The sequence below is a fragment of the Thamnophis elegans genome, chromosome 4, assembly GCF_009769535.1.
Source record: "Thamnophis elegans isolate rThaEle1 chromosome 4, rThaEle1.pri, whole genome shotgun sequence".
Classification (NCBI taxonomy): Eukaryota; Metazoa; Chordata; class Lepidosauria; order Squamata; family Colubridae; genus Thamnophis; species Thamnophis elegans.
This window is the reverse complement of record NC_045544.1, coordinates 94,060,668-94,180,758: the sequence shown is the minus strand read 5'-3', so window position 1 is coordinate 94,180,758 and position 120,091 is coordinate 94,060,668. Positions and strand designations below refer to the sequence as shown.

General features: G+C 38.8%; 2 protein-coding genes and 2 long non-coding RNA genes across 4 annotated transcripts; 3 read left to right on the top strand and 1 right to left on the bottom strand.

Annotated features, from left to right (window-relative positions):
• Positions 1 to 12,933: 12,933 nt before the first annotated feature.
• On the top strand, positions 12,934 to 37,845 carry LOC116508509. The gene is made up of 3 exons (XR_004255352.1): positions 12,934 to 13,022; positions 37,287 to 37,384; positions 37,512 to 37,845. It is a non-coding gene; the product is annotated as an uncharacterized LOC116508509 (long non-coding RNA).
• On the bottom strand, positions 29,821 to 88,622 carry LOC116508510. The gene is made up of 3 exons (XR_004255353.1): positions 88,538 to 88,622; positions 68,917 to 69,023; positions 29,821 to 29,934 (listed from the first exon to the last, which is right to left on the bottom strand). It is a non-coding gene; the product is annotated as an uncharacterized LOC116508510 (long non-coding RNA).
• KCNG3 (potassium voltage-gated channel modifier subfamily G member 3) lies at positions 42,533 to 59,458 on the top strand. Its single transcript, XM_032217157.1, has 2 exons — positions 42,533 to 43,739; positions 57,586 to 59,458. Exons 1-2 carry the CDS (start codon positions 43,060 to 43,062, stop codon positions 58,229 to 58,231), a joined length of 1,326 nt encoding a protein of 441 aa, XP_032073048.1. The 5' UTR covers positions 42,533 to 43,059; the 3' UTR covers positions 58,232 to 59,458.
• Positions 88,623 to 90,024: 1,402 nt separating the features above from the next.
• On the top strand, positions 90,025 to 98,055 carry LOC116507992 (cytochrome c oxidase subunit 7A-related protein, mitochondrial). The gene is made up of 3 exons (XM_032216428.1): positions 90,025 to 90,199; positions 96,802 to 96,933; positions 97,331 to 98,055. The coding sequence occupies exons 1-3, from the start codon at positions 90,128 to 90,130 to the stop codon at positions 97,472 to 97,474; spliced, it is 348 nt and encodes a 115-aa protein (XP_032072319.1). The 5' UTR covers positions 90,025 to 90,127; the 3' UTR covers positions 97,475 to 98,055.
• The last annotated feature ends 22,036 nt before the right edge of the window (positions 98,056 to 120,091 follow it).

Sequence of the window (120,091 nt, the reverse complement as noted above, 5' to 3'; positions counted from 1 at the left end):
GTAATTTAATTTGTAATTTTTTATTGTGAGGAATTTGTGTGTGTTTATGTGTGTGCGTGTGTTTCTTCACAGCGGTGGGGTTGGAGGAGGTGGGGGGCGAGGCAGCGGGGCGCGGCAGCGGCAGGGACGTTCTCGCTGCTGTCCAACAGGCCAGGTGTCTCACATTTATGTCCGCCATAAATGTGAGATGCTGGCCTGTTGGACACAGCGGTGGCAGGCTGACGCTTGCTTTCTTTTGCCAGGCCCCTTGCACCCGCATCCAACCCATTGGAGCTCACTGCACCGGGGGAGGAATGAACTGTGTGTGCTGGGAAGGGGGGGGAATCATGGCTCCTCAGGCCCCGGCAGCAGGGCTTTAAAGTCCCAGCACTGCGTCCACCATAGACCGGTACCGGGACCCTCTCTATGGCGGATGCGGCGCCGGGACTTTAAAGCCCTGCCGCCACTTTAAAGCCTTGCCGCCGCGTCCAGTTTATCTGTTTTATCATTTATCTGTTTTATCATTAACTTTTTTTAAATTGGTTTTAAAGAAAGTATAAAAATTGTTGACTGCAAGCAAGGAAGCAAACCAAGTGTTAAAAAAGTGAGCAATTTCAGTTGAAACCATTTTAATTTTGTAAATAGATATATATGTATATCTTACATATATATTAGCATGTATCAAATATTGAATCATTACTTGCAAACTAATATTTTGTGGCTGTTATAAATGCTAATGTAGCACTTTATCAGAACAAATATTGTTCATCTTTTTAATTTGAACTAAACATTGACTGTCATAAAATCAGGTCCATAAACTATGAAATATTCATTTTAATTAGCTTCACTGGAAATTAAATTAGATATTATCCTCTCTATATATTTTACTGTAGCTTTAATTTATCTTTTCTGCCTCATTCTAAAGTACTAAGTGCACTTAAGAAATAATGGAAATAAGTTTATATATAATGGCTAGAATATGTATTCAGATTTGTATTGTTTGTGTTCTCAGAAATTTAGATTTAGATTTGTTTTATTTATATGCCGCCCTTTTCCGGGAGGGACTCAGGGCGGCGAACAACTCAAAGGGGGGAAAGGGAACATAGAACACAATACAAGCAGTTAAAATAGCCAAGAATCACACAGCCACACAGGTCGAAAGGGGAAGGGAACTCGTCAACCCCAGGCCTGCCGGCACAACCAGGTTTTGATGGCTTTCCGGAAGGCCTGGAGAGAGGTGAGGGTCTGAATCTCTGCGGGGAGTTCGTTCCAAAGGGCCAGAGCTGCCACAGAGAAGGCCCTCCCCCGGGTAGTAGCCAGATGGCATTGGCTGGTGGACAGAATCCGGAGGAGGCTGACCCTGTGTGATCTAATGGGTCTTTGGGAGGTAATTGGCAGCAGGCGGTCTCTCAAGTACCCAGGTCCAATACCATGAAGGGCTTTATAAGTTATGACTAGCACTTTGAAGCATATCCGGAGACCGATCGGTAGCCAGTGCAGCTCGCAGAGGATAGGTGTAATGTGGGTGTACCAAGGTGCACCCACAATCGCTCGCACGGCTGCATTCTGGACGAGTTGAAGTCTCCGAATACTCTTCAAGGGCTGCCCCATGTAGAGCGCATTGCAGTAGTCCAGTCTTGAGGTCACAAGGGCATGAGTGACTGTTGCGAGTGCCTCCTGGTTCAGGTAGGGACACAATTGGTGCACTAGGTGAACCTGGGCAAATGCCCCCCTGGTCACAGCCGACAAATGATGTTCTAAGGTCAGCTGTGGGTCCAGGAGGACTCCCAAGTTGCGAGCCCTGTCTGAGGGACATAAATTTTCACCCCCCAGCCTGAATGATGGAATACAAAGCTAAATATGGACTGATTCTCACTTGGTGCTTCGTATGCCCTCCCTCCTCCCCTCCCCAAACCACTCTCTGTGATGTTACTGCAGTCTATCTCAAGAAGGTTTTTTTTTTGTAAACCTATGAAGGTTGTAAACCCACAATGTGATTTATTTAGTGAATATGCTGCTGTGATAAGTCTTTCTTTATATGCGTGACCCAATCAATGTTGGTATATAATAGTCAACAAGTGAAGATAAATATTGTTTTTTGCAATGTTTTAGAGAGTTTAGAGTTTAGAGTTTTATTAGAATTTGTAGGCCGCCCTTTTCCCTGAGGGGACTCAGGGCGGCTCACATAAAACCGGGAAAGGGGAATACAGACATCAAGATAGAAACATATAATAAAATGGTAGGCAACATACATTCATCATTCGGGAGGGGCAACTATCCTTATCCCCAGGCCTGACGGGCGAGCCAGTTCTTCAAGGCTATGCGGAAGGCCTGGACGGTGGAGAGGGTACGAATCTCTACGGGGAGCTCGTTCCAAAGGGTCGGGGCTACTGCTGAGAAGGCCCTCCTCCTTGTGGTTGCCAGCCGACACTGGCTGGCCGATGGGATACGGAGGAGGCCTAGTCTATGGGATCTTATTGGTCGCAGGGATGTAATTGGCAGAAGGCGGTCTCTCAAGTATCCAGATCCACTGCCATGTAGGGCTTTATGGGTGGTTAATAGCACCTTGAAGCGCATCCGGAGATCGACAGGCAGCCAGCGCAGCTCGCGGAGGATAGGTGTTATGCGGGTGAATCGAGGTGCACCCGCAATCACTCGCGCGGCTGCGTTCTGCACTAGCTGAAGTCGCCGGATGCTCTTCAAGGGCAGCCCCATGTAGAGCACATTGCAGTATTCCAGCCTAGAGATCACAAGGGCCCGAGTGACTGTTGTGAGAGCCTCCCGATTCAGGTAGGGTCGCAACTGGCGCACCAGGCGAACCTGGGCGAATGTCCCCCTGGTCACAGCCGTTAGGTGGTGGTCAAATGACAGCTGTGGATCCAGGAGGACTCCCAAGTTGCGAACCCTCTCTGAGGGGTGTAAAATTTGACCCCCCAGCCTGAGTGGTGGAATATTAGTCAAATCTTTGGGAGGAAAACACAACAGCCACTCGGTCTTTTCTGGGTTGAGCACAAGCTTGTTAACCCTCATCCAGTCCATAACGGCCTCAAGGCCCCGGCCCATCACATCTACCGCTTCATTGAGTTGGCACGGGGCGGACAGATACAATTGAGTATCGTCCGCATATTGATGGTATCTAATCCCGTGCCTGCGGATGATCTCTCCCAGCGGTTTCATGTAGATGTTGAATAGTAGGGGGGATAAGACCGAACCCTGAGGCACCCCATAATTTAGGGGCCTAGGGGACGATCTCTGCCCCCCCACTCCCACCGACTGCGACCTGTCCGAGAGGTAGGAGGAGAACCACCGTAACACGGTGCCTCCCACTCCCACCTCCCGCAGTCGTCGCAGAAGGATACCATGGTCGATGGTATCGAAAGCCGCTGAGAGGTCAAGGAGGACCAGGATGGAGGGATGTCCTTCATCTCTGGCTCTCCAGAGATCATCAATCAATGCGACCAAAGCGGTTTCTGTGCTGTAACCGGGTCTGAAGCCTGACTGGAAGGGGTCTAGGTAGTTTGCTTCCTCCAAGGACCGTTGGAGCTGGAAGGCCACCACCTTCTCAACAACCTTCCCCAAGAAGGGAAGGTTGGAGACTGGGCGATAGCTATTAAGAACAGCTGGATCCAAGGATGATTTCTTCAGGAGGGGTCTCACCACCGCCGCTTTCAGTGCGGCGGGGAAGTTCCCCTCCTGAAGGGAGGCGGTTACAACCGCCTGGATCCAGCCTCGTGTCACCTCACTGCAGTTCGTGACCAGCCATGAGGGACACGGATCCAGAACACAGGTGGAGGAACTTACAGCTCTCATGGCCTTGTCCACATCCCCGGGGGTAACGTCCTGAAACTCAACCCAGAGCTGTTCTACTTGGTCCCCCTGTGCCTCGGCTGGAACTGCGGGGGTGGAGTCCAAGTCCGACCGAAACCGAGCAATTTTGTCCGCTAAGAATTGGGCATACTCTTCAGCTCTGCCCTGCAAGGGTTCCCCTGCCTCCCTTTTGTTCAGTAGGGAGCGGGTTATCCTAAACAGGGCGGCTGGACGGGACTCAGCGGATGCAACCAGGGTGGCTATGTGGGATCTTTTTGCTGCCCTGAGTGCCATGGTGTATTCCCTGGTGCAGGTGGTTACCATTGCTCGGTTCGATTCGGACTTATCGGACCTCCAACGGTGCTCTAGGCATCTCCTCCGGCGCTTCATCTCCCGGAGTTCCTCGGTGAACCAAGGGGGTCTCCGGGATCCGCTGCCTCGGAGGAGCCGCAGTGGCGCAATCCGGTCGAGGGCCTCCGATGCTGCCGAGTGCCACGCAGCAGCCAGAGTCTCCACCGGACTGTGGGCGAGAGTGTCAGGAATAACCCTAAGCTCTGTCTGGAACCTTGACGGCTCCATAAGGCGCCTGGGGCGGAACCACCTGGTCGGTTCCTCCTCCCTACAGTGGGGGTTTGGCCTCCGGAAGTCAAGCCTCAGTAGGCAGTGGTCTGACCACGACAGGGGTATGATGTCACTCCCCCTCAGACCAAGTTCACAAATCCACTGCTCTGAGAGAAATACAAGGTCAAGCATGTGTCCCGCTGAATGGGTTGGGCCTCGAATTACTTGGGTCAAGCCCATGGCTGTCATGGAAGCCATGAACTCCTGCGCCCCATCAGAGTTTTCACCGAGCGACGGCAAATTAAAGTCCCCCAGGACCATCAACCTAGGGAACTCAATTGCCAGCTCGGCTACCGACTCGAGGAGCGAGGGGAGGGCTGCTGCAACGCTGTTGGGAGGCAGGTACGTTAGCAGCAGACCCACTTGACCCTTGAGGTCCAACTTTAACAGCAAAGACTCACACCCGACAATCTCCGGGGCAGGGACCCTACGAGGAACTAACGACTCCCGGATGACAGCGGCCACACCCCCACCCCTTCCCTGGGCTCTCGGCTGATGCAGCACCTGAAATCCTTCTGGGCACAGCTCTACAAGGGGGACTCCTCCCTCTGGGCCCAGCCAGGTTTCAGTAATACATGCCAGGTCTGCCCTCTCGTCTAAAATTAAGTCCCGGACGAGAGGAGCTTTATGAATGTGTGAATCTAATTCATGTGTCCATGTTACCATTTTAGATCAAATAAAATGCCTATTGGATAGAATAGGGGGGAAACAGTAGCTCATGCTTGTGAACATGATGCAATACCAACAGACACAAACTGAGTTCTGGGTGGTTCCAGCTAAGGCTGGCAAAAATGCTTGCCTGAAATGTAAATGGAGTGAATTGGCTTTAAAATGACTTCAAATCAGGGGTGAAATGCTAGAACCGGTAGTAAAAAAATGCTTTTAAAAAGTAAAAAAAAAAGGTTCCATGATTGTGCGGCACAGCTGATTGTCACAGCTGATAAACTTTTTTTAAAAAAAATTTAAAAGTATTTTTACTACCTATTCGCCCAACTGGTAGTAAAAAAATGCTTTAAAAAGTTTTTTAAAAAGGTTCCGACTATCTGCGTTTGACAATCAGCTGTGCTGGGGGATGTCAGAATCTTTTTGTTTTTTCTTTTACCTTTTTAAAGCATTTTTTACTACATATTAGCCCTAATCGTGACTCTGTGAGGTTCCTGCTTGTTGCAGGGACCATTTTGTGTGAAGTCCAGCTGCTTCTGCATTGTGTGTGAGTCAGTTGTGTAGCTTTTGTGTTAATTTTGTGTAAAGTGTGATAGTTGTTTTTTGAGCTCTCTGTGACTGTGAGGTTCCTGCTTGTTGCAGGGGCCATTTTCTGTGAAGTCCAGCTACTTTTGCATTGTGTATAAGCCAGTTGTGTCTTTTGTGTTATTTGTGTGTGAAGTATGAAAGTTGGTTTTTGAGCTCTTTGTGCCTCTGAGGTTCCTGCTTGTTGTTGCAGGGGCCATTTTGTTTGCTTTTGCATTGTTTGTGAGTCAGTTGTATGGCTTTTGTGTTGTTTGTGTGTGAAGTGTGAAAGTTGGTTTTTAAGCTCACTTGATCACATGACCATCAAGCCAAGCCAGAGAACCGGTAGGGAAAATTTTTAGATTTCACCTCTGCTTCAAATGGAAGTTAGATATTTAATACAAAAAAAGCTGAATATCCCTAAATAATTACTGTAAATTTTATAAGAATCCTTGTGGATATATTCATAAGGGTTACGGGAAATAAAAAAGTGGGGAAAGAAACATTGTTTGCTGAGCTGGCAAAATTCATACCGATGGCAAACGAGAAACACTGGAAATGTTATAATTGTAGCAATGGCTTCTGTTTTCTCCAATTGTTTTTAAAAAAGTTATGGCCACCCTTAAGTTTGCCAGTGATGGCCCAATCTGAAATATTATTTTGCTTCACTTTACTTTCATGTTCCGATTACTTGGCCATCCAGAGCATTGCTGGGGAGGAGGGATATGACTGCTTTTCCCCTACAACTCTCCAGAAAGCAATTTTGTACCATCTCTCTGCATATGAATGAATTGACTACTTTCAAGTATAAATGTCAAGTTTCACAGTAAAGGCTGAGCTTGCAAAGATTGGGAAGAACTTCTGATTGAGCATACATAATCAAACACTAAATTGAGGCAGTTGCATTTTTGAGAAATTATGGTTATGGCATTTAAAAGAGGCAGAAAGAAGGAAAAGTCCATTTACCTGAGAATGTAGCTGTTTTGAGAAAATACTTCCTTACCTGTGTAACCCTGTCGATAAAGCAAATATTGTAAAGCAGCAGCAGGACTTTTTACATTTTGTTATAGCCTACTGATACTAATGCAGCTTGTTACTATTTTAAGTACAAATAAACAGAGGAGCACAGTGCAAATCGAAGAAAATATCCCTTTTCTTTTTTTCTGATATTTTTAGGAGTCAAATAATAACTCACTCTAAAAACTGTTTATGTATTTGCATCAAGCAATCTGAAATTATTTAAGAAAAATAACTGGGATTTACAATCTGTCAATATGCAATCAGAATAAATCTGTATGATCTACCTTTTAAGTAACATAGTCTCCATTTTATTGAAATGTGTTATCCAGTGACAAGCATCCCTTTCATGGGGAAGGATTTCCATACATTGAAAAGATCCTATCCTTCCTTTTCCTTGCTATAAAATTATATTTTATAAATAATAAACAATTCAATTCAATTCAATATTTTATGTAATCATCATCTCTCACTGCAGTTCCACTCTTATATACATGTTGTATAATATCCAATTCTGTGAATACAGAGACATTCCGAAACCAATATTTTGGGTAGGTTTCCACCCCCATCCCTTCTTTTCTAAGAATCAGAGAGATGCAAGGGAAAGCACTGGAAACTAAAAATATTTTTCTCAGTTTTGTTTCATTTAGAATCAATAAAGAATGTGCTCTGTGAAGATAAATATGGCAGACCAGATTAGCAACCCCTCCACATTCTCCTTTATCAAGCTGGTGACTCTCAGTAACAGGGAAGGCTGGGCTCAGGTTTTTGTGACTGTCTTTGCAATAGATTAGAATTGAGCAGTTGCCTTTCAATAATGTTTTTTCCATTTTTAAAGAAGCATTGACCTCACTCTCTCAAACATACCTCACTCATTTTGGTCCACTGTAGATTTCTATGGCCAATTTTGTTCCAATGCTTTATTTCCATATCTATTCGCATGGAACACCATTTGACCATGCAAATTATTAATCTAAGGCAGGGATGGGAAACCAGCATGGCCAATGCTGAAGATACTGGAATAATTAAATGTAATAAAATTAGACAAGATTAGTCTCAAAGGAGTAAAAGCTAAGCATGATGGAGGGAATGACAGTTACTGGGAATAGGATGATGAATGTTGCTGTTTTCTCTATACGTAATGGACTGTGAAGTTGTGCAAGAAACTTTTCTGATTATTACTGATCACTTCAAGCATTATTACAATTCAACAAGTTTTTTTAGAGTGAAACCTAATCACATATCTGTAAAGGAGACAGTGTTCCAATTACTGGAGATAACAAATGTGTGGTGTGTGCACCTTCTAAATCAGGGGTGTCAAACTCGCATTTTCACGGCATCATCATATGACATATCACAACTTTTCCCCCTTCGCTAAACCAGGCATGGGCTTGGCCAACACGTGATGCATCCGGACCGCGGACTGCAGAGTTTGACACCCCTATTCTAAATGAATCAAGCCAGTAATGGAACTGTAGTACTAAAGCTGTACTTCTGTGCTCACCTATTTGGGAAGTATTTTCATTAAATACTATGCAACTTATTTCTTGGTAAAAGTTTGTTGTCATATTGTGCCTTCCAGATGTATGGGATCAGAATATTACTGTAATTGCTTTCATCCATCAAATTTAACAATATCTGAAGGGCTACATGCTCCCCAGTCCTATTAAAAATAATAATTATGGATAAATTGAAATGCACTTGAAATCTCAGGATGCTAAATTCTTCTGCTTGTGATTCTGTTTTTCTATATAATCAAAGCATTTATATGTCTCTGACCATATTGAAAAGGATTTTCAATGCTATATCAATCCCCACAACAAAAAATATGGATGGAAAAAGATGGAGCTCCTCTGACCCGCTGTTGATTCACCGACAGTCCCATTTACTTTAATGGGGATGGCTGGTGATGCGGCAGTGACTTAACAAATGGTGAGGGACGTGGTGGGCAACACGTTAGTGGATGCCCGCTAACAGGTGCTGCCATGATGGATCTGAAATGACAGGTGCTCTTTAAATATAAGGACTCATTGTTTCTGGTAGTTAGAATCTTTAATATTATTTGCAATGAAAATGAAGGTTTCCTATTTAACTTGCATTGAATGAGTTTACCAAAAATGTAAATATTGCAGAATATGCAGCCTCTTGCTACATAAATTTCACGCTGAATAAACTTAATTATTAATGTGTCTTAAATAGAAAACTGTCTTTAGATAGTTTTTTTACTCCAAAAGCATTTTATTAAAATACATTTGATAAAATATATTAAAAAATCTAATTTAAAAATTTAAAAATCCAATTTAAAATTTTAAAAATCCAATTTAAATTGTTAAAATCCATTTTTTTATTTTTAAAAATCATCAATTTTTATCCAACCTGCTTAAGATAGAAAAAAATGAACTGTTGACATTCAGGTTTGCTAATTTATATAGGTTCTTGTTATAGAAATAAATAGCATCTGTTGAGTAGTAAAGTAAAGTAAAAAGCTGAGGCTACAATTCTGTTCTGTAGGTTACTGCACCAAAAGAAGTTAGAAGTCTGTGTTTTTCTTTTCCCCTTTGCCTGAATCCTTTCTTTTCCTTTTCTGCCCCTTTCCCTATTATATTTTTTATTTGTATATGATACTATGATGACTTTAAATAAATTGATCACCCAAAAAGAAAGAAAAGAATATCAAATGCTAATCCTCATTTCGTCAGCAGATGTTGCTGCTCTTACTGAAGTTAAAAAGAAGAAGTTGAAGAGTACTTTAATCTGCTGACTGAGAGAGACTGGTATGGAGACAACATTGAGTCTAGAATTCCAGAAATTGCTTTTTATTCCTGCCACACCCTTTTGCCCTAACAGCAAGTTCTTTAACCTATTATTGCCAGATACTTTTCACTAAACTCCTCCATAAATTGAATCTTCCAGACATGGCAAGTTCAGGCTTGTTATTTATATGATCTACTTGCCTACACAGTTCCCAAGGATTGCATTTGGGTCATGTATATGAAGTCAAGAATTATGTTTAGATTTCTTATTTCATTTTGAAAAAGAAGGGTTGCAAATATTCACCTCTGAAAATAAATGGGTCTGCTTAGTAATCTTACAAGTATTTTAGTCAATCATTAGCAACCATTTGACAACCAGCCAAGCACAAGAGAGCATCAAGGACTCCACAGTTCAACCCTGGGTATAAACATTCCCTTCTATTTGGACCATTTGAAGTTCAATATATTTACCTTGGGGGAGGGGGTACTTAAGACCTGGATTATGATGATTGCCACCCCTGCCACTTTGGGTATGCTGCCTTTATGCTTCTTTGTAATGTCCCAAAGTCACATGATTGTGTTTTGTGATGGTTTTGTTAACAATCAGCATTTACTTCAAGTTTTTGCAAAACTAGCTCATAGCTAACCATGTATTTGCTTAATTAGTTTGCTTAATAAATGCCACCAAAAAAGGTTGTAAAATTTGGTCAGTCACATGATCAACTTACTTTACAACAATCATGACTTATGACCATAATGGGCAGACTCTGTTATGGTTATAACTCGAGGACTACCTGTAATTCATGATGCTGCTGCATTTATATATAACAGCTGATCCATTATTTGTACTAGATGGGACTATAGAATAAAACCTGAGATAAAAGCAGAAACAGATTTCCCTCCATAGGGCAGCATTGCAAGTAGAGTGCTGATGAGTGGTGATTCCTTACCATGGAGGACAGAAGTGGATGAGTGTTTTGCCAATTCTTTTGCTCTGGGCCTGCCTTTCTGGAAAAATTAACCAAAAGTTGTCTATAGTCTTCAGTTCTTCTGATCATAATTTGGGACTGTGTCTCCGCTTAGGGCTAAAATATTCAGCCAACTACAACTATGACTTCATTGCTTCAAACTGTAAACTGTAAGAAGAAAACAATTCTGGCAGCGTTCAATTCTCATTCTTAGAAGAGGACTTGGAAAAATATTTTCCAATGCTTCCTGATTGCTTAAGTACAAAAATGGCATATTAACATTCCCTTCGTTGATCAACTAGAAATTAGCATGTTAGAAAACTTGCTATATCTGTAGATATCTCCTGACTCCTTCATTGTAGAATTTATCTTCCCATCCCATCATTTAAAAAAGTATTTGGGGAAGTTCTATTATAATTGATATTCAAAATCAAGTTAAAATTTTGCTTCACTAGTAATTTTCAATATCAAGGCAGCAAATTATCTCTTCATTACAGGAGACCTTTTAGCCAGATCAGGTTGGATGATTTTTTTGTTCCTCATTTATCATTGTCATAAACAGACTTCATCCTGTCAAAATGAATGGCACTGAATTCCTGTATAAAGTCAATGTTTACTTTTCTAAAGGATGCAATCAGCATCAAAATATATGTATGTATGACCAAAAGAAATACCTGAAGTGTCTGATGTATTGTTACATATAATTGGATAATAACTATATATTCAACATGTCAAAGAAAACTGCTGTATGCAGCATATGCCAGTTCTGTGTTTTATTTAAATGCTTTGTATTTTCTGTTGTACATAGAAACACCACATGTAGAGATAATGTGATGAAAAGCAGCAAAATAAACAAGGTTTGCTTTCCTTCTTATGGAATTTGGTTGACCTTTCTAATAGGTTTGAAGCTAGAATTAGTGGGCCTTTGTAATGCCTCACTACATGTCTTCTTCAGTTCATATTTAAAGTGAGAAGTTATATTCAACCAGCTGAATTCAGAAAATACTTTATCAGTGTTTTTCAAAGACCTACAGAGTCCAGCTGGTTTTTTTTAATGAAACTGAGATTACAATTACTTCCTAATTAGTGTAATGGAAATAGTACATCCTTATCAGATCAACATTCAGCATTTTAGCAGTGGAGTTTTGTGAAAGACTCTTGAAACCAAAGCAGGGCCAATTATAATAAATCTTTGCATAGATCTCAAATATATTTAGAACTTATTCCTAATGTAAGACCCTAAGAGCGGCTTACTTGTTTGTGGCAAAATTATGCATTGGCTGTTTCTGAAGTTAAAAGAAAATAAAATATGCCTGTAATTGGTTGTCAGTGATATGCCTAAAGTACCTCTCATTCAGAATGCTCAAGGAAAAACAAAAGGGGAGGAGAATACTTTGTTTTTAGATATTTCACTTTTGTTTTGGAGAGCTCAAGGTACAGAAGAAGTATGCAAAGTTCTACCTGCCCCATTTTATCCTCCCAACTACTCTATGAGGTAGATTATGCTGAGGAAACTTTTTAATCAAGTTGAATCTAGTATAAATGTCAAGCTCTGGGTTCAAAATGAACATTTTTAAAAAAATAACATGCCTTCATTCATGTATTAAAATCTAGAAATCATTTTCTTCAGACATGTTTCCAATCCTGTTGACATTATCAATGGAATGATTTCAACGTCACATAATGCATAGATTTAAATAGCCATTAATCAATTCTGATTGCTTAAAATGTACCAATTTTTCAGGTTTAATGTTATTTCCAGCAGTTGTTCAAACATGAGATAATGTTTGTTTTCAGATAATAAACCAATTATACGAAACTTCCAAGATGCTGTTCGCTATATGCATTAAAATGTGTATACTACATTGCTGCTACAAAACAAATCCAGAGATGGTTTGGAAACTATTATTATGAGAATATTAATAATAAAATAAAGAATAACCATCTATAGCACTTAAGTTGACAACTTGTAAAGTAACAAAATATCCAAAAAAGTAAAGAAATGCTATATTAAAAAAAAAATTGTTTCACAAAAGACCTAAAATAAGATGCATGGTGGTACAAATTTCATAGCAGGAGACTATAATTGAAAGACTTCACTTCATGTCCTGCTTTGAGGTCTTAATGATCAGTTTTGTTCCGGTGAATAGGATATGATTTTATATTATTAAAATCTATATTTTTTAAAATATTTTCATTTTTATTGAACAGTTTTTTTAGTTTTTTAATACAATTATCATATTCGCAACATTTCCACATTGGTATCATGTATAAAAGAAATATATGTACACATGTATAGACAAAAATGATATAATGGAGGTATAACAATATGAAATCTATATTTTATGTGTAGGTAGATTACATCTTGATGAACCAGTGCTAAATTGATTTGAATGATTGGTCGATTTAACTGAATTATTTCACTGAAGCAAGTAACTCACTGAAATTGGTTGTTGGACTAAGAAATATGGTAAAACTAAATGAAGTTGTCTCAAAAATGAAAGGTTCATAAGTAAAATACAAGTACGATGAGCGTACCTTTTCACTTTATTTTAGATGGAAATACTTTACTTGGAACAGAATTTCCTTTTATCTTTGCTGCAAGGACAATGGTATCTTTTCTTCGGAAGAGTGGGAGAGCTTGTGCCAGGTAAGACATATGCATTGAGAGCAGTGGTGGGATTCATTTACCTTTGCTACTGGTTCGGAAATGTCAGCGAATACACAGAAGGTCGTGCATTACATCGGAGCGGGTGGGCAGACCCCCCCCCCAGCAGCCACCACTACCGGTTCGCCTGGACCAGTAAGAACCTGCTGAGTACCACCTCTGGTTGAGGGACATATAATATTGGATGCCAAATCCAGTTATAAACATCTGGCTGACTGTGCGATGAAAATACTACTACTACTAATAATAATAATAATAATATTTGTATTTGTATTTAATAGATTTATAGGCCGCCCAATCCCGAAGGACTCTGGGCGGCTTACAGAAAGTAAATTAAAAAAAACGAATAAAAAAAAAACAGAGGAAACAAATTAAAACCACCTCATGCACCCAATCTGGTTGGGGCTGGACCTCAGTCATGAGGTAAACAGCCCCTGTCCTGCCGGAAGAGCCAGGTTTTGATAGCCTTTTGGAAGGCCATGAGAGTGGGTAGAGTCCGGATCTCTGGGGGTAGTTCATTCCATAGGGTCGGAGCGGCTACAGAGAAGGCCCTCCCCCGGGGGGCCGCCAGCCAACATTGTCTGGCTGACGGCAGCTGGAGAAGGCCCACCCTGTGCGATCTTATCGGCCATTGGGAGGTATGCGGCAGTAGGTGGTCTCGCAGGTATCCAGGTCCTAGGCCATGTAGGGCTTTAAAGGTAATAACCAGCACCTTGAATCGCGTTCGGAGACCGATAGGAAGCCAGTGCAGCTCGCGGAAGATAGGTGTAACGTGGGTGTATTTTGGTACACCCAGTATCGCTCACGCGGCTGCATTCTGGACTAGTTGTAGTCTCCGAACACTTTTCAGGGGCAGCCCCATGTAGAGCGCATTACAGTAGTCAAGTCTTGAGGTGATGAGGGCATGAGTGACCGTTTGAAGTGCCTCCTGATCCAAAAAGGGTCGCAACTGGTGCACCAGGCGAACCTGGGCAAAAATCCCCCTGGTCATGGCCGACAAGTGATGTTCTAATGGCTGCCTGGATTCTCGCTCGATAGAAGCTGGAGAGACGAAAGAAGATCTTAGAAGAGCCTCCGGAGTCCATGACAACTTTGACATAAGGTCCTGGAAGGGCTGTATTTCGCGGATCGAGTGGGGACTGGCATTTGAACATCAGCTGTCTCCGGTCGCTTTCCTAGCTGTGGATCTGCCGAGAACTGGAACTGGAACTGCTGCGTGGCGCAGAGGAGAGATGGCGGCACCACTCTGTTGAATGCTGCATTTAAATCTTGGACGCTTGCCTTTGATTCTATCTGAGCGGCTGCCTTTCCAACTGGAGTTGAACTCTGTTTTTTGATTTCATCTATGTGGTGAGCAGTGAGCAGGGGGGATTGGGAGATCTGTTCGATTGAGACCATTTGGAACGGAGTCTGTGGGATCGGCGGATTCGGCGGCTGGCTGCGCGTACTGCCGCCGTGGCCGTACCCCCCCACCCCCCAATGCCTGCTCGCCCTTTCCTGCCTCTCCTCTCGCCCCTCTCCTCTCGCCCCTTCGCCCCTGCGCCCCTGCGCCCCTGTCGGGTTCCGGCGATCCTGAGGGATCGTGCTGCTCGGAGCGGAGAAGATGGCGCCGTGCTGACATCGTCCATTGCTGAGTCTGTGAGAGGCTGGACGCCTCCCCCTCCTTTTTTTTCCATCGCAGCCTTTCGGATACCAGTCCTGTCCCTCCATTACCGGCGAGCCTTACCATCTCCCTACCCAGCACTGACTCTCCTTCGCCTCAGCTGGGGCCATCTGCTCTGGTCATTCTATCTGCCCTCTCTCAGACTGTTTGCTTCCTGCCATAGCTCCAGTTAATTAGATAGATTTAGTTAGATATATAGGTATAGGTTTAGGTTTAGGTTTATAGATATAGATAGTTTAGGCATAGGTTAGATATAGATTTAGGATATAGTTTAGGCATAAGTACTGGAGACTGTACCATCTGTGGGTGCTCTCGGCCTTGGGGCAGGGCTAGTGGAGACCGGGGTTGGGGTCGTGACTAGGGTTTGGGGTAGAGTTAGTGTGGGGGCTAGGGCTAGGCTACACTTGGGTTAGGATTAGGATTAGGCTGGTGTAGGGTTAGAGTGGGTGAGCTTAGTTTGGGTTGGTGTTAGTTTTTGGTTTAGGCTTAGAATTAGGATTAGCTTTAGGTTAGGATTAGGTTCAGTAGTAGGATAATTAAGGTTGGAATAGGGCTAGGAGTGGTAGATGATGGCAACCATAGGGGTCAGGACTTGGCTCTGTAGGAATTGGCGCCCTTTGCTTCTGGAGCAGCTCGGGCCAGTCCCAGACGTTGGCCCCACAGACTCTTCCCCCCCCCCCCCCGGATTCTGGACCCTGCTCAATCTTTGGGGAAGGAGAAGAACTACTCCCCGACACAGGGGCCATAAATTGCTTGTTGGATCCAGAGGGTTTAGGACTGGAAAGCTACTGTTTACCAATACCGGACCCTTATCCCGTGCCCTCTCCGCTTACAGCCACTCTATATGCTACTGACTTTGGACTTGTGGCCTGGGAAGCTCTTCTAGGATTCAGAGGAGGGGAGAAGAGCGGAGCAGCTCGCCCTCCATCTGCACACCATTGTCTTACATCGCACTAGCGCAGTGGTCCGCGAACTTTTTAGGAATGTAGTGTGAATGGTATGCTTGGTTGATGTTTGCACCCACTTTTTTTAAATTCATACTGTTGTATTTTATGTGTTTAACTTATTTCGTGGGGACTGCATGGGTGAGTGGCTGCGTGTGTATGAGTGGGTTGAGAGTATTGCCTGGTGTCTCCTCCACTGAGTGCCACTGCAGAAGTGGTAGGGGCCCAGACTTACTTCCCGTCCCAGAATGAGTGTTAAGGATTGCCTGCTGGATGGTGCAGGAGCTGTGGGAGGGGTTATGGGGTCTACGGTAGCGGGGGAGGGCCGGAGCATCACGGTCACTATGAGGAGGGGCAGGTATGATGGGAACTTCAGGGCTGGCTATTACCTGGGAAGGAGGGTTTGCTACATCACAGAGATCCCTCCTTCCAGCCCTGTTAGTTCCACTCCAGGGCCAGGTGGCGAGAATTGTCAGGGCCCTGGTCTCAGGCTGTTGTTGCTAAATGCCAAGTCTGTGGTTCACAAAGCTCCCCTTGTCCGGGACCTAACTTTAGACGAGGGGGCAGACCTGGCATGTATTACTGGGACCTGGCTGGGCCCAGAGGGAGGAGTCCCCCTCACTGAAATGTGCCCAGAAGGTTTTTGGGTGCTTCATCAGCCACGACCTCAAGGAAGGGGTGGGGGAGTGGCTGTCATCGTCCGAGGGTCTTTAGTTCCTCGTAGGATCCCTGCTCCGGAGTTTGTCGGGTGTGAGTCCCTGTTGATGAAGCTGGACCTTGGTGGTCAAGTGGGTCTGTTGCTAACGTACCTACCTCCCAACAGCGTTGCAACAGCCCTCCCCTCGCTCCTCAAGTCAGTAGCCGAGTTGGCGGTGGAGTTCCCCAGGCTTATGGTTCTGGGGGATTTCAACCTGCCTACATTCAGTGAACGTTCTGATGGGGCGCAGGAGTTCATGGCTTCCATGACAGCCATGGACTTGACCCAAGTAATTCGAGGTTCGACTCATTCAGCGGATCACACACTTGACCTTGTATTTCTTTCGGAGCAGTGGAGATGTGATCTAGACTTGAAGGGCATTAAAACCTTGCCCTTGTCATGGTCCGATCACTTCCTGCTGAGGCTTGACTTTCGGAAGCCAATCCCCCACTGTAGGGAGGGGGAACCGATTAGGTGGTTCTGCCCCAGGCGCCTGATGGACCCAATGGGGTTTCAGACGGCGCTTGGAGACATACCTGACACTATCGTCCACAATCCGGTGGAGTCCTTAGTCGCTGCTTGGAATACAGCGGCGACGGGGGCTCTAAACCGGATTGCGCCTTTGCGACCTCTCCGAGGCGGCAGATCCAGGAGGGCTCCTTGGTTTACCGAGGAACTCCAGGAGATGAAGCGCCAAAAGAGACGCCTAGAGTGCCGCTGGAGGGCCAGTAAATCTGAGTCAGACCGAGCACTGATGAGAGCCTTTATTAGAGCCTATCTCGTGGCAATACGGGCGGTGAAATGTTCACATTTTGCTGCCCTTATTGTATCTGCCGAATCGCACCCAGCCGCCTTGTTTAGAATAACCCGCTCCCTCTTGAAAGGGAGGGATGCGGGTGACCCTCTACAGGGTAGAGCTGAGGAATTTGTTCAGTATTTGATGGATAAAGTCGCTCGGATTAGGACAGAGCTGGACTCCAATTGCACAATACCAGCCGAGGTACCGGGGGAGGGTCTTGAGCATGCTTTATGGATTGAGTTTCAACGGGCTTCTCCTGATGAAGTGGACAAGGCCATGGGAGCAGTGAGTGCCTCCACTTGTATACTGGACCCGTGTCCCTCCTGGCTGATCTCGACCAGCAGGGAGGTGACACGTGGCTGGATCCAGACGATTGTGAACACCTCTCTCCAGGAGGGAATCTTTCCACTCCTCCTAAAGGATGCGGTGGTGAGACCCCTCCTGAAGAAACCGTCTCTGGACCCAGCCATTTTGAGCAACTATCGTCCAGTCTCCAACCTTCCCTTTGTAGGGAAGGTTGTTGAGAAAGTGGTGGCCTCGCAACTCCGATGGTTCTTGGATGAAGCCGATTATCTAGACTCTTTTCAGTCGGGTTTCAGGCCTGGTTACAGCACAGAAACTGCTTTGGTCGCGCTGATCGATGATCTCTGGCGGGCCAGGGATAGGGGTCACCCCTCTATCCTTATGCTTCTTGACCTCTCAGCGGCCTTCGATACCATCGACCATGGTATCCTTCTGCGACGGTTGCGAGAGGTGGGGGTGGGAGGCACCGTTTTGCGGTGGTTCTCCTACCTCGGACAGGTCACAGTTGGTGTTGGTTGGAGGGCAGAGATCGACCACAAGGCCCCTCAAGTATGGGGTGCTGCAGGGTTCGGTCCTGTCCCCCCTCCTATTTAACATCTACATGAAGCCGCTGGGTGAGATCATACGCCGGCACGGGATTAAGTATCACCAATATGCAGACGATACGCAGCTCTATCTGTCTGCCAACTCAGCGAAGCAGTAAAAGTGATGTGCCAGTGCCTGGAGGCTGTTAGAGTCTGGATGGGAGCAAACAAGTTGGCACTCAATCCAGACAAGACCGAGTGGCTTCTGATGTTCCCTCCCAAAGATTGGCTAACTGTTCCATCTCTCAGGCTGGGGGGTGAAATTATACGCCCCTCAGAGAGGGTTCTCAATTTGGGAGTCCTCCTGGACCCACAGCTGACTTTAGAACACCATCTGTCGGCTGTGACCAGGGGGACCTTTGCCCAGGTCCGCCTGGGGCACCAATTGCGACCCTACCTGGATCGGGAGGCCCTTCAGACAGTCATTCACGCCCTTGTGACCTCAAGACTGGATTATTGTAATGCGCTCTACATGGGGCTGCCCTTGAAGAGTGTTCGAAGACTCCAATTAGTCCAGAATGCAGCCGCGCGAGCGATTGTGGGTGCACCAAGGTACACCCACGTTACACCTATCCTCCGCGAGCTGCACTGGCTACCTATTAGTCTCCGAATCTGCTTCAAGGTGCTGGTCGCTACCTATAAAGCCCTACATGGCATCGGACCTGGGTACCTGAGAGACCGCCTCCTGCCGATTACCTCTCTCAGACCAATTAGATCGCACAGGTTAGGTCTCCTCTGGATTCCATCTGCCAGCCAATGTCGGCTGGCGAGTCCCCGGGGGAGAGCCTTCTCTGTTGCAGTTCCGGCCCTCTGGAACGAGCTCCCTGTTGAGATCCAGACCCTTAATACCCTCCCAGCCTTCCGCAAAGCCACCAAGTCCTGGCTGTTCCAGCAGGCTGGGGGCGGGGGCTGAGAAGCATTTACCTCCACGGAAATTGTGAATGTTGGTTTTGTTTTTAATATGTTGTCTTTGTCTCATTTTTCCCCCTTTCCCTTGTCTTTTGTGAGCCGCCCGGAGTCCTCCGGGAGTGGGCGGCATACAAGAATAATAAATAAATAAATAAATAAATAAATAAATAAATAAATAAATAAATAAATAAATAAATAATGTCATCTGTGGATCCAGGAGGACCCCCAAGTTGCGGACCCTCTCTGAGAGGTGTAAATTTTCACCCCCCAGGATTAGGGATGGACTATCTGGGCTGTCCTTGGGGGGCAGCATCCAAAGCCACTTGGTCTTGTCAGGATTGAGTGCAAATTTGTTCACTCTCATCCAGATCCTGACAGCTTCCAGGCACTGGCACATCACGTCCACCGCTACGCTGAGCTGGCACGGGGCAGAGAGATACAATTGTGTATCGTCTGCATATTGGTGGTATTTAATCCCATGCCGACGAATGATCTCACCCAGTGGTTTCATGTAGATATTAAAAAGGAGGGGGGACAAGACCGAACCCTGCGGCACACCATATTTAAGGGACCTTTGACCTTTGCCCTCCAACCAACACCGACTGCGACCTGTCGGAGAGGTAAGAGGAGAACCACCGTAAAACGGTGCCTCCCACTCCCACCTCTTCCAGCCGTCACAGAAGAATACCATGGTCGATGGTATTGAAGGCCGCTGAGAGGTCAAGTAGCACCAGGATAGAGGAATGTCCTCTATCCCTGGCCCGCCAGAGATCATCAGTCAGTGCAACCAAAGCGGTTTCGGTGCAGTATCCAGGCCTGAAACCAGACTGAAAGGAATCTAGATAATCTGCTTCATCCAAGGTCCGTCGGAGTTGAAGGGCCACCACCTTCTCAACAACCTTCCCCAAAAAGGGGAGGTTGGAGACCGGACGATAGTTCTTAAGAATAGCTGGGTCCAGAGAAGGCTTCTTGAGGAGGGGTCTCACCACCGCTTCCTTCAAAGGTTGCGGAAAAGATCTCTCCTGCAAAGATGCATTCGTAATCATCTGGAGCCAGCCTCGTGTTATCTCCCTGCTGGTCGAGACCAGCCAGGAGAGACCTGGGTCCAGTAAACAGGTGGAGGCACTCATTGCTCCCATGGCCTTGTCCACTTCCTCAGGGGTGACAAGCTGGAACTCATTCCAGGAAATCTGATCAAGACCCTCCCTCGGCATCTCCGCTAGTACTGTCCAAGTGGAGTCAAGGTCTGCCCGAATCTGAGTGATTTTGTCCGACAGAAACTGAGGAAACTCCTCAGCCCTTCCCTGTAAGGGTTCCCCCGCGTCCTCACCCTTCAAGAGGGAGCGGGTTATCCTAAACAGGGCGGCTGGGCAAGATTCTGCGGACACAATAAGAGCGGAAAAATGTGCACATTTTGCCGCCCGTATCGCCACTAAATAAGTCCTAATGAAGGCTCTTAATAGTGTTCGGTCGGATTCGGAGTTGCTAGCCCTCCAGCGTCACTCTAGGCATCTCTTTTGGCGCTTCATCTCCCGGAGTTCCTCGGTAAACCAAGGTGCCCTCCTGGATCCACTGCCGTGGAGAGGCTGCAAAGGCAGAATCCGATCCAGCGCCTCAGTCACCGCTGTATTCCAGGCGGCGACTAAGGACTCTGTCAGATTGTGGGCAAGGGAGTCAGGTATCTCTCCAAGCTCCTTCTGAAATCCGAGCAGGTCCATCAGGCGCCTGGGGTGGAACCATTTAATCGGTTCCACCTCCCTGCAATGGGGGAGTAGCTTCCCAAAGTCAAGCCTCAGCACGGAGTGATCTGACCATGACAAGGGCGAGATCTCAATTCCCCTTAATTCAAGATCACGTCTACACTGCCCCGAGAGAAATACGAGGTTGAGCGTGTGTCCCGCTCTATGAGTCGGACCCTGAATTACCTGGGTCAAGTCCATGGTTGTCATGGAAGCCATGAACTCCTGAGCCCCATCAGAGCATTCGCCTAGAGATGGCAGGTTGAAGTCCCCCAGTACTATCAGTCTGGGGAACTCAACCGCCAACCCGGCTACTGTCTCTAGGAGCGCAGGCAGGGCTGTTGTGACGCAGCTGGGAGGTAGGTACGTCAAAAACAAGCCCACTTGAACCCCTAGGTCCAACTTCAAGAGCAGAGACTCACACCCCACAGTCTCTGGAGCAGGGATCCTTAAGGGACTAATGACCTTTGGATGGTAACTGCCACTCCCCCACCCCTTCTCTGATTTGGTGGAGCACCTAGAACCCTTCTGGGCACATTTCTGAGAGGTGAACTCCTCCCTCATGGCCCAGCCAGGTTTCAGTAATACATGCCAGGTCTGCCCCCTCGTCTAATATTAAGTCCCGGACAAGAGAAGCTTTATGAATCACAGACCTGGCATTTAGCAGCATCAACCTGAGACCAGGGCCCTGACTTCTCATCACCAGGTCCTTGAGTTGAGTTTGCAGGGCCGGAACAAGGGATCGCTGTGACATAGCGAGCCCTCCTTCCCCCGGTAATGGCTAGCCCTGCAGCTCCCATCATACCTGCCCCTCCTAGTCGTAACTGAGATGCTCCAACCCGCCCCCATCCCCATAGACCCTTCCCCCTCTCCCATGGCCCCCATTCTTCCAGGCAGGCTGCACATACCATTCATTCTAGGACGAGAGGCGGGTCTGGGCCCCCATCCACTTCTGCTTCTGCACTCAGTGGAGAGGGCTTCAGGCCGCGCTCTCAGTCCTCTCATGTATACCACACAAGCACTCTCCTTATACATACCCCACTGTAATCATTAAAACATACAAAATACAATAATACAATAATATAAAATTGGTTAATTTAAAAGTCAGTTGGTTCATCTTCATTCACACAAGACACACTCCACCAACAGGATTAACACAGATCTTAGTTCCGCCCAAGCGGTTCGCACAAGTTTGAAAAGCTAGAAACAAATAATGGTGCAGGAGGGAGAGTTCCTTGTTCTCTCTTCTCTCCTGCAAGTCCGGAAAGGTGCAAAAAAGGGGTCCAGAAAGTCCAGAGTCTGGGGTGGCTGAAGCAGCTAAAGAGAGGGGTGGGTGGGCGCTAGTTGGAGGGGCACTAAATCCCCGCCCGCGTCTTCACCGTTTTCCGTTGTCTCCTTCCGTCGAGGGGCCCTGCAAGGCTGGATTTGGCACTGCCGGTTCCTTTTATCCGTAATCCTCTGGATCTGGATCTTTTTCCTCCCCATCTTCTCACGAGATGAGGTGGCTCAATTTTTATTTCAAAAAAGTTTAAAAAGGAAAAAAAATCAAAATGTTATCATTAAAAAAAAGCTTTTTTTAAAAAAGGAAAAAAAGTAGGGGGGAAAATTGAGAAGGCAAAATCCAGAGTGTAAATTTCTTCAGTTCATGATATTCCACTCGCTATAAATCCAGGTGGGGAGTCATAAAAGAGAGCAGTAGGAGCCCTGCGGGCTCCGGCCAGGCGCCAGGCGGCCTCCTGCACCTCCTGATGGCTCCGGCTCTGCGTGGATGCCTCCCGCCCTCCCGCCCGTCCTTTCTTCCGTGTGGCTGCTCCGAGGCCGCCGCAGCCACTCATCCCCTCCAGCAACAACAATAACAACAACAACAAAAACCCCTCCAAGGAGCTTTTCCTTGTGGTGGTTGGAGGGGCTTGTGCGCTCTAATTATCCTAAGGGATATGCTGAACAGGTACAACCATATCAGACAGGTCTTAGGTGAAGGGCCAGACAAAATTTGCTCTACAACCCATTCAAATATGGTCAAAAGCAGCCTGGAAGCAAAATACGATTTGGAGAATAAAGAGATTGCGATAATAATTGAAGAGCTGAAGCAGAGGGTTGTTGCCGTTGCTGAAAAGATTAAAAGATATGAAAACCGAGTAACTCAATTCAAGGAAAACTCACAGTTCAGAAAAATCAGCACCAGTTTTATAAGAGCTTAGAAAGTGGAGATGGAGTAACAACAAATTAAAAGCCTGATAAAGAGAAAGCTCTGAAATTCTGGAAGAATTTGTGGGAAAACAACAAGAAGCACAACAGAAATGCAAAATGGATTACATAAATTTAGAATTCTATTAAAGTGCATAAAATGGAAGATGTGAAAATAACAAAAGAAATGGTGCAAAGACAGTCAAGAAAAGTGAAGAACTGGAGTGCACCTGGACCAGATGAGTTACATGGCTTCGGGTTGAAGGCACTTACAAATGTGCACAAAAGATTGGCAGCCCAAATGAACCAGATCTTAAAAACACCTGAAAATGATGAATGGATGACAACTGGAAGGACATTTTTGATCCAAAAATATAAAGAAAAAAGAAAGTATCCTGGAAACTATAGGTCAATCACCTGTTTGCCAACAACATACAAGCTCCTTACTGGTATCATTGCAAACCAAATTTATGGATACTTGGAAAGAAATAACTTGCTTCCTATAGAACAGAAAAGATGCTGCAAAAATTCAAGAGGAACAAAGGACCAACTGCTAATTGACAAACTAATCCTAAAGAATTCAAAGAAAAGACGAACCAAGCTGTTCATGGTTTGGATAGACTATAAGAAAGCATTTGATTCAGTTCCGCATAGCTGGATCAAGAAATACCTGAAAATCTTTGGCATCAGCAGTAAGATACAAAAATTCATGGAAACTTCAATGAACCTCTGGAAAACTAAGTTTATAGCTAATGAAGAAGTACTGGGTGAAGTTGAAATTAAATGAGGCATTTTCCAGGGTGATTCCCTTTCACCCTTACTTTTTATACTTTCAATGCTACCACTGACAATCATTTTGAAGAAGATGAACTATGGATACGAACTTGCAAAGAAAGGACTGAAAATTTCACACTTGGTGTACATGGATGATTTGAAACTGTTTGGTAAAACAAAAGCTGAACTGAATTTATTAATTGAAAGCACACCAGAATTTAACCAAGACATTGGTATGCAGTTTGGAATTGACAAATGTGCAACAATGGCAACCAAAGCAGGCAAGGTCGTAGAAGATGATGGAATAGAACTTGAGAATGAAGAAATGATAAACGCAGTAAAACCAGAAGAAGGCTACAAGTACTTGGGGATATTAGAGGCCTCTGATTTAATGCATAATAAAGTCAAGGAATTAACTTCAGCCAAGTACATTCGACGAATTCGCAAGATATTAAAATCCAAATTGAATGGAAGAAACATCATAAAAGCCATAAATACCTGGGCTATACCTGTGATTCTATACTCTGCAGGAATAACTGACTGAACCCAGATGGAGTTGGACAATTTGGACAGAAAAACAAGGAAGCTTATGACAATGAATCATGCTTTGCACCCTAAAAGTGATGTTGATATCTACCAAGAGCAGAGGGTGGTTGAGGGTGGTTACAAGTAAAACAAACTGTGGAAGAAGAAAAACACAGCTTGAATGATTACATCCAGAAAAGTGAAGAACCAATGATTAAGGAAGTAAATAAAGGAGGCCTTTTAAAGACAACTAAGTCAAAAACTGAATATAAGAAAGAAGTAATTGAGAAGCGAGCTGAAAATTGGAAAAACAAAGCTATGCATAGCCAATACTTGAAAAGTATTGAAGGCAAAGCTAACCAAAAGCTAACTTGGAACTGGTTAAGATCAGGAGCACTGAAAAAAGAAACAAGGCTTTATTTTGGCAGCTCAAGAACAAGCCTTAGCCACAAATTGCATGAAGGCAAAAATTCAACGTGTTACCATCAAGAGCAAATGTTGCCTCTGTAATGAGAAAGAAAAAACAGTTGACCACTTGATCAGTGGGTGCAGCAAAATTTCACAAACTGACTACCTACAACGCCATGACCACGTTGCTGAGATAATTCACTGGAAATTGTGCCAAAAGTTTGAATTTGAGTACAGCAAAAAACAACTGGGACCATCAGGTTCAGAAGGTTTTAGAGAATGAGAAAGTCAAGATCTTGTGGGACTTCAGAATCCAGACTGACAGGCACTTGGCCCACAACACACCTGACATAACAATAGTTGAAAAGAAAAAAGTATGGTTAATTGACATTGCAATACCTGGAGATGCACGAATTGAAGATAAACAGCAAGAAAAAATGACAAAGTACTTGCAAATTGAAGTTGAGCGACTGTGTCTTTAAACCTTAAAGCAGGGGTGTCCAAACTTGTGCCAGTGCCTGGAGGCTGTTAGGGCCTGGATGGGAACGAACAAGCTTGCACTCAATCCCGACAAGACCGAGTGGCTTGAAGTCCATAAGTCTTAAAGTTCCCAAGTTTGGACATCCCTGCCTTAAAGCAACATCTCCCTGTACCAGGTCTTGGTGAAGGACTTGATAGGTGGATTGAAATGACAAATCTAGTCTAAACATCTGGGTGATTATGCAACAAAAAAGACTATAAAACTATCAAATCCTGTCTAAATATCTGACTGCGTGCGCAACAGCCATAATAAGGAAAATTACAAATTTCTAAAGGGGAATGGGACAGTTTAGAAGTTGAAAAAAAGTTGCAATATAAAAACAGATCATCTTCCTGTACTGATTCAATACGGTTTGAGAAGAAGGAAGACATAACAATAGAAAACAAAGGAGTCATCATGTGCAGAAAGGGGAGATCCGTTCCTTAGTTTTTCAGGCAAACATGTCTTAGCAAATATTGTTTGGATTTGTTTTTTTAAAGAAAGTTATATGTCAGCAATGCCTATCTTAGAGAACCTCTTTCCTACTGCACTCTGGACAATAAACAATATAAGTGATCTCTGGCCAAATGCAAAAATATCTAACTAACAATGTTCAAAATACTTGGGAATACTATTTACTTGTTCAAAAAAAGGCTTAATGCACATTAAAAATGTGTGTGTGTGAGAGAGAGAGAGAAAGAGAGTGAGTGAGAGAGAGAGAGAGAGAGAGAGAGAGAGAGAGAGAGTCATGATTCTGAAATAAAGGGGGCTCTAGTGTACATTGTATATTAATTAACCTAATTTCCTGGTTTCATATTCCATATACTGTTCTTTTTCATTATCTCATTGCCTGCCCCAAACCTCCAATCTCTTTCTTGCTGAATACTAGAGATTATTTAAAGAAAAAAAACCCAAAACCTTCCTTTTGACATTTTGATCAAGTGTCTGTTTGAGGCCTTCACCATTTTCCGAAATACAGAGATGGTACTAAAATTAGGGCCTTCTCAGTAGTAACATTACTTCTCTTTCAGGCCATAAAGTTAACAGCATTTTGTTATCTAACTAACAGCACATTAAAATTAATTTCAAAAGTTCAAAATAGTAAATATATTAAAGAATATTAGAACTGGAGTAGCAAGGAGATGAGGGGGGAGCTAATGAGACAACTGGAAAGGAAATGGGGAGGAACTGGTTTGCAAAACTCCCAGTTTTGCCCCAGGGACTATTCAAAGAAGAATGGGGAAATCCAGATTATCAACATATCTTTGTATATCTTGGGAAAACTCCTACATATCTCTGAATAATTAATGCCCAATTACCACTACAGTTAGTCAAACATGTTTTGTGGAAAGAGACTCAAGAAAGTAGTGGCAATCTAACTTCAGCGTTTTTGAAGGAGCAGGGGTGTCAAACTCATATTATCAGAGTGGTGTCACATGATGTATCGAGATTTTTCCCCCTTCACTAAACTAGGTGTGGGTGTGGCCAGTGCATGATGCATCTGGCCCGCAGCCCACAAGTTTGACAGTCCTGGTCTAGAACCTAGACATGTAGTCTAGAGTTGTCGATAAAATAACCCTTAATGCTTGCTTGAATGATCTTTAATCAGCCACTACCCCCCACCTCAATTTCAATTTGGGATATCATCCATTAATTGTATGGGATAATCTCTGGAATATGGAGAAGAAAATACTATTCTACAGTGAGTCATTTGCATCCAGGGAGCCAATTACAGAAGCTAGCTCTTGATGAATGCCATTTAGCTTCTTGTACTGCACAGCAGCATGAAATAATGTTTTATTCCCAACAATTATTTCAGAAAATTCAAAAGGGGTCTTTCACTGCTTAAGAATCAGCTCTGGTGATCTGTGATATCGTGACATTTTCTGTGTTTATTAGCTGGCCCAATTTATTTCTGGCTCAGCTGTAGTGTAGCCTGAATTATAGGATGGGTGGGTGGGTGGGTGGATAATCAATGGAATTCTTCAGGATTGTGGCCATGTTTTCCCATTAGCCCCAGCTCTTGCTTCTCCCACTTCACAGATTTCAACTGCCATAGTTTTCTGTTCACCAATCCTCAAAGAGAAAATGTGACATAATGGCTCCACAAGTCCTTTTGCGGGGAATGTGAAGATAGAGAAATAGATTCCATGAAGCCAAACAAAATACCACTGTGCTATTGCTCTCTTCAAAATAAAATCAACTTGGACTGTTTTGCCCATTTTCAGGTGCTTGCAATTGTTCTTGTGAAAAGAGATAAAATTGACAAGAATTTTATTTCCTTTTTCTCTTTGACAGGGAAGAGTTGGTGTTCAAAGGTTCCGGATTTTTTTCCCCTTGGGCACTGTTCAAGGATGGTTGGGGAGATGCTAAATAGTTTTTCCTCCCCCATTTTGTATAGAATAGGATATGTAATAATGTTGTTTTTTATACTAGTACAGTCTATCACTATCCTCTTACAGACAATTTTTGGCATCCTGTTCCTGGACGTTAGCCTTATTTAAAAGATATCTCTTCCACTCCAGAAATATATAACACATTACCAATTCTAAGAAAAACATCAACTGAATTTGCAAAATTGCTGACATTTTATCCTTTTAGTAAACTTTTAAATGTAATAGAAAATAGTTGCTTCGCATCCTCCCTTTAATAGCATAGGCTCAGAAAACAATGATGATTTTGCAAATGATAAAATAAATGCAATTTGTTCTGGAAGCATGAATAGGAGGCACACTGGGAATGGCTGCAATATTTGTGTGTGTGTGTGTGTGTGTGTGTGATGTTTTGTGTTAATGGTGGCTTTGGAGCTTTTTGTTGCTCCAGGATGTGAACTAGTGTATGATCAGGAACGTTGCTATTGATCCCCAAGAGGAAAGGCACTATTTAGTACATGGGCTTCTCTGAATTTCAGGATTAGCAAACATGAATACAATTACAGATCAGCTTTGATCTGGTTTTTAGGGAACTGGAAACTGGAAATAATGTTGTTCAGGAATGTCTTGCATTTATATAAATGGGAGCAGTCATTTGGAGATCAGAAGCAGCTCTACTTCTCTGTTAGAAAATAGTGAATTCTCTCTTTGGATTAGGAGACAATGTGCATATTCTTGTCCAATAAATATTCATTTGACTTTTATAGGAAGAGTAACTTTGCTCTGGATGCTGATTCTGTTGAATGTCCTACCTCCACAAAAAATGAAAATGTATTGCAAATTAATAAATATTTCAAAAATATTCACCTTGCATGCTAGTAACCAAAGGCTTGCCCATAGACCAGTGTTCCTCATTCTCAGTAACTAATACCTGTGTGGATTGCAAATGCTACAATGCTGGCTGGAGACAACTGCACTAGAATAAAAATAAGAGAGGGGGAAACCTTTTGTTCCATGTCTAATCTATTAATTCTTTATAAACTAGACAGAGGCTCTCTGTTAAATACATTAATTTTGTTTAACTTTAAGTATGTAACTGCCTATAGTTCTTCATATCCTTTTATTAGTAGAAAGACACCTTCCCCCAACTGCTTCTCTTCTTTTTGCTTTCTTCCTTGCCATTTAAGGAAAGCTTTGGCTCTTTCTTCTCTGATTCACTGACTGGGATTGCATTTCACTACTTTGTCTGACTTAATATTATCTGGAGCAATGATGGGGAACAGTCCAAGGCCGAGACAAAGTCAGTCAGTGAATTCTATCCGAAGTATCCCTAGAGTCTCTCACATAAAGTCCCATCCCATGTCTGGAACACTTTTAATCATTTAATCAATAGAGTGATTTCTATGCCACTTGTATATATTCTTCAACTGATATACCTATAGAGAATAAAGTTGCCTTTCTTTTAATGCAGAGCATACAATTAACTCCCAGTGAATGAAGAGGTTGGGTTTCCTCTATTGCTCTTATGTGCTCAGAGGAAGGTGCTACTGCCCAACAGGGATAGGTTACAAGCTCTTTTCGATTCAGGGGCAATGACCATACAATGTGAGTGTTTAAGGCTTTATTCCACAGCATTATAAGAAAATAACACAATAATATAATGAAACAGCAATCAAAGAATATTCAGGAATACTAAAAAAAAAAAAAAAAGCTAGGATGATAATAAAAAATATTGAAGGATATTGAAGGATACAATAAGTCAAAATAGGACCTTATGCCTTTTGACATTCAGGGAACTTCAAAGAGATGGCAGTGGGAGGACTCCTGCACAACCAGCAAATATGAAGCACCCTCCCCTATAGGTCTGCTTCGAACTAAATCACCATCACTCAAATTCTTTTTTTTTATAGTCTCATCTTACTAGAGTTCAAAATCTGGTGCTTGGAATGCATTTACTAGTTCTGCCAAAATGAGAACAGAGGTTTAGAAATAATCGTTTACATCTAGTAGTGAGGACACCATCACAAAGTTAAGGAATATCTGTTTTTCATGGTTTGGGGAATGATGAGAGGGGAAGAAAAAGATTATCCTACTTTACATAGAAATTCCACAGAGGACAGGGCTAAACAAAGTACGACCCAAGTAAAATATAAAGTTAAGGTTACATGCATCTAAAGCAGGGGTATCAAACTCTCAGCCCACAGGCCAGATGTGTCATGCACTGGCCACACCCACACCCAGTTTAACGAAGGAGGAAAAAGTCCCGATACGCCACATCAGTGGTGGGTTTCAAAAAGTTTTGGAACCTCTTCTGTTGGTGTGGCCTGCTTTCTGGGTCCACTGGTGGAACCTCTTCTAACCGGTTCGGTAGATTTGACGAAGCGGTTCTACCGAATAGGTGCGAACTGGTAGGAACTCACCTCTGTGCCACATGATGCCATTGTGACGACACAGGTTTGGCACCCCTGACCTGAAGGAAAGAAATACACATCACTATCCAATTCCTCCTCACTAATTGTTCAGTAAGACTATCGGCAATGCACTATTCTCTATGCAAAGAGAAAGGAAGCAATCTAACAAATGAGGGAGAGATTCCTTCAGACTTTCTTTCTATGTCACACTAGACTCTGCTAAGTCTGTTGATATGTAGTTCCATGCATGAGGCTTGAGAAACAATCAAATCTTGAAGACAGAACAGATTTCCCCCTGTGGAACACAAATGTATTACCAGGATTTCTATCCTACATGGAAATGTCAAGAACCGAAATTGGGGTATATGCATGCAAAATGTGTGTCTCTTTGCCCAGGAAAAAAAAACGTGAAGAAGAGCTTAATATTCAATTTTTTGTTATTAAATTTTTAATGCCACTTTTTTATTTTTATATCAATAATTCAAGGCAGAAATATACTCTTTCCTCCTATTTTCCCTACAACAACCCTGTCAGATGAATTGGGCTGAAAGTAACTGACTGGTTTTCATGCCTAAGAAGGGAATAGAACTCTCAGTCTCCTGGATTCTAGCCTGATGCCATAACTATTAGCCCAAACTGGCTCCATAATAAAGTTGAAAGAAGAGAATTACATAATGCATTTATGATAAAAGATTCTCCTGAAGGCATATTACAAAAGTCTCCAAACTTGGCCACTTTAAGACTTGTGGACTTCAACTCCCAGAATTTCTTAGCCACCAAAGCAAAGCTGGCTGAGGAATTCTGGGAGCTGAGGCCATAAGTCTTAAAAGTGGCCAAGTTTGGAGACCCCCAGCATATAGGATCCAAGTATTTTAATTTTACAGAGAGGCTATTCAATGTTTACCTCTTCCCAAAGAAAATTTACCTCAAGTTTCAGAAAATTCCTGAAAAAAGAGAAATATAAAGATATAAATATAAATATAAAGAATATAAATATAATTTATATAAATATAAATATAAAGATATAAATCAAGCCTTGTGTATGCACATCAGCAATGAATAAAAAGAAGCCACATTTACATACTGATCAACAGAGATAATAAAAAAGCCAAGAAGGAAATAAAAATACAAAAAACCCCACATCATTTCCAGCAGCCAATATCCAGATAAACAGGGATTAACAACAGACAAACAGTAAAACAGAAGGCAGTGCTCTAATCAAGAAAAGCAAGCTTCCACCAACATTGGCAAGGCAAGCTACTATATATAAACAGGGAGCAAACCCCACACTCACTCACCAAGATGATGTTAACTAGTCAAGTAATGAAATATCTACAAGCAAACAAAGCTCCAAAGTCTGTGCAACTACTAGTTTCCTCCAAATAGCAATATCAGAGGAAAAAACGAAGGGAATGAAGTTCAAGGTTAAAAAAGACATTTTATATTAATTTAAGTTATATTTGTGTAATTGTATGTTAGCTTGCATAACACATATATAAATGTAGTAATAATAATAATACTTATCATTTTTGTCCCAACAAAGCTTTTTGGTTTGTTGACTGTCTCTTTTGCACAGTACAGTATGTTTATGTCTATGTGTCTATTGATGTCTTATCAATTTTTCAGAGTGCCAGGCTTCCAGAAATTCTCTAGCACTTTTTTAACTTGGCTTAGTCTAGGATGGTCACAGTTTCCCACTTGAAACTATGGTTAAGTGCACTTTGCAGGTAGTGTTGCAGATAGCATTTTATTTACCAAGTTATCCTAGCTTCTCTCAGACCTACTGCAGGTCAATCCTTTCATTTTTCACTGACCCCTTAATTATCTCCTCTTCCTCAATTCTTCAAGAATTTAAGTTCCCTTTTATAGTGCAACCTATCACCTTCAGCTCCAGCCCCAATTATTCTTTTCTCTTTATAACCTCCCTCACTCAACACTAAATTGCAAAATGAAACAAGCACCAACCATTACAGAGACTAAGCCTACCCACACAATTCTTAGTTCTTCTCAGTTAATTAACATTTTCACCCCATCAATTATTTGGGGGGGGGGGGGAGAGAATACTTTATCTACTTACTTGGTTAAATACATAAATAATGTTTCAATAAGTAAATAAATTCTACCAAATGCTGCAATTTGATGGTTTCAGATATTCTAAGCATTTGATATGCCCTGTGAACTTGTTGATTCACTTCCCAGATGAAATAAAATATTTTTATTTATTTATTTATTTAGTTTGTCACTCATTTACAAGATAACAGGAATAAGAATAAACATGAATAAGAACACAGGAAATGGGGACAGGGATGGAAAGCACGCTGGTGTGTTTATGCACGCCCCTACTGACCTCTTAGGAATGTTGTGAGGTTCACAATAGATAGTTTAAGGTTAAAGTTATGGGGGTTTGATGATTTAACATCAGAGTCAGGTAGTGCATTCCAGGCATTGACCACTCTGTTGCTGAAGTCATATTTTCTGCAATTGAGTTTGGTATGGTTTACCTTGTTTTTATCTATTGTGTGCTCCTGTATTATTGCGGTTGAAGCTGAAGTAGTCATTGACAGGTAGGACGTTGTAGCACATAATTTTGGACATGAATGAAAGAAATAAATGGGTACAGTAGGACAGCAATGGTAGACACGCTGGTGCATTTATGCATGCCCCCTTTACGGACCTCTTAGGAATGGGGTGAGGTCCACGGTAGACAGTTTAAGGTTGAAACTGTGAGGATTAGACGATGCACCGTATTTTTTGGAGTATAAGATGCACCTTTTTTCCTCAAAAAAGGGGCTGAAAATCTGTGTGGGTCTTATACACCAAATACAACATTTTTTGCCTCCTGAAGCCCCGCCCCTTCACCAAAAAGAACCATGCACACCCTTATGGAGGCTTTCAGAGAGCTCCTGGGTGCTGGGGACGGCAGAAATGAGCAAAAAATGGACCGTTTTTTGCCCCCCAGCCCGCAGCAGCACTCTATAAGCCTCTGTAAGGTTATGGATGCAATTTTTTTGACAAAAAAAACGGGCCCATTTTTGTAAAAAGCGAGTCATTTTTTGCTCGTTTTTGCCCCCCACCCTCCAGGAGCACTCTGCAAGCCCCTCCAAGGCTCTTCATTTAGACATTGTAACAGATAATTTTGTACACTGTGCTTAGATCATATCATAGGCGGCACAGTTCAAGATTGTCCAAGGCCAAAATTTGAAGCCTGGTGGCATAGGGAATCCTATTGTGTGTTATTGGGTGCGCTTCAGGGTATTACTCACCATCTTTAAAGCCCTCCATGGTAGTGGATCTGGGTACTTGAGAGACCGCCTCCTGCCGATTACCTCCCTCCGACCAATTAGATCACACAGATTGGGCCTCCTCCGAATCCCATCCGCCAGTCAATGCCGACTGGCGACTACGCGGAGGAGAGCCTTTTCAGTAGCAGCTCCGACCCTGTGGAACGACCTCCCCGTTGAGATTCGCACCCTCATCACCGTCCAGACCTTCCGCACAGCCCTCAAGACCTGGCTATCTTGCCAGGCCTGGGGATAAGTTTCTAATTCACCCCGCCCGAGTGTTGAATGAAAGTTGTGTTTTTTACTGTTTATTTTTGTCACATACTGTTTTTGTTTTATATTGCACTTCCCCTTTCCCTACGAATGTAAGCCGCCCTGAGTCCCCTCAGGGAAAAGGGCGGCCTATAAATCCCAATAAATACAAATACAAATACAAATTTATAGATTCCCTTGCAGGGAATTTCTAGTATTGATAGTGTTTCTTTGTAGTAATTTTATTAATATGGAACATCAAGTAAATGGAAAAAACTTAGGTAAATCTCTACAGAGGCCAGGCTGCCTTGAATGGATGCAGATGAGCCATTCAGAGATATGATGGATATTTTCTAAGAGTTCCTGCCCTGAACATTCTCACTTGTTGACTGCAGACATTAAAGGGTTGGCTGTGGGGCAGGGAAGAAGGAGGAATGCTGCCAAAAAGCTTCAAAGCTCTTTCCAAAAAGAAGTTTAAAATCCATTTCTGGCTAGAATTGAAGCATTTTAGTTTTTCTGGAATGAGAGTGAACTGTAAAAGGTGTTTGTGGGGGTTGGGTAAAAAAGAGATCAAAAGAAGCCAAAAATGTAATACGGTGAATTGATTTTGGCAAAAGGCTGTTGCATGAAAATGGAAGAATTGAATCTGCTGAAATCCAGCCAAGCACCCAGATGCCTTCACAAATGCAAACTATGTTTACAAACAGAGGAAAAAGTGAGGAACATCCTCATGCAGTTCAGTCACTTTAATCAACTTCTTTTACTTTTCAAGAAATGTCTTCTCCCGTATAATTCCCCTCCCCATCATTTAAGAGATACAATATCCTTTCTTGTGAGCTGCGGTGACTGGTTAAAATGCAGTATTGTAGGCAAACTCTGTCCACAGCCAAGAGTTTGATCCTGACTCAAGATTGACTAATCCTTTCATCCTTCCAAAATCAGTAAAATGAGAACCCAGATTATTGGTGGCAATATGCTGACACTGTAAACTGCTTAAAGAGTGCTATAAAGCCCTATGAAGTGGTATGTAAGTCTAAGTTCAATTGCTATTGCTATCTTTTTTGGGGGTAGAAAGCATCATTTGTACTATTTCCATTTTCTGAAAGGCTCACACATACAGAACTGTCTTTGCATGTCTTTCTGTAAGTAATTCAGAACCTTGTTTCCTAAACTTGCCTTTCACATCTAATTCTTTATGCTTAGGTTTCAAATATTCAGAGGGTTTTTTTAAGGTGGTATATGCATTTCAGTGATAATAATAATTCTTAGACCCTTGCTTAGGATTTGAATTATTATATTTCCACCAATCTCAGATGTCCCAGAGGTGCTTTTTCAAGAGACAACTGAAAACCCAGTTGCCTCTTGAAAAAATAACTTTGGACAACTATGACCTGGATGACTGAGAACCTCCATAGACACCAGTCTTTGATTGAAATTTAACTGTAGGTTACCTACACATAATAACCACCTTGTAACTAATAGAATACCTTTGCTTTATCAAAGCTTTTGACAAAGTCTCTCATGTAATCCCTATTAAGACAATAGTCAAATATAGATTGGACAATTTCACAATTGCCTCAAGGATGATACTCAAAGGGTAGTTATAAGCAGGGGTGAAATTGTACCAGTTCGGGCCGGTTTGCCTGAAGTCGTAGTAAAAAAAATGCTACCAGTTCATCTGAACCAGTAGTCAGCTGTGCTATGTGATTTATATTTGCTAGAAATCACATGGTACAGCTGATTGTCACACAGCTGATCGTTGGAACTTTTTTTAAAAAAACTTTTTACAGCATTTTTAAGCTACCAGTTCTGGAGAACCAGTAGTAGAAAAATGCTTTAAAAAGTAAAAAAAAAGTGCTGATGATTGTGCAGCACAGCTGATTGTCGCACAGCTGATCATCAGAACTTTTCTAAAACTTTTTCAAGCATTTTTGAACAACTGGTTCACCTGAATAGATAGTAAAAAAAATGGTTTTTAAAAAGTTCCGACGATCAGCTGTTCAACAATCAGCTGTGCTGCATGATTTATATTCACCAGCAGGAAATCCTTAGCACCTGTGTTGTGTGTGTGCATGCCCAGCAAACCTGTAGCAGACTTCAGAGTATTTCACCCCTGGTTATAAGTAGTGTAAAATCTACCTGGAGAAACATCTCAAGTGGGTTCTCTGTCCTGGACCTGATTACTGTTCAATATTTTTATCAATGATATAGAGTATAAAGTTGAAGGAATGCTTACCAAAGTTGCAAATGACACAAAGTTAGGAGAGGTTTCTAATACCATGTTTCCCCGAAAATACGAACCTGTCTTTTATTTTTTTCCACCAAAAAAGGCAACAGGTCTTATTTTCAGGGTGGGAATGTCGTCCACTGACTCACCTCACTTGTGCACATTGCCCTTGACTTTTTTTTTCACTATCAGGGGACTTCAGGAACTTCTTCCTCCAGCAAGGCCAGCAAGGCCTTCCTGAAGGCCTCTGCAGCCAATAATAGCTCCAGATCAATCTGGAGTTCTGTTATTGGCTACAGAGGCCTTCAGGAAAGACTTACCAGCTGCAGGAAAAGAAATGGGCCGTGGGGTGTGAGGCCTGACTACAACTATCCGAAGGTAAGTAGTAGGGCTGCTCCATCCCCCATCCCCATCCTAGCTTAATGTTTACCTGTGCACCCTGGAGTGGGTAGGGTCCTAATTAGGGCTTATTTGGTGCGGTTAGAGCTTATATTGGGCTACGTTTCAAAATCAAGCTAGGACTTACTTTCTGAGTGGGTCATATTTTTGGAGAAACACAGGTAGCATCTGATTTATATAGCCACCCATCTTATCAAAAGTAACTTCATAATTGTCTTCAAATATCTGTAGGACAGTCTCATTGTAGAAGGTTTAGACTTATTCTTCTTTGCTCCAGAAGGTAAGGCTATCAGGGATGGTATACTGAATCATGCAGTGTGCAGGAGGGTTGGCTTGATGACCTCTTAAGTCATTTCCAACTCCATGATTCTATCTTTGGATTCCCGTATGTAAAATATATTTTAAAAGATACTATGCTGTACAAATTTGACTCAGTATGCCTGATCGTTATTTAAATACAGGTATAAATTAGTGCTTGTCATGAGTTGCTTATTCACTACTTCTTGAGAAATCAAATCACATCTGTATACAATCTTTTCATATCTCTTGTTCCCAGGTAATGCTGCTCCCATTTTTGAATTCTGGGAGTTGATGTCCATGGATCTTAAAATCATCAAGGTTGAGAAACATTGCTTTAGGTGCATGGAACATTCATAATTAGGAAGAAAAAATAGATCAGAGTCAACTTGCCATTTGATGACAGACCAGTCAGCCAGGGTACCCTTGTAAGAAGTTTACTATTAAGGTAAAGGTAAAGGTTCCCCTTGCACATATGTACTAGTCATTCCCAACTCTAAGGGGTGGTGCTCATCTCCGTTTCAAAGCCGAAGAGCCAGTGCTGTCTGAAGACATCTCTGTGGTCATGTGTTCAGCATGATTAAACACCGAAGGTGCACAGAACACTGTTACCTTCCCACCAAAGGTGGTTCCTATTTTTCTACTTGCATTTTTATGTGCTTTCGAACTGCTGGGTTGGCAGAAACTGGGACAAGTAACAGGAGCTCACTCCATTACATGGCACTAGGGATTCAAACCGCCGAACTGCCTACCTTCTGATCGACAAGCTCAGCGTCTGAGCCACTGAAGCACAGTGTCCCTTAAGAAGTTTGCTACTGGTTCCCAATTCAAAGTATATGGTTATGGACTCTGGATTTAAAAAAAAAAATTAAAAAAAGAGATTGTACATAATATTAGAAGTATTTCCAATTAAGTCTATGATTGATGTCATTGTTGTGTTTAACTTTATTCAAAGGACTTGCAAGCATAGCCTTAATGGACTGAGGCTGAAACTTCTTTAGAAATAGGCAATCAGCCGAGAGAAGTATGCTGGGAGGCATGCTAACGTCCAAGGTAAGATAACCGAGGTTTCACCTCCTCTTTTATTTTATAGTAATGTTTGTTAGGTAAACTTTACTTTTCTTTTGATGCTGATTCAACAGCTGATTTTCTTACCCAGATTTCATTTTTATACCCACAGAAAGAAAATTGCAAGATCGTTATGCAATAATAAATGCAAAAGGACTTTGTCTGCTGCTGGCTCTGCTTCATACCTGCCTAGGGCATTTGCCTGAATTAAAACTGCTTTGATGAAATGACATTCAGAATTTGAATATGAACATGTGAAAATGAACACCAAAACCTGTGGTCTGGCATGAACAGCAATGTATTCATACTGGTTCTCTTCCTTATACACAGATCTTTGTTACCATGGCTGATGGGTCATCTGGCAGGACGAGATAATAATGCACATTTACCTCGGAAAGGGGGGTATTACAATTAAAATCTTTAGAGGTATTAAAAGAGGAGAAGGTAGTTCAAACATGGTTCCAGTATGGGCAATTACAGGCTAGGTGGAAAATAGATCAAAAAATTGGTTTTATTCAAGTTGAGGATAATCTGTTTAAACAAATAAGAGATCAAAGCTTAATGCATATAAAGAGGATATATAATGTATTAATACAGATGGATTCAGAAACAGAATTAGTTAAAGATTGTATGATAAAATGGGCTCAAAATATTGAGGAACCAATAATGTTGGATACATGGGAAAGAATCTGGGTAAGAAATGTGAAATTTACACAAGCTCAAAATCTGAGAGAAAATTTTTACAAGATGTTCTATAGATGGCATTTAGATCCTAAAAAGTTGGCTTCTATGTATCCGAATGTACAGCCTAAATGTTGGAGGTGTGGTTCTCTCGATGCTACATATTATCATATATGGTGGACTTGCCAAAAGGTTAAGGCATTTTGGATAAAAATATGGTGGGTCATGCAAAATGTTTTTAAAAGAAGGATAAAGTTTAGTCCTCAGTTATTTTTACTAGGTATATGTACTGACTTTACAGTGGTAGAGACCAATTTGACTTTGCACCTGATAACTGCAGCAAGACTGTTGGTGGCGCAATATTGGAAGAAGGAAGACTTGCCTACAATCCAAGAATGGACATTGAAAGTAACAAACTTAGCTGAAATGGCTAAAATATCGGCATATCTCAAAGATCATTCAAATGAGAGATATAAACGAGACTGGAAAAAATGGATTGACTATATACAAAATAAATACGGGACTAAGAAATTCCAGTTAGCCTATGCTTAAGATCAGAAATGATTTAAACTGTTAAAAGTTAGTTCAGTAAGAAGAAGCTAAGGTCAATCTAGAATGTCATTAATTTCTTTATTTCCTTTTTCTCAATAGATTTTAGACTGTGTTAGTTAAAAATCCATACCGGGTACGGGTTCTGGGAAGTCGGGGGGGGGGGGAAGGAGGAGGGGGGGTGGGGGGGTGGAGGGAGGGAGGGGTACACACAACAAAAAAAAATTGTACTTCAATGTTTTAATGATTGACAAATGACATATTTGTGTTTTTTTAAAGAAAAATAAAAAAGTTCTGTTTAAAAAAAAATAATAATAATAATGCACATTTAAACCACTAAGTATAAAAAAGAAGACAGACAATTACCTTAAAAACAAAAAAAAGATGAGTAATTAGGTTGCTAATGAAAAGAGCTGGCAAAATAACAGATCAGATGCAACTTACGAATCAAATATCGAACACTCATAGAGCTCATCAAACTAATGAAGCTATTATAAATGACATAACTAGAACAAGAAAAGTATCAGAATGCCTAAACAAGGATTACAAACACTGCATCTTAGCAGCAACTGATAAAATGAAGAAACTTCTGGACAAGGAATACATAAGAAAGAATTCAGGCTGATAGACATGCTAGAACAATTGATAAGATCCCCAAAAGAAGTACTAGGTGTGTGTATAAACTAAAGTACTTGAGTGTAGACAATTATATTGGATAAACAAGTATCCCTGTTTATATACAGATTTTTTTAAAAATATCAATTTTTTTTCCAAAAAGGTGAAATGAATATTAGGCTAGAAAAACATGGGAAAGTCTTTACTGAAGAACTATTCCCCCAAAAGTATTGGAGACTACTTTAATAAACCTTCCCCCAAAACTGGGAGGAAAACTATCAAATGTTGTCAATAATTGACATTTTGTTCCCTCCAAACAGGTAGAATATAAGGGCATTACAGCTGTTGCTGAGTTCAGTTTAATGTTAGCAATAAAAGAAACTAGATACTAGGTAAAATATCAACTCACCATTCACTGATCTATAAAACTACTTGAAAAGCCATTTTATTAAAAAAAATATCTAGACCCAAATTCATTGAGCAAACGGAGGTTTTCTGGGAAAGGAATAAGGAAATTTGAGGGAATAAAATTAATTGAAAACCTTGGGAGCAGGCCTTTCCCATCTCCTCAGAAAATCAATGTGCGCTTAAAGGAATAGATGAAATGACTTTTGCTATGACCTCTAGCGGACATAATACAACAAAGCATGAAATTTTGACTACTCAAAACATTTCTTTCAGAGGGATATGGTTTGATCTGACACTGTGTACTCTGTCTGACCCTGCATGTTGCATGGCTATTTTGAGAGCAGGGACAGGATATGTGTGTATTTTGAAGGGATTCAGTTAAAATATTTTGCCTCAGTAGACTAAGACAGGAGAGAAAGTCTTGTCCATCTTTAAGGGACTGTGCTCATCTCTGTTTCCTAGCTAAGACCAAGGTCCAGGGAATGCAGCAATCTGCCCCCCCCCTCCTGAAGTGGCACTTATTTATCCACTTGCATTTACATGCTTTCAAACTGATAGGAGAGGCCCCTCTTTAGGGACCAGTAATAGATTAACAGTATAGCAAGCTTCCTAGCAGGGCAGGAGGGGGATCCAACTGTCTTCAGCCCTTAGCATCATCAGTTCAGCCTTGGAGAATAACTTTTGACTAAAACACAATGCTGTGAAATGATCTGATAAACAGAATCCTTTGGCAGGCAATAAAAAAAAAACCAGCAAAACCTCTGACTAACCTGGGATGCATACGCAAAACAGTAATTATTAGTAATTTGCAAAATATTAGATGCTGTCTTCATCACAAATTGAATAAATTATTCTAACAGTCATTGTTTTAGTCATTTGATAGAAAGCTCTTTAAACCTTGCCTCATTTAATTCCATTAGCATGCATCTATCATTCCTGAAATCATACTTAAAAATAAAAGAAAAAGAAATGATATATTTTATTTTTCTTTCTACTCTTCTCTGTATTTGTATGAGCAGTTTCTCAAATGTTGGATCACAGTATAAACACAACTAATACAAATAGACTCAAAGGTTTCTTGCATACTTACAATACTTTGAGTGTATTTGGATTAATTATGCATATAAAGATTTTAGCATTTAAATCTGTTCCCAATATATTTGCGTCAGTTATAGACATACCAGCTAAACAGAACTGTATAGTTCAGAAGAGAAAATGGGCATCAGTCCAATTATAAATGGAAATGACTAATGGATTTTAAGCTAAAGTGCGAAGGCATGAGGATTCTGTTCTGACCTGTGAATAAACTAAATATAAAAATGATCCTTGTCACATGCCTCAAGTGGAAAAAAAAATTTGACTGCAGAGATAAGCCATTTACTTGCCAATTATCAATAACAGATATCGTGACATATCTTAAATTCAAAGCTGATATAAAGTCCCTGATTATAAGAAGCTGCCTCATTCTCCGTCATTCAGGTTTCTTAATTCAGTTCTTATAACCATGACCGGCAGCTCTCCAAGATTTCATAACTGGGAACATTTTCAACTTTTCTTGGAGAAACTGGAAGTTGGCCCTTTTCCATACAAACTATTGTGTTCAATCTCTAAACATAACCCCTTCTCTTTTTATTCCCACAAAGACTGTCTGAAATCGGTTATAGTAAATATTGGCTATAGTTTCAATTAGCTGAAGGGGAATACAAATATACGTAGTTTCCTCTCTATTAAAGGGAAAATGAGTATTAAGATTAAAAATCAAGAAAACCTAAGAACCAAAGTACAGAAAAAAATGTTTCAAGAGTAGAAAATACTTAAAGGGACAACTAAGTTACTATAACTTTTAGAGGGACTGAATAGGCTTCTCTTCATGATGTCATCAGGTGCATGTTAAAATATATGTGGGGAGGGAAGGATCTTATAATAATAAGGAGCTTCAAAGGATGCGTATCAGTAGTGGTTATATAGAAGCACACATGATATATATGTCCTCTGATTCCAAGAAACTTTAAATAAACATGAAGAAAGATAGTGATCAAATATTTCTGCTTCCCTAGTTTGCAAAGCATGTGTTAGATGAATGTAATGGCTACATTTGCTGAGGGCTTTTTGTCCAACTCTGCACTACAAGAAAATTAGAATTTTATTTATTATTCCCTTCCTCCCATTTTTCCCCTCCAGAAGCTTTACACATAATCAAGGCACCGCTTCTAAAAGAATCAACAGCAACTGCAAGTCAGTTTCCTCCAAGCAGTTGATCTCCAGATAGACTTCATCTCCTATTATTCATTCCTCTCTCTCTTCTCTTTCTCTCTCTCTCTCTCTCTCTCTCTCTCTCTCTCTCTCTCTCTCTGTGTGTGTGTGTGTGTGTAGAAGGATAAAACTGCTTTATAATCAGTTAAATTGATATAAATGTGGTAGACCAGGCGAAATAAAATAATAAGGGGGGGGGGAAATGTGGGGGTGTACCAATTCAAAGTTTTCTTCCCCTTTCAGTCAAATTCTTTCGTTAACATGCTGGTCTGGGAAAGAACTTTTTAATCAATGCGAATGAAACATTATCAAATGGGAGACCAAAGAATGTTGAAGAGGGCATAAAGGAAGGAAAACACTGGGGAGCAAGACTGGGAATCCGCTGATGGAAAGAAAAAGTGACTGTCAGCAAGGCGTTTGATTGATGATGAGTGAAAAGCCCAGGGAAATCTTTCAGGCGCTTCTACTCCCCTCCTAGCACAGTCGGAGAGAGGCAACTCCGGTGCTGGGAAACGGAGGAAGGGCGGGAGGGAGGCAGCGACGAAAGAGGCGTGTCTCTTGCCCACCGCCTCCGTTCCGAAAGCCGCCGGGCGTCTCAGCCTGAGAGCGGCGCTGTCAGAGCCGGTGCTGTGCGGCGCTAAGAAAGGTTGCGCTCAGCGGAGGAGCCCAGAAACCGATCCAACTTCGCAGGAGTTTCCCTCGGCTCCTTCAGCCATGCCCTCCGCGGCCAGTCGGGTTTGGCTCGGAGGAGGCGGCGGCGGAGACGGCTTCGGCAGCGCTTCTGTACAAGCTGCCCCGGGCACTTCGGCAGCCGCGTGCTCCGGGCGCAACGCGGCGCCCGCCGCCACCCCTCGCTGAAGCTAGCAGCGTCGCCAAGACATTGGGTTGTTCGAGGAGGCGCACCGCCGCGCGCTCGACGGCTTGCCGGGACAGCAGAGCAGCTGTTCCCGCCTCGTGGACGGCGAAAGTGGGTGGGGGTGGTAGGAAGGGGTAAGGGTGTGTGTGAAGGGACCGAGAGAATCCACAGAGCGGCCGCCTGCCCGAAGAGAAGCCGGGCGGGACAGCCGTACCCGCCCTTCCCGGCCCCACTCCTCGTAGGCTGAAGGCACTTTTCCTCCCTCGAGCCCCTCTTCTACTTCTGTCCCCCCCAAGCCATGACCTTTGGCCGGGGTGGCCCGCCGGTGGTGGTGTTGAACGTGGGGGGCACCCGCTACTCTTTCGCTCGGGAGGCGCTGAAGGACTTTCCCCTCCGGCGGGTGAGCCGCCTACACGGCTGCCGGTCGGACCAAGACGTACTCGAGGTGTGCGACGACTACGACCGCGAGCGGAACGAGTACTTCTTCGACCGGCACTCCGAAGCCTTCGGATTTATCCTGCTCTACGTGCGCTACGGCCACCTGCGCTTCGTGCCCCACATGTGTGAACTCTCCTTCTACAACGAGATGATCTACTGGGGCCTGGAGGGATCCCACCTGGACTATTGCTGCCAGCGCCGGCTGGACGACCGCATGTCCGATACTTATACCTTCTATTCGGCGGAAGACATCCGGACAGAGCCCTCCGGAGGCGAGAGCGGCAGTAACAAAAGCAGCGGCCAGCCCGAGCCGCCCAAGGGCCAAGGGAGCGACGATGCTGTGGCCCCTCCTGGCGCCGGCGAGAAGAAATGGCTGGAAAGGATGAGGAGAACTTTCGAGGAGCCCACCTCGTCGGTGGCCGCCCAAATCCTGGCCAGCATTTCCATCCTGTTCGTCATCGTCTCCATGGTGGTGCTGTGTGCCAGCACCATGCCGGAGTGGCGAACAGCTGAGAACCGAAGCCTGGAGGAGCAGAGCAGGTACACAGCAGACTCAATCAGGGAGCCTTCAGGGTAGGATGGAGTGATTAATATTTCCCCCATCAGTGGTGTAACCTCTGTCCCTTCCGGTCTTCTCTGTGTCTTCTTCTGCCAGCATCAGTTTGCCACATTGGAGATCCCAACTCATTACGCATCTCATTTGGCAAGGGGTAAGCTTGGTTTAACAACCAGGTGGTTCTTAAAACCAGATCACTAACTTCTAGGGGCCTGTATACCAACACAACTTATAGATGGGTTTAGCTTTCCTGGGAATTAAGGTTAAATTTAACCGGGTTTACTTCAGGCTACTAGGAAAAAGAAAAGGAATTCACTGTGTGAGTCTTGTAGCATCTACGGATAAAACCTCCTTGAGCTCCAGTGAAACTGATAAAATAATGCTAAAACTAATCAATCAGCCAAGTTTTCAGGAATATAGGGGCTCTTCAGAACAAATCAATGGCCTCTTGGTATTGTGCAAAAATGTGTTGTTCCTTTCATTGGAAGGATTCTGTTCTTCCCCAGAGAAGTCTGTTAAAGTTGTTTTATACATAAGCTTCCAAATTTTATTCTGAGAAGCCTTCAGTCAAACAGGATTTATCTTGGGAAAATCATGTAGAGGCAGAAAAATCTTCATTGTTCTCAGACATTTTCTATCAGTTCCTGCTATAGGAAGAAATGTAATAAATGTTAGGCTTGTACTGACCTCATGTTCAATGCCAGGTAAGTGGCTTACAAGCCATTTAGAACTAAGGAGAGCAGCCTTTTTGAATCTGCTTTATTTTTTTTACCAAAAGCCCTAAGACCCACCCACCAGTCAAGCGCAGACATACACACACCAATTAAAGAACAGGGTGTCTTTCAGCACATCCTGAGCCTAAGAATTTATTTTTGGTAACCAGACTGAACTCTCAGTTCCACAAAAATCCCCTCATGGTTACCCCAAGCCTTCTTAATTTCTGCAGCTTAGTTTAGAAGTAAAAGATTCCTGCTGATAAACTGCAGATGAGCCAGGGATCAACCAGTAAAACTCAATTTACATTTTATTCATCTTGCCCAGAACGTACCTGCAAGACTCTCTTATGAAAGTTCATATATTTTTTATGGAAGTTTAAAAGAAGTTTGGGAAAAAAATAGGTTTGAGATTTCAGTTCTTAATCAGGTTGGAACCAACATTATTTGGCATTTAGAATCCAGCACAGAAATTTGTCCTGCTTTTCCTCAGATTTGCTGGCTGCTGAACCACAGCTGTTAGATAGCATCTCCATCTGAACTGGTTTATTCAAAATGTGATAAAATTGTAAAATCCAGAATGCCTAAATAGAATGGCCACTGTCTTGTGCTCAACAGATATCTGACATTGTAAATTGCAATACCTTAGGAGGGGTGCCAAGTTGAGGAAAAGGTCAAAGCAAATCCTTTTTATCATAAAACAAATTGTCCTGCAGATCACCAACTTTTTCAAAGATTATTGATTTTATAATACATTCAATCATACATCAAACTAACATATATATTTTTTATATACAGACAGCTTTTGATCGTTTATCCCATGGAATAAGAAATGAATGAGCGGATATATTTTATTGAATTATTTTTTTGATGCTGTTAAGAATATACCTATAATGGTATTCTTCCATTTGTCTAATGTAGATCTATGAAAGCTTAATTACTTCCACACACAGAAGCTGGGCCAGTAATAGTATTTTCTTAATTATCTTTGTGTCCCAAGTAAGAGAGGAAAATATGCCAGATTTCATTTGCTTCAAATGCCCATTATTTCTGGAATCTTTTCTCTTTAGAAAATAATCTATGCCATTGTTTTTGCAGAATCATAGCCTTAAAATACTCTTGTTCCTGCAGTTCTGTTTTTTCTACTTTCCACCATGGTTGCAGTCATCCAGATTTTGTTTTCCAAGTTTTACAGTACTCAAAAAGAATGATAGGAAAGGCTTATTATTATACAATTGCACCTGCTGCCACTGAAGTACTGGAAACTCTGTGATTATTGCTATTTATCCTGCCCCCTGAAGTAAAACATTTATTATAAAATAATCATCTTACTTTATGAATAATCTTCCTTATGCCTATATACAAACTCCAAATTGAAACATACATGTTTAAGTGGAAGCTTTCTAAATGGGTTACCAAAATGGTTGCCAACCAGTTTTGCCTGAACTGGAGAAAGGGACATTTGAATTTAAATGGTGGTGGAGACATATGTCCTGTTTCTAGAGTCTGATTGCAACCATCAGATTGTACTTTACACCTGTACACATACTCTTCACTTGTTATTTAATGGAACCAGATTGTACCAATTGAAATAGTCTTAGCTCAACGAGTTATCTTATTTCAAAAAGCAGGATTGCCAAATGGATTCTGCAACTTGAAAAGTGCTACAAAATAAGGTATGCTTCAAATGAAAGAACACTTTATAACCTTAATGTGAGCAACCTTATTAGTGTCATCACTCACTTACACATACAGAAATACAGTTCTATATTTTGCTTCCTTATATATCTTAAGATCTTAATACAGTAAGATTTTTTTAATCCCATAGATATGAAACAAGTATTTTAAACAGTGCAGTTGATATGTTTAACCAATTTGTGTTTAAATGAGAAGCTTACACAATGCATTCATATTTTGCTTAAATATAAGTATCATGAAATTTTATATAAAAATAGGATAAAATGACCCTTAAGTCTGAGTAAGATGATGTAATATTTTAGTCCATATATCTCCAAAGCTAGCTAGTACTTTCTATTAATGAGCTAATGATCTGTAACATATTTATTTCAAGTTTTTGCTAAGTATATGTTTTGGTTTTAAGGAGCATGGGTCATGGCCAATCAACCAATATGTTTGTTTTAGTGGTGTGATGAAAGCAGCTTAAACACACACACTCCAAAAAAGATTGGTTCAGTGACAAGTAATAACATATAGTGATATCTCTTCTATGAACAGAATATGTTATGTATGAATATCTAATCTGTTTAACTATTCATTTTAAAATTTATATCCTCACACTCCTGTCATGCCTGCCAATGGCAGATTGATGATGAGTTGTGATAATGAGCTTTATAACAGCCACTCATTCTTATAGACTAGGCTATTTACAAATATAAAACAATAAAACAGTTAAACCCCACAGGTAGCTGGGCCTAAAAGAATAAATCATATCAAACCAGGGGCCCCATAAACACATGAGGACCCCCACAAACACATCAACCTTCAGCCTGAGACTAAAGCGCTTTTCTTCTTAAATACTTTGGGTGTTGTCTCCGGAAGGAAATTGTTCCAGAGGGCAGGGATTACGACATAGAAGGCATACTTCCTTTGTCCCATGAGATGACAGTGTTTATTAGAAGGGGCGGGAGGCAACCCACTTTGCCAAATGTATTGGGCAGGCAGAAATAGTAAAAAATAAACAATCTCTCAGGTACTCAGGTCCTATGCCAGTTTACAGTGCAACAATGAAGTACAACAAACAATATCAATTAAACCAGGATGAATAAAATAATAATAAATATTCCCAAACACACACACACACACACCAGTGATCACATAAAGTCATAAAACCTGCAGAGATTAAAAAGAATGGAAGAGAATATTTTTAGCTCAGGATTGAACTGTGGAGTTCTTGGTTCTCCCTGAGCTTGATTGTTTTTTTGCAGACATTTTATTACCAAACTAGGTAATATCATCAGTGCACCAAGGTCCTCACATTAAAAAGAATGCTTGCTATACCAATAGATCTATAGGTTTCTATTAAAACCTGCCAGGAGGGTGAGAGCCATTTCTTTTTTGCTAATGGAAAGTAATTCACAGAAATGTGCGTTATTCAGTTCTACATAATATACTGAATACATGCAATGAAAAAAGACACCCATCTGCCTTATAGAGTCCTAGAATTGAAAAGGTCTCAAAAATCATCTAGTCTGACATGCTGCCAAGTGGAGAAAATTTAGTGTTATGTTACCTGTAGGAAATGGCCAGCTATCCAAAATGCTGTAAGTAATGTTAAAGAGGTTTATTTTACTGAACATATCAAGTAGCTGTTAGTTAAATACATTTCTTGATTATAGATCTTTTCATGAAAGAGTTGGCTGAAATTCAAAAGCCAAAGATTTTTAAGGCTTCAATTTTTCTGTTCTTTGCCATTACACTAAGAATACACGGACTACTCTGAAGGAAGAAGAAAAGTTGTGGAAATGTTTTTGATTTTGTTTTGTTTTTGCCTCCCCTCCCCCATTTGCTTTTATTTTCTGAGTAACAAGATTGGTCTCCCAAAATTTCTAGCATCACATTTGTTTGTTCACTTTAATTGCAACAATTTGCAAAATTTGTCTGCAAGCGGCTTAGTTATGCTGATTGATAATGTGACTCAGCACTAAGGCAGACCAGTTTATTTTCAGCTGAATATTTTTTCAGGGGCCCTGATGCTCGCTGCCCGTGGTTGTTTTCTTTTTTTACAGACATTTCATCATTACATTACTAGGTAATGATAGCAAACTAGCACTGCTAATGTTACCTAATCAAACGTCTGCAAGAAAACAATCAAGCTCAGCGAGCACCGAGGACCCCTCATTTCAACCCTGAGCTACAAATATTTTCCTTTAACTGTAGAATATTTTATCCTTACAGTTTCCCCCATACTTCAGTTTAAACCTTAGCTGTAACCATATAGGCATTTTTTTGGCTAACTCTGGTCCCAGATGAAGATTTACATCCACATGAATTTCAAAAAACACTGGTTGATCACCTCAAACTTGAGAGCTGTATGCAACGAAATTTCATTTAAATGTATTCTGATTAATGTACATTCAAAGTGACAATAAAGTTATTATTCTATTCTAGTCTATTCTCAAGGTAGACCTAGATTCAGCTACCTATGGAGATCTTTCTTACTTTGTCAGAATTGTTAATTATTACACACATACCACATTTCACAGCACTCTTGTCATTGCAAGAACAAACAGGTTTCTGAGCACTTTAGTACCTGGTGGTGAATAATACCCTTGGTTCACCAAGGCTGAATAATAGTTTTGAGGCTAATATCAAGCCTTTATTTTTCTTAACTGTTTTTTCAACTACTAACTACTATAGGAGATGTGGCAGTAAAGTATGACAACAGAAAAAAAGAGACGGAAGTTTCAGTGCATTTCTTCAATTTAACTTTTGTTAAACTACTGGAAATTTAATATATGCGACTTACAAATATATTTGGTGGTTTGCTGACAAATTTTGGCAGAATGAACCAGGAGATGCAACAAGACACCTTATTAGCTACAGTTTGGCCTTCCATGCACTAATCCATGCATTCATTTTTGTCTTAATGAGATATGTGAACAGTCTAAAATTGCACTAGTTTGTGATTGGAAAAAATCTAACAATACACCCTCAATTTCATCTTGGGGTATTATGTACGTTTGCTTTATCTGAGTTGCAAAACTTTAGAAAATCATACACTGACAGCTGTGTGAAAATTTATTCTGCAAGTTACATGGGTCATGTTGGCTAATCTTTGTGCATCACTCCTAATAAACTAAACAGACACCCAACTTTTAGTGGTTGGTAACTACCTTTGGAATAATTTGGAGAAAATTATTTGTTTGATTTTGATTTGATTTTATTATATTTATATGCCGCCCTTTTCCCCCGAAGGAGACTTCTCTTCTCTGGAGGACAATCTTTTTTCCTAATATTATTTTCCCAATCCTCTAGAATTTAATAATTTGTGAAGTTGCAAGTAGTGGCCTTCCATTTTGTAACTTTTTTTTTTTTTGCATTTTACTAGATTCTTTAAAAAGTTTAAGTTTCAACTTGTAGTATATAGTGCTTTTGTTGATGCAGTTTTATTCACTTTTAACTAGGACTATTTTAGATCCAATAATCCAGATTGGCATGCATATTTTTAAGAATGAAAGATAGAAAGAAAAAATGTTTGTATGATGTTGAGTATTTTATTTGTAATGTTGTCTTTCAGAACAGATTGTGGAAGTGCAGATTAGTTGCCTTTTAGTTGAGAACTTTAGCTTTATATCCTAATTCTGCATGTTTGGATTAGAAAAAAAAATCCACTAAGTGAAGTACAAATAACTGCGAAACAATGTATTGCAGATTAGCGTATAAGATTACTTTGTGGTCTCTAAAAATATCAGATTTGCTTTCCAAGAGTAGTTGTTCCCTTTTGCTCTCAAGAATAAATAAATTATCACAATTAAGGAAGAAAACATAATGCATTTGCAACCCACAGTATTTCAGCAGGGAATATAAAAGAACCCAGTTGCTGGTGTTGCATGTTGAAAACAATTTGTGTTGATATTCTTAGGCAAAATCTCATCATCATCATTTGCAAAATAGCTTTTCTCTTTTTTGCTAAGTTAAGCACCTGATTCCCATAGAAATCAATAATATATTTATGCTTTGCATTTAATTGCTCTCTTATTAGAGGAAGCAGGTAGCAATTACCTCCTGGCAAAATCCAAGTCATTCTAGTAACCACCCAAATATCACTGCATGGAAACATGGGAATCTCCAAAGAGAGGGACACTGAATCATAAGTATCCATGGCCAGTCGGAGAAAAGCTCTGTTTTTATTCTCTCTTAATGGTGGCTGATTTTTTTTTCAGAGGCTAGATTTACCTGGCTGTTTGCAATCCAGTCACTTGGTCTTCTTTACAACCAAGGGATTTACCAGAGTTCTGAGACAACTACAAGCATTGCATGTCCATAGGTCCCAGTGACATGGAGAGCAAGCGTGAATAAGCCTTAAAACAATGAAGCAGGCAGGCAGGCCACCTGCCTCAGCTCTGCCCTAAAAACAAAATTCAGTCCCCAAGGCAACAATCTTCATTCTCTTTATTCCCACTGAAACTACAGGAAAAGCGTAAATCAGCCATGAATTAAGAAGAAAAGAAAAAAGAAAAAGGGATAAAGCAGCAAAGTATAGGACCAGCCAGGGATACAGAACAATCACTTATGAATAAAGGCAAATATATGTGTCCCAGGATAATATTGTCTAGGTCAAAGACAAAATCTCTGGTCCCAGTAAGAGATCCAGATTGGATCCTAAAACAATCAGCCTATTATTTGGATTGTGTTGGTATGAGAAACCACAAACTTCAGGCTGCTTAATACACACTCCTTTTTCTTTAAATGTCCTAGGATGAAAGCATGAGCAAAATTTCTGTTTTTTAAAGAATGTTTGTGTCACCTTGATGAGCATGAATTAATAGGAGAAAAAAATTACTAGTCTAATGTAATACATATGTATATATAATGTAACCATATTGTTTGGAAAACAGGATGGCAATTATGGGGATAAACATGTGGAAAATAATACACAGCAGGTTTTCTCTTCATTCTGAGAAGTGGAAGAAGTGAGCATGAATTTATTTAGTTTTTGAAAATGTAAACTCCATTTTCCACTTGGTTCCAAATGGCACATACCTCCTTAAGGATCTTGGCCTGTGAATTTCACAGTAAATGAATTCTACTGAATTATATGATATGGAAAATCTAATCCTGGAAGCTTTTTTTTTAAATGCTTTAGTGTAATAAGGTAAGATGCAATGCTACCTGACACTGTGAAGCTACATAAAACACATGCACACTGTTCCTGTAATGACAGTAAATCTGTCTATGGATGGTTTTAGAGATGAATATTAGTAACTTACTAGCCTCAGAAACAAGACTGAGCCATCCAGCCCTTACCACCGTATGCAAGAGTTGTGAGTCTGTTTGTGGTAACTGAGCATAAAATGACTGGATTCTTAAACAGAATTAAACCTCAGCATCTGGTTCTGCAAATGTTAGCTATCATTATCTAGGCAGCTAATCATATCAATCAAAAGCTTTCATTTTGCTGATTAATATTCTGAAGAATGTCAATACTGTAGCAGAATATTCATACTTGAATGAAAACTAAAACTTTGTCATAAGCTAAAAGAAAGTTGGCAGTCTTAGCCTGTAAGCACTTAACTTCATTTTAAATTTCCTTTAAAACATAGAAAATTAAGACATTAATTATACCACATTCAAATCCACAAAAGAATCCACAAATCCTTTTAAATTTTTAGTTGTATGACTAGACCTCTATTTAGAGCATTCAGTAGAGTTGGATTAATTTCCCATCAGTCTTGGCAGTACAGTTACCATAGATGAGCTTGCTGGGTTACTGAAAATTGTTGTCTAACCCAGGTGCTTTAGGAAGAGAAGCTAAGAGCATACTTACTGTTTTTAGCACATGCTAAACACTGCTGCAAATGTATATAAATTTTTCCTGGGGGAAAACTTCACAATTTAATGGGATTTACTTTCAGTGAAATAGATGCAACTGTGGCTTAAGACCTTGCTTTGTTTGTGCTGAATGGTATATCTTCAAGTTTAGGAATTGATAAGCAGAGGATTGTTTCCAAATATGTATGTTATTACCTTTGAAGCTTTGGGAGATAAAATGAATGAAAGCCAAAGAAAGCAACAAGAAGGGTTAATTGGTTTTGAACAGAGGGAGAACAGATAGGACCTCCAGTGCATCAGATTTAGTTGCACAAAACCTCTTGAACTGGGTCTAGGGTAAAAAGAGGAACTACTTGATAATTTGATCTCCCAGCAAAACTACGGTACTTAGGAGCCCATTAGCTCTCATGGACAAGTCACCCTTTTTCTTCCTTTGCTAGCGTTGTTCTTTAGGTTATACACTGAACTATTTTGGAGGCAGATTTAAAATATGAGACAGAACCAGAGCTGAAGTGGCGCAGTGGTTAGGGTGCAGTACTGACTGTTATCTGCAGTTCAGCAGTTCAAATCTCTCCGGCTCAAAGGTTGACTCAGCCTTCCATCCTTCCGAGGTGGGTGAAATGAGGACACAGACTGTGGGGGCGATATGCTGACTCTGTAAACTGCTTAGAGAGGGCTGAAAGCCCTATGAAGCGGTATATAAGTCTAACTGCTATTGCTATTGCTAACTACATTGGCTGAGCTCTTTGGAGTTAGCATATTCAATGATATTGAGAACTAACAGTCATCCCCCCCCCCCCCTTCATTCTCATGCTAAAAAGTTGCTGGCTCTTAAACATTGGAAGGATTAAGTTCCCTTTTAGCACTTACCTACATAATATTGGTTTGAAGCTTATAAAACATTATGTGAAAGCCATATAAGGATTTTATATAGTAGAACTTGAAAAAATGCTAATATTTTTGAAAAGGATTTTAATCCTTTAGGAGACCTAAATCCCTCTCATAGATACTACTTTTGAGCCAGGTACTTCCTATTCTGTACCTATGCAAATGGTTTTTCCTACCTTAGGGCAAGGATCTTACCTTTCTCACCACTGAACTAGTCTTGTTAGATAGGTCCCAATGGTCAAGTCTTTTGCCTAAAGGCAATTGCAAAGAAAGAATTAAGCACTTTCTCCCTGTCTGTTTGACCTGTCACAGGATAGATTTTTGCAAGTCTTGGTGCAGAAGGTAAAACTGTGAAGGTGATTGTTGGCATAGGCAAGAATGAGGAAGAACAGCAAATAAAAAACAAGCAAAATAAATACAAATAGCATGATATTAGGTTTTATGAGTTACAGAATCCTATGTATAGTTTGAGATAAGTGGTGGTAAATCTTCCTTCTGAACAAATAATAAATGTTATTCTTTCCTGAATTCACATTTGCTTTTAAACAATTCAAAAAAGGTTAATTACTGATTTTATTGGGATTGTGTAAGGGTAGCGGTGGGAATGCTTTTGGTTTCTAAAGGTACTTTGATACAAGAATAAAAGCACATCCTCATACACAAACTGATGTTGTCAGGTTTAATCACAGGCTGTCTTGTCTTTTGTTTTTCCCTCCTTCATGTTTCTTGTCTTGTATATTCCATTTTATTCAGATATTTAGTGGATGATGAGGCCATTCCTTTGATTTTTCTATTTTTAGCTCTCAACAAATTTGCAGAAAAATTCGATAAAACTTTGTAAAGGAAAATGTGCAATTTGCAACTGAAAGCTGCTTTGACAGCTCAGAATATAATTACTTTGAATACAACAAACTAGCCCTATTACTGATTTTTAAAAAAATTCTGAAGCAGTTTAAAGTAGAAGTCTATTTTGTTTAAGTCTTATCCGTAAGAGCAAAAAGTAAGAAAGCAATTAAATGAAAGGACTGGTTTGGAGTAATCTCCCAGGACTTGGAGAGTTACAAGAGACCTAAGTTTATAATCATCATACAATTGTTACATTAATTTTCTTAGAAGTGTAATAAATATTCTAAATTAAAGAAAGTTGATTACAAAAGAAATAAAATGGCCCTATCTATTGGAACATTTAGCTTAATTATTTTTCATGTCATATCTCTCTGGGTCCCTGCAAGTAATGCTGAACTACAATTTTGAATTTAATTCCTAAACACATGGGAAATTCTGGGAGATTCAAAGTGCCTACTCTCCTTCTGGTAAATTCTGAAGATCTGGTTCTTCCTCCAGGCCTTGGATTAGGATGAATGGAAGAAGAGGAGGTAGGCCTGTGTGAGAGTTCACTTGTGGGTCATTCCTTCCAGGTAGGCCATTGTTATGTAATTATTTTTCATTCTCTGTTTGCCCAGACTAATTTGGAGTCAGGTGCCCTTATAAATATGTCAAATAAATAGTATCCTCCCAAATCTCGGCAGAGCACCAGATTAACACATATTACTAGGTTCTCCATTGGAAATTTTTTTTTAAAAGGATTGTAGTTCAGCATTACAAAGTGCGGGAGGTATACAGGAATTGTTTTCACTACAACTGAGTAGACATATAGCTTATTGTATAACATATTACTCTATATTTATTTACTTTTTTGTTCCTTACCAGAATTATGTATGGAACTAAATTGCAAACCATAGACCAGCGTAATATTTAAAAAAATGCATAATTTCATAGTTTAAACTAGAAATAATCAGAGCAAAGTTAACATGTACCATTCTGAGATAAAATGTCACTATTGTTACATTTATTAGGATATTGATAGATTCTGCTACTCTTCATCAGGAAACAGGTTTCAGAAAGCAGAATGAAGAAAGAAGAATGAAATGAGACAGAGATGATGAAATGGAGGAAAATACGCAAAATTGAATAGTTTAGGCTCTATTATGAATTACAGTATTCAGGTTATGTTAGATGAGCAGAACTAATCCTCCCAACCACATAATCTAGTTGTTATTTGGATATGTCTCTAGTCTTAGATGAATACATATATTCTCTTGATAGGTAGTGAACTAAATGTAAATCATATTATTACGTTTAAATAGTATGTAAAGAATGATTGGCCAAGTTCTCAATGCCATTGTCTCTCTAATAAGCAATGGTAATAATTCTAAAGGATTGAAAAACAAAGTTAAAACACTCTATCCACAAATTAAGTCAAAAGTCAGCCATTTCAATACAAAAAGGTTGCACCATAATTATCTGGAAAAAAATTCAGTCTTAAATTTAAGATACTTCCCTTCCCCATTCCCCCACCAACAACCCTAAAGGCAAACAGACAAAAAAAAACTACAATGTAGGCAAAAGACCCGTGCCATGATGAGTTTCTTTACATAGTCCAGTAGAGGTACTAATTCTATTTGAATTAGTTCCTTGATAAATGAGTGTAGGTGTCACATATATATGCATATAGCTTTGCCTGTATAACTATCAGAAACTTTACTTGAAAAAAATAACAAAGATAGGACAAACAAAAAAAAGTAATTGAATTAATAATTACTGATTATTAATTGCTGATTAAACAAGGTACTGAGTTTATAGCATTTATTATCTTAGATGCATATACCAGCCATTATGTTTTGGTACACACAAATCATTCCTACACAGAAGCACACAAACATACCTTTCTACTTCCAGAGAAACAACAAAGGAGAAGGAAATAGATGGAGATGAAATGAGGGGAAAGAGTAGCTTCACACAGAATGAAAGAAAGAGAAATCCTGCTTAGACTTTAGAAAAGGGATTAAAATTGATCATGAAAACATCTTCAAACAAATCTTCAAAGGTATCCATGCTTTTCAGCAGTGATATCTCCAGTCGCATCATCTGACCATTTTTTTGTTCTCAACAGCAGTTTCTTTTCTTTTCATTCAATTCACAGGTAAGTATTTGGGAGGAAAGCTTTCCTTTCTTGATGAAAAGTGTATGCAGGTTTTGAAGCATCATATACACTGGAGATGGATATAAAACAGCCTGAGCCAAAAGTAAGGTTAGGGGAGGACTTTGTGATTAACGGTTTTAGTGTCTCCATTGTGGAACCACAAATGCTGAAATGATTCCAGCTTTGGAGATTTATTCAGGTTACAGGTTATGCCCAACTTGCCATAGGATTTTGCTTACTTTGGCATCCCATTTTGACCTCTAGAGACTGGGTCTGAATTTTCAGACTCTTCTAGCTGCAAAACAAGGGAAGCAGTGGACAAAGAGAGGGGCGAGGTCCCCTTTTCAATACCCAGCTGACAGAAGTTAAGAAATGCAGAAATGAAAACCAAGTGAATTTCAAAATGTTATTTTTGCCATTTTGGAATTAATTGAGGAAACAGAAGGGTAGAACTCTTTGTTGCAAACTTACTACCTCTGATGGTGTTATAGTGTTCTTTGGGCCCTTTTTATATACATGGAGCCCAAATTGCCCCATGTTCATATTATCTCCATGAATATTTTCAAAATTACAGTGCAAGTCCTCTCTTTCCCCTGCATTACAACTTCTGGAATAATAGCACTGCTAGACTGGAACCTCTACTTTGTTTTGAACTTTGCTGTTTTGAAGAAACAGTAAGGATATAGTTTAGCATGATTTTAGAGGTGGGAAGAAGTTGAGTGATCATTGTAGAGTGTCCTTTTCCAACTAACCAGTTCTTTTAGATGAGTTGGACTTTAATCTCCTTAAGCAGAACTATCACGTCTGGTCTGCAAATATCTGGATGCCCACTGGATGGCAACCAACTGTTCTTTGCTCTTTACCGGACATCTGGAACATCTGCCAGCTCAAAGAATGGCCAACTGAAGAATCCAATACATATGGAGATTGACTAATCTATGGACGCTTTGGATGTCCTTTGGCTTGTGTTTTGATGACTGGGGTTGCTGCAATGATTAAGTCTATTTCTGTTCAAAAAGCATTAGGCATGTCTCAGCATGATATTCAGCTTAAATCAGAAGAATCATCAATGTTTTAGAGCTTTTGTTTGAATTCCAACATTTCACAAAAACTATCTGCTGCTCTTTCAAGGTTGTAATAACAGAGAGGCGTTCCATTCTGTTCGCTGATTTCAAATGCTTTGGAGGACTGCTTGAGGTATTTTACTGCTGAATAGTAATCATTCATCCAGAAAAGCATTTTAAATGGCCCAACACTAGTATTTTGAAGACGTATTCACAGAGAAATTAAACTGCAGTATAGTTTGAACAAAATATAGGAATATTAAATTGTTTCACACATAGACACAATTCACTACTCCCAAAATCAAAGAAGTAAATGAAAAGATATGAAACATTTAACCTGACCAACATTCGTAAAGTCCTCAGATTTTAATGATATAATAATCCCTTCCCTTAGAAATCAAAATATTTTTAAAAAAGCTTTAGGAAAACATAACCAGGTGAGAGATGTATATAGATGACTTTTAACATAATAATGATTTTGGGAAAGACAAACAATAAGCAGAGATCTGTATAAAGTCCAATTTGACTTTGAATTTGGCATGCTTGTCTACTAAAAGTCTGAGTCCATGTCTGTGTAAAAGTGTCCATTAAAGAAGCCTCTAGCATTGGAAAATATTCTCAATTAAGAGTTTCAAAGAAATTTAATAGTTTTGCTTTTTTTTTTTGGCAGGATAATTGAAGCAATTTGCATCGGCTGGTTCACGGCAGAGTGCATTGTGAGGTTCATTGTCTCCAAAGACAAGTGTGAGTTTGTTAAGAGACCACTGAACATCATTGACTTGCTGGCTATCACTCCGTATTATATTTCTGTGCTGATGACAATTTTTACAGGGGAGAATTCTCAGCTTCAGAGGGCTGGAGTCACTTTACGGGTTCTGAGAATGATGCGGATTTTTTGGGTGATTAAATTGGCCCGCCACTTCATCGGCCTCCAGACACTCGGCCTGACTTTGAAGCGATGCTACAGAGAGATGGTGATGCTGCTCGTCTTCGTTTGTGTTGCAATGGCAATTTTCAGTGCTCTTGCCCAGCTTCTTGAACACGGACTGAAAATAGGAAAACCCAATGAAGGTTATGCAAGCATTCCTGCTGCTTGCTGGTGGGTTATCATCTCCATGACCACAGTTGGTTATGGTGATGTTTGTCCTATCACGGTACCTGGAAGGATTCTTGGAGGGATTTGTGTAGTCAGTGGAATTGTTTTGCTAGCCCTGCCTATCACATTCATCTACCACAGCTTTGTACAGTGTTACCATGAGCTCAAGTTCCGGTCTGCTAGATATAGCAGGAGTCTTTCTGCAGAATTTTTAAATTAACAAATAGCACATATTGTATTTCATAGCAGAACTTAATATATTGAAGAAAGTAGTAAGTTCTTCTTCATTGTTTTCCATTTTGGTGTCTGAGGAATTATGAAGCTGGTACAATACTCTGTGACTTAAGAGGAATATCTCCCTGCTCTGTTTGAGGGATGGTCATTTGCTCGTCAACACAGAAGAGCTGAGATTCATAAGGGAGAAAACATCTTCATTTATATAGTCTCAGCAGGTGTGAAAGTTTCCACACTCATTTCTCCAAATGCTGAGAAGTCCTAAATGGTACACACTATTTAGAGATGAACGCATATATGTGTTTTTAAAATACTCTTGATTTTGAAACCCATATCAATAAGAAGTGTCCAACCTTTAATTACCAGGGCCACACGTAACAGCCTGTAGATAGTCAAGGGCCAAGATATTGGGGATGCAAAAGGACAGAGCCAAGATGTTCCCCCCTTCAAAGTTTTGATCAGAAAGAAAGAATTGCTGTTGTTTTTTAAACTGTGGTAAGTCTATTTTAGGACATTCTGGAGATATATCTCATGTCAAAATGGCAGTAAATGATGCCACCAGAACTAAACAAGTAATGGTTGGGGCGGCAAATATATTCTTTCAGCCTTAAATTGCTCCCTTCATAGATACAAACAAACAAACATATTCACCCGAACACATACATTTATTTAAAAAAATTCTGGTCAGATCCAAGTGTATGTAGAAGAAACCAATGAAAATGACTGAGATTCGCTAGCTATCACTATTTTGTCCAATTTATTTCAGTGAATTTTTTCTAAGTGTAATTCAGTCTGGATCTGAAACAATATGTACAGGTCTTGGTTTCAATATAAGGAACAACGTAACTGATATCGTACACTAAGAGTTACAGGGAGAATTGTGATTCTTTATTTTGAAATGAAAATTTCATGTAACTCTTGAAAGTTGGGTATCTTGATTCAATTTGGGGAAGACAAGCTGCTTTTCTAAGAAGAAAAAATTAATCAGAATGGTGGAATACAATTGAATAGTAATGGTAGTAGCAGTAATAGTACTAGCAGTAATGAAGGATAATTTTCAGAGTAGACTCAGTGAAGAGTAGACCCAGTGAAGCTCCTTGGATTGTAGTTTTTTGTTTTATGAGTTGCAATTTATAGTAGGGGTGTTCAACCCTGGCAACTTTAATATCAGTGGGCTTCAACTCCCAGAATTTCCCAGCCAGCATTTTGGCTGGGGAATTTTGGGAATTGAAGGCCACAGGTCTTAAAGTAGCTAAGTTTGTCACTCCTGATTTATAGCAATAGTACAAATGTTTTTGAGAAAAATCATTATCCTCCCTCCCAAAATCTGCTATTGAAGGCAAACACTAAGGCAAATTTAAAATCTTCCTGCTGAAAATTGACATGATATTTTGAAGCACATAATGACCACAAAAGATTTTAAAATATCATATCACTGCTAGTAGCATACATGCTCTTTTTTGTCATCCTTTTCAGTTACAAGTCTTGCACATTTCATCAACAATATCAGAAAAACAAAGTTTGAACAGATACATAATTAGATAAAGGAATGATATTTGAAACACGAACAATGATTTCTATTTCTCATCCCAGTCTCTTGAAAAGTATTTATATTTCCCTCCATTTAATCATATGTAAAATATCCTCCTTAATGTCAGATGCCCTGAGATAAATCATTTTAAAATACTACTATAGAGTTTTTCTCAGAAGCTTATTCAACTAAAAACATACAAGTAAACTCTATCATTTATTTTCATATAAAACAGTGGTTAAAAATTATTCCAAATCCTTTCATTGATTTGAAGAATGAAGAACATGGCAGTCAAACCATTACTGCATTTAATGAGATGCTTTATGGTGCTACTGTCAACTCAGGAAATAATCTAAGTTTCTTAAAGTCAAGTAACTTTGTATTAAAAAATTCAAAGTAAGTAAAGTTTCCAGATTAGAGATTCACAGCTTAGATGAGAAGCTGTCATCTCTGGGTTTTTTTTCTGATATATTTTTCTGTGGGCCTAATTTTTTTCACCTTTAAAAAAAGAGTCTAGGATTCCAATCCTAGTATCTTTTACATGGCAATAAGTCAAAGTGATACAATGGAACCAAAGATGAATTATTGAAGAGAGCTGTCAAGAAACATAACTTCGAACTTTGACAAGTTGATAGATGTTTTCAGGGAGGGTTTGCTATGTGAACTAAACATGACATGCAGCAAACTAAGCTTCATTACTATGAAGACTTGTAAAAAATACCTTGAATTTCCCCATATCACAATACAATACCAGGGTGATGGTTATTGATGAGTTCAGATCCTTCCTGCCCCATGACATGATTAAACAGCCTTGTGCAGGCTTTTGTCTCACAGTTCAAATCAGAGATTGGTAAAAACATTAGAAGGTCCTAGGGGGATCAGGCCACTGCCCATCTTGTGCCCTCTTCTGTCTCACAGAATGAGCAACTGGATAGCTTCAGGCAATAACCTTCATTGACTATTGTTTCCCAGCAACTGGTATTTTGAAGTGTGTTATTTGGGATTTAGAAGGTAATATTTATCTGCTCAGCCTGTCTCACACCCTTAAAAACATTAAAAAATAATGGCCATTACTGTAGTTGAGGGCAATGAATTTCATAGCTTTAACTACCTGTTGTACAAAGAAAATTTTCCTTTTATCGATCCTGTTGTGTGAATAAAATAGATAATGCCATAACGCAGACCTGAGTGCCTTGGAGGAAGGATAGATACAATTGTGACAGTAAATATACATAGTTCTCTAGGGAAATCAAACAAATATATACTTGATATATTGAATAATTCTCCAAATTAAATTTTGCAAGGAAAAAGGCAATTGACTGTATTCGTCCAGTTTTTAGAGAAAAAAACCCCAAACCATCTAGCTATATTTCCCCTAAGATTGTTTTTATAATCATGAGCACTAAAACCTTTCCCCCTTTTAATATAATAAACATATTTTGGATTATCACAAAACTTACATCATGTTGCATATCAACTATGTTAATTCAAATTTATTATCTCCAAGTCCAGCAACGGTATTAAAAGAAACATATCTGAATAAACACCCTTTCAAATAATTTATTGACTAAACAAATGAAAATAAAACTCCTCTGATTCGCAAGAGGAGCTGCTAGCTAAATGTAAGTTGTACTATGTAAAATATAGCATGTGTTCTATATTAAATGTAGAACTTATTTTTTTTTAAAAAAACATATTCTTGTACTACTAAGTGGTACTATTTATATGACTTGAAAAGCTGCCATAATGACCTGACTTTGTGCAGAAGAGGAATAAGAAATAATAAGCCAAAGAAATTAACCAATGTGGTAAGAAAAAGGAAAGTCAATATTATAATAGTTTAGTTTATACCAGAACCATTCAGTATTTCTCTTCTTATCTTTCTACCCTTGCAAATCATTCTTGTTACACCCCTGAAAATCATTAGACTTCATGCATTGTCCTTTGTTCCTTATAAATCACTTTTAAAGTTCTCATCAACTCTACCTGACCATGACATTTTAAATTTTCCCTTTCCATTGACCCATTAATTTTTCCTTCATATATTTATTTTGCAATTCATTCTTATGACCAAACCAGCTCAACATATTTTTATGCTGTTCATTCACTTCTTACCTTTTCCCTAATTTGGAGAACAATTAGGTCCTTCTTCCCCAGGTGCATTTTTACACATGCATTAGGCAAATTACAAAAAATTAAAATGGAAGCTATGTACATCCATATTTTAATCTTTCTCCAATTATACCATCAGAACTTGCAGATTTATCATGTTCTCACAGAGTTTATTAGTTCCATTTTTCTTGGGCATTGAGGGGTTTTCTTTCAACATACTGCTGTCATTCCCATATACTTCTCTAAAATTCTTCTTTCAGGATTCCCTCATTTCAATTTCATTCTAAATCAGCCATCAGAATTGCTCTGCATTTTCTTTTCATTTTTTCTAGCTGTTCCTTGTTCTTCTTGATTACAATCTTTGCAACTCTTTTTTCTATTAATACTATTTTCTTATGTGTCTATTTAAACCGCGGAGGACAAAATCGCGCTCGACGAAAGCGCGCATTTGATGTCATCACAGCGCGACGAAAACATCGCGCTGTGATCGAAAAATGTAAAAATAAAGCAAAAACCTTACCCTAACCCCCCCAAACCTAACCCTAAACCTAACCCTTAACCTAACCCTAAATCTAACCCTAAACTCAATCATAGCCTCTTTCACTCCATCATTTCATCAGGCATTACTTTTCATAGCTCCTATATTTCTGTGTTACATGATTCTTTTCATTCAATTCCACAGTTTTTACATTATCTTGCTGTATGTTCAATTTCCATTCACTTTGTTAGACATTTGTCTATAATATTTTATAGCATTCATTTCTCTTTTTGCAAGTATTTCATTACAAACGTTTTTGCATCCTTAATTTTCTTTCATGTCCATTATTTTATCAATTATCTCATCGTGAATCATAAATAATTATTTCACGAAGACTTTTTAGTCAATATTTGTTCATGTGTATGCATGAATAGACATGCTTAAAATAAGTATTTATATATTTTTATACTATAATATTCATGACTCTTAGTAGCATGCAAAAATAAAACATCCATTACAAACATAAATCCACTAATAACATTCAGAAATGGAATAATAAAACCCCCAAATAAAACAATATATATTCTGATAGCATTATTTAACAAAAAATCTAGTTTGCTATAATGTAATAAGGTGCTGGACTAGAAACCAGGAGCCTGTGAGTGCTAATCCTCCTTTAGGCACAAACCCCAGCTGGGTGACACTCTAGGCCAGTCTTCTCTTTTGCCCAAGGTTGGTGGAGGTTATAAGGAAAAAAAGTAGGCAGGTGCATTATGTGCAGCATCTTTAATTGTGCAAAATAAAGTCAGAATATAATCATAATAACTCATATTAATTCTAATTTAAAAAAGAAAACTTCTGGAAGTTTACTTTAACTTGCTTTCATCAGGCAGGTCTTATTTCAGAAGTAGCCTGTTGTACAACATGGCAGTATGAGAGAAAACTAGTTCCTCCTAAGATCTGTCCCTTTATTTCATAGTCCTGGGGAATTGCCTGTATTTTTATGATGATGTTTATATAGGATGGATTGATCCTACTATTTGAAATAACTAAAAATTTTTCTAAGACATTCCCCATTCTCGTTCATTCCTGAGTCTCTGAAGAAGCCAATCACTTTTCTGTAGTTTTGGAGCAGGATTTTGTCACTCATCAATTCATGTCAACTAGTAGAATAGTTCTTTCTCCACAACCCCATTACATTAATTCAGAATGTGGCACAATTTTTCCCAAAGCTCATCACTGGTCCTTCCATTATCATCATTCTCCAAAGCACAAATGTCACCAATCTATGAAAATCTGCTTTCATACACACACAACAGAAACCTAGATGACATTGATGTAACCGCAGGATCAGTAACGGAGCCAGATTGGATCCTGCAACATATTCACCTTCATACATTGACATAACTTTCTGACATACACCCATATCTGAAACTACTCCTTCTATTATTCATATGCTCATCAACTACCCAAGATTAGGTCACATTCATTCAGATTTGTTGTCGGCATTAAGATTATGTTTTGCATATCTGCCATATATTTCAATTTGTGTATGCACCTAAGAAAACAATAAAGTTGTTACATGTCTGTGTTCAGAATATCTGTTCTTTCGTATATATCTTTATCAGCCAGAGACTATTTATTTAATTAACCTGTTTATTATTTATTACTGAGCTTCTGTTACTTCATGTCAGTAAAAGCTGCCTGTATATACAAACTGGCATTCACATTCTAATCTATGAAAAATCAAATGAAAGCAATGGAATAAGAAATGTAGTTGTTTTGCTTAATCATAGAACATTTAGATAACTGGATCAAAAAGACCTATGAACCCCCAAAGCAAATTTCATCACATAAGAAATGAAATACTAATAATAAAACAGGAAAATGTGATGCTGTGATTATAGATTAGATTTGAAAATCTAGATTTGAAATAAACCTATCAATACCTATCTGGAAATAAATTGTTATTGCATGCAATGAAAAATTCTCTAGAATAAGCATGTCTAAGATTTCCTTGTTTACATAAAGGGGTCAGCAGAGTAACTTAATCTTAAAATACTGAATCTGTCAAAGAAATTTAAAATGTATTTTGATATTGTGACTGATATTTTTTAATAAAGAAATTTGAAACATATGATGATGTTTGTTTTTTCAGCAAGGTTATCTATTTAAATGAATGATATTCAAATATTACCATGTCGTTGCAATGTAAGCTCTATTAGTTTTAGTGAGATGTCCGCTGAAATATATATTTAAATAAAAAACCCCTATTCTTTAATCATACCTGTTCCAGTCTTTATCAAAAGATTTTTGTAGCAACAGGTTGTGCTGTTTTTACAGTGGACTTGTAAAAGCAATGTGTAAATTATGTCATCACTGAACAACTTATAGTTTGAATTGCCCTAGGTTTTAAAGTATAAAAATGATTATATGGATTTCATTTTAATATCACATTATTTTGAACAGGAAATTAAGAATTCTTTATGGTGGCTATTCAGAGCAGTGTTTGTTCATGTTTAAGTGGTTGTAGAAGCCAATTGTCAGCTCTTTAACATAAAAAAAACCCTTAAGAGTTCCTGTTCCTTTTCCCTCTACCAAAGGTTTTGCTTGTCACTCACTGATCCTGTCCACCAAATTCAGCTCTCTCATACATTTTCTCCCTAAATGAGTTATGGTCAATGATTGACAGTTACTTCTGCAAATGTATGCTTGATTTTTCTTATTTTTATTGCATTTATAAATTTAATAAAATAATTTAAAATAATTAAAGGAAGTAAAAGACTCAAGTAAGCTGCACTTTACTACTGCAACACCTGTATCAGAAGCCATTGAAAAGGATTATGACTCTTAATATATTGCAAAACCTCTTTGGTGAGTGCCTAGTAGTTCAAGTTGATTTATTCCATATCTTCTTCAAAAAGCTGCACTCAAAATCTTATGTCATTTTATTTTGGGTTGCTAACACACTCAATATAAAATGCTTCATTATTTTAAAAGATTTATTTGGATTTCCCCCCACTCTTTTTAAAATACTTAATAGAAGGGAGACATACATGACATTAATAACACATACCCTTTTAAGCTAAATTGGTAAGTACATTATAAGATCTAAAGGAACACTATACTGCAAAATCTCACTAATATGAAAAGTAATTTTCACCCATTTTCCAAATGCCTTAGAACAAATCCTCTAACAAAGCATAAAATCCGCTCTTTCCTTCCCACACACCTAATAAATACCCTGGCAATTACCATTAATCTTGGATAATCTTGAGTCATGCATAATTGTGTGAAAAATGAACAGGCCTTCTAGAAGATGGTTGTATGCACTCCAAATGCATTGATGGGATCAATCTGAAAAGCATGCCATGGCCAAAACAGAGTTGGTCTACATAGCCTTTGGAATGTAAGATGCTTTAGGTAGGATGAAACCTATCCAGAAAGAGAAGTAAAACTGACATATAAATACAAATTAAATATATTTCCAGTGTAAAAATAGTGGTGAACGAGTTTGATTAAATGTCTCAGCTGTCCTGATAGAAAATATGCTTTGCTTCTGATCCAGAGTAGGACTTGAATTATAGCGATGAAAACATGATGGAAAGAGGAACGAACTTAATGCATCTCTGTATCTGAGTTAATTCAAATAAGGATTAAAATAGGAAACAAAAATAGCAATAGCAATAGCAGTTAGACTTATATACCGCTTCATAGGGCTTTCAGCCCTCTCTAAGCGGTTTACAGAGTCAGCATATCGCCCCCAACAATCCGGGTCCTCATTTCACCCACCTCGGAAGGATGGAAGGCTGAGTCAACCTTGAGCCGTTGAGATTTGAACCGCTGAACTGCAGATAACAGTCAGCTGAAGTGGCCTGCAGTACTGCACCCTAACCACTGCGCCGCCTTGGCTCTTTTAATTCAAACATCTGAAAATTATAGAAATTGTAGTTCCAACATATCTGGATGGGGGAAATTAGGTTGGCTCAGAATTTGAGATATGGCATAACTAGAGGTAGGTTGCTCCCAGTTCGGCCCGGATGGGGTGAACTGGTAGTGGCGGCGGCGGGAGGCTCCGCCCACCTGCTCAGATGCTTCTGTGCATGTAGAGAAGCATTGCACGTGCGCACAAGCGAACCAGTAGTAAAAAAAATGGAAACCCACCACTGAGCAGAACATAAAGGAGGAGTTGTTTATGTGGATTCAGAAACCTCCCTGATCTATTTAAAATTTCCCAGAGACCTACTAGTATATGGCATTTTGTCTTGTTTTCTGCTATACTGTTTAAAACTGGAGCAAAAAGAACCTGAAGTGGAACAGTTACATCTAGGGCACGGCAAATATTTAAAATTGATCCCCATGTTGATGGATAGAGCTTTATTAGCTACTAACCTGTCTTAAGTCTCTAAACAAAGGTAATGACTCTGGTATGACAGAGGAGGACTCAAAGCTGTCAGAGATAAAAGGTTATGTATGGCTCAGTGAAGCCGCTTCTCTGCTCATGAAATGGGGCAGAAGGGGGAACATAATGTTATGGGCAGCTTTACCTTAAAACAGTATTTGATCTTCTATAGAAGAGAATATATCAAACTGCTTAATCTAAAAGTGAATATGGCAATGTCAGCTCCTGTATATGAACAACTAATGAGTGGCTGAGGACTTGAACCAGGAAAGTTAATTTTCCTAGATGGCTAGAACTCTCTTGCTGTGTTTGGAAAATGAAACCTGCCCCTTTCATTTAGCACAAAGATCAAACAGCAGGATGGCAATTTAAAATAAGAAAGAGGGATTAAGGGCTGTGAGTTCAGCTAGAATGGCTGGAATTATTTGCTATCCTCTAAGAAGGCAGATAGAAACAGGATTTTTCTGCCTATTTCTCCCCTCCTTTTAAATAGCCTTCTGACATGGGCAAACAAAAGCAGAGTTTACAAAGGCACTTTGATTTCCAATGTCCAAATATTCTACTCTTAGAATGGTATTCAATTCAGTTTTATTAAACATGTTGAAATTTACTTTTGAATAGAAACACAATAATAAAGAATTATATACTATGCTATGCATATGCAACTTTATGGCATATACACACGTCTTGCTCCAAAAGTGCATAAATGTAGCCTTATAATTGCTCCTTTCAACAGATTTATGAATGGCTGTAGCAGTTATGCAGCAGGCAAACATTCTTGCTGCAGATAAAGGACATTTCCAATCCCATAATAACTTGTCATTAAGATAATTAATAATTGGCCCAGAATGTGTTGTATTATTTTGAATGCATGAGGAATATTGTAATAATCCACATGTATCTATGGTTGAATATTTCTTACCAATCAAGCAAATACCCTTGCCTAAAAATGAATGGGATTTATCAATAGAAGTCTTAGAAGAATAGTTGTATTCTGTGAGCATAGTTTCAGTTTATCCACATCTATCTATATCTAAACTATCAATTCTTTTATCATCTATCTATATTATTTAGCCATCAATTTCACCAAACGTGGGTTGTGTACAATAAAGCTAAAACTACCTAAATACATACACTACATCATGAAAAACATTAAATACTATAAAAAATAGCAAATCAAGGAAATAATAGAAAAGGGGTTTTAATAATAATAATAATAGAATCACCTAAATATTCACCAATCCCCTGGGATTCCTAGGCTTATTGGCATAATCTTATTGAAAACTGTAATGAGGCCAACATTACACTGAGGGACAAGATTCCACAATGCGTGCACTAGAGCAGAAAAAGCCTGCTGCCTTTTGGCCACCAAATTTAGTTCCCTAAATAATAGAACTTGTAACATGCCCTTTCTACTAAATCTGGTGGAAAGGGCAGAGGGAATTAAGGAGAGGCAGTCCCTCAACTAAGCTGGTCTCATGACATGAAGGACTTAAAGGTCAACATCAGCACCTTGAATTGGACCCAGCCCAAAAAAGACTGGTAAGCAATGCAGCTTGTGAAGCAGAGCTATAGAATGTTCTGCTCGAGACACATTTAACACACTACCACATTCTGTACCAATTCTGAACTGGGCAACTACACTGTATCTCATCATGCTTAGATCAGAGATGGTATTCAGCAGGCTCTGACCGGTTCTGGAGAACCGATAGCAGAAATTTTGAGTAGTTCAAATGAACTGGTAATTACCACCTTTGACTGGCTCCCATCCTCATCTATTCTCTGCCTCCCAAGTTCCAGCTGATCGGGAGGAAATGGGGATTTTGCAGTAACCTTCCCCTGGAGTTGGGTTGGAATGGAGTATCCTTCCACCTTCACCAAGCCATGCCCACCAGGCCATGCCCACAGAACTGGTAGTAAACTCCACTCCCATCATTCCCAGGCTGGGGGATGCTGGGAGTTGAAGTCCACCACTCTGAAAAGTTGGACGACCCTGTTTAAAAGGAAGATTGGCTTGGTTTGTATTGAATGACAGGCAAACCTTGGAGAGCCTCCCTCTCTAGGAATGAGATGCTCCCAACTCCACCCTCCTGTTTGCAAGCCCCAGAGGCTTCTGGGGGTTGTAGGCATTGCAATCTCCCCTCTCACCTTGCAGCCAGGTCTCTGGCGGGGTGGGCTGAAGGCGCCACTGTCACATGCCGCTCACTCGGCCTCATGCGCTGGCCCTGGCTGGCTGCGTGGAGGAAGATGTGGGTCTGAAAGTAACAAGAGGGAATGTGCAAAAATTATGATTTTTAATTCAAAATATCTAGCAAGTATGGTAACAATGTTTGGTTTGCAGAAATGTAAACCAAATGGAAATTTAAAACTTAAGAACAACAGATATGATATATATTTTTGCCTTTCAACATTAACTGTTAGACCAAATCTATTTATTTAAATGAAAAAATGTATACTGTGGATACATCTTCCTATCAAGAGTTCACAGGAATTAAAGAATTTATACATCATCCAGCTACAAACTGATTATCTGCTTATAGATTAATCTGAAAAGAATATCTATCCCTTGAGCTTCTTAACTGCAACAAGATACAAATAAATCCTGAGAAATAAGGGACAATTGCTGCAGACTGTAGCCAGACGTTTCCCTCAAATAGCCCAAAGTGTTGTGTACTGCAAATTGTTTAGTTCCTTTCTTTTTTATGCAAAGCTTAGACCTCATCTGTGTTACATTATGGACAGTAACAATCCAAAAGAATTTGAATAGATATGGTCAGAGATATAAAAACAAATCCAAGTGGGTGAAACTGAGTGGGTTTAGCTGGGACCTGAATAGATGATAATGTTCTTCAAATACTGGAAGAGATATTTTATCATGTATTCAATTAACAAGTGAACATTTTGCCCTATAAGTGGAATATAGATTTCAATACTAGTTAATTCTTTAAGATATATTTATTTATTTTTAAATTTATTTTTACCATTATGGATATACTTCATTTTTTATTGTATCTTCAGTTGTTACTTTTGTTTGTTAAATTAACAATTTTAAAAAATTGATTACAATACTAAGGCTGTAATGGGATGAATCATAAAGTGGAAGAAAGGAGAAATAAAGAAAAATGTTCCTACATATGGATTTTTCTAACATGCTGAGTATTAAATCAAGGTTAGTAAAACTTAATTGTAATGAAAATCCCAAATAGAACATTTGGTGTGTTTATAGAATTATTTCTGTCCAATCAACCATACAGATTAATGCAATAGCCTGATCCAGATAGTATTTATATGGCAATGCTTGGCTAATCATTATACACTGCATCTCAAACAAGTAAACATGTTGACTAGTCTAGCCTAGCATGTAATATGAACACAACTTACAAAGCTTTCAAATTCACCAGTGAGATTTGCAAGCTTGACAGATACATTCATAGGAAATAAGTCATGGAATAGTGCATTCCACAGCTGGAATAGGATTAATTTGTGTCCTGCTTTATCTTGCTAAAATCTTGCTACTTTACTGAAGTCTGCTTTGATTTCCTGGGTAGTAGAAGGCATGGGTAGTCTATATATTACTCTGTTGTTGGATCAACCTGTGGTCTCCCAAGCCCTGTTAATAATATTCTCCTGGGCACTAGAATTTGTAGGTGAACTATAAATGCTCAGATGATTCATAGTCTTGGACTGGGAGAGGGGTCAGAAAGCTGAAGCTCACAAGTAGCTGCTTCACTGGTTCACCGCTGAAGCTTTTCTCCTTTCAAATAGGGACAACAATTCCTTCTGCAGATTGTGTGGTTTCTGTCATGCTCAACATGGAAGGATCAGAGGTCAGTAATAAAGCACATGCTTTGAATGCAGAAATGCATTCCTGATGTAGTCCTTGAACTGCTGAAATATCAAAGGGCTGTTGCCTATTACTTTCTGCATTCACACAATGCGTTTAAAATAGTCCACTTCCTAGATTTGTACAATACACGGTTCATGTATCACTCAAAATCACCACCTCCCAAACAATGTAACACTCTGAAATTGTTAGTATATTGTGGAAATTGAGCTTGTTGGCTTTAAAATAACTGGTGTCATTAAGTGAATGCAACTATTGAATAGGTAAGACTCATAATTACTTCTGATCTATTTTTCTCTTTGTTTGCCCTTAAACTCCTTCCAACTTTTGACTGCCAAAAATCTCCTATTTTCAGGCAAGAAATGTGTGATAATTGCCGGATGTTTCTCAACCTCCAATTTTGATTTGTGATCTTCAACTGGCCAGGGAATTTGGGAGTTGAAACCTAACACCTTAAAAGTGCTGGTGTTGAGAAACACAGTTAAAAAAATAAGCATCTAGCCCTCAACTGATTTTTTTAAAAAAACAGCAAAAAGGTATTTGACATTTCTCAAGTGTGGGCCATCTATTGATGGTGAGGATGTTTTATCAGGGCAATTCTTATGCTCTACACCTAGTCAATAGTTTCTTCACTGTTGATATCAGCATGGCAATCAGACTGAGCTGCGTAATGTCCATAGTCTTTGATGGAGACTGGTTTCTTGGTGGTTACAAGAATGCTTGTTTCTTGGGGATCACAAATTCTACAGTTCTCATATTGAAGTCTTCTTAACTGATGCATACATGCCATTCAGTTGTTGATAGGGAATGGATAAAAAGCCACTAGACGGTTATGACAGCTAGATAATATATGCCAATGATTAGTAGTATTACTGCAATTGCAGTATACTCAGTTACAAGATCCAAGTGCCAGGGCTGAAATTGCAGCTGTGGAAAGCATAGCTAAAGAGCACACTGTGGCACTAAACTGCAACAAAGAAAGAGTGTATTACTATTCTGAGAACTGTTATGCTGATTTGCCCAATCAGTTGCCTTCAAGACATAGTGGGACTACAATGCCTAGAAATCCTAAATAATGAATAGCCATGCTAGCAAATGATTATGGAAGATAAGTTTCGACTTGTTTGGAAAACACCAAGCTGGGAAAACCTGGGAAAAGCCATAATGTTTTGAAACTTATTGGGAAATCATGGTGGTTCAGTGGTATGAAGAAGAGAAATCAATATTTACTAGATATTAAAAGCAATATAAGGACAGGATTGCAGGGACAGAATAATAAGGACAGAAAATAGGCTATTTTCAACAAACAGGTTCCCTCTAACTTTACAAAAAGCCATTATATTGATTTACTTATGTTTTTCATATAATGCACAATATATTAAATCAGAATAGTCAAAGCATGTATCTGGAAAAGGTGCCACTTAAAACTTTAAAAGCCAATATTTTTTTAAAAAGTGATTAGCACATCAGCAAAATAATACAGAAAACTAGATAAACTCACAATGTTTTAAACGGAATTGTCCATTAGCTAACAAAATAAATATATGTATCTTTGAACATTTGCAGGATTTTCAAGGGGCACAAAGGTTCTGTCTGAACATGAGAATTGTAAAGGAAGAACAGGATTAATCCATTGCTGAAGATGCACTTATTCTTCAGAACTCATTAATTACTTAGAAACTTGATCACAGAGCTTGTATTTCTTCCATCTACATTGTAGCTCCAAATTACATTACTTAAATATAGACTTCCACAACTACTTTAGGTATTCCTTTAAGTAGTTCTGTTTTCCAAATTTCCCACAGAGCACATTATTTTGAAGATAAAGATTCCTTCTTTAAAGGAAAACAAGTCTGGGGCAATGCTGGTTAGTACTTGACTAAAAAAAAAGCACAATTAGGTCAAGTAGTGGGGCTTTTGAACTATTTGTTTTTCTTTCTGATGAAACTGAATCCAGACAATTCTGGTCAAATGAAAGAATGGGGAATAAGGTTTTAAACTATGCTGGAGCAATTCAGGAATTCCTGCATTCAGAGATTCAAACCATCTGTGTGCAATACTTTCATAGACAAGTCCAATGAAAGGGATTGCATGGTTATCAGATCCCTCCATAAAAATGAATCTTCACATTCATTTTGATTTATGAAATGAAAAGGTATCTCATATGAAGATTCCTTTTAAAAATTGTTGCGAAAAATCAGCTGACTCAAATGCTACTATTGTTCTTTTCAGTAGGGTTAGGGTTAGAAGACTATAGTGACCTTTTGAAAAAAGTTTGCTGAAAAACAATAACTCCTTTGGCATTAGCTGATGATTCAGGATTTCATTTATTTATTAAATTTCTATATCTCATTTAAGTGACTTTGGCCAGTTTAACTGACGGATCCAGTCTGTTTTATTCATACACAGCACTGTTTTTCATTATATTTAAAATAATTATTTGTGGAGGTTGTATCATAGTCAAATTATTAGCTGCTTTCAATGTTATTCTTTAAAATATACTAATAAATAAATATACATGGATTATGTAATAGAAGTTCCTGGAAAAGCTAACCTACTATATCTTAAACACTGCCTTAACCACTACACCAAATTGAATCTCTTTCTCTACTGTTTGTGGGCAACACAAATTGAAAACTGGAAACAAAATCTCTACTAATGTTTGGAAAAACTCCCCATCACACCACATAACATCAGCATGTACACAAACACATCAAACACATGCTGCTTTTACGACAGCCTTCTGTAAGGCATTTTTGGAAGTGAAGCTTACCAGCCTTATCCTAATTTACTTCTGCCTGGAGCACTAATAACTTCATTCTATAATTTAACATCATCAACCACAAAATGGAAAGGCACGGAGGAAAGAAATATATTAAAGGCATGAATTTCCATCATACAGTTTTACTCTCAGGCTGTTGGGCAAATGCCATGGTAGAATGTATTGACAGAAGACTTATGGCACTGGATAAAATGGTTTTTGCTCTATTCAAAGCTCAACTGGAGTGCTTTGTTTGACTCCACAGCATGCATTCATTAAGATAGAGGCAACATAGAAAAAAACTGGGAGAACTGGCAAGAGGAGAAATAGCTCACAAATATGGTTTAGGAACATATTTGAAACCAAAAATGTACAACTTGTATAGCTGAAAGAATGTGCCTGTATATTTGTACTTGTATTTGATTTTATTCATGCCTATGAAGGAGGAAGCAAAGCATCTGGAGCCCTTTTCTTGATCTCCCAGAATTATAACTAATAGGATTTCAAACATTTTTTTCCTTTAAAATGTTTAAGAGAGGGAAAATAACATACTGTTGAGAAAAATGCTAGACAGTATTAATTTTATTTACGAGTTTGTCTCCAGGACCATATCCATTCTTAGAACATCAAAAGAGTGGTGGGTGTGGCTGACTGTTTTGTTCAGAAGTATCCTCATCTGTCAAGAAGAAAACAGCAACAAATCAATACAGCTTGGAAATCTCAAAATAAGTGGCTGTTCCTGGACCATGGACTTCTATCAAGTAGCAACCTAATGAAACAACTTTGATTAGTTCACAAGGTAAAGGGTTCTCAAACTGTGTGTTGTGACCTCCTGTAATTCAGGAACAACATAGGTAGAGGTGTCACAGAATTGTTCAGAACTTGCCTCACATAAGATTGGATCATGAAGATGGTAAGACAATTTTTCATCTGTTTCCTTTTCTTAGCAGAAGAACAAGAGTTTTGAACAGACAACTTTGGGTGTGGCCATTCAGCCAAAAATGTGTTTCTACTATCTCCTAGTATATTTTATACTGCACATCTCACTCTCAGAGTGGATTCTGAGTGGTGTACAACTAAAAGTATGAAAGCATAAAAACTGTAAAAAAAATACCTCAATAAAAGGAGGCAAGTGAAAACAAAAATATAGTAAGTTAAAGGTTAAAAGATGGGGAGAAGATGCTAACTGCCCCTAGAGTTGCAGGTCACTCTGCAAAGCCCCATCAGAATTGAGAGAGCAAAGTCTTCAAACTCTTTTGAAAGGCCAGGTAAATGGGGACCTGCATCCACTCTAGGGGGAGAATATTCCAGTGGGTGGAGGCAATGACACAGATTCTCTTCCTGGATATCTATTGTCTTGGAGTTTTATTCATGTGGCAGACACAGAGATCAATTTTGGTCAATTTTGCCTTGATATCACAAAGTGTGAGAACCCCAGATTTGGATAAATCTAAATCAAAACATAGATTTCCTACTGGCCAATTGGTTTCAAAGAGCAACATAAACCAGTAATAAAGGCAAAACAGAAGTTTAAGGATTTCAGAACAACATAGCAATAAGGTTTCAGGGCAAGGCAGAAACATAATCAAGACAAACCAATAAATTAAGAGTCATACGTACCAAATCGGAGGCACCAAAAATGAATTGTATTTTATTAAGTACTTTTTTTGCAGGGAAAAAGAAAAATACCAGATTTTGTCCTGAACAGTACTTACTATTAGCTACACTATTTAGGATAGGAGTCCTGGATCAACTGGTGAGCCAACAGTTTCCTATTCCATATGTCAGTAATGCTAGGTTCAGGTTCTAGCAATAGCAATAGCACTTATACACCGCTTTACAGCTGTCTCTAAGTGGTTTACAGAGTCAGAATATTACCCTCAACAATCTGGGTCCCCATTTTACCCACCTAGGAAGGATGAAAGGATGAATCAACCTTTGGGGTTTTGTCTAAACCAGAGGTGTCAAACTCAAGGCCCGGGGGCCAAATCTGGCCCATAGGGTGCTTAGATCTGGCCTTGCAGGGCTGCCCTGGAAACAGCAAAGGACCGGTCCGTGGTGCCTCTGCCAACAAAAATGGAGCTTGGGACACAGCCTTCCTGTGCTCTGTTTTCGCTGGCTGAGGGCTGCAGGATGTCAAGCTGGCCATGCCTACCCCAGCCACGCTCACTCACACCCCACCCCCCAGGTCAAACACAACCCTGATATGGAACTGAATGAAACTGAGTTTGGTCTAAACTTATATTCAAGTCAGTTCCTAAATTAAATGCTAACCAAATCAGTCAATTATAGATGTAATTTTATTTTCATGTTTTTCTGTAAATCATACCTACAAAGACATTTCATTGTAATCATAGTCATCAATGAGTAACAAACCAAGACACTAGAAAATGGGCTTCTCTGTATGCAATTAAATTTTGAGAAATGTGGTCGTCTTTTAATTGCTGGCTTCTTTCAGATAATACACAAAGTTTCTGATGTTTTTCTAAAAGTTTATCATGATACATCAATTCCTTCCAGTATCTGATATTCAATACTATCATTTTGGTTTTTTCCTCTCAAACTGTTTAAAGTAATATACCAATTGCCCACCCATACCTGAAAGGGAAAGTGATAAAGATGCTTATTTCTGCATTCTTTATTTACATATTAGTTTTGCATCTCAGAGTTATCACCAAACCAAAACAGCCATATACATAAAGTTCCATTTGATCATTGTTGTCTAAAATGGCAAACAATGGAAAGCTACAAGCATCTGACAAGCCATCCTACATAGCTGAAGGCCACTTCCTTGGTTATATTTTGTGCAATCTTCAAGATTGATAATGTGTCAAAAATCTCAGCAAGTATAATTCAAATAATTAATTAGAAGCAGTCTTAAAATCATTGAAAAGGAGATGGGGAATAGGATGAATTCTTGTTGTCGGGAATACAAATTTAGTTTTCGTCTCATTATCTAGCTGCCATCAGAAAAATCACAATCCATTTATTATCCCTTTTTGATGACCTATAAAATATGCCATAAATATTTAAAAAGCAGAATTGAGGTGCATCCATTATGTGTGTTTTGAAACTAGCTACTGCCTTTAAATTAACATACAGAAAATCTATCTCTCTGTATCATGTTTTTATATCAATCATTACCAGGTCTAGATCCACTCATAAGATTACTCTCATTTATTTGGCTCCAATCTTCAGAACTCAAGGCATATCTGAAATCTCCCTTCATTATATCCTGAAGCATTCCTTGTCTGGTAGGAAAGACTAAGAGAGAATGATTGGTCCAAAAAGCCAATTAAACATGGAATAACCATTTCATTGTTGATTCAGTAAGTCACTTCATGCTGCATATTTTGTCCAACCTCACCCTACCTTCCTTCCTCAGACTAAAAAAGATTGCTCAACTAATTTTATTGAAACTTTGATTCAATAAAATTAGCAGCCGTACTCAAGAGTTATTATTCCTAAGTGATCATCAAGTTAATGCAATAATTGTTCTTGGAGTACATGGAATGAGCCCACGCACATCTTTCCTCAATGGTTTGTTTCAATACTGTTTGTTGACAAAAACACAATTCGCTATAATCATTATTTGTATAGCCATAAAATTTTGTTCTTAATTAACTTGGATAGGGTACAAATCATGCATTAATGTTCTTAATTCTTGTTATGGATTCATTAATTTAGTAATGTGATTTGTAGCCAGGTTTCCATTTGTTTGTATGCGTGCTTTTACTATGATTTAATTAAATTTTGATGAAGCTAGATAAGCTAGTTTAGGGTACACATTTATTATGTGGCCATTTATATAACAAAAGAAGTTGCTTTTGGTATCATGGGCATCTGTACGAAGAGGAAAGGAAAGAGAAAGAGAAGGGGAAAGGAAAAGGGAAGGGGAAGGAGAGGAAAGGCGAAAGCTGTTGTTTAACAGATTTAACAGAAATTATCCATTGCAACTCCTCATAAACATTTATGTGCAACAAATATATTTTTTATATTTTAACCAGATAAAAATTATACAAATTTTGGGAAAGAAATAAAGAAATTAGAGAAAATTAGGATCAACAAAGAATTTAGAAAAAAGAAATGTATATTAAACACTGTTAAAAAAACTGCAGGCTGCTTCTTTAAATCATTTTTTTTCTATTTTCTTTCTTTTACCTATATCTATTCAACAAATATATTGCTTTCTCAATGGAAGACTGATATTGGTGCAAAGAGTTATGCTTGTAATCAAAGTGAAAGGAGATTATTGCATCAGTAAAAGAGTGTCATTTGGAAATGGATTTACTTCAAAATATATATAAATTCTAAAATTTAGAAACAAACCATAAATATAGAAACATGTGTATAATACAATACCCATTTTTAAACCCTATTTACAGTACAACCTGCCCAAATCTAAAAGGGCTTTGGACAACAACAGAGAAAATAACTAAATCAGAATCAGAACCAACAAAAGAATTGTTTCACTTTTGTTTGGTGTGTCTATGTATGTGTGAGAAAGATGGGGGGAGGGGGAGAGAGAGGGGGGGGGAGGGAAAGAGAGAATGAACCAAGTTAGGCATTTTGAGAATTTTTGACATGCTAAGCTAAAAAAGCCTGATCTAGCAACCTCACCAGATTGATTATGGTGAGCTCATCCCAGTTCTCTCTTGAATATTGTCATCTGGTAGGACTTAAGAAGCAAGCCTTTCAATAGCTATGCCTACCCTATGAAATAGCCTCCCCCCTAAAAAAGATATGGAGGGTTCTTGCCATTTTTGCTCCACAGAAGACTGAAGATATGGCTCTTCCTTCAAGTGTTGGGTCAGGATGGAAGATGAGCACTGTAGTTTGTTTGGTTTTTAAGAAGGCAGTGTTATGATGCTGAGTTTCTAGCTGACGGGGGGAGGGTTGCGCATGTGTTCTTGTTAGCTATCTAGGGCTGTTTTATGTGCTACTGTATAGACAAGACATTTGCATTTTTCAAATACATAAATGGTCTGATAGCAGGATAAAATATAATGGAGTCTGGAATAATATTCAGTATAATGTATGCAAGTGTTTAAAATGAATTGAGATCATCTTTCTCTTTCCTTCCATCCTCTGGCATAGATATGAGGGATTGTGGAAAGGCTGGAAAAGTAATGGAAGGGAAAGAAAAAATAAATAATTTGGGGACAGGAGAACTATTGGAAATTTATTTTAAAAAGAGTGACTTAATTCAATGACAGGAAACCTAGAAAGAAGTATTTGAAATACCGTATTTTTCAGAGTATAAGACGCATCTCTTTCCCTCAAAAAAGAGGCTGAAAATCTGGGTCTTATAAACTGAATACAGCATTTTTTGCCTACCGAAACCCTGCCCCTTGACCAAAATGGCTGTGCATAACCTTTAGGAGGCTTCCAGAGTGCTCCTGGGGCTGGGGAGGGCAGAAATGAGCGAAAAACGGGCCATTTTGGGAGGTCTGTAGAGTGCAAAAACTTTTTAAAAAAATTTACCTCTTCAAAATCTTGGTGCATCTTATACACCTAGCGTCTTATACTGCGAAAAATACAGTAATTCAGATACCCTGCCTTAAACAAATTCACCATTACACGAAGGTCAGAAATTTCTTTTACAATGTCCAAGGTTTTTCTGTTTACATACTATAATTAAAGGTACCTTCCTAAAGTCTGTATAATTCCTGATATTCCCCACCACCACCATCTGTGGAGCCTCAACAATAAGCAGAAAAAGTGAAATGGGGGGTATATACTTATATTCAAATGTATATTTGAATGTAAAACATTGTTAACCATTGTCTCTTATTAATTTCTGTCTCAGACAAAGACTAGAGAAGAAGTTAGTATTTTATTACAGTAAATCCCGATAAATACACATTTTTAGGTTACCTGTGAGCAAATTTGTATTTGGTTTGCCCTATTTTTAATCTATCACACAGGAATACAGGGAAAATAAATACAGGAACATTGCAACTAATAGTTATAAATACAAAAGTTAGTCTATAGCAATTTAGGGCTGATTAGTACAGCCTTGAAGATGTGCAGGTCCTCGATGTACAACCACAATTGAACACAATATTTATGATGCTAAGTGAAACATTTGTTATGTGAGTTTTGCTCCCTTTTACGACCTTTCCTGCTGCAGTTGTTAAGTGAATCACTGCAGTTGTTAAATTGGTAATACAGTCATTAAGTGAATCTGATTTCCCATTGTCTTTGCTTGTCAGAAGGTTGCAAAAGGGGATCACATGACTCAGGGACACTGCAACCATCATAAATATGAACCAATTGCGAGGAGGAGTCACGACGATATGGACGTGCGTTCTCGATGCTCTGAGACCGCAGCCAATACTTTTGCCGCTGGGTGGTCCAATCGGACCTAAACCGTTCCAAAGAGATGGTGAACAGGAAGAATATGTCTTGCTGACCTCAGGGATATCGCAAAATCCCTGAAAGAAGCAAGAGAAGTTCTTTAAGCTGGCGACAAAAAATCCAGCCAAGGCTGACGAATATTTAGAGCATATAACAATAAAATATGATGAAGAAATTGAGGATGTCTCTCAAGTGCAAAACTGGATGGTTGAAACTCAAAAAATCGAAGTGGAAAATGAATATAAAGATATTACACCTGGTGATATTTATGGTGATTGGTTTGTCTCTGAAAATGGAAAGAATGGAATACTGAAAGAGGAATTAAATGGAGAAGAAATCTATTCCAGAGGGCAAGATACAGAAGAAGAAAAAACTAAAGAATCTATGGATTTAAAGAGAGAAATTCTATTAGCAAAAGATTGATAACATTGCTGACAATCAAAGATAAGCTGAATAAGGAAACAGAAAGAGGGCATCAAGATTACATGAGAGATCTTATAAGCAAGGAGTTGCTAAGAGAAGTCTATACTAAGGCGACCAAGAAGATGATTAGAAGACTGGCACCATAAATGGCAAAAGATATGAGACTGTTTTGTTCGAAAGATACAGGTTGATAGATGGAAGAATATAATTTTAAACTAGTTAAACTTAGTAAAATTTATTAACAATAGATATAGCTTAAATAAATAACTGATAATGTTACTAATGTATACAATTTGTAGTGTTATGATGGGTATAATTGGATATGAATATTGAATGGTACTCATGTAAGGGATGGGAATAATTGGATATGAATATTGAATGGTACTCATGTAAGGGATGGGTATAATTGGATATGAATATTGAATGGTACTCATGTAAGGAAGGTTAGCAATCTCTTTGGATTATACAATAATAATAATAATAATAATAATAATAATAACAACAACAACAACAACTCCGCCGTTGCCGGTCCCAAGCCCGGATGAGAAAGGAGGAGGGTTGGGGTCAGGTTGGCATCTGGTCCCGTAAAAAAAACCCCGCCAACCCATACAATATGGTGAAAAAAACAAATAAGAATTCCATACCGCATCGGTCGTCGCGCGGGTTAACAAGGGCCGCGGCGGATGTTGGGGTCCCTGGACATCCGTCGACAAGTGGGCTACAAGTGGACCAGCCAACAAAACGACAAGAATATAGTGCAGATGAAAACCGTGCCATAATGGCCTGTTACTACAACTCAGAGCCAGAAAAAAGAGGCTATTTAAAGCGAATGTATGAATTATGGAAACAACAATATCCAGATTCAAATGTTAGTGAACAACGACTAGCAGATCAAAGGCGATTTATTATACGGAATAAAGTGTTTAGTGAAGTTGAACATGAGGAAATTCAGGCAAATTGCAAAACCCAAAAAACAATATCACAAGCGGAAATAACTGATATTCAAGACACAACTAAAGACATTATAGTAGAACTCCCAGAAGAAGCTCTCGGGGAGGAAATAACATCACCACCACTAGAACCAGTTATCACTGAACCAACTGATGAACTAACTCAAAAACAAAAAGAATTGAAGGATAAGATCATGGAGCATTTTCTGCTTAATGAGGAAAGGCAACGTTTACCATCACTAAAAACTGTGCCTAAGAAAAATTTGGCCCCTATCATGAAAATGGTTAATGCAGTGTTTTCAACAATTGAACCGGGATCCATCTTGGAAACAAACCAGTTAATGTACAGCGCAGCTGTAATAGTCACTAATGAACTAGGCATTAAAATTAAAGTACCTAGTCACACAACAGAAAAAGCATCAAAGCCAAAGTGGAAAATCCGTTTAGAACAAAAAATCAAAAATTAAGGGCAGATGCTAGTAACTTAAAGAACATGCATGAGCAACGGCTTAAAAACAACAAAATCATAGATCGGCTAATCAGACGATATAGATTGGATACAAGAAACATCAATGAAGCTGTAGAGATTGTAAAACAGCAGATAACAGCAACAGCTAGAAAAATTGAAAGATATGAGGCACGAATCATCCAATATAAACAAAATCAGCAATTTCGATCAGACCAACGGCGTTTTTATCAAAGTCTTAATGTAAATGGTGACACCAAAAGTGAAAAACCAGAAAAACAGGCCACAGTTGAATTCTGGAAAGAATTGTGGGAAAATGCAAAGGACTACAACAAGGAAGCAAACTGGATACATGACTTTGAGAAAAGCATTGGCAACAAGCAAATGCAAGTATTAGAAATAACAACTGAGATGGTCAAAAATCGAGTTAAAAAGGTAAAGAATTGGACATCACATGGAAAGGACCAATTACATGGTTTCTGGCTCAAATATCTGACCAGTTTACATGCAATATTGGCCAGGCAACTGAATGAAATTTTACAAAAGGGCCAAATTGATGAATGGTTGACAACTGGAAAAACATACTTGATTCAGAAAGATGCAGCTAAAGGAACAACACCTGAAAACTACAGACCAATAACATGCTTGCCAACAACCTTCAAATTACTCACAGGCATTATTGCAGATAACATGATGGATTATTTGGAAACAAACAACATCTTGCCAGTAGAGCAAAAAGGCAACAAAAGAAGGAGCAGGGGCACCAAAGATCAGCTTCTAATTGATAAAATGATATTAGAAAATTGTAAGAACAGAAAAACGAACTTGAATATGGTCTGGATTGATTACAAAAAGGCATTTGACTCACTGCCACATAGTTGGATCATAAAATGCTTAGAAACAACTGGCATTAGCAAAAATATTACATCCTTTACTGAAAAGGCGATGAAACAATGGAGAACTGAGTTGGCAGTAGGGAATGAGATCTACGGAATAGTTAATATCAAGCGAGGAATTTTCCAGGGTGATTCACTTTCACCTCTTCTCTTCATCATCACAATGATCCCACTATCAGTAATCTTAAAAAAAATGAAATTAGGCTACCAAACAGCCAAAGAAGCTGAAAAAATTTCACATTTACTATATATGGATGATTTGAAACTCTATGGAAAGTCAGAAATAGAAATCCAATCATTGACAAACACAGTCCGAGTATTCAGCACCGATATTTCAATGCAGTTTGGCATGGAAAAATGCGCCACTGTATCCATAAAAAGGGGCAAAATCACTGCATGTGAGGGAATTGAAATGCCCAACGGCAAATACAAATACTTAGGCATTCTGCAGTTGGATAACATCAAGCATGGAGAAGTAAAAACTATTGTCAGGCGAGAGTACACCAACAGAGTTAGGAAAATTTTGAAATCTAAATTGAATGGTGGAAATACAATCAAGGCCATAAATACCTGGGCAATACCAGTTATAAGATACACAGCTGGTATAGTTAACTGGACACAAGCTGATTTGGACCTTTTGGACCGAAAAAACCAGGAAACTAATGACAATGCACTACAGTTTACATCCACGTGGTGATACTGATAGACTGTACCTGCCCCGAAAATCAGGTGGCAGAGGATTATTACAAGTGAAGCAAACAGTTGAAGAAGAAAAACATGCACTGGCTGATTATTTAAAAGAAAGTCAAGAACATCTATTAATCGAAGTAAAGAACAAAAATCTACTGAAGGCCCAACAGACGAAACAAGAATACAGAAAAGATGTGATAAAATCAAGAATGGAGAGTTGGCAGAACAAAGCACTGCATGGCCAATTTCTGGAAAAAATAAAAGATAAAGTGGACAGTGAACAAACTTGGTTATGGTTAACAACAGGTTCATTAAAAAAAGAAACAGAGTCACTAATCCTGGCTGCGCAAGAACAAGCTATCCGCACAAATGCCATTAAGGCCAAAATCGAAAAATCCTCTGATGATGCCAAATGCAGACTTTGCAAAGAAGCTGATGAAAGTGTTGATCACATATTCAGCTGCTGTAAAAAAATCGCGCAGACTGATTATAAATTGCGGCACAATTCAGTAGCACAAATGATCCATTGGAATTTGTGCAAAAATTATAATATTAAAACAGCAACAAACTGGTGGGAACATCAGCCTGAAAAAGTCACCGAAAATCAGATGGTCAAGATCTTGTGGGATTTCCGTATACAAACCGACAAAATACTGGCGCATAATACACCAGACATCACACTGGTTGAGAAAAATAAGGTCACAATCATAGACATTGCAATACCAGGTGATAGCAGGGTCGCCGAGAAGGAACATGAAAAGATCACAAGATACCAGGACTTAAAAATCGAAATTCAACGACTATGGCACAAACCAGCAGTGGTAATTCCAGTGGTAATTGGCACACTGGGTGCTATTCCAAAAGCACTGGAATTACATTTAAAAAAGTTAAAAATTGACAAAATCACCATCAGTCAAATGCAAAAAGCCGCACTGCTTGGATCTGCACGCATATTAAGAAAATACGTTACGACGTCCTAGGCCCCTGGGTGGGGCCCGACTAGTAACCAATGCCAAATCCGGTGAAACAACTGGCCGTTGTGATACAATTGTATAATAATAATAATAATAAGTTGAACTGAATTTATTAATTGAAAGCACACAAGAATTTAGCCAAGACATTGGTATACAGTTTGGAATTGACAAATGCGCAACAATGGCAACCAAAGCAGGCAAGGTCATAGAAGATGAGAATGAAGAAATGATAAAGGCAGTAAAACCAGAAGACGGCTACAAGTACTTGGGGATATTAGATTTAATGCATAATAAAGTCAAGGAATTAACTTCAGCCAAGTACATTCGACGAATTCGCAAGATATTAAAATCCAAATTGAATGGAAGAAACATCATAAAAGCCATAAATACCTGGGCTATACCTGTGATTCGATACTCTGCAGGAATAACTGACTGAATCCAGATGGAGTTAGACAATTTGGACAGAAAAATAAGGAAGCTTATGATAATGAATCATGTTTGCACCCTAAAAGTGATGTTGACAGATTATATCTACCAAGAGCAGAGGGTGGTCGAGGAATCCTACAAGTAAAACACAGCTTGAATGATTACATCCAGAAAAGTGAAGAACCAATGATTAAGGACGTTAATAAAGGAGACCTTTTAAAGACAACTAAGTCAAAAGCTGAATATAAGAAAGAAGTAATTGAGAAGCGAGCTGAAAATTGGAAAAACAAAGCTATGCATAGCCAATACTTGAAAAGTATTGAAGGCAAAGCTGACCAAAAGCTAACTTGGAACTGGTTAAGATCAGGAGCACTGAAAAAAGAAACAGAAGGCTTTATTTTGACAGTTCAAGAACAAGCCTTAGCCACAAACTACATGAAGGCAAAAATTCAACATGTTACCACCAACAGCAAATGTCGCCTCTGTAATGAGAAAGATGAGACAGTGGACCACTTGATCGACTGCAGCAAAATTTCACAAACTGACTAACTACAACGCCATGACTGTGTTGCTAAGATCATTCACTGGAAATTGTGCCAAAAGTTTGGATTTGAGTACAGCAAAAACCACTGGGACCATCAGGTTGAAAAGGTTTTAGAGAATGAGAAAGTCAAGATCTTGTGGGACTTCAGAATCCAGACTGACAGGCACTTGGCCCACAACACACCTGACATAACATAAGTTGAAAAGAAAGAAGTATGGTTCATTGACATTGCAATACCTGGAGATGCACGAACTGAAGATAAACAGCAAGAAAAAATCACAAAGTACCGGGACTTGCAAATTGAAGTTGAGCGACTGTGGAAAAAGAAATTGTGTGCTGTCCTGATTGTAATTGGAGCCCTTGGAGCAATACCCAAAGGGCTACCTCACTATTTGGAAATTTTAAATTTATCAGACTTGAACATTCTGATTCTACAAAAAACCACCCTATTTGGAACAGCTTATATCCTCCGACGTTACCTTAATAGTTCCTAGGTCCTTGGTTAGGACTCAAGCTGTTAGGTAGCTCAAGCTGTTGAGCTACCAACCAGCCCCAAAGGCTGTGAATCTCACCAAAGATTAACCATGCAACAACAACAACAACAACAACAATAATAGAACTAAGTTAGATACAATTAAAGTTTTGATTATTAAGGGGGAAATGTTATGATAAAGGATATAGTCAAATAAAGTAGGAATAATAACAACGTATATATAGATATGGGTATAACATAAGGAAACTGGTGACACCTATAAATATTTGAGTTAAAATACTTAAGTTAATATGAATTATGTTTGTTGACTGTGGAAGAGATGCACGAAAGTCTTTTTGTAACCAACTGATAAACTTTCTATAGCATGTAAAGAAGGATGTTGTATTTGTTTTAAATTAAAAAGTAATTTTTTATTAAAAATAAATAAATATGAACCAATTACAAAGCATCTGAATTTTGATCATATGACCATGGAGATGCTGCAAGAGTTGTGTAAAAACGGTCATACCAGTGAGTCACTTTTTTCACTTTGGACAGTCACCAAATGAACTGTTGTAAGTCGAGGACTATCTATACTTTTATCCTATCCTTGCAGTGTCCCTGCTACAAGATTGGCAGAGTTGTTGCCCATACACAAGGGCGATATTTTTCTAAATAAAGATGATGCTAGAGACTTGTGTTCTACTCTCCTGTTCTATTCCTGCTCCCCATTTTATAGTTTTAAAATTAACACAATCTTTTAAAAAATCTTTAAGAAGTCAAACTGGGGAAAGATTTTTGGAAGCACCAAAGATATTTCTGCTACATTTAATCCCTGGGTTGCCAGTTTATTGACAAATTTTCAGAATTCTCTATTTGAATTTGATTTGTGAGACCAATGTAAGCAAAGCAGTGTCATACAGTTTCTGAGCAAACAATCAAACACATTTGTTCTTCTAGTGCAATAGGTGCAATCTACTTTATAACTATTTTTTTCTGAAATGACAAAAAGTCAAAACTTTTAGGAAATCTATTTGTGGTAATTTCACTTCTTGTTGCATGGGGCTGATATGCTATATATTATCTCCCCCCCCCCCTTTGCCTAAATCAGAATGACATTAGTGGGATTTTTTTTCCTCCTTATCCTCTAATTGGCTTGACATATTAATAGCAAATATAATTGTACTGGATCTCTCCTTCCAATTTGAATCCTTTTACAAATGATTATGTAAAAAAAAAATAACAAGCATGCATCATAACTTCATTTTCTAAATCTACACCCTCAGTAGTTCATTGTGGCTGAGAAACATAACTATATCATGGTATATTCTCAAGATTTTAAGCAGACCTCTGTCCTGAACATAATATCCTGCAAGGCAAGTTTTTATGCACTGAAATTTTCCTTCCAAAAGAGAAGCATATCTTTATCCTGTCTGTTGCTCAAATAGGGCGGGAAATCATTTAAAATATAAACATAAAGTTTCCTTGAGGTGGAAGCAACACAATCTCTGCTTGCATTTTAATAGGATTCCTGCATAATTAATGTGAGGGTTGAGTTTGCTTAGCTCTTCCTCTCTAGCATTCCTAGCCTGCACATTCAAAATAACAGAGACCAGCTTTCATTTTAGTTGTTCAGGAAACCTCAGTGTTTATCCATTCACAAATAAGGCAAGCATATTGGTAGATGCAAACATGAGGCCTGGCTTAGAGAAAGCAGGATCTGTTCTTCATTCTTCATTTCATTTTCAGTTTTAGCTTTCCATCATTATGAGTCCCTTCAGGGAATAGGGTGGCCTACAAATCGAATAAATACCAATACCAATTATATGGAGCTCGCTCCCTAATTAGTTGTAATGAAGTTTACACATCCTAACTAGTAAACTAGAGCAAGGTCTAAAAACTGTTTTGGTGAACTATCTGCAATAAATATGTGCAAAGCCAACATATATCAGAATTGCAGATTAGTTAGTTAAAGAATGTGGATAGCCTTCAGTTTTTATTTTTTTATGTATATGCCTGCAAAGCAAATCATAATTACAAGAGTAACACTGAAGTTTATTGAGACTTATGGACAGAGGAGTATAAAGTACAATGCAGCATCTGCATGTTTTGGAGAGTTTTAGCCAGTTTTTGCAGAAATCAAAATGGAATACTTAAATGAAGTTGCTTTTGGCACCAGTGGTTATATTTTATAGTCTCAAAACATAACTATAATAGATACTAATTTTGTGTGGTTCTTATTCCATTTTTAAAAAACCAAATACAAGATACAAGTAGATGTACAAATAAATATCCTTACACATATGAAAGCATTATATTAAAGACATTATATTTGCAGAAATAGACTTTATCTGAACCCAGTTCATATAAGAAAACTAAAGATGAATCAGAGACATGGCCTCAACAGTGTGCTTATTTTAGTCCGACAGATGACTTAGAATGAGTTACAGCTGTTCAATTCACTATCAGGGAGTGTTATTAGGAAGTACCAGGACTATAAGGAAATATTAAATGAAAGCCATCCCTGATCCAAGTTTCTTATCAGTTGCATCCACCCAGTTTTTCTGTCCAAGATATGAAGTGGCTATGCTTTCTTTTAAGATTTATGATTTCTTTTTTAAACTACTATTGCCAATTTCAGTTTCCTCTACACTTTTTTTATATCAAACAGAGTTTCATTTCAAATTATTGTTCTAACAATCTACTTTTTCCTTGTTTGCTTCCTTGATAATTCAAATGCCTAATAAAGTTAATATAAATATTATTTACAAATTGTCATTGAGCGCAGTACAATCCAGCCACCCTGATCTATCTTTAATAAGAAGTTGAAAATAGCTCTTTCAAGAACATTTCAGTAATCTCTTTGGACCTGTCAATCAACTTTATCCTCCTCTCTTATCTTGCCTATTATCCACTCGCATTTTAGGCACAAAGTATATTAATTTCTCTTTGTTGATCATTACCTCAATGGAGCCATCATATTCTATTTTGTCCAGGACTGGTTTATAGGTTCTTCTTGCCACTCATAATGCTCTTAATAATCAGCTCCAAATCTGTAATTTCAAGATATATCTCAATTTTCTTGATCTTCCTCAATTCCAAGTTTTACCATTGGAAAGTCCATTGAATTAACTGTTTTACATCTATTATCAGTAGCTCAAATTTTGCAGGCTAATATAGAGGCAAACTGCTGCCCATTTACCTGGAAATAAATTTCATTAAACTTTTATTTTACTAGAATATATTTATGGATTTCCCTTTAATGTCTCAAGTTCAAAAGGCAAAATATAAGGCACTGTTATTTCTTGACAATTACATCTGAATCTTTCCAAAATGGATGCCCTCCATCTAAATTTCCCATAATTTTCAGCCACTTTGGCCGACAGCAAGGCTATGACTACATGGATTGGAAATAATAATTTATTCCAGCAGTTGCCAAAAATCTACACAGATGTGTCACCAAGTGTTGAGCCAAACCAAGTTTTTACTTTTACCTAAATCTGTACTTTGGGGGAGGGGGGAGCAAATCAAACTATGTCTCAAAAGTACTGTTTTGACACCTAGTTACTTTAATATTAAGGCTACCCACAAACTGATAACTAAGGTAAAATAAAAACCAAACTACACTGCAATCTTGACACACCTTTCTATCCTTTGTCAATCTGATGCTTTTCAAATGAGCATGTAAGACTGCACTAGATAGCATTATAAAATAACGTTTAGAATATGTTTAAATTGGAGGATGGAGGAAAACGCACCCACCCCTGTACTTTCATTTCCAAGGAGAATGATTAGAAAGGCTGTGGGTGCCAACCTTTTTTGCTTCTGCACATGAGCGACAAGCTAAATATTTTGCCTTTTTTTTGTTTGAGCAATTCTTAGTTTTATCCTGCTACAAGTCTAATTCTCAGCTTCTGGTGACCTCAGGGATATGTCCTTGTGATTTTCTTGGGAACGGTATTAAAGTGGTTTGCTACTGCTTTCTTCTAGGTTGTGTCTCTAACATATCTTTGGGATTTCCTCTCTCGGCATAGCACTGACCCCGCACAGCATCTCCGCCAAGGTCAGCTACGTGCTGCCACCTAGCTTGATCAAACTATAGGGAACCAGTGCAACCTCTTCCACTTGCGTATCACTTCAACTACAGTAACTACCTCTCCGGACTGGCGGTACAGATCACGAACTACGCAGGCACAATACTTTCTTTTAATTATTATTTTTCAGGCTGTCTAAAGTATTGCCCGATGAAAATGTCATTTTTCTCTGGCCCCGCTAACTTCAACATGATCCGTATCCTTACGCTATATGCGATTCCTTTCATAACCTTTGCTAATGTCTTTAGTTTCATTTCGCTTTATTTTCTTTCCCCCCCCCCGAGGTAAGACTTTTCAGGCACTGCTTCGGTCCTTCCTTTGCTACAGAGGTCCCAGAAAGAGCCAGTCGCACGAAAGGTCCTTTTGACGTAGGCGTCGCAACCGGGTGCCTTCTTTCTTGCAAAGCTGGAGAACCGGGAGCGCGCATGTAGCTTGGGGGAGTCATTCCGAGGTCCCGTCATGTATTATAAATTCGGCGGCTTCACGCAGAGGCTGGTTGGGGCCGGGGCTCCTGCTGCCTACTCCCCCCAGGTAACGAGAATCCTGTTGCCAGGGGACCGGCGAGTTGACCTTGACGGTTTTTATTTCCCTACATGTGCCTACGAGGCACATTTCTCTTTAGGCGCCGGAGAACGCGAAAGGGTGGGTGGGGGAGGGGGGATGCCTTACGAAAGGATGCCGAGGGGGAGCTGCAGGGTCACGTGGGTTCCCGTCCATGGGTAACAGTGGAGAGGTGGCAGTTGCTGCTGCTGCGGAACTTTTCCCTATCGATTGGCTGAAAGGAGAAACGGAATTGCCCTTTCGCCGGATGTTCCCGTGGTACGAGGAGCAACTGACGGTCAGGGGCACGTGGCCGTACCCTTGTGCTGTTGTAAAGGGGCGCCTCAAACTTTCACCCATTATGATTTCGTGTGTACAAGTGACATAGAGTCCATGTATATAGTTAGTTAATTCAGGTGTTTTTTAAAAAAAACACTTCCAAAGCAATTCCAAAATGGACAACTGGAGAAAAAAAGTCATTTCTTCTGATTATCCTGTTTTAAACTTTTCTCCCAGGTTTTTGCAAGGCTCTAATATTTGCGGTGGCTCAGTGGCTAAGACGCTGAGCTTGTCGATCAGAAAGGTTGGTAGTTCGGTGGTTCAAATCCCTAGCCCTGCGTAATGGAGTGAGCTTCCGTTACTTGTCCTAGCTTCTGCCAACCTAGCAGTTCGAAAGCATGTAAAAATGCAAGTAGAAAAAAATCTTTGGTGGGAAGGTAACAGCGTTCCGTGCACCTTTGGCATTTAGTCATGCCGACCACATGACCAAGGAGATGTGTTTGGACAGCGCTTGCTCTTCCGCAGAGATGAGCATCACACCCTAGAGTCAGGAACAACTAGCAATATGTGCGAGAAGAACCTTTACCTTTTAATATTCAAATAGTGTATGTTTAATTTAATAGTTACTGATCTTTAATATTGTATGAATTTAGGAAGGAATAATCTTCAAGGCATTGGTTTCTTCCAAATCTTTCCAAATCCAGAAAGGATTTTCTGATGTGCAAGAAAGAAAAAAAAGGATGCATTTTTTTGGTTTTAATTAAAAAGAATTCCATGTCAAGGGGGAAAATGAAAATATGTAGAAGAAAAGAGGCAAATTCAATTCAATCAATATGTTAAAAATTGGAAAGAACATTTGTAAATACAACTAAGATCTATAGTATAGTAGGGTTATCTGAACATACTCTTTTAAAGGAAAAACCTACACACATAGGAGTTGCTTAATATACTAAGTTGAGAAATTGATTTATTTACAGTTCAGGTATCACAAATGGAGATAAACCCTGCTAATAACATATAAATATGATAACTTCCAAGGACAAAGTCTTTAAGACTGCTGACCTTTATAGTAAAGGTCATAGGAAGTGATACAAGCATGTTGTTATATAGTAATTATTTTTGCTTTGGATCAGGATTGCTGGAACAAATTTTATTTAGTTTTTCTGGTTAACTGATTACTACTTTAAATAGAGTTTATGTCTAGATTCCACGTCAATTTATGTATTAGTACATACTTATATTTAGTTTTCTATTCAGTACCGCAGCCTAAAAAAGGGTTTCATATAAACAAATTATGAGCTAGCAAAAGCATGCAAAATCTTTTGCCTGCCATTTAACTTGGCTTTCATGCTGACTGCAGAGAAGGGCAGGGGGAGATTGCTGATGAACTGTTTGTTCCCACTAATTACAAATATTTTTTTTAAAAAAATTATTTATTAAAATATTAGGATTTTGCGTTTACATGTTGACTTTAAAAGAACTAAGACTCATTAAGAAAAACATCTATATTCTATATAAATTCTGGTCTTATGAACTACATAAATTCTAGTTTTGCAAAGATATTATTAGAGACACTTAGATGCAATAATTTCAAAATTCTATAGTACCCAAAAGAGCAAGATGTATTAGTGGCTCTGATTAGCAGTTATATTGTATATCTAGCTGGTTGGTTAACATGGTTTTCAGAGTGGATTTTATCTTACAGATTAGTTGAATTTATAGAAGAATTTATAGCAAGACTTCCAGATAATTAGCATAAATATTTGTTGGTAAGCAGAACTAATCTATAAGAGATCAGGCAATAAGTCATGTATTGAATAGCTGGGATAAATACAGTTAGTTTACATTCGGACGCTTGATAACTCACATTTATGATGGTTACAGTGTCCCAGAGTCATGTAATCCCTGTTGCAATCTTCTGACAAGCAAAGTCAATGGGAAAACCAGATTCACTTAATCCTATTACTAATTTAAGAACTGCAGTGATTTAGCTAATGAATGTGGCGAGAAAAGTTGTAAAATGGGGCAAAACTCACGTAATAAATTTCTAATGTTGGGTTCAATTGCTGTCGTAGGTTGAGGACTACAGAAAAGAATCAGTCCAATTCGCTTCCCTAATGTATTTGTTTAGTGGAGAACTAAACAAATTTGTTCAGATTGCAAAATTCAATAAGAAGACAAAAATGAATCTTTTAACAAACACCTAACAATGGTCCAGGTTATTCGATTAATCTCAATATTTTATAATTTGTAGCAAAATGCTAAAAACATTTGAAATATTTATTGGGCCTTAATTATAAACTACTGGTGAAGTAAGACTCAACATTGGAACAGGTCAGAGATTGTATGATTACACTGATGTAGTATTTGAATACAGTAGTAGAAATGGCAACCATCAAAATTTCAGTGGAAGAACTTTAAATTTACTGCAAATATATTTATAAAATATCAGTATGTTTTATTGATACCTTTGATTGCAAAAATTAACAATTTTCAAAAAATTGCTGTAAATGTAATGTACAAATTGGATCGGTTTTTTTTTTGTATTTGCTGGCTATATGATTCCTACTAGAAGGAAACGAATCTAAAAATTTAAATCAAAAAATTCTGATTTCAATCTATGATATTCTTATAAATATCAAAATATATGTTCCCTCAAATTATTTTGAATTAGCTTCACATGTGATAACTTTTGCAAGATATTATATACTTCTTACTGGAAAGGTTGTCTCATCCTTTCAATGGAAGAATAGCTTATCACGTGTTGGGAGTATACTTTGATATTTAGAATAATTTTGTACCTTAGATCTGATACATATTCTTAGATCTAATACATGAAATGGTACCACACATAAAGTGTAGATTTATCCATATAATTTATATTTAGGGATTATGAGAGATTCTTAGTAATGTGGATTGAATTTATTACAGCTAATTCAGATAATTCCATTTAGTGAATTGTATTGACTCTGATTCTTTATATTGACTTTTAGCTCACATTTAATACTGACTTTTAGTTTTTAAATGTAACATATAGATAGTCCTTATTTGTAAGTACATTTGGGACCAGCAGCTAGGTTTTTAAGCGAAGTGATCAGTAAAAAAAACTATGATTATGTTTATTATCTTAATTCAGCTTTGTTTACAGACTAGCAGTGATCATGAATACAAGAATTGATCATAAAATTACTTATCATCATCATAGTAACCAGGGTGGATTTGATTTAAATCAAGTCAATTTAAATCACTAGTAAAAAGGCTTGATTTATATCAACACAATTTAAATCATAATTTTTAAAGAACAATTGTCATCTCTGTCCCGCAGCAGCTCTTCCTCTGACCCACTATTGACTCACCGACAGTCCCAATATTGTAGAATATACAGCCTTATGCTACATAACTAAGCTCCATTTCATGCTGAATAAATTAAATTATTAATGTATCTTAAATAGAAAACTATCTTTAGATATATTTTATTCCAAATCATTTTACTAAAATAAATTTGATAAAAATAAAAAATAGATTTAAATAAACAAAATCAGATTATTATTATTTTTAAAAGCATCCATTTTTATCCAGCCTGATTGTAACTGTAAATGGTTCCTAAATAAGGATTACTTGTATATAATATATTTGCCTATTTTTATGTGTGCATACCTTCAAGTTAGTTTTGATTCCTAGTGATTATCTTGGCAAATCCCTGCAGCTTTCTTAGCAACATTTTTGGAAGAATGTTCTTCCTAAGGCTCAAAGAGAGTGATTGGCACAAAGTCACTCAGTTAGTTTAATGCTTAAGGTGACTCTAGAATTCAGTCTCTCAGGTTTTAGCTTGGTGTCTTTATCCCATGCACCAAACTGGTTTTCATATAATTATTTGCAATTAATGATACATTAGAAAGCTATAACTTCCATGACATTTTTAAAGTCCTAGTTTATTCATCTGCATTATATTCTTTTACTCTTTTTTCATGTTGTTTGTACGTGTATGTTTGTCACCCAGCTTCTTCCCTAACCATGTGACAGACATGGGACTCTCACAAATGATCGGTACACATTATACTGTCCTTCTAATGATAAAAAGTAAAAATGGAAAAAATAATTTGCATAGTACATCTCTGTAATGCATCCTTTTAGCCATGTAGCTTAAAAACAAATAAATGGTTTTAGTCCTTCATTAGAAAGATAAATGAATCTTGCAAGAGATAAAATATAACTTATTTTTAAAATAATTCAAAATATAAGGTATGATATATAAAGCATTGGCTGATAGCTATGTATGCATGGTCCCTTGTTTTATATTTTAAATATTTTAAAATCTGATTTACACAAACTCATATCAAATGGTAATGGGTGCATACCATTTTATTTTATGTAAGCAAATTAACAAATCAGGTTGTCTTCCATCTAAGTATAGTTTCCTATTCCATATAAACTGGACAACTTCAGGATAAAACAGGACATTGAAGTATAGTCTAAAACTGACTTTATAACCTGGCTTGTTCTGAATATGCTTTGCGTAGCATGGGAATATGTTAACTGTTTATTTCATAGTTCATATTTCTTTTATTTTCACCATGAAGAGAACAGTAAAGAGGACACATGCTCCTCTACTACTCTTGTGTATGTTTTTCAAATTACTTTGTTACTTGAAGGTTTAAAATTAATGATTGAATTGAGATATACATGTCCATGAACAGTATATAAATTCTGTGCAGCAAAGTAAAATAGTCAAAAAGGTAACATCAATAAGCTCTGTAAATAGCTACTGCTTTCAAGCCCAATAAATATCTTGAGCATCTAATCTTATGATGGAGCTATAAAATTCTAAACAGTAATCACCATCTTGAATAATCATAAAAATAATATTAATGAAGATAAATATTTTTAAATGTTCCTTCCTTTAGCAGCTAGTTCTTTAAAAATGGGATTAGCTGTGTCTCAGTTCACAGCAACTTTATAATCATGAGAAAGAGACCAAGATTATATACAACAGTTTGTAAATATTAAGGAAATATCAGGGATCCTAATATAAATCAAGGTTCAGAAAAAAACAACACTTTGAACTGAGTAAGTTTACAGACACAGATCTCTTGTTAATTTTTATCTAGCTGGGATCCTACTGCATGTCTTGATAAATATAATTACACTAAATGCACCATTTGTTTTTTAAAAAGTGTTTTGATTGTCAGACAGTTTGATGGATGAGCTAACAAAAAGCAATTAGTAGGCATTAATTTCAAGTATACACTTATTAACCTTGTTAAAATGCAAATGTAATTCTCAGCACATTGTGTTCACACTTGCTGTCTAGAATAATAAACTAGAGAATCTGTATAAAGGTGATTGTAGTTGTGCTCCATAATGTGTTTACTTCAGTGTAGCCTTATTAAATTCAGTTGTGAATTACAAATTGCCATGGGGGGAGTAAAGCTTTTCAGAATCGTTTATATTCTGAGTCTTCGCTGGCATATTTGAATGCATAAAGATACATTGCATTCTGGAGGGAATGTGTTCAACCTGTAATTAGTGTTTGTTCAGGAATGTTCATAAATGTGATCAAAATTCCTCAGGAATGAAGGTAAGTGGATTGCTGATTTAGAATCAAAGTTGCTATCTCTTTTTTCTCCCATCTGAAGTCAACTTCCATGCTTATTTTAAGACTTCTACCATTCATAGATATCCTGAAATAACTGAGCAAAATGGGTTTATTACCGCATTGAATACTCTGGAAAGGACAGGAAGGGACAAGTGAACAACCCACAATTAAGCATTCCTCAGCTTTTCAGTTTATCCCACTAAGCAATAGTACCATGTCTTGTTATTTCTTTTCCACTATTCAAATTTATTCTTATGCCAGAAATCCTGAAAGTACTGTATGGACTCAAGGAATGAACGGCTGGGTTTTTTTGTGTCAAAACAACTGATGGGTATACAAAATACTGTAATAGTCAGGGATATTTGCAAGACGGACAGATGACTCAAGGTGATGGCCACAGTTATGCATGCAGAAGGGTAGGGTTTCAGTCATATTATTGTAACTACTACTTTGATTTTAATTAGGAAAAAAGTCTCTTCATGTTAACAAAATCTTTGGGCTGCCTAACTAATTGCGTTCTAAATATGTATTTTGTCAATGTTTTTGGAGTATTCCAACTTTTGTATCCTACTCTTGTTCACCAGACTCATGTAGCTCACAAAATATAGGAAAATCCACAATCTAGAGATTTTTCTTCCATGTCAAATCAGATGTGCTTTTGTTTATACTCTTGTTGATTGCTAATTGATATTTTCAATTGCATAAATTGTTTATTTAGGGATTCAAGCCAGTATCTGTGGAGTCTCCAGCTGTGATATTTGATACCCCAATTAAAGTTGCCCCAGACTCACAAAACAAGGTTGGGGGTTTGGTTAAGAACAAAGTATCACAACTGCAGAAATTATTTCAGGTGAGAATTATTTTTTTTTAAAAAATGTGTAAACATTCTATTAATGTACTTGATACATTTCAGCTCTGCCCGTCATATTTAGACGTTAGCATTTCTGTTTTTGCAGTATATTCAAGTCTGTAGGTTTAATGAAAAACACAGAACATGCATAGTTCAAAAAATGGTCATAGATACTCATACTAACTAATCCATGAAAATATATTACATATTTTTAAATGACATAGATTTCTCAGGATTCTGAAATGTAAATAAAATGTATGGCATTCATAATAGATAACTAGAACATTTTATTTGAAGATGAGCTAATTGTTATGTTCCAATTTAATTTTTTCCCAGGTTTTGCATAAATATTAATTTTTCCACTGTATTAACTTATATGTATATCTTTTGTTAATAGAGGCCTGATGATATTCCAGTACATTTGAAACGAAGTGTTTCCGATCGACTTCTTTACCGGACCACTATGGCATTAACAATAGGAGGGGCCATCTACTGTTTGATAGCTCTCTATATGGCCACCAGTCCCAAAAGAGAGAAATGAATAATGTATTTCCAGAAAGATCGTCATCTAATTTTGCTCTGAAAAGGAAGACTTGCACTTAACCTTCTGCTATTATAATGAAGTCATATGATAATATATTGCATATTTTTGGGTTTCATGATGAGTTAAAGACAAACATAGAGTAATGTAAGGAATTTAGAGTAAAATCACTACTATGGTGGAGAAAATTATTATCACCTATGTAGTTTTGCAGATTCCTCTACCCAATTGTCAGTAAAATAAAACTCATGTAGAATGGTTAGCCTGAAGAACTTCCTAATAATAAAGTGTGATAAGTGGATAGTTGATGCGGTGAGAGAGCGAGATAAGAATCTGACACTGAAGATGTTATCATCTGCTGAAATTTTGGATGTAATTTTTGTGGAGTCATATTGATAAAGAACTTTTATTCTAACCTACCATAACTTGCTGTTCAGAATAATTGTACACTTCATTAATTCTGCTGTGTTGCATTTAAGGTTCTGTGTAGCACATTAATTCCACAATTACTATTACTTTGGAAATATTTTTGTTTCAACATTGGAATAAGTACAGAAAAATAAATAATTTATTCCTGCAAATTTGTCTAGCCTTTTCTTAAATGATATAATAATTTCTAAAATGTTGGCTTGCTTTCCATTTTTGTCACTAGATTGCTGATTGATTAATTTTCTGTACTGTATTAAAATTGCACAATTCTACAGTTATACAAAAGTAGGTACAATTTAATTATTATTAACATAAAATAGATTAATGTTTCCCCAAAATTAAAATTGAAAGCATCACTGTATTTAAGTTCTGTTCGCTTTGTTAAACCAGCCTCACTGAGCTAGGTTATAGCATTGGTCTAATTTAGAAAAATACATTTGAAATATTTTTGCAGTGACAGATAATAAAAATATGGCAGTAACTAGCAAAACATAAAATTAATATGAACTACATAGTGATTTAAGGCAAGGGCAAAGCCCCTGTATGTGCAAACACACTTAAGCAGGATTGGACATGGTTAATACTTGAATTCTAAGAACTTTTTGAAAAATAACATTACCAAGATTGACATTCCACATCTTCTACCCATGTACTTAATTTTGCTTCTTTTGTTTGTCTCAAATTTTCTGTTATTTGCACTTATCAAGCAGAATACTTTTGAATATTCTTTATAAGCTATTGCAGTTTCTCCCAAATTTCTGATAACTGAAAATTTGATAAGCATTCAATCTTCATCCATATTTTTAATAAAATAATTGTAGCGCATGGGACCCAGGTCTGGTCCTTCTGGCACTCAATTCAATAATCTCTAAGATGTAGAACCATTGATGAGCACTCTTGAATATGCTTTTGAATGAACTATAATATATTCAGTTGTCATATACCTATACTTAATATGCTAATCAACATATCATGGAGTACTAAGTCAGCTTTACTGAAGATAATATACTGTGTTACATCTTCATCATTCCCAAATCTTTTAAGGAAAATGGGTTTGTGCATTCAAGTCATTTTATGCAATTTCTTGGCAAGATTTTTCAAAAGTGGATTTCCCTTGCTGCCTTCCTAGGGCTGGAGGGGAATGACTGGTCCAAAGTCATCCAGCTGGCACCTTCAAGATTTTAGTATTTAGTATTTATTAGGATTTATAGGCCGCCCTTTTCCCTAAGGGGACTCAGGGCAGCTTACAATCAGGGAGGGGGTGCAATTCAAAAATAAACAATATGTGAACAAAGTAAAATAATAAAAACACAACTTGCATTCAACACTCAACACTCGGGTGGGGCAAATTAGAAGCTTATCCCCAGGCCTGTTGGGATAGCCAGGTCTTGAGGGCTGTGCAGAAGGCCTGGACGGTGGTGAGGGTGCGTATCTCGACGGGGAGGTCGTTCCACAGGGTCGGAGCTGCAACAGAAAAGGCTCTCCTCCGTGTAGTCGCCAGTCGACATTGGCTGGCGGATGTGATTCGGAGGAGGCCCAGTCTGTGCGATCTTATCGGTCGGAGGGAGGTAATCGGCAGAAGGCGGTCTCTCAAGTACTCAGATCCACTACTATGGAGGGCTTTAAAGGTGGTCAACAACACCCTGAAGCGCACCCGGAGATCAACAGGTAGCCAGTGCAGCTCGCGGAGGATGGGTGTTATGTGGGCGAACCGCGGTGCGCCCACTATCACTCGTGCGGCCGCATTCTGAACTAACTGCAGTCGCCGGATGCACTTCAAGGGCAGCCCCATGTAGAACACATTGCAGTATTCCAGCCTAGAGATCACAAGAGCTCGAGTGACTGTTGCGAGAGCCTCCCGATTCAGGTAGGGTCGTAACTGGCGGACCAGGCGAACCTGGGCAAATGCCCCCCTGGTCACAGCCGACAGATGATGGTCAAAGGTCAGCTGTGGATCCAGGAGGACTCCTAAGTTACGAACCCTATCTGAGGGGTATAGAATTTGACCCCCCAGCCTGATAGGTGGAACATTAGCCAAATTGTTGGGAGGGAAACACAACAGCCACTCGGTCTTGTCCGGGTTGAGTACCAGTTTGTTAGCACTCATCCAGTTCTTAACGGCCTCAAGACCCCGGCTCATCACGTCCACCGCTTCATTGAGTTGGCACGGGGCGGACAGATACAATTGCGTATCGTCCGCATATTGATGGTATTTTATCCCGTGCCTCCGAATGATCTCGCCCAGCAGTTTCATGTATATGTTAAATAGTAGGGGGGATAAGACCGAAACCTGCGGCACCCCATATTTTAGGGGCCTCAGGGACGACCTCTGCCCCCCGACCAACACCGACTGCGACCTGTCCGAGAGGTAGGAGGAGAACCACTGCAAAACAGTGCCTCCCACCCCCACCTTCCGCAGTCGTCGCAGAAGGATACCATGGTCGATGGTATCGAAAGCCGCCGAGAGGTCAAGGAGAACCAGGATGGACGCATGGCCTCCATCTCTGGCCCTCCAGAGATCATCGGTCAATGCGACCAAAGCGGTTTCTGTGCTGTAACCGGGTCTGAAGCCGGACTGGAAGGGGTCAAGGTAACTAGCTTCCTCCAAGGCCCGTTGAAGCTGGAAGGCCACCACCTTCTCAACAACCTTCCCAACAAAGGGAAGGTTGGAGACAGGACGGTAGTTATTTAAAATGTCTGGATCCAAGGATGGTTTCTTCAGGAGGGGTCTCACCACCGCCGTTTTAAGTGCGGCGGGGAAGTGCCCCTCCCGAAGGGAGGCGGTTACGACCGCCTGGATCCAGCCACGTGTCACCTCACTGCTGTTGGCAACCAGCCAGGAGGGACACGGGTCCAGAATACAGGTGGAGGCACTCACAGCTCAAATGGCCTTGTCCACATCCCCAGAGGCAACATCCTGAAACTCAACCCAGAGATGGTTTGCCAAGTAATCCTCTTGTGTCCCGGCTGGATCTGCAGCGGTGGAGTCCAAGTCCGACCGAAACCGAGCAACTTTGTCCGCTAAGAATTGGGCATAATCCTCAGCTCTATCCTGTAAGGGTTCCCCCGTATCCCTCCTATTTAGGAGGGAACGGGTTATCCTAAACAGGGCGGCTGGGCGGGACTCAGCGGACGCAACCAAGGTGGCAATGTGAGATCTTTTTGCTGCCCTAAGTGCCCTGATGTACTCCTTGGTGCAAGTTGTTAGGAGTGCTCGGTACGACTCGGACTTATCGGACCTCCACAAGTGCTCTAGGCGTCTCCTCCGGCGCTTCTTCTCCCGGAGCTCCTCGGTGAACCAAGGAGGTCTCCGGGATCCGCTGACCCGGAGGGGCCGTAGTTGCGCAATCCGGTCAAGAGACTCCGATGCCGCCGAGTACCAGGCAGCAGCCAGAGTCTCCGCCGAACTGTGGGCGAGAGTATCAGGAATAACCCCAAGCTCCGTCTGGAACCTCGAGGGGACCATAAGTCGCCTGGGGCGGAACAACCTGGTCGGTTCCTCCTCCCTACGGTGGGGGTTTGGCCTCCGGAAGTCAAGCCTCAGTAGGCAGTGGTCTGACCACGACAGGGGTATGGTCTCATTACCCCTCAGACCAAGATCACACATCCACTGCTCCGAGAGAAATACGAGGTCGAGCATGTGACCCGCTGAGTGGGTTGGGCCCCGAATTACCTGGGTCAAGCCCATGGCTGTCATGGAAGCCATGAACTCCTGCGCCCCATCAGAGTGTTCACCGAGCGATGGCAAATTGAAGTCCCCCAGAACCATAAGCCTGGGGAACTCAATTGCCAGCTCGGCTACTGACTCGAGGAGCGAGGGGAGGACTGCTGCAACGCAGTTGGGAGGCAGGTACGTTAGCAGCAGACCCACTTGACCCTTGAGGTCCAACTTCACCAGCAGAGCCTCACACCCGACAAGCTCCGGAGCAGGGACCCTACGAGGTACTAGAGACTCCCGGATAACAATAGCCACACCGCCACCCCTTCCCTGGGCTGTCGGCTGATGAAGCACCTGAAATCCTTCTGGGCACATCTCTACAAGGGGGACTCCTCCTTCTGTGCCCAGCCAGGTTTCAGTAATACATGCCAGGTCTGCCCTCTCGTCAGAAATTAAGTCCCGGACGAGGGGAGCCTTGTGAACAACAGACCTTTCATTTAGCAACAGCAGCCTGAGACCAGGGTCCTGATTACTCGCGCCATCTGGCCTTGGAGTGGGACTCATAGGGCCGGAAGGAGGGATCTCTGTAATATAGCGAGCCCTCCTTCCCCGGTAATGGCCAGCCCTAAAGTCCCCGCCGTATCTGCCTCTCCCTGTAGTGACCGTAATGCTCCGATTTCTCAAAAGATAATACATGTGATTGAATAGATGTTTAAAACAATTCCTGTATTATCAAAAGTGCAAATGAAATTAGTTTTTAAATATTATGCACATAAGCCTGGAACTATGAGACATCTTGATCACCTTTCCCAAATTTATTATTTTAAATTGGCCTACAATTGATGGATCTGATTTTGTCCCCAAAGAAAAATGCAGATATTTCATAATTAGCCACCAAATGAGCTCCTAGTGAATATCCCACATAATAGGGAAAAACAGAGCTGTTCTGTATGGATACAGTGAATAAATGTCTCCAATCAAATTCAGATATAATCTAGATTCATCTAGCACTTTAGTCAGATAATTTTAGTCTTCCCCAGTAGAAAGGTAGTAATCTACTTGACAATAATGTTCCTTAGGACTTCTCAACGTCTAATTGGACTCAGTTAACTTCTCAATATCTTTCTTTCCTTCTTTCCTTCCTTCCTTCCTTCCTTCCTTCCTTCCTTCCTTCCTTCATTCATTCATTCCTAAAACCAAAGAATGGGGAATCTGTCTTTTCAGTTATAAATACTGCAGTACATGTTAATGGTGCAGTATAAATAAATAATGTGGCTATTCTTCGCAGAATACAGTAAAACTGATACATTTCCCCAAAAGATATGTGGACTAGGCTGCCTTTACGACAGCTGTGCTGTCACAAGGGCTTAATGAATGGACTTGGCTGTAGTCAGAGGTGGTATAGAGATGGTAATCAACTGGTCAAGCCTGGAGTATAGGTGTTTTGTTGCTAGAGCCCTGAATGGGAGCACCTGCCCACCTCAGCTACTGTGGGTGATGTTGTTGACAAAAAAAAATGGAAAGAGAGGAAGGGATAGAGAGATCTGTACCAATTCGAGTGAATGAAGTGGTGGAAAATAAAGCGAGAGAATTAAATGGATGGAATGGTTGTCAATTCCAGATCAGGAAGGGAGAAGAAAGGTCCATGGCTTTCCTGGAAGAAGGGAAGTGAAGACCTAGAGGTATGAGAGACCCACTGAAGATCCAAGTTGGGATGGAGGGACTCGTATTTAAGAAGGAACGAAACATTGTGAGTGGTGAAGCCTTAATCTCTGGGGAAGAACTAAGCATGAAGACCCTGAGACAGTGGATTCAGTGGAGAAGGAGTAGATAAATTTGGCTAAATAAGTACTGGAGAAGATGAAGCCTTGATGAGTACAGTAAAGTTCAAGCTCATTCCTTTATTTGTACTCTTGTTAAGCCCAGGAGTGTGAGAGGAAGTTAGAGTGAAAGGGGGAGGAAAGTAGAGGATTTAGGAGGAAACTTAATACCAGATAAACACAGGGACACTTGAGTGATCCCCAGGGGAGTGACCCCCTGTATGACAGATACAGGATGTTACGTTCATATATTAGCATGTTTTCATGATGCAAGTACCTAATTATGGTATTGATTATGTATCATCATTTTGATGATTATCATGATTTCTTATAGATGTTGCTGGCCTCCCCAATACCAAACCAGTACCTTACTGTTAATAGGCATAGTACAAAAGGATATCTGCTCCCTGCTGAGATTGCATATCAATTCATATAATCCTCAGTAATCCACTATTAGCAAAAGCTGCACAAAGAAAAACAAGGAACACATTTCTCATCATTTCCATGTAGCATTCACAAATTTTGTTTTTCTGAAACTTTCATAAAATCATTAAAATTAGGAATCAACAGTGAATGCCATATGGCCTTGGTTGGTATCAAAAAGCTCAGAATGGCTTGATGTGGTTAGGCTTTGAATGGGAAACCATCAGAAAATCTCAGGTGTCAAGCTTAAGAGGGAACTTTTAAACAAAAACATATCTCAGAAGAAAATGGCAAATTTTATTGCTAATAACATAATATAAATATGTCCATGAAATCAAAAGGAATTCAGCTTAACCTTTGATAGTGCTCCATTTATTAAAACCAGAGTTCATTAGGTATTAATATTCTGTATTTAGTGACTTAATGCACAGACCAGCACAACATAATGCAGAAATGCATTATTAAGCCATTCAGGAAATAGTCTGAATTCTTCAAAACACAAAAACAACAAGATCTAACAGATTTTAGCATTGTTCCATGAGAAGCACTGAAATTGGGCAGTTTGTACACAAATATTAAATTCTGAAATATTTCCTAACATGCAATGTGGCTGAAATAGCATTACTAAATGGGAAAATATATTATTTCATATCCTTCAATATGCTACTTTATTTTACTTGGTTTTTTTTAATAGATTTTTTTAAATCCCACATTTACTATTTTAATAAATAACAAGATGGTAAACATACCCAATACGCCTTCCTCTTCTATTTTCCCCACAACAGTTCTCTGAGGTGTGTTGGGTTAAGAAAGAGTGACTGGCCCAAAGTCACCCATCCAGCTTTCATGCCTAAATTGGAACTAGAACTCACAATTATTAGCCTGGTGTCCTAACCACTAAACTAATGTATGTGTATATGTGCTACATTTGGGGAACCCATCTTTAATGACTCCTGAGAACATCATATAGTAGGTTATATTTCTAAATAAGTGAGGATGTGGTTACAACTTGACATATCTGTATTATCACTTTATCATCTTTCTAAATTACATTCTTAATTCACCTAGCCAGATACAATTGTCACCAGGAGAACGAAAAGCCATATGAAATAATATAAAGCAACCCAATCAAGGAGCCATATATGAATTGATGAACAGAAACTTTTTCTTGGATGTTATATCCTTCCTAATTTGTTTAGTAAATAGATTGGTGATGGTATCAGTAATATGCATGAACTTTAAATTTAGATTAAAAGGAGCCTATTTTTCTGGCAAAATGTAATTCATGTTTCCTTACATACTGTTCTGTACAGTTCCTTAAGCACAAGTCTTCTGGGATTCTCTAAATTTAACTCCCATCTCTTCTCTAGTCACCAGGCAGAGCATCTTCCCAATTAGCAACAATTCCCTTAAAAAAAAAACTTGCTGCAAGCTTCATTATTCTAAATTTATCTCCGACTAGAACAAGCATTTACCCCACTTATAATTAGGCAAAGAAAATCCAAGCTACTCCTTTTGACCAAATTATTTCTCATTAAGTGGCTTTTGTAATGTGAGCATCCCAGTTTTGTTGGCAATCTCAATGACCTTGAAGCGAATCTACCAAACCTTTTTTCCTTCAACTGTTATGGTGGGCAGGGAGCAGCCTTTCCAGATGGGTCTCCTGTTGATTTGCCTGTCATTCTTGTAGCCTTTGCTGATTTCTTGAGAAGACCAGAATCTACTAATATAAGGCATTGGAAAGGTTAATCTTCACCTTGGTATTTTAATACAATTAGAGAGGATTATATGGATTTCATGATCTATTTTTAACCTGATGCTGGGGACTGAGAACTACATATTGAAAAAGAGAAAGAGTGAAAGCACAGATGTTGATAGAAAGTCAGGAGTTGCTGGTGTCTTTTTTGAGACCCTTTTGGGATTCTGCTTTCCTAGTGGTTAAACTGGGCATATATATTTTTACATTAATAAATCAGATCTAGTGCACCTAATGATCTGTGTTACAATACAAAGCAGATAGAGTTTAATAGCTGGCTTTTTGGATGAAGAAGAAATGACCAGACTTGGAATGAAGTCAATAAGTTCCCTATTTGAGAACTATCAATTTTTAGATATAAACAACTGTGACAAACACTGGGAAATGGGTCAGAAGGTGGGAATTTTGACAGTCAGAAATCTGGATCTGGATGAATGGCTGCTTTCTTGATGTGAAACTGGCAGTCTCTGGAATGTTTGCTGCATGAAATATTAATCTCTTCCTTTTGTATTGATGCTCATTCTGTTTATTTGTGAATTAGTCCAAACATTCCAAAACAGTAACCAGCCTCCAATGATTATCTTGCAAGGCATTGCTGAAAAATTCTCAGTTTTGGATAACTGGAGTATGCAAAGTGGTGTCAGTTAAATGATTTGTGCTCAGATATACATGAAAACACTTTAGCCAATATAAGGTGTACAGTGACTATATTTTCTTGGGAAAAATAATGGAAAAAACCTGGAAAAAGGGGCAAATGTTAATTTTTCATGTTTATAACTTTGCTTTATTCAAGAGCAAAACAAAGAAAAACTTTACAGAAATGCATATATTAATAAAAATATCTAAAATCAAACAGTAAATGCAAACTATTTAAAAAGGCAATTCAGCATTCATATTTTTCACATGAATGTGAAAGAGTCTGCTTAAATGCCATTATTTGTATGATGAAATAACCGAAAGGACAAAAATGAGTTTTTGAAAAACATAGACATCTAAAAGGACAGCTTTCAGGGGGTGGGGGGAAACTTCTCTTTATAATAAAGGACACAGTTATGTTTGAAGAAGCTGGCTTCTATGTGCATAATTTCCTTGCTGGATCAGAAAAAAATAAAATAATTGCATTCAAAATCCCATTTTAGCCTCATGTCATCCTGCTGAGAGAAGAGTTACACTAAGCCATCGGAATCACTTGTTTTTTAATTGCTTTCTGTTGTCATAAATGGATTTCCTTCCCCTACAGCATCCTCTTGTTACTTGTTCTGCCCTTTTCCGCTGACTACATAGACAGGGAAAAAAAAAAAAAAACTAAACCCAGCAATACTTGTTCCACTTTTCTAGCTGTGGAGAAATCTTTTCCTCTCGCTTGCTCCTTGAACTTTGTCAGCTGTTTAAATAATTTTGAACTCCATGATAATCCCTGGAAAAAGATTCTGTAAAAAGTACTATTTCCATTGCTTTTGAATTATCCTAATCTTCAGATCTTTCATCAAGCAAATCTGCTCACCAGGGAGGAATATTATTAAAGGAGGAAAATCTCCTTATGTATTCCGGGCCATTATCTTGTGCTATATGATTATTTGTGCTATTCTCCTGTTTTGTGAAGCAAAACTGTGAAGCAGTGAACTGCTTTGTTCCATTTCATGTTTATTTTTTAATGAAGCTAATTTATAGCCAGACAGTGTAACCTTTTGATGTTTGAGGTCACGCAAAACATTTTGTTGATGACTGAGGAATGCATTGATTGAGATTATGAGGCAAAACAAATAAGACTTTTTTTATTCTGTTTAATTTTTTTAGGACCTACTCTGTGTTTTGTATACATGTATATCCCAACCCAAAATGACAATTATGCCATCAGTGTTGAACATTATAGCCAGTGCTACCTATGGGGGAAACCAAAAACAAGCAAACCAAACAAAAAGGAATGTGAGAGACCATATTTGACTTTGAGGTGTGAGGGCGCTCACCAATGGTGGGATTCAGCCAATTCGCACCTATTCAGGAGAACCGGTTGGTAACTTTCTAAGCAGTTTGAAGAACCGGTTGTTGGAAGAAATCTCATTTTTCTTTTTCCCACTTTACAGGGCTAATCCTATAAGGAAGGCAGGAAGGAAACATTCTGGTGTTGTTTCTAGCCTAACCTTTATTGCCCTGCTTACAGAAACTGCCTCTCCAGTTAACCCTTATTACCATTGTAACAACTAAGGCGAAGTGCCCATCGACCTGAGTGACATTGACTTGGCCACTCCCACATGATCACATGACCACCAAGCCCCGCCTACCCAGATGGTCTTTAGGGCAGAGAACTGGTTGGTAAATTATTTGAATCCCACCACTGGTGCTCATCCTCGCTATATATGGTAGACAACTGCAATTTCTTCAAGGCCCTGAAGAGGCCAGATTGGTTTTGTTGATCTTGGGAACAATATGGAGCAATATGGAAGTACTTTCTGTTGTCTTTTGCTGTGATGTTTTTCCATTTTCTAGTCTAAGCTATATGACCTTGGGATTTTTCAGCAATTCCCCATTCAAGTACTAACCCCATTCAATTTACTTTTTTCACGATCAGCCCTGGTATAAACTAGTAATTTACAGACTCACTTCATATGTATTTAATAATTTTTCATTTCTGTCACTTTAAATATAATATCAAACAGTTGCTCTTGGGGCAACCAAATACGGTTTGAGTGCCAAATACGACTTATTATTTATTTAATACATTTTATTTATTTATTTTATTTGCATTTATTGGCCATTCAACCAGTGGACTCTATGTGGCACATAAACTACAAAAAGAAAAAAAAGACAACAACATAAAATCAAACAGATAGTCCAGAATTCCAGATAAATAATCTAACGAGCATCAAAATCAGTAAAACAAAACAGAGAGTTTAAACAAATCATAAGCAACAACCTCAAACCAAAACCAGGTTTCCAAAGCTTTCCAGAACCCTGGGAAAAGATACCATCCCTATCTCTGAAGGGATGCTGGTTTTGTATGTTTGCATCTATTTGAAGTCATTTCTATTCAAATCCAGTTCGATCCTTTAGAATTTTGGGCCTGCATGCACCTTCCTTTCAGTTTGATGTTTATGTTAATTATACTATAGACAATTCTATGTGACATAATGTGACAATTCGAAACATTTTAAAATATCAACCATAACAGCCTTTTGCAACTCTCTGGGCCACAGCTTTCATAATGACCTAGAAATTATTCCCAGATTTGTGTTAGAAGTCATATCTGAAAGGTGCTGGGTTATGGAAGGGTGTTTTTTTTAACCAGTCACAGATGTTCATCTTTCTTTCATTTATAATGTGTCTCCTCTTCCAAAAGAAGCATTAACCTTTGTAAATTCCTATATTAAGACAAACCCTCTTCTCACTCACTCACAGGTTTGATAGATGGTTTTAAAACTCTTTGGACAATTTGAAATAATAAATAAAAGACTCATCCAAGACCTATATGTTTTAATTAAGCAAACTGTCTTTACTTCAATGTAAATTAATGCTTATTGAAACTGCAGTCTTTGCACAGGTTTTTAGAAGAGGAATAGGTTTTTTATGTATGGAGGTGTGGAGCATTAGGATGCAGATTCATTATGACCTAAATATTTGGTTAATTAAAAGAGAAATTTAAGGATTTTCAAAGGATTTCAACTTTGCAAGTTAATTTTATAAACATGGCAAAATGCTTTATAATTTTCCCTAAAAAAATAAAAAGAAGCAATTTTGCCTCATTAAAAGAATTAAATTTAAGAAGTTACAAGGTTATAAAAGGGGGGCGGGATTGGATAGGCTGTACTAAATGTAAAGTTATGCTATCAAGCCAGCTGTTTGACCTAGTTCACAGACTGGATTATAGCATCATATGGCTGGATTGCATTTAGGGAAGGAGAAGAGCTCATAGAAGATCTACATATGTATCTTGAACTGATTTGAAAAATGTGCTACAAATATAAGAAATCATTCTATTGAAGTATCTTACTAAATGTATGGGATAAACACACAAAAACAAAGAGTGTCCAGGTCTGACTTTAATATTAAATATATTTTATGAAGAGTATAATTAGCAATTTATTATTGTAAAGAAAACTGTAACAACCCACAGTATTTACTGTATATACTCGAGTATAAGCCTAGTTTTTCAGCCCACTTTTTGGGCTGAAAAAAGCCGCCTCGGCTTATACTCGAGTCAGTTAAAAATTTGCCCGAAATGGAGGAGAAAAAGGGGCAGGGCCATGCCGCTGGGTGACACTCGTGAATGGCCCAGTGCCCCTGAGTTTCCCCTCCCTCTGTGTCAGTTTGCCGCGCAGCGTGCACCGCACCATCCCCCCTCCTCACGTTCTAATGTAATGCAGGGCTGTCTTACGATTCCCCTTCCTCCCCCTCCTGCCGCTCTGCAACGATGTCCCACCTCCTCCTTGTTATGGCAAGCAGCCACATAGCAATGTCCCACCTCCTCTGGTACAGTGATCCAATGATAGGAATCACTGTGCCGTGTGTCATAGGAGGCGGGACATCGCTCCCGCGGCTGCACGGGACATCATCATCACAGCGGGACATCAGCATCATGAGGTGAGTGAAGTATTTCATTGAATACACCGCTAGTTTACTGTTTTTCTTTGAAATAAATATTCAAAAACATTATTGGTATCTATTTTTATTTTTGAAATTTACCGGTAGCTGCTGCATTTCCCACCCTAGGCTTATACTCGAGTCAATAACTTTTCCAGTTTTTTGTGGTAAAATTAGGTGCCTCGGCTTATATTCGGGTCGGCCTATACTCGAGTATATACGGTATTAAAAAACAAAAATGAAATCATTCTCAGACTTACTTCTTAAAATGGTCAGAAATGTTTTCACAGTTTCAAAATCTCCAGATGAGAAGAATACTCCTAAAAGAATTACAAAAAGTGGCATGCTCACAGATCTGCCTGAATTGAAAATATTTACAACGCAAAATACAGAACACATACCAAGTATTATAAGTTGCTATTAGATGCGATTTGGAATCCTGATAAGTTAAATGATCAAATGGATGCAAAAGTTAAACAGGACAATTTCATGCACCACTAATGGGAGAATCAATGAAAGACGCAGATTAAATTCACTGTGAACAATACACAAAAATAAAATTGGTATAACAGATTATGCTTGTACATTACCACAGGATAATGAACTATACATTTTCAAAAAAAATTGTTCAAAACTCAAATTGAAACCTTTTCCCATATTTCTGATAACATCATAAAGACCAACTATTCTGGAAGATGATCTTCTGAAGAATTATTCCTTCATTAGAAAATTAGTAACTGAAATTATGGGAGTTCTAAAAATATCTTACTAAATGAAAATCAATCTAATTTAAGCTTAAATTTAACCTTGGGCATTTAGGGATGCTTGAGATTATATGGAAGCCACAAACCTCACAGATGCCGTTCTTCAAACATCTGAAGTTCCATAAATGGGCACTCACACACTTTTAGTTCAGAGTGCAGTCCCTGATGTATCAAAGTCTACTGTAACTCTCAAGCTGATAGCATTTGTTGCATTCCCCCCTCTTCTTATCTTTCTAGTTCTCTTCCCTCCCCAATCTTTGGTTAATATTTGATGCCATATGAGTACCTCCTATTCTTAATAGTTGTTCTGAGCCTGCTGATAGTTCCCTGCTGCTTTGGATGGAGCTGTTTTTGCAGTGTAGCAGGGCCCACTATCAGAGAATGAATTCACAACTTGCATATACCATTAAAGAGAGACCAGCTGTTAGGATAAATAGGAAGCAGGAGGAGGATGACCAGCTGTTATGGGACAGTTTGCTAGTTCAATATATTTTAGGATGTTTTTTCCATTGTGAAGCATCTGATAATACAATTCTCAACTCAAGACTGAGAGAAGCAGAAACATAAACATAAATCCATACCAGATTAGGAGTTGCTAGTACAAGATGCAGCTTCATTTTGTCCAATAGTAAGATTGGTCTTAACATTAGCAATGTATTGGGGATAGTGAATTGATCAACAACTTTCTGGCATCAGATTATTTATGCCTCTACAGATTTCACATCTTCACATGATCTTCGAATGGATGTGCTAAGTATGCTGCCGAGTACGAACACCTGAAATCTAACAGAAAACAAGCATTTTCCTTAAATCTTTCCCAAGTTTTCCTTAAGCATTCTCTGAGTCTTAAGTAGTAATGGCCCAAAAAGGTCCTACCATTCCCTTTGCTCCTGTAGTCTGGTGGCAGCTGTGCTATTACTCACTTGACTGGGAGATCCTTAAAACAAATAGGGTGAGAATATCACAATGTATCTTTCCCAAGGCAGGTTCAGAGCAATGGCTATAGGGTGGCTTGCAGAGTGGCAAGTCATTGTAGAAGAGCAACCTACTGTGGATTCAATGAAGCAGCAGCTCCAGAAAGTCACCCAAGAGGGAAGTGGAAAAGATCCTTTGGCCACAATTTGTGACACCACTAGAAAGCAGTTACTTAGAGAATGGAGGGACGAAGGAATGGAAAGGAGTGGAGGGTGGAAGAGAGAGAAAGAGAAGGAGAGATAGTAGGAGAGGAAGAAGAAGTATGGAGGAGAGGTAGGGGAAAAAGAAAGAGGTAAGGAGAGGTGGGTGGAAGGGAGAGAAAGAGAAGGAGAGGAGGGAGAAAGAGAGAGAAAGAGAAGGAAAGAGGGTAGGAAAGAGAAGAAAGATGGTAGGAGTAGGGGAGAGGTAAGGGAAGGAAGAAGGAAGGAGAGGAGGAAGGAAGGAAGTAGAGAAGGAAGGAAGGGAGAAAAGAAAAGAAAGAGAAAATAAGGTGGTGTCATAGCAGGTGCTAAGGATGGTAAACAAAGCATTCCAAACTATACCTTATAACCTTTTAAATGGAATAATAATAATAATAATATAAGAATGGCAAAGAAAAAGAATAACTATGTGAATGTATACCTATAACTGTATGTAAGAGAATAAATGACAGTAAAAATATAAAGCACAATATAGGTAAATAATATTTGGTCATAAGTAGCTAAGTATAAATAAATAAAGAATTATATATAAAAATGGATAACGAATAAGGAGATTATGAACGCAAGATAGAAATGTATAGAAGGGAAAACACTAACTGCAAAGAAACCGATTTGGAACTGCTGTATGATATACGATGGAACTTATTGTTCATATGTTGTTTTTAAGTCATGTGTTTGTATCTGTTGATGTGCTTATGTGTTTAAAATAAAAATTTATAATAATAAAAAAAGAAAGCAGTTGCTTTACTTTATCCAATGAACAATCTGATCTTAAGATTTTTGAAATGCATTGGTAGCAATCAAGAAATCTATAAGGTTCCCCATCTCAAGTCTGTGATGATTATCACTTTCATGATGAAGCAGAAGAGTATGATAAAGAAAAATGTTTCAGAGTCTTATTTTTTTTTGCCATATGATCTGCATAAGAATTTATCATTCAAGATTTATACAGGTTCATTTTGAATGGTAGCTTAAGTGAAGGACAGATGAGCTTACATATTTATTGAGACTGAGTAGTATCTGAGATGAATGGTATGGTAAACAGTCTTTCTCAATCTTAGCAACTTTAAGATGTGGAGACTTCAACTCATACATTTAGAGTAACAAGAACAACAATAATAATAATATTCTAACAAAAAAAAACCCTAACTTACTTAATACTGAATCAGTGTGGTACCCCTTCTATCTTAGCCAATGATAGGAAACCATATTGCTTTTGAAGGTTGCATTCCTGTAGAAATAAGCTATTGGAAAACAAAAAAACAAGCAAACACACACACGCGTGTGCGCGCGCACACACACACAGCAAAAGCAGATAAGGAAAAGACCAGTACCACAAATGTAAATTGGTATTATGTGCTTCCTTCCTTAATGGATAACAAGACTAGGGATTTGTGAGGACTAAAGGAACACCACAATTAATATGAAAAGAAACAAACATTTGTGCCATAAGATTAATGGTTCTTGAGTTTACCCCTGGGGTCTCCATGCTAATGTGCTAAAAAGATTCAGAATGTCCCTGTAAACAAAATAATTAAATGTTTATCAGGCATGCATTGCTATGGATGGCCTCCCTTCCCCCCATGCTACATGCATTTAAAAATAAACCAACCAGATGTTTACCCTGGCTGTAAGCAAGAATCTTTTTAGCCACAGATATGCACAACCAATTCAGAACATCAGAAACAACAGATGTGGCTCTCTGCTAAGTTGCAGGTAACAGGCTTTGGAAAAATTGATTTCGCTGAAGGGCAGCCTAGGGAGCAGATCAAGGTTAATTTTAGAAGCTGCTTTCCAGGAGGTGTGTCAATCAAGAAATATGTGCTGTCACCCTGCAGAAAGGTGTACTGGACATGCCTGTTTAGGAATCTGTTCCAATCAATTGGTGAGTAACTCAGTGTGGAAAGAGTCTCATTGCTGTAAGGCTCATGGTTTACTTATCATCATATTCACTTTTATGAACTGCCAGTGTGCTAGTGTAAGAAATTGCACTAAAGAAGCACACCATTCCAACTGCTTCAAACTGACACAATGATTTATTTAGGCCAATATTATCTAGCCTGGCTGGCAGGTGCTCTGTAGAGTTTCAAACAGGTCTTTGTCATCATCTACCAGTGAATCATGAAAGGATCGGGGTTTGAACTGGGGACAGGGAAAACTTTCTATCCATGCCATCAATTGTAAAGAGATGTTGGAGGAACTGTGGAGCTGTGAGAAGTCCCAAGCCATTCATATTCAGTGGAGAGTTGGTCCAATATTAACACTTCAGTAAATATATGTAGCTTAAATGAAAACCTGGTTAGTATTGCTTTAAATTTGCCATCTGATTGGGAATTCTTGGAAATGCATTACCTGGAGGGGAAGTCAGGTAATTTATATCATTATGAGAAGAAATATTAATGAAACTATTTCCCTTTACAACAAATTTATAAACAAGACTCTTATCAAGCCAAAATGTGAATACACACACATACACACACAAACACACACACACACTTACATGCTACCATATACACTGGTAGAGAATGGAAAACAAATTTAAGAGGCAAAATGCAAATTATACAGCAGATCAGGCACAGAATGAGGATAAGGTTTAAGGTTTATTGACATTTGTATGCCGCCCACTCCCTAGGGACTCTGGGCGGCTTACAGAGAAGACAAGGGGCATATAAAATTAAAAATAAAAATACAATTTTTAAAAATTACACATCATGCATACTGCTTAGAGTGGGGCTGGATAATAATCAACAGCCTCAGGCCTGCCGGAACAGCCAGGTCTTCGTAGCTTTACGGAAGGCCGGAAGAGTAGTAAGGGTCCAGATCTCTATGGGGAGATCATTCCATAGAGCCGGGGCAGCAACAGAGAAGGCCCTCCCCCGGGGAGCCGCCAACTGACATCAACCGGCTGATGGCACCCGGAAGAGGCCCAATCTGTGCAATCTTATCGGTCTTTGGGAGGTAAATGGCAGGAGGCGGTCTCTCAGGTAGCCAGGTCCTAAACCATGTAGGGCTTTAAAAGTAACGACTAGCACCTTGAAACGTGTCCGGAGACCAATGGGGAGCCTGTGCAGCTCGCGGAGGATAGGTGTAACGCGGGTGTACCTAGGTACACCTATTATCGCTCGCGTGGCTGCATTCTGGACCAGCTGCAGTCTTCGAACACTCTTCAGGGGCAGCCCCATGTAGAGCGATAAACATATGTATAGAGAAGTTTATATTAGCTAAACATATCAGACATTCTTTTAGGGTAGGGTATCAAACTCAAGGCCCGTGGATGGATCCGGCCCACAGGGTGCTTAGATCTGGCCCATGGAACCGCCCTAGAAACAGTGAAGAATGCAGATGCTTGATGTTAAAGTATATTTTGGGAAATAGACATCAAAAGTGCCTCTCAACATCGTTACCTATTATCAACTATTGTACTCACCTACAAAAGCTAGCTAAGTGGGGGGATGGTGGTAGTGCACTGTAATAGTCCTCTTCTTATCTAGCAGTAAAAACAAACAAACCCAGAAGATCAGTGAAGGAGAGCTTGTCCTCTCATCAATGACTCATCCACATCACAAAATAGAATTTTAATAACTTTACACAGCAGTCGCTTTTTTCCCTTTGGTATGTATGTATTTTTTAACTTTGAGCTATTTGATAATATTAAAGTTTTCAACAACAACAACAACAAACCCCAAATGGAAGTATATGATATCATCAAGAGAGTAAAAGAATGGAAATGGAAATGGGTTTGTCACATAGCAAGAAGAACCGATGGCAGGTGGACCAAGGCAGTTATAGAATGGACCCCATTTGATAAAAAGAGACCTAAAACAAGATGGATCGATGACATCAGCAAGTATTGCAGGCCCAATTGGCAAAAGAAAGCTCAGAACCATATTGATTGGAAACATGCGGAAGAGACCTTCATCCTGCAGTGCATTAGACAATGGCTAAAATGATGATGATGACAGTATATAAACATAAGGTTCAAAATATAAAATGGCATCCAAGCACCAGCACAAAATAACCAAAACAATACTCGACTCAAGTGATCCCCTCATCCTGGTAGAAAATAAATATGTTCTAGACTAGAGGCATCAAACTTAAAATATATTTCCAGTCTTTGAGAGATTTAAGAATTTTCTCATTTTAAAAAAGTACCCCTTGTTAAAATCCTATTCCATGAAGATTACAGAAGCTTCTAACAAACTTTTCACCTGGAGGCTATTTTCAAAAAGCAATGTCTGTCTGAAAGCTCTAATTGTAAAATTCATGAAAAACTTCACTATTTCAGGATTAGTTCAAACAAACAATAAATGAGAAAGATCAGAATGTTTCTGGACTATTCCAACAGACAATAGATGGCGATATTCAGGTTAGAGAAGGAGGAGAAGAAGCAAAATTAGAACAGAGGGGGTTACCCTAAAAGTTGACATCTTATCTATGTTTTCTTTTATGTAGAAGGAGTTCTTCTTTCTTTCTACTTTAACACAGATAAAAATATTATAATTTTCAAACTGAAGAAGATCTATGCCAGGAACAATTTTACTATTTCATTTCCTGTTTGTTAGAATTCTGGTCCTAAAATGCAGGTCTCCTGAGAGAATGCAATAGCACTTACGGCAACACTGTTTTGTTTTGTTTGAAATACTTTATTTGTATCTGCTTAATTGACTGGTCGCATATCCCTATTGTCTGTTCACCCAATGAGTAATCTAAAGCCCTATTATACTGAAGTGGGAAGCTTGTGGCAGTTTGTGTTCTGGGATTCTAGAGATGGTATGGATAATAATTGAAGTAACACTTTTATGACCCAGCAACATCTGGAGTTTCAGATGTTCCCCATCTTTGCCATAACTTCATGTGTCCCTCCTAATTCAAAGCAATTCTTGACTTTATTCCCAACATCTTATTTCTATGATTGGTTCAGTCTTCTGACATGTTGACTGGGAAGAAAGCAAAGCGAGGAGATGGTAACTGTGGAAAAGGAAAACTGAACCATCTGGTTTTAATTCTAGCCATAAGTCCATGTAAACCTCTGCACTGACAAGAAATCTCTTATTTTGTTGCCCCCTGGTGATACCAACTGCAATAAGGAACAAACTTTATTCTTTTGATCTATGGGACAGAATTCTGAATATACAGCAGGGTTTGGATAGCATTTATACATATCAACTTGTGAGTATGTCATCTTCAGCCTAGCACATCAGACTTCTGCAGTGGTGTCCATAAGATTCAGCAGATAAATTCATAGTTAACATGCTTTAGATAAAGGTCCTCAAGGTGGCTTATAAGGAGAAAAAAATAATATATCTAAAGCAACACAATTCAAATAAAACCATAAATTTCATCATAATAATGAAACAGTCAAATTTATCTTGAACAAGGGTTTTTCAGAGTGGGAAGGTTTCCAGATTTTGCTGCTTTGTAGCACCAAATGGGGATTGCCTGAGTTGCTTTAGGCAGTTTTTGAAGTCATAAACAGCAAGTGTGTGTCATATATTACTTTATTACATGGAGCATGGCATAAGCTACAGGAAAGAACAGTATTATAAAAGAATAATACAGTACTGTAAAGTTATGGCCCAACAGGCTCCAAGGCTGTAAGTGAATGAGTAAAAAGACAGGGGAAAAAGAAATATGTAGTACAGCTAATGGGTTCCTTTGTGCCAGAGATCTGAGTTGAAGATTAGAAGGCTCTAACTTCACATAACTTTTGCAACAACTGGAAAAGTATAATTAACTTTGAAAGGAATATCATGGGCTAATGGACTCCCTGTGCAGCCTGTCAGTTCATTGAAAATATCATGAAATGGGGAAAATGCCACTGTAGAACAGCAGGCTTTCTACATGATATTTTCTCCCTTTTTAAAAACTCATATTTCCACATATACTCTGACTAGATGACAGCAGTTAATTGGGTGAAGCAGGAAATATAAGATAATTCCAGAGAATAAATAATAGAATCTTGCAAAGGGCTTTAAGGGTGGTCTTGCTGACAAAGTACAGTTGAGAGAAAAAGATTTGATAGAATAGGGAGATGCTTGGTATCCATGGTCGCTAAGTAAGTTCGACATACATACCTTTCAGCTCTTCAGATGCAGGAAATTGAAGCTGAATAGCTACTTTCTTTAATTACCCTCTAGAAGACATAAGCCACTTCAATCTCAATTTTTTGCTAGAATGTTGGGTGTTAAGTGGTGAGGACTGAAGTTTGTAGGATTTTTCCTCAGGCAATAAAATTGTTATATGCATCAAACCTGTTTCTTCAAGTCTTCCAGTTTGTACTCATTATAGGTGTAACTAAGTCCATCTACCTTGCTACTGGTCATCATATTCTTCTCTTCCCTTCCACCTTTATCAACATTGTACACTTTTCAAGGGAGCTAAGCCGTCACATAATGTATCTGAAATATAATAGTTTGAATCTAATCATTATATGTTAAGTAGAAACTCTGACTTAATTTGTTTGATGAACTATTTTTTTTCTTGGCTATCCCTGATATTCTCGGGAATCTTCAACACTAGATTTTGAAATTATCAGTACCAACACACTCTTCAATGCTAACACTAGAGTTTGAAACCCTCACTGTTTTTTCTTTCCTGTTTCTTTTTAATTTTGTTTATATAAACCTAACATCGTGGCAAGACATTATATTTCTTTTATATATCCATTGTATTTCCTTTGTACATGTAAATCTTATATAACTCTATCTATCTATCTATCTATCTATCTATCTATCTATCTATCTATCTATCTATCATCTTGTTTCATATACTGTATCTTTTCTATCAATGCCATATATAAAAACCTTTATATACATTTAAGTCATCTTATGTCTCTTATTTCCTATTATTTTTGTCTACAGTCTATTTTGTATTTCCACCTTTTATTCATTCTCCAGTTTTGCATTTGTTTTGTAGTTTCTTGATCTTTCTTCTTCTCTTTATTGCTTTCCTACTTTTTTTCCTCTTTCCTCTAGCCAATTATACCATAAGCCCCATACCGAGTAGTAGGAATGCTTCTTAATAGTCCAAATTTTACTTATCTCACAAGGTGGTTGTTGTGGGGAAAATATGAAGAGGAAAGTGTCTTGGAGATATTTGCTGCCTTGAATTATATGTAAAAAGGGGATATAAATAAATAGTGCCTAAATAACTTTTCTAAGGCCTTTATTATTACTCTATCAAAAATTTGTCTGAGGCATATTGCTTGATTGTTTACTTCCTTTACTGTTTATAGTTGATTCTAAAAGGCAGAAGCTGTGCATCTTCAATATCTTTATTGACAATGTATTATTATAAATAGTTATAAAAACAGCTATTTTTAAAAAATAGCAATATTTTCCCAACAGCATAATGAAAGCTGTTCTATATGTGGCAGATTCATTAAATTATACTTTATAATGTTCAGTGCAGCAACGCCATCTCTATTTGGTCCTTGTACAATGGGCTAACAGAAACCCAACTGCTGACACCCATATGTTAACAAGCTAGGTTTTTAAAAGAAATATAAGCCCTGAAGACTTCTTTTTCATGAAACGATCTGATTGAAGTTATCATTTATTTATTCATTTTTTACTCTTTTCATTTTTTTTCATTTGAAATGCTTCCACCATACTTTGTTCAAAGTGATGATAAATACAAAGTCAGTATAAATTCAGTACCCTACTCTCTGTCCTTCAATACTATATTCTAATTACTGTGCCACCAAAGCTCCTTTATACTTAATAAGTGAATCATTTGAACTTAAATTACATACAACTCATCTTGAGGCATTCCATATATGTTAGAATTGTAAATGTCCATAGAGATTCTCAGTCATCCAGGTGATGGTTGTCCCAAAGGTGCTTTTTCCAAGAGGCAACTGGGATTTCTGGGACATGTTAGAATTGTAGTTACCAGAATCTTCAGCTCTTAGTTCTATTGGTTGGAAATTATGAGACTTGTATGGAAAAGGGTGAAGGGATAGGTGAAATAGGACATCCCTGCTTGGCCAATTAATCTTGCTCCAATGTTCTCA

Bases quoted from the DNA above. Each gene is read 5' to 3' on its own strand.
- KCNG3 (XM_032217157.1), top strand. From the start codon at position 43,060: ATGACCTTTGGCCGGGGTGGCCCGCCGGTGGTGGTGTTGAACGTGGGG. The intron at 43,740-57,585 runs GTACACAGCAGA...TTTTTTTGGCAG, and splicing joins AGCCTGGAGGAGCAGAGCAG to GATAATTGAAGCAATTTGCA.
- LOC116507992 (XM_032216428.1), top strand. From the start codon at position 90,128: ATGTATTATAAATTCGGCGGCTTCACGCAGAGGCTGGTTGGGGCCGGG. The intron at 90,200-96,801 runs GTAACGAGAATC...TTGTTTATTTAG, and splicing joins CTGCTGCCTACTCCCCCCAG to GGATTCAAGCCAGTATCTGT. The intron at 96,934-97,330 runs GTGAGAATTATT...TTTTGTTAATAG, and splicing joins AACTGCAGAAATTATTTCAG to AGGCCTGATGATATTCCAGT.